A 134,377-nucleotide genomic window follows, 5' to 3' on the forward strand; every position below is an offset into this window, starting at 1 on the left:
GATTGGGTCCAAAGTTGAATCCGGATCCATGGGCTTCAGAGGTTATGCGAACCTCTTGCAATTTCATTCACAATTGTGTATGTATGAATGATCCCATTTTTTTCTTGGATAGGGTCAATCACTTTAATCACCATTACCATCATTTATTGATGATTTATTATGATGTGCTAAGTCTACATCTTATCGCATTTAATCATCAGGAACCACCCACTGTACTAAAGTGAAAACCCAGGTTTGAAGAGTGTTCAGGACTTGCTTAGGGTCATATGCTGGGTGAGACTGACGTCAACCAGACTTCCGATCCTGAGCTCTAAACCACTGTGAAGAATTACTGCAGCTTCTCAAAGAGATCTATGACCCCCGAAGGTGAAGGGAAAACATTCTAGGACCCCAGAGCTTTATTTCTTTGTGGTACTGTGGGGAACGTGGGACAGAGGGCGGAGGTGGAGGAGAGAGCCAACCAGCCGGAGCAGGACCGTGCCCACGCCCCCGCAAGGCTGCTATTTAGAGCAGTCCCAGAGCCCCCAGAAAGGAGGATAAGGGGGCAGGCAGGGGAGGGCGGTTGTAAAAGGAGCCCGAGGAGGGGGAGGGGGCTATCTCCTCCCCCGCCCCCGCTGCCTCCAGCTCACTCTGTCGCCTGATGTCTAAATAAGGCTTACAGGCACATTCTAGGCAGCTAAAAATAAACTCCTGCTCCCCCTCCTGCCCTTGGGCTCTGGCGACCTCCCCAGCCCCGTCAGGGTTCCCCTGGGCAGGACCAGCTCTCCGGAGCACGCCCTCAGCTACAGAAGCGTGCTTCGCTGGGGACCCCAGGGCTCTGATGGGCGTTCTTCCTACTGCAGGAGACACCTGCGCTGGATGTCAGGATTCCTGAGTCCTACTCTCGGCTCCGCCCGTACAAACCTGAACAAGCCCCTCTTTTCTCTGAACTCAGTCTCCACACAGATAAAATGCGGGCATTGGAATAATGATGTAAAGCTCTGGCAGTTTTGAATGAAGTCAGGATCCCACTCTCTGGGGTCAAACCAGTTGGTCCACGGAGGTTCTTTAGGGTACATCCGTCTTGCAGACTTATTTTTAGCTCACGCGGCCTTCTGTAGCGATCTGAGTTAGCTACCCACACTGAACGATTTGAAGAATTCACATAAAATTCTGTATTTCCAGCTTCTCTTGAAAAATCAGATCTGTCCACCCCGGGCCCGCGGAGTGCCTGCTCAGAGAAGCTCGAATTGGGCAACTTCCTCCCCCTGCCGGTGGGATGAATGTACTACAGGGAGGTGCCGACAGCCTCACCTAGCCCCGCAGGCAAGAGGATGAGAGGAGCCCAGAGCGATTGCGGTGAGTACTTAGAACGCAGGCTCATTCCGTTTGACATCCCAGGGGCCTGAGACACTGGCATTGCTCTGTCCAGTACATGCTTGTTGAATAAATGATCCAGACAGTTAATGGAATGCTTTGGAACCTGTAAAGGACGCTTGCAGAGGTTGTGACGATGGTGCTGGCTAGCGGACATCTGGTGCCGCTGCATTGCTTAACCCCTACCCCAGAGTCCGGGCCCCAGGTCCTAAAGATGTGGGAAGCAAAGGCAGAATGTAGATAAAATTAAATGTCCTTATAACCTGCCGCCCATGGACAAACACTTGAGGCAGGAAGGGTATAACCTTCCTCCAGGAAGCTCCCAACTGTCTTAATGTTAATTCCTTGCTAGAGGGAGAAACAACCTTGGTTTGACTATAACAAGGTCTCAGGTTTCCTGAGGCTTCTTTCAGCATATGAAAATCCTTTTGGAACTTCCCTTATATTTACATCCCCCAACCCTGAAGTATATAATTAATTGCTCCACACAATCCTGGGGCAGCAGCAGCTTTTTCTGTCTCCAGATCCTGTCCCTGTACTTTGATAAAACCACCTTTTGCACCAAAGATGTCTCAAAAATTCTTTCTTGATCTTTGGCTCTGGACCCTACCAACCTCACCCCTATTCTAAAACTACATCCCCAAGAAGGGGCAAAATTCTTAGACTCCCCCCCTCAATCCCCAACCCTGTTGGGAGTTACCAGATAATTAAGGTTCTTTTAAAGGCATTGCCTGGACCTCCTGAGAAGTCAGTGGGATTGTTCTTGGTTGGGAAATTACTGACAGAAACGGCCAGGATCTGTTAAGCTCAATCCTTCAGAGTTACTTTGGAGACACGCGGGGAGCAGAGAAAGAAGCAGGAGGGAGGAAGGGTAGGAAGTGTAGAACAGAGATTTTCAAAGAACAGGCTTCTGATCAGCCTGCTTGTATTCCCCTCACTCACTGGAGCTGGATGATGCCTCTGGACCGACTCTCAGACATCACAAAATCCATCTCACCTCAGCATGCAGTAGCGCGATGGGCAGAGATGATAACCTAGGAATGCCAAGACAAAGCCTTCCTGCTCTATCTCAGTAAATCAGGAGGAGTCACCTGATGCTTTCCTCTGAAGGAAATAGTGATTCTATATCTTATCTCTGTCAATCAATGGTGGAGAAAAGTCAATCAGTCTGGACCCTTGCTACTCTCATTGTGGTCCTCCAACAAGTGGCATTGACTTCAAGAAGACTTTGTTAGAAATGCACATTCTTGGACTGCACTGCAGACCTGAGGAATCATAGTCTGCTTTTTAACGAGATCCCAGATGTTCTGCATGCATTTCACAGTTAGATAAAAGCGGCTTTAGACCAGTGGTTCTCAATGTTGGCTTCACCTTGGAATCCCTTGCGGGACTTTTCTTTTTCTTTTCTTTTCTTTTTTTTTTTTTTAGATTTTATCTATTTATTTGAGAGAGAGAATGAGAGAGGAGAGCCTGAGAGGGGAGAAGGTCAGAGGGAGAAGCAGACGCCCTGCCAAGCAGGGAGCCTGATGGGGGACTAGATCCTGGGACTCCAGGATCATGACCTGAGCCTAAGGCAGTTGCTTAAACAACTGAGCCACCCAGGCGCCCTCCTTGGGGGACTTTTAAAAATGCCAATGTCTGGGTGCCTGGGTGGCTCAGTCTGCTAGGCACCCAACTCGATTTCAGCTCAGGTCATGATCTTAGGGTCGTGAGACTGAGCCCCACATCGGGCTTCACCCTCAGTGGAGAGTCTGCTTGAGATGTTCTCTCTCCTTCTGCCCCTCCTCCTCTAAAATAAATAAATAAATAAATAAATAAATAAATAAATAAATATTTTTAATAAGGGCTGATATCTGGGTCCCACTTTTGCATGCAGCCTGGGCATGGGCTCTCAGGTGATTTGTTTAAAGCTCCTCAGGTGATTTCCATGTGTGCCAGTATTGGTACCACAGCTCTACGCAAAGGCTTGAAGGTGATAAAAATCTTTGGGAATCGGAGCCATGCAAATTTGTACAGGGGCCTCCCACCCTGGGCCCTCAGATTCAGGCTGGTGGAAGGGCAGCTAGGCCTGGCTGGTGCTCAGAGACACCTTCCGCAGGGCAGCCCTGCCAGCCAGATGGAGCCAACCCCTCCCCCAGGGCATTGTCAGGCCACCCAAGGCTCAGGTTTCCAGCAAGTGGGGTGGGAAGAATGTGGTGCTCCTCTGAGCTTTGGCAATCCCACTCAGGGGTATTGCCCTGACCCGGGAGACTAGAAGGCATTGCCTAAAGACAGAAATATCATTTACCATTTAGAGAAAAATTTTTGGCTTCAATGCAAAACTGTTTATTGACTAGAGCGTCCCCTTACAATACGCGCTTGTGATTTTACGGGGCGGGCTCTGAGCCTTTCATTGCATGAGTTGTAGATAACTCATGACCCTGGAAAATCATCTTTGTTTGTGGACATGTAAATGCATGTCCTGTGGAGGTTAAATTGACTTCCCTCCTCTACCACGAAGGAGGCAGCTTTACCTCCAGTTGCACATTTATCTCAATATTCCTGATCTACAAATGTGTTTGTGTTTTAGACTTTCCTTTGCACTGGTTGTAACATCTGTATTCCTTACTGAGGAAGTTAAATAAAAACTCTCATGTGTGCTCATTTTCTATCTGTATGAGAGCTATGATTTTATCTTCTTTTTGACCATAATCCTTTACTAACGAGCCTAGCCATGATTTGAAACCGATGTCCAGGGGTGCCTGGGTGGCTCAGTGGGTTAAGCCTCTGCCTTCAGCTCAGGTCATGGTCTCAGGGTCCTGGGATCGAGCCCCACATCAGGCTGTCTGCTCAGTGGGGAGCCTGCTTCCCCCCTCTCTCCATCTACCTCTCTGCCTACTTGTGATCTCTCTGTGTCAAATAAATAAATAAAATCTTTAAAAAAAGAAAAACAAAAACGGATGTCCAGACTACACGTGGGTTGAAAACACACAGAGACCAGGCTTTAATAGAAATGAGAGATCCAAGTATGCCCACGGGGGCTGTGAAGACCTCTGAGCTCAGATGCCATGGAGAGGGGCAAGGACAGCTCAGCTTCAGCGGACTGTTGCCTGTGGGAAGGCAGGCTGGTGTGTCTAGATTCTCTGATTGTTTCAGAAAAAGTGGGAAATCCACAATTTAATGAGGAATCCCTTGTTTTTATTATATACTGGCAACTAGGCAAATTTCTAAGAAATACCGTGCAAACAAATCACGAGTTTGAGGCTGGAGTTACCGGTCTGGTGACTTCTGATCTGACTCAGTGCCCACTTCATGGGAATTTAAAGTGATAAGCACTCATCATCACACTCGGGGCACTCACGCTACCAGCCTGTGTGCACCTGCTGGGTCCCCGGCAACACTGACTCACCACACAGGGGCACAGCTGGTAGGTCATCCTGGGCCCTGTTATTGGAGGGCTCAGACCCAGTTACTCTTCTAGGAAGCTCATGACCATGAACGTTAGAGTGATAACAACTTCTAGTTTTCCAGCCCATCACTTCTAGGATGTGATTTCTTCCAGGACAATTGGCTTGTTTTAATAATTGCTACTTTTATGTACGTGGGCACCTCTTGTGGGCCGGGTGATTCACATCAGCGGATGTCACTCTTGGCTACATATTTGAATTGTCTTGGAATTAAAAAATGCACTGAGGCCAGAGATTTAGAGATATAATTGATCTGGAGTGTAGGCCTGGGGATGGGGATTTTTAAAAGCTGTCTTGATGATGGTATGTAGCCCTGGCTGGGAACCACCACCTGATGGTCTTGACCATGTTTACTCTTCCCATTGACTCTTACCCAAATGTTTTTCACTTCTCACAAGGATCACCAAAAGTCTGTCTCCTCAGAGCATTCCCACCAGACTCAACCTTGCCACACTTTGTATTTTTCGTCTTCCAGTATAATTACTCTTAGATAGTATCTTGTTTATGTCCTTCCCTACAGCCTGCCTTTCTGGAATGAACTTTGTTGGGGATAGGGCTTTGATTATAAGGGTGGGGGCAGGAGCTTTATATAGTTCAAATCTTTTTATAGTTTCAATCTGTAAGTATTTGTTGAATGAGTGAATAGTTTAGCACCGACAAGTAGTTGTTTATTATTATTAATTATTCTTTTAATCTTTGTTTTACAAATGAGGAAAGCGAGGCCAGAGAGGATAAGACCCCTTCCTACGCTCTTGCTGGAAACGGCCAGGGTCTGCCTGACATGGAACAAGTGCTCTGAACAAGACACCGTCCTTGTGGTTTCACCTTCTATCTTGGTTTTAGATTTGGTTTTCAGTCACTGTGTCTGTGGACTTCAGCAGCTCCTCCAAAGCCCTTCAGATGGGAGATCAAATACTCTCATCCACAAGGAATGTGCCAGCTCACAGAGAGATCCTCCAAGATGGCTGAAAGCATTAGCCTTTGATGCCCATGATCAATAAGGGCTTGTGTGAAAGAGTGTGTCTGATGCTGAGAGACTGGAGTATTCAGGAGTGGGGAGGAAGTGGGTCATGGGGTTGAAGGGCCTTGACAGGTACAAAGATGGAGAAGGAATGATGCTGGAATGGAACCAGTGCAGCCCCCTTCCTAGTTCTTAATGAGGCTCTAGGGCAGACCATCGTAAGCTTCCAGTTCCCCCATCTATCACCAACACAAGTGCCAAGGAGTATAGGCACATGGGCACCTCTCATACCAAGTGAGTTTTAATTTATCTTGTGGTGTGGGACATTGGGCAAATCCTCTACCTGAAGGGGCCTGAAAATGCACCTACATAAAATGAAAAGGCTGTTCTAGATGAGAGCATGAAGAGCTTATCAGAATGGGAGGAAGGTGTGTAATTTAAAAAGCATATTAATTTTAGCCATTCTGACAGGTGTGAGGTGGTATCTTATTGTAGTTCTGATTTGCATTTCCCTGATGTTGAGCATCTTTTCATGTGTCTGTTGGGCCATCTATATGTCTTCTTTGGAAAAATGTCTATTCGTGTCTTCTTCCCATTTTTAATTGGATTATTTGTATTGGGGGTGTTGAGTTGGGTAAGTTCTTTAGGTATTTTGGATACTAACCCTTTATTGGATATCTTTTTTGCAAATATCTTCTCCCATTCTGTAGGTAGCCTTTTAGTTTTGTTGACAGTTTCAACAAAAGCTGTCCTTCACTGACCAGAAGCTTTTTATTTGGATGTAGTCTCAATGATTTATTTTTGCTTGTGTTTCCTTTGCCTCAGTAGACTTATCTAGGAAGAAGTTGCTATGGCTGGTGTCAAAGAGGTAGGTGCCTGTGTCTCCTCTAAGATTTTGGTGGTTTCCTGTCTCACATTTAGGCTTTTCATCCATTTATAATTTATCTTTGAGTATGGTGTAAGAACATGGTCCAGTTTCATTCCTCTGCATGTTGCCAACACCATCTGTTGAAGAGACTGTCTTTTCCCATTGGATATTCTTTTCTGTTTTGCTGAAGATGAATTGACCATATAGTTGTGGGTTTATTTCTGGGTTTTTTATTCTGTTCCATTGATCTGTGTGTCTGTTTTTGTGCCAGTATCATACTGTTTTGATTACCACAGCTTCAAAATATATGTTGAAGTCTGGAATTGTGATGCCTCCATGTTTGCTTTTCTTTTTCAAGATTGCGTTAGCTCTTTGGGGTGTTTGTGGTTCCATTCAAATGTTAAGATTGTTTTGTTCTGGCTCTGTGAAAAATGCTAAACAACAACAACAAAAAAGATGTTGGTGAGGATGTGGCAAAAGGAATTCCTACACTGTTGGGAATGCAGACTGCCACAGCCTCTCTGGAAAACAGCCGGTAAAGGGCTACTATCTGAAATCCATAAAGAACCTAACAAACTCAACATCCAAGGAACAAATAATCCAATCAAGAAATGAGCAGAAGACATGAAAAGACATTTCTGCCAAGAAGACATACAAATGGCCAACAGACACATGAAAAAGTGCTCCACATCACTCAGCATCAGGGAAATCCAAATCCAAACCATGATGAGACAGCACCTCACACCAGTCAGAATGGCTAAAATGAACAAGTCAGGAAACAACGGATGCTGGCAAGAATGTGGAGAAAGGGGAACCTTCCTACACTGTTGGTGGGAATGCAAGCTGGTTTAGCCAATCTGGAAAACAGTTTGGAGGTTCCTCAAAAAGTTGATAATAGAGCTACCCTACAACCCAGCAATTGCTCTACTGGGTATTTACCCCAAGGATACAAATATAGTGATCTGAAGGTGCACATGCATCCCAATGTTTATAGCAGCAATGTCCACAATAGCCAAACTATGGAAAGAGCTCAGATTTCCATTGACAAATGAATGGATAAAAAAGATGTGGTGTATATATATACACTGGAATATACTCAGCCATCAAAAAATGATATCTTGTTATTTGCAAAGACGTGCATGGAACTGGAAGGTATTGTGTTTAGCGAAGGAAGTCAATCAGAGATAGATAATATCATATGATCTCACTGATAAGTGGAGTTAGAGAAACGAGACAGAGGATCATAGAGGAAGAGAGGAAAAAATGAAGCAAGAATAAACTAGAGAGGGAAAAAAACCATAAGAGACTCTTAACCATAAGAAACCTAAGAAACCATATGAGGGTTGCTGGAGGGGAGGAGAGTGTAGGATGGGGTAGCTGGGTGATAGACATTAAGAAGGGGATGGGATGTAACGGGCACCGGGTTTTATATAAGACTGATGAATCATAGGCTTATACCTCTGAAACCAATAATTCATTATATTGATCAATTGAATTTAAGTTAAAAGTGTTTAAAAAATAAAAAATGCAATGCTTTTACATTTTAATAAGATTTTTAAAAAGTCATTTAGTTAACATGTAGTAGTTTAGTGATTCATCGGTTTCGTATAACACCCAGTGCTCATTACATCAAGTGATAAAAATACCCTGATATCTTAATGCGAACAGTGGGGAAATTGGTAGAATTCTGTTAGTTTTGCAAGTTTTCTATAAATCTAAAATTAATTCCAAAATTTAAAAAATGATATATAAAGAGACGATTGGGTAAGTTTTAAATTGTATTCATGCATTCATTTATTCACCCAAGATTGATTGCTCATTATGTGTCAGGTCCTAAGTCACGTTAGGGACCAAAAGTCATAGCGCCACTCCTTGTAGAGTTTACAATTTAGTGGTGATTTGGCAGGAATAATATCCCTATTGCTTTTTTAAAAAGCAAACTCAACTACAAAGCATTATAACTTAACAAAATCTTGGCTGTGGGCTATATAAGCAGAATATTTGCTCTATCATTTTTTAGCTTTGTGACCTTGGCAAAGCTAACCTCACCGTGTGTGTTTTCCTCAGTGGTAACATGGGGCAAAAAAAAAAAAAAAAAAAAAAAAAAAATTCCCTCATCGGTGTTTAACAGTACTTAGCATGCATTAAAGCACTTACTATCGGTTATTACAATTATGATTATAATCATTAAAAAGACACAGTGATTCGTAACACGATACAGGAGAGCGTTAACAGGGACAGGGAGGGTGACATTCAGTCAAGGAATGTATCCGGGTTTGAAAACAAAAACGCTTTTCAGGCAGGGATGGTCACTGTCAGCGTGGGTTTAGGAGGAGCAGCTTCTCCCCGCCCCCCGTGCTCTGGCCCCGCCCTAGGCCCCGCCCCCTTTATCAGCCGGCTCCGCGGTCGCCAGTCAGAAGGAGGGGCTTGACGCCCACGCCCAGAGGGAGGGGTTGAAGGCGGAGACTCAGTCCGGCTGGAGTCCAGAGAGGTCAGTGCAGCACCAGGCCTTGAAATCTCCCATTCCCCATCGGGCGGAGCAAACCTGGAAGTGGCCTCGCTGTTTTGCATAGCAGTGACCAGCTTTGCATAATCAGGGAAGGCCAGCATTTAAAGGAGACGCTACTGCCACAGACCTAGTAGACCGGCGCAGACCCACTGTTTGCGATGATGCTGAAGATGCAGGCTCCTCTTCTGATGGCCTTGGGCCTGCTTCTCGCCGGCCCTGCGGCCCATGCACACGTCTCCGCCCGCGCCCCGGTGAGCCCCCGTTTCCTCTGGTGGCTGCTTCCAGCTTGCCGGCCCAGTTGGGGTGGGATTATGGGGGTGACTTCTCCGGTTTCTAGAATTCCTTGTCTTTTGTAGAGACTCCTAAAGTCACTAACTGTGGGACTGTGAGTGGGTCCTTTTCTCTCTCCGAGTTTCGGTTAGCTCATCTGGACAGTGAAGGTGGACTGCTCCAGACATTTGGGAAGGGTTAATCTCCCTCACGTCTCTACTCTCTTGTCCTCTTCTTCCTGAACGTTTGAATGAAATTTGGCAGAACTGCAAGGCTAAGGAACTGCTTCCAGGCCCAGAGCTCAGCCTTGTTTACCTGCCTCCTCCCTTCCACCACCCATAAAAAGACCTGGCACCCATCCCTTCTTCTCTGTACTGCTCTGTGTCTCAGCTTGTCCTGATGGGTGGGTGGGTTTGAGAGGCTTGTTCTTCCCGTGCTCCAGATCCAACCCTGTGACCCACTGCTTCTAGTTGCAGGCCACAAAGAGTCTCCAGCTTCCTCCTTCACTTTTCACTCACCCCATGCTCCAGACCCTTGGAAAAGGGAAGTTCTGTCATTCTGGGATCTGGAGCAGCCTAGTTCCATTGCCTCTTTGCTGTGGGCAAGACACAGATGGGCATGATGATACCAACCAACCTGCCTTTCTCAGATGGGTGTGAGTGAAAGGAAATGCTTTTGTGGATAGAAAGGCTCTAAAATCTTAGGCAAATAAAGTGATACAAGCCAGTAGGCTTGGCCTCATCCTGCCCCAGGGGCAAGGGGTCCCATTTTATTTTTCCTGTTGAATGAAGGCATAAGGACCTGTTGGCCTTATGTGCCCAGAGGATTCCCAGTTTGACCCCAGATGTAGGCTGAGACTGTTTCTCTTGGTTCCAGGGCTGACCGCTATAAAGGCAGAGTCTGGCTAGAGCTCCAACTTGCCCTACATCCCCATTCCCTTATATGTCTTGGCCATGGTTGCCATCCCAGACCAGAGGGCTTTAGATAGATCAGCTGTTTTGGGAAGGCCCTGAGATATCATAGTATTCACCCACCTCACTCAGGCCCCTATAGGATACGGGCCAGCACACCATTCATTGTGCGGCAAGAGGCACTTTGTTTTCTCTGGGCTCATGGTGATTCAGAGCCCTATGCCTGAGACCATGGGCCAGATAAAGGTAGTGGGGTGATCGTGAACATTTAAGTATTTGGAAACCTGAGTTTTATTTCCTTTTCTGGCATTAACCAGTGTCGTGTCACTGGACTGTGGCCAGCATTAGACGGGAGCGAGAATGTCTAATCCCGTGCTAGGCATACAGTAGGTGCTTAATAGATTCGGTGATACTGTATAATGACTGTCATTTATTGTGCACATACTCTGTGCAACGTGTTGAGCTGTGTGCTTTTATTCCTAATAAACTTTTGTGGGGCAATGCTTTTTTTTTTTTTTAAGGTTTTATTTATTTATCCATCAGAGAGAGAACAAGAGAGAGAGCACAAGCAGGGGGAGTGACAGGCAGAGGGAGAAGCCGGCTCCCGGTTGAGCAAGAAGCCCGATGCTGGGCTCGATCCCAGGACCCTGAGATCATGACCTGAGCTGAAGGCAGATGCTTGACTGACCACGCCACCCAGGCATCTCTGGGGGAATGATTTTAGATTTATAGAAAAGTGCAGAGAGAGTGTGGATTCTCATAAACTCCTCATCCCATTTCCCCTAATGTTAACATCTTCTATTACCATTGTGCATTTGTCTGAACTGACAAACTAACATCGGTTCATCACCATGAACTAGACTCCAGACTTTATTTGGATTTTACCAGTTTTTCCATGAATGTCCTCTTTCTGTTCCAGGATCCAGTCCAGGGCTCCACAGTATATTTCTCATCACATCTCCCCAGGCTACTGTGGTCTGTGACAGCTTCTCAGTCTTGTGTTTTCATGGCTTAACAGTCTTGAGGAGTGATGACCTGTATTTTCTGTACAGACTTCTCTTTTTCCCAGTAGCTCTGTGAGAAGATATAATTGTGCCCATTTAATAGATGTGGAAACCAAACCTCAAGAGGGTAACTTACCCATGGTCTTAGCTGAGGGGTGATTGGCACCGAGGTCTGTGATGTCTACCTGTATTTTTGCCTCCAGACCTGTGCCTTTCTCCTCTGCCCTATGTTCCCTCATCCCACGTATTGGCCTCTCCCGGGAATGGTAAATACAGTGGTCTCCCCCTTACCTGTGGTTTTGCTCTCTGTGGCCTGGATGTGCAGTCTGGGAGCAGATGATCCTCTCTGACATCATCGGAAGTTTAATAGTAGCCTAATATTATATCACAATGTCTGTGTCATTCCCCTCCTCTCATCTCATCAGACAGGCACTTTCTCGTCTCACATCATCAACAGGAAAAAGCACTGAGTGTAGTATAGTAAGATATTTTGAGAAAGAGAGAGACCACATTCACATAACTTTTGTTATGGTTATGATGGTTCTGTTTCATATTAGTTATGGTTGTTAATCTCTTACGGTACCCATTTTATAAATTAAACTTGATCATAAGGATGTATAAAAAAATGCATAGAAAAAAACATAGACTATATTGGGTTATATGGGGTTCAATGCCGTCTGTGTTTTCAGGCATCCACTGGGGATCTTGGGACGTATCCTGCACAGATAAGAGGAACTCCTGTGCCAGGTCTGGCTCGTAGTGAGCATTGCTAATCCTTCCTGCCTCTGTTTCCAGATGAGGCTGGACCCAGCTGCAGAAATCACTCCCACAGAAACCTCTGGGAAACTGCGTTGTTATGCCTCCCCCAGGACCTGAAGGACAGGGAGCTTGGGGGAAGGGAGGGAATTTTTCCTCTTTAGCAGGACACTCTGGATACCTGCCCCAGCCTGGAAGGAGTCCTTGCTGTGAAGCAGGTTGCCTTAGAATCTGTGAAAGCAGCCCAAGAAAATGGCTAGTCCTCCTTACCAACCCTTCAGCCCAACTCTTAAGTCCAGGCATTCTTTCATTTGACAGCGGCCCCCGAACTGGTCTCCCCGTTCCAATCCATTGGATTGGACAATCCACTTGTCCCTCTCCAATCCATTCTCAACCATAAACCAAAGCGTGGCACTCTCTTGCACAGGGGTTCCATTGCAATATAGTAAGTCCAGGGTCCCAGTTATGACGTACGAGGTCATACATTAAATGACCTTGCCATCCCTCTAGCCTCATCCATGTCATTCTTCTGCTACACCTAGCCCTATAGCCTTCCTGTAGTGCCCAGACCAGCTAAAATTCCTACCACAGGGCCTTTGCCCATGTTGTCTCTGTCTGGAGAGAACATTCTTCCTCTCTGTACTTACATGGCTGACTCCTCATCCTGCAGGAGTCCGACTTAAGTTATCATTTCCTCACCGCCTTAATTAAGTATTTAAGTAAGCCCTTTGTTACTCTCACCATGACCTCTGTGCGTTTCTTTTCTGGCTCTCAGAAATCATGGTGGGTAGTATTTATTGGTATTAGACTCTAAGCTCCTTGAGGCAGGGCAAGAACATTTCTTTCTTTCTTTCTTTCTTTTTTTTTTTTAAAGATTTATTTATTTATTTATTTATTTGACAGAGAGAGAGAGAGAGGGAGGGAGGGAGAAATAGCGAGAGAGGGAACACAAGCAGGGGGAATGGGAGAAGGAGAGGCAGGCTCCCCACTGAGCAAGGAGCCTGATGCGGGGCTCAATCCCAGAACCCTGGGATGAAGACCCAGGCGGAAGGCAGATGCTTAATGACTGAGCCACCCAGGCGCCCCAGGGCAAGAACATTTCTAATTGTTTACCACTATTAATACAGACTTAGCTCAGGGCCCATGATCATTGCTCCTTAAGTATTTGTGGGATGAATACTGAAGGAAATCTTTATGGGTACCTGCCCTGTGTGAGGGGCTGTGGGGCATGCAGGCCTGAATCAGACCCTGTCCTGTTTTTCTTACTCCCGTGACATTTCATTCCAAGGGACAGAAACCCATTCCAAGAAGCTCAAATAAAGGGAAGTTTACACCAGGTATCCAAGGAATCTCACGGAAGTAATGACAGGAAGTGGAGGCTGGGCCACATCCTGGCTTTCATTCTGTGAGCCAGCCCAGCTTTGGGCCTGGCACTGTGTTAAGATCATGAAGCTCTCATGCTTGTGCTCATCCTCACAATTGCCCTAAGAGGAAAGTATATAAAGCCTTCACTTCAAAGATGTGGAAATTGAGGTGCCAAAGGGGAAACGGCCTCACGGAATCATGTGATATGGTGGCTGAGCCACGCTTGTTGACTAAGGCTCTGATGTACCCTATATCACCCTCCAGAGTCATGCCTTCCACTGCTACCCCATACTGCCTGGTTAGACAGGGGTGAGGGTGGGGAGGGGACACCTCCGTTCTCTCCCCCAGAGACGAGCAGAGCCCTTAGTTCTTGCCTCTTCCCAAACTTTGGCTTGGTCATGAGTCACAGGTCTAGGTATTCTAGCCTCATGCCAAAGGTTATCACCCAATAACAGCGCAAAGTCCTATAAGTGATTTTTGTCTCAACCTCCATGTCCCAGAGGCAGTGAGAATCTGTTAGCCTAGCTTGGGTTAGGTGTTTCCTTTCAGCTCAGTTGGCTGTGTTGACGATGGGGTGAGCTCAGGGGTGTGGGGCTGACTGGGTTTCCTTCTAAGATGGGATGTGCATGGTGGGAGTGCCTGACGTGTCTCTTAAATGGCCTTCGGGGGGGTGGGAAAGGGGTGAGTGGGTGGGCAGAGTCTGCCTGATATTGAAAGTGTTAAAGATCATGGACAAGTAAGCAGGGTTCTGTGGGAGTGGGGAGTCAGCAGTTTTGTGTAGCCAGACAAGATGGTGGAATTCTAAGACCTCTGTGGGATATGGAGGAAGAGGAGGAAGTGGCTGAGCAGAGGCCAGGAAGGTGATTCAGATGGGGCAGGGCATGGGCAATGGGATGGGGAGCAGGAAGCACTAGTTAGGACTGGGGAAGCTTGTTCACTAGGGTTCATCAACAAGCACCCCACTGGGGGTCTCTCTGCATATGTCCTTTTACCTTCCTGGGCTGATCGCATACTCCTTGAGGGTGGAGTTTCCCATTGTGTAAAGTTCCCTATTATTCCTGGCCCTGGATTGGGCATGGGTTATGACATGAATAAGGTCCTGGGCATGAGGCTGCAAAGGTGAATCCTCCGGGAGCTTCTCTCTAAGGAGGTACCAGGACTGGCTGGAGGGGGTGGGGGTTCGGGAATGGGAGATCAGAGAAGGTACCTACCAAGGGTAGATGTGGTTAGTCACCTGTTTTGAAGCTCAAGGTCTGGTATATTGTGCTTTATAGTTTATGGCACACTTTTGGGAGATTATGTTTTTGGAATCTTTTAGTATAGTACTACCCAGGAAATGGGGACCACAAGTGTTATCCTGGGCTTCTAGGTACAGACTTGCAGGTAAAGCTCAGGGTGGGGAGGTACCTCGCCCAGTGTCACACCCTCAGTAGCCTGTTCTGTTGACGCTTCTGACCTGCGAAGTTTCCTTTTGAAATGCTTCTTTTCTTTCTGCCTGATTTTTCCTTAGCCACCCCAGGTAATTAGCTTTTTCTGGGAGAACTGCCATGAAAAGAAGGACCTTGTGCTGCTCAAAGGCATGACTCTGGAACCTGACCCCATTGAGTATCCTGGGAATGTGACTATCAGCGCGGAGCTCCATGTCCCTGTCCCCCTCAGCAGTCCTCAGAAGGTAAGCATGGGCATGGTTGGGGAGGTGCTGGAGGGAAGGTGCGGGGGGCCATATGGCAGGGACCCTGAAGGATGTATGTTCAGGGACCTGTGGGTAATTGTGCAATCCCGATTTCTCAGAGCAACAAAGGATGCATAGATGCGTAGACTGTCTAACAGCCCCAGTCGGGCAATGTTGTTGTGGTGCTGCTGTTAATTATAAAACAGACATATCACTTCATAAGTGACATCGAGTCACTTTGGAAATCACAAATTGCCAAAAGGTGGGGAGAAATATATCACCTGAAATCTCTCTACCCAGTGATAGGGGTAAACACTTTTAACATTTGGTAGGCGAGGCTTTGGAACTGTCCCCCAATCAATCACATATAATACACATATTCTTTAAAGACTTTATTGATTTCCAGAGAGGGAGTGAGATTGTAGATCTGTCCTGGTATACTTAACAAATCTATTATCAGACATATAGTTTGTTTCTGTGGTAGTTTTTTGTCTGTTTGGTTTTTTTTTTTGGCTGTTAGAAATACCTTTGCTGAAATTATCCTTGTAATGTATCTCTTTGTCCTTCTCTGATTACCTAGACACAGACTTTTTAGGTCTTTCTGGTGCCTCCAGATTTTTGAATCCATGTATGCTCTCCAACAGATTTGCCTTTTTCCACACATCTGTTGATTCTGAGCATTTTCTAATAACATTTTCCACTATTTTATGTCATCCCTGGGGAGGTTTGATGTCTTTTTATTAATTTTGTTGCCCCTTTGTGTTTCCTTTGAGATTGACCAGTTTGATCATGTCTGTTTTCTCTGTTGGGGGTGGCTATTTCCATACTTTTTCAGAATAATAAAGGCTTTTCATTATCTATTTAACACCATACATTGTTATCCTTCTCACTACTTTGAATTGCTGCCTTTATAGCATATTCTTATATGCCCTTCTGCTTGTCCTGTTGCAACTCTACTCTGGCCCCAGTTTTATTCTGATTCTTTGAAAGGTTTTTGATTTGGAATCTATCCCTGTAACTACCCTTCAACCTGCCCGAATCACAGCCTCTACCTCGTAGGCTGCTTGTGGACAACTGCTGGATTAATAATGTGTAGAGTACTTTGCATAGGGCCTGGTCCACAAGACCTGCTCAGAAAATGTTAACTCTTGTTAATTGTTCAATTAGTGTCTTTTCCTGCCACCCCGGGACCCAGACAGAAGCCCCAGCTGTGTGTGGACCGCTCTAGGGCCCTGCCTTCCTTGGGACCTCCTTCTAAGTCTTTTCCAGGCGAGATCATTGCATTTTTTTTTTTTTTTTTAGCTGAACTTCAGCTGATAATCTAGCAGGGTCACACAAATGCCATTTCCATGCTCCTGCTGGGTCTGGGATGCAGCACTCTGGCAGATGCTCTCATGCCATCATTAGGCAAAATGCTGGCATTTCTGTGACACTGTGCATCTGACTTGGAAGGAAAAAACTCACAATCTCCTTCTGCCCCCAGCCTGCTTTTCTTGGCTTCTTCAAAGACCATTAAGATGGACACCACCACCCTCTTTCCTATCCCTTAATTACCTGTCAAATATTTGGGCCATTGCACTTTTTAAAAACCGTGCTCAGGTTCCCTTCACCCTACATTTCTCCTCTGTTATTTTTGGTTTCGTTCTTTTACTTTTCAGGTAATGTGCATATTAGCTATTAAATGAAAGCCACTGAACACATGTGTAGGAAAAAAGATGATTAGCCTCGTTTTACAGATAAGGGACACTGAGGCTCATAGAAGGGTGCAACTTGCCCCAGGTCACGTGGTTATCAGCACATTCAAGGCTGGGTGTCCTTATGTTGTATTGTTCCCTGTTCCTCAACTCTTTCAGGCAGGGAGGTGGACTTAGCGCCTGATATGTTTGGAGAATGCTCCAGAACTTTCTCTTGCTCAGCAGAGACCCCCTTTTGAAAGAGTGTCAGGACTTCAGCCCCGTATGAGCTTGGGAGGCATCAATGGCTTCCACCTCTTGTTACTGAGGCCTAGAGAGGAGAGTGAGTGTTCCAGACCCACGGCCCATTAGCTGGAGAACCAACACGTCCTCTCTTCCTCTGACCTTGCTGAGGTGGAATTTTTTTTTAATGCGGAGTCTCATGTCGGACCTGGAGGGACTTAACCCCAGTGGCAATGTTGAGAAGCTGGGTGTCCCAAATTCCATGAGCCAGGAGCTGGGGCCACCCAGGAGCTCCCTTTTCCTCTCTTGACTTGCTTCATAGGATCCGGAATAATTTATAACTCCCTTCTGTGGGCCCTCTCTCAAGTTCCAGCCTCTGGGACCCTGGTTTTCCCATCCTCAAGAATCATAAATTGCTGTTTTATTTGGCATATAACCTTATGTGGGGCTTTTAGACATGGCTTTCAGGCCTGATGGTTTGGCTTTTTTCCCCTCTAAAATCATGTACCTATAGTGCCCCTGCCTGAGGCCTGTGGCCTTTATAACTGCCCCCTTCCCAGGGCATCACATGACTCCCCTTCACTTCCTATCAGTGTGTTTTTATCTAGAGCTTCTGTGTGCCTATCCAGGTGGGAGAGGCCAAGAGAAATCATTTTAATGTGTAAGAAATTTTTACTCTTAGGATGTCACAATGGGTCAGTGTCTTCGAGATCGTGAGATCCAATTATTCGATCGTTAGGATGGAGGAGTGGAGACCTGATGGGGAAGGGACTTGCTTATGGGTCCTGGCAGGTGCAGTGTTCCTGTCTTGATTACCTGTCAGTGCCTCTGTCTGTCTGGTTGTCGGGACAGGTTCCATGACAGAAGTTTATTTAGATCGAGCTACCTAACTGCAACAGAAGTCTTGGGCTAGAGAGATTTATGGTACCTTTTTATCCAGCCTTGAGTGCTTTCCTGAGCCATGAGAGCAAGTCGGTTGAGAACAAGGGCTGGGAAATGAGCCATGGTTTGTGGTCCCCAAATGATAGGCATGACTGCTGCCTCAGAAGTGGCTGTTGCCCCCCATTCCATGCACCGCCACTGAGGACCGCTGATGCTGTGCTTGTCCTGGGTGGGGGAGGCATGGCTCCTGGCAGATACAGCCCCACATGGGAGGACACCAGGCAGGACTTGGCCCCCACTGGTGCCCTCATCTGGGCTTTTCTGCTTAGGGCATAACTGACTCAACCATTTTCCTTGGGATATTGGTGAAACAAGGGGAGGGGAGACAGTATTGGCTGAGGGAGAAGGGAGGACAGATATCCTGCAGGAGTTAATGTTTGGCTCTCAGACATTGTGCCAAGTGTTTTATGGGCACTGTCTCACTCGATGGGATCTTGTAAGAGAGGCAGACATATCCTGCTTTTGAGGTAAGGGAATGGAAACTGAGAGAAGTGGCTCCAGGCAAGGGCAAAATACTGGAAAGTGGCAGGAATTGCTTTCTAACCCAGGCCCTGTGGTTCTTCCTTGGCAGAGGGGCTGGAACAGGCTTGGCAGGAGAGCAGAGAGGAGGGTTGGGAGGGGTGGCGTGTGAGTGGGGCGTGGGGGATATTGTGTACATCAGCAGAGCGGGAGGATGTCAGTGAAGGAGACGATCTGAGTTTGTCCTCTTAGCATCCAGAGTATCCTGACATCTCCCTTCCTCCTGGGCCTGGATTATGACATCTAGGGCAGTTGGGAGACTGAGTCCACAGCCTGCAGAGCCAGCCCGAGCCCTCCAGGATTTGTCTCAAACAGAAAAGTCCTAAATCAAGTGAGCCTGGAGGCTGGGAAATATGAAATTGCTAGGATGTCAGAACTGAAAAGTGTCTTAAAATTGTGGTTTCCTGCCATAACACCCACAAGGGGTCAGATGCTCAAGTGAGCTAACGTACTCCTGCCCTTTCCTTACTATTTTCCCTTGATATGTTTTGGGGAGTTGAGGGCACGGACATGGTCAAGAGAGACAACTCACTCAGTGAATGCCTGGCACGCATCCGGCACAGCTGGAACTGTCCGCCTTGAAATCCTGGCCCCTTCTAGGTCAGCGACAACCTCTAGAACAGGAATAGCATCCTGACGGGATGGAGGTGTGAAGCACATCGTAGATCTTCTCGTCCAGCTTCTCTCTGGCTGTAGGGCTCCTCTGGTAGCTTCTCGAGCTGAGTCCAGGGAGCCCACCACTTCCTGGGGAGTCGTTCTGTCTGTTGTAACCTAGCTATGATGGTTAAGAAGGTCTTCCTTTATATCAATCCCATAGTGATCTCCCTATAAATTCCTTTTGTTTTCTTGGGATGCCCGGGTGGCTCAGTTGGTTAAGTGTCTGCCTTCGGCTTCAGTCATGAAGGACTCTGGGATCGAGCCCCACATCAGGCTCCCTGCTCCATAGGGAGACTGCTTCTCTCTCTCTCTGTGATCTCTTCTTGCTCTAACTCTCAAGTAAATAAATTTTTAAAAATGTTTAAAAAAAAATAAATACTGTGTTTGGTAGCTATACAGAGAAAATTTGATCCAAGGATAGAAAATAGGTTTCTGCTCCAATTGGCTGGCAGTAGCTGAGGTCCTACACAGACAAGGGCTCTGAAGCCAAGATTGGGCAGAGAAGAGAAGTCTAGGAAATGGTGCTAGTTAGCTAGTTAGCGGTTAGATGGCAAATGCCTTGCAAATCCAGTGCCACCGATGGTAGTGACTACCTAAAGAATTCTAAGACTGAGGTTCATTGAAGGGTGAAAAAATCACCCTGATTAATACCTGCTACGGGCACTGGAAGAGGTGCCATTGGGATATGTGCCACAATATTGTCACTGCTATATCAGAATATCTCCAAGATCCCATCCGATTAAAAATTCTGTGATTAAAATAAAATGCTGACCTTTTGGAGATGTAGAGAGGCTGGGATGTTTGCCTTGGAATTCATACTGTTTCAAACTCTTTCTCACCAGGTGGAATTAATCATAGAGAAGAAAGTGGCCAATTTCTGGATCAAAGTTCCATGTATGAGCCATGTTCGTTGCATCTTTGAAGATATCTGCCAATTATTAGACTTTATCATCCCCCCTGGACAGCCCTGCCCAGAGCCCCTACATACTTATGGGCTTCCCTGCCACTGTCCCCTCAAAGCAGTAAGTACTTAGGGAAGGAGAGTATTATTTCTGTGGCTGGAGTAAAAATGTGGGGTTTGGAGAGATGGGTTCTCACATTCTCCTCCTGCAGATCTGGATGTTTGTGGGTGAAAATTGGTGTGATCTATCCTGAATTGCTTATGTTTGGGGGCCTTGGTTTATCCACTTGTGAACTGGGTGACTTGAGCTGCAGTGTGGCCTCCAGTGCCCATGAGCTGTAACCTTCCATGCTGTGTAGAGCTCCAGCCATCTCTAATCTCACGTGGCACTCAGGAGAGTGGGAGGAGGGGCAGTTCATGGCTGCAGTCTTAGAGGAGAGCTCCAGGAGAGTCCCGTCAGTAGGCTCCCGCTGACCTGTGATCCATTGGTTTTCCCGCAGGGCACCTACTCAATGCCCAAGACTCAGTTCACCCTGCCCAACACGGACCTGCCCGGCTTGATCACCTCCGGGGCCTACCGCATCTGGATCTTCCTCAGCAGCCGTGGGAAACGTCTGGGCTGTTTCAGGATCTTTGCTGCTCTGAAGGGCGAGTAAAGTGGCACCAGCCGCAGCAGAATGAAAGGGTATGAGGAAGTTGTCCCTCTTCTTCTACCTTGCACTTGCCAAGGTCAAATTCTGACTCTCTATCCCCTTTCAAGCCCCTTTCTACAATGATGCCACTTCCCTCACTGAAAGTCCTTCTGTGCCAACTGCGTTCTAGGCTTGGGCAGGCAGCTTTGACTTGGGGAGGAGCTTGGCAGCTCTTGATAGCCCATGACTTGCCAGGCCGGCCGTTTCATCTTCCTTCTCACCCCTATGATTTTCTAAGAGCTTAACTCATTTTCTAAATAATTAAGCAATAAGGACTATTATATTTTGTGACCCCAAGTTCAGACTGACCCAGTCTTGGTTTCCTGAAGTATCTTCATGATTTTCTTAAAAAAAATTTTTTTTGGTCACTGACTTGAAAGCAGAATGAGAGTATGAACGGTCTTTGTTTTACTCGAGCCTGCTTATAAGGAAGGGACTGAAGTAGTTCAGCTTCGCCTCTTCCTCCATTAACTGCTATGATTAATTCATTATTCTTTTCTAGATTAGGAACAGCGGGGCATAGCGTGTCCTGGGGAGGTAGGGCACGTGGTGGAGGGCTTCACTGGGAGAGGTATTTAAGAATGCTGTATGTATTTAAGAGAGTTTACAAACTCAGCTATCTGCTGGGCCAAGCATGAGACCTAAATGAGTGAGGACAACCACGAGGAACATATTGCTTCCAGGCACGTCTTTTAACCTCCTTTGTGTAGCAGCTCATATCCACTGTTATGAGGCAGCTGGTGTCCAGTCTCGAGCTTGGGACTATTATCAGGGCTGATGGGGCCTGAGTTGAGTTAGAGAGGGTGCACTCAGCCCTTAGGGGCAGCATGAGAGTATCGTGGGCCCAGTACTACCAAATAGTCTCCATTTTTTTTTCCCCCCTTGGAGAAGCCAGAAATGCAGACTTTTATATGAAATCTTAGAGTTTTTACATATTGGCAACTAGTTATTTTTTAAAAACACTGTGCAGGCCAAGAGGGCCAAACAGACTTGCCAGTGGGGAAGTCTGGCCCAGTGTGGCCAGTTTGCGACCTCTGATGTAAGAATACACATTGTCCTTTCGATCTAGAGACAACTCCTTCAGTGCTGTTTTTCCCTCCCTAGGGTCAAATCCATAGTCTCTGACACATGGAGCAGGCTCTTCCAGGGCTTGGGGATGGGGAGGCAGCCTCTCAGGATGGGAGCTGCAAGAATCACAAGGCCGCATGCCCCAGCCTAGGAGTGCTGTCAGGGTGAATGGGGAAAACCCTGAAGATTTGGAACACACCAGCAGCTGCTCTGTGGAGCAAGGATCCCATGAAGAGGGGTGGATCGCATGAGGGGATCCCATGAAGAGGCCATTGTCCCATCCTCCACGCAGCCTACTGACCTATGGATCGACCCCAGCTTCTGGGCTCATTTGAAGCCTGGAATGGCAATAAAGCTTTTTAACTTGCTGAGAACTCCTCCTTTGTCTTGGCTGCATATTTGTCATCTTGGGATTTTAGGAGCTTGTCAGTGGTGGGCTGTTCCTGGTGGAAGGGTTTGTTGTGATGGCACAGAAGAGCTGAGGTGGTTCCAGGGACCTCTCTTCTGTTTTTGTCTTGTGAGTTGCTTGTTATCCCTGTTTTATTCAGCCTCATCACCGTTCAATGTCCTTGGTTGACTTTTTGACTTTCCTATTGCTCTGTGACCATGCCAGCCTTTCACCTTTTGATTTTTTGTCCTCATTCTCACAGTTGTTTTCAGTTCATATTTGAGAATGGAATCTCATTATCTTGGTATATCTTCCCATGTCATGACAGGCTCTTGGGTCCAATGTTCCCCTGGGTCTCAGTGGGGAAGGGGTGAGAAATGTCAAATTAGAGGCAAAATAGACTTTTTAAGGAATGATACTGAGCCAACTGGAAAGCCATTTGGAAAAAGTTGAAAATATATTTGTACGTCACACCATATGCAGAATAAACTCCAAATGGATCCAGGGTCTAAATGTCAGAAAATGAAACCATACAAATACTAAAAGAAAATATAGGTGAAAAATCCAGAGGTGGTAAAATATTGAAACAATTGACCACCTTAAAAAAATATTCATTTCTTAAGAAATACCATAAAGTCAAAAGACTGGAGGAAAATATTTACAGCACATATAATAAACAAACCATTAATATTTCTACTGTATAAAGAATGAAACATTGAAGGGACTAAAAACCTGATAGAAAAATTGAGAAAAGACATGAGTAGACAACTCTCTTTTCTTTCTCCCACACATCCTCACACTAATGTAAAAATGGCCCTTAAACCTGAAAAATGTACAAACTTACCCAAGATTAGAGAAATATCAATTGAAACACTAGAGAGGATGTCACGTCTCAGACTGGTAAACAATAGAAGCACAACCACATGACTAGGCAAGGCTGTAGGGAGACAGGCATCCCTACACAGCTAGTGGGAATGCAAAATGATACAATTCTTGACAGGAATTTGTCACTACCTAACCAAACTTCAAAAACACTTACTTTTTGACCCAACATTTTACCACTGGGGATATCGTCTAAAGATAAACCTCCAACAATAAAAAATATGCCCACATGTGATTATTCACTGCAGCATTGTGATTGCAAAGACTGGGAATGTAAGTGTCTATCAGAAAGTGACTGAATGAACCACAGTATATGTGCACACTGAGTACTTTAGCTATAAAAAAGAATGAGGAAGAGGCTCAGAGAACCATCCCTTCCAAATCAATAAAAATAAGTCAACATCCTGGCATCTAACAGTAAAACTTATAAATCTCAGAGACAAAGAGAAAATCCTGAAAACAGCTTGGGACAAGAGGTCTATAACCTACAATGGTAGAAACATTAGATTGGCAGTAGACCTATCCACAGAGACCTGACAGACCAGAAAGCACTGGCATGATATATTCAGAAAAATATACAACCAGAATACTGAAAATAGAAGGAGGATAAAAAAACTTCCAGGGCAAACAGAAACTAAAAGAATTTGCAATCACCAAACCAGCCCTACAAAAAATATTGGAAGGAGTCTTCTAAGCCAAGAGAGAGCCCAAAGATAGCATAGACCAGAAAGGAACAGAGACAATATTAGCAATCACCTTACAGGCAATACAATGGCACTAAATTCTTATCTTTCAATAGTTAGCCTGAATGTAAATGGGGCTAAATGCCCCCATCAAAAGACACAGGGTATTATATTGGATAAAAAAGCAAGACGCACCGATAAGCTATATGCGTGAGACTCATTTTAGACCCAAAGACACCTCCAGATTTAAAGTGGGGGGTGGTGGTGGAAACCATTTACCATGCTAATGGACATCAAAAGAAGGCAGGGGTGGCAATCCCCATATCAGACAAATTAGATTTTAAACCAAAGACAGTAATAAGAGATGAGGAAGGACACTATATCATACTTAAACTGACTATCCAACAAGAAGTTCTAACAACTGTAAATATTTATGCCCATAAAATGGGAGCACCCAAATATATAAGCCAATTAATAACAAAATTAAAGAAACACATCAAAAATAACACAATAACAGTAGGGGACTTTAACACTCCCCTCACTGAAATGGACAGATAATCTAAGCAAAATCCAACAAGGAAATAAGGGTTTTGAATGACGCACTGGCCCAGTTGGACGTCACAGATATATTCAGAATATTCAGTCCCCAAGCAACAGAATACACATTCTTGTCTGTGGACATGGAACAGTCTCCAGAATAGATCACATCCTGGGTCACAAATCAGATCTCAACTGGTACCAAAAGATTAGGATCACTCCCTGCATATTTTTGGACCATGATGTTTTGAAACTGGAAATCAATCACAAGAGGAAATTTGGAAAGAAGTCAAATACATGGAGGCTAAAGAGCATCCTACTAAACAATGAATGAGTCAACCAGGAATTTAGGAAGAATTTTAAAAATCTATGGAAACAAATGAAATGAATACACAACTGTTCAAAACCTTTGGGATGCAGCAAAGGCAGTCCTAAGAGGGAAGTATATACCAATAAAACAAACCTTTCTCAAGAAACAGGAAAAGTCTCACATACACAACCTAACCTTTATACCTAAAGCAGCTGGAGAAAGAACAGCAAATAAAGACTAAACTCAGCAGGAGTTTAATAAAGATTAATTAGGAGTAATCATAAATTACTCCTAATCATTAACTAGGAGTAATCATAAAGATTAGAGCAGAAATCAATGAAATACAAACCAAAAGAACAGTAGAACAGATCAACAAAACTAGGAGCTGGTTCTTTGAGAGAATTAATAAGACTGATAAACCCCTGGCCAGAGTTATAAAAAAGAAAAGAGAAAAGACCCAAATAAATAAAATCATGAATGAAAGATGAGAGATCACAACCTACCCTGAAAAAATACAAAAGATTATAAGAACATATTATGAGCAACTATATGTCAACAAATTAGTCAATCTGGAAGAAATGGAATTGATTCCTAGAGATGTATAAACTACCAAAGCTGAAGCAGGAAGAAAGAGAAAACCTAAACAGACCCCTAACCAGTCAGGAAACTGAGGCAGTCATCAAAAAATCTCCCAACAAACAAGAGCCCAGGGCCGATGGCTTCCCAGGGAAATGCAACCAAATATTGAAAGAAGAATTAATACCTATTCTTCTGAAGCTGTTTCAAAAAATAGAAACGGAAGGAAAACTTCCAAACTCTATGAGGCCAACATTACCTTGATCCCAAAACCAAAGACCCCATCGAAAAGGAGAATTACAGACCAATTTCCCTGATGAACATGGATGCAAATAGTCTCACAAAGATACTAGCCAATAGGATCCAACAGTACAGTATAAGGATTACTTACCACGACCAAGTGGGATTTATTCCTGGGTTGCCATGTTGGGTCAGCACATGTTGCTGACCCAAATCAGTTGCAAATCAATCAATGTGATACACTACATTAATGAAAGAAAGGTCAGAAATCATATGATCCTTAAAAAAAGGTCGGAGGAGAACCATATGATCCTCTCAATAGATGCAGAAAAAGCATTTGACAAAGTACAGCATCCTTTCTTGATTAAAACTTGTCACAGTGTAGGATGGAGGGCACATAATATCATTAAAGCCATCTATGAAAAACCCACAGTGAATATCATTCTCAATGGAGAAAAACTGAGAGCTTTTCCCCTAAGATCAGGAACACGGCAGGGATGTCCACTGTTATCACTCAAGTCAACATATTACTAGAAGTCCTAGCCTCAGCAGTCAGACAACAAAAAGAAATAAAAGGCATTTGAATCAGCAAACTCTCACTCTTTGCAGATGATATGACACCTTGAGTGACAAACGCAAAGGACTCCACTCCAAAACTGCTAAAACTCATATAGGAATTCAGTAAAGTGTCAGGATATAAAATCAATGCACAGAAATCAGTTGTATTTCTGTACACCAACAATGAGACAGAAGAAGGAGAAATTAAGGAGTTGATGTACAATTGCACCCAAAACCATAAGATACATAGAGATAAGCCTAACCAAAGAGGCAAAGGATCTGTACTCAGAAAATTATAGAATACTCATGAAAGAAACTGAGGAAGACACAAAGAAATGGAAAAAAGTTCCACACTCATGGATGGGAAGAACAAATATTGTGAAAATGTCTATGCTACCTAGAGCAATCTACACATTCAATGCAGTCCCTATCAAAATACCATCAACTTTTTTCACAGAAATGATACAAGTAATCTTAAAATTTGTATGGAACCAGAAAAGACCCCTGAATAGCTACAGGTTGTTCAAAAGAAAACCAAAGTTGGTGGCATCACGTTTCTGGACTTCAAGATCTATTACAAAGCTGTCATCATCAAGACAGTACGGTAACAGCCCCAAACCAGGCACATAGATCAATGGAACAGAATAGAGAGCCCAGAAATGGACCCTCAATTCTATGGTCAAATAATCTTCAACAAAGCAGAAAAGAATATCCAATTGGGGGGGGGGGAGAAACCAGTCTCTTTAACAAATGGTGTTGGGGGTGCCTGGGTGGCTCGGTTGGTTAAGCAACTGCCTTTAGCTCAGGTCATGGTCCTGGAGTCCCAGGATCGAGTCCTGCATTGGACTCCCAGCTCCATGGGGAGTTTGCTTCTCCCTCTGACCTTCTCCCTTCTCATGCTCTCTCTCACTCTCTCTCTCTCTCAAATAAATAAATAAAATCTCTAAAACAAATAAACAAACAAACAAATGGTGTTGGGAAAATTGGACAGCCACATGCAGTAGAATGAAACTGGACCATTTTCTTTCACTATATATAAAAATAGACTCAAAAGTGATAAAAGACCTAAATGTGAGACAGGAATCCTTCAGACTCCTAGAGGAGAACAGAGGCAGCAACCTCTCTGACCTCAGCCACAGCAACTTCTTCCTGGACACCTTGCCAAAGGCACGGGAAGCAACAAGGTCAAAATGAACTATTGGGACTTCAAGATAAAAAGCTTTTTCACAACAAAGGAAACAGTCAACAAAACCAGAAGAAAACCAACAGAATGGGAAAAGATATTTGCAAATGACATATCGGTAAAGGGCTACTATCTGAAATCTATAAAGAACCTAACAAACTCAACACCCAAGGAACAAATAATCCAATCAAGAAATGGGCAGAAGACATGAACAGACATTACTGCCGAGAAGACATCCAGATGGCCAAAAGACACATGAAAAAGTGCTCCACATCACTCAGCATCAGGGAAATCCAAATCCAAACCATGATGAGATAGCACCTCACACCAGTCAGAATAGCTAAAATGAACAAATCAGGAAATGACAGATGTTGGTGAGGAGGTGGAGAAAGGGGAACCCTCCTATACTGTTGGTAGGAATGTAAACTGGTCTATCTACTCTGGAAACAGTATGGAGGTTCCTCAAAAAGTTGAAAATAGAGCTACCCTGTGACTCAGCAATTGCATTACTGGGTATTTTCTCCAAAGATAGAAATGTAGTAATTCAAAGGGGCATGTCCACCCCAATGTTTATAGCAGCAATGTCCACAATAGCCAAACTATTGAAAGAACCCAGATGTCCATCGACAGATGAATGGATGAAGAGGGTGTGGTGTGTAGGTACATATATGTATGTATATGTGTGTGTGTGTGCATGTGCATGTGTGTATATTATGGAATATTAGGCAGCCATCAAAAATGAAATATTGCCATTTGCAACTACATGGATGGAACTAGAGGGTATTTTCCTAAGTGAAACAAGTCAATCAGAGAAAGACAATTATCATATGATCTCACTGATGTGAGGAATTTGATAAACAAGAGGGTCATAGGTAAAGGGAGGGAAAAATGAAAGAAGATGAAGCCAGAGAGGGAGACAAACCATAAGAGACTCTCAATCTCAGGAGATAGAGGGTTGGGGGTGGAAACAGGTGGGAGGGTTAGGATGTCTGGGTGATGGACACCGGGGAGGGTATGTGTTGTGGTGAGCACTGTGTATTGTGTGAGACTGATGAATCATGGACCTGTACCCCTGAAACAATTAATACATTATATATTAATTTAAAAAGAATGAGGAAGATCTTTGAACTGATATATTATTATTTTCAGGTTATAGTGTTAGGTGCAAAGGCAAAGAGAGAAGTATAACGTGCTACTTTTCACCTAAGAAATAAGGGGTGGGTATAAATAAATACACATGCATTTGCTCATTTGTAAAGAGGAGCCAGGACTGATGAGAGTAGTTATTTACAGAGGGTAGGTAAGAGTATTGGGGCAAGAGGGCGAAATGATAACAAGGCATAGAGGACAAAAGGGGTGGGATACTTCTGTGTAACTGTGACTCTTAGACGCATAATAATGTTCCTCATACCCAGAACAGGATTAAAATCATCACGGAGATGAGGGGAATTCAATATGGAATACAAACAATAACAACCATATCATATTTCACATGAAGAATGCAACCATATTGACGAAGGTGAGTAAGAAAGATAAGTAACTGAAGTTACAGTGTTTTGATGGGATACTATAAAGCTAAAGACCAATGGATCTGCACACAAATATTGGAGTCGAATTAATTTGTTTTTCACAGGAATAGGGGTTAGAAATTTTGAAAATAAGCGTATGTTAGGATTGAAAAACAAAACATGGTGTGGATAATGAGAGCATGGGGGCATACTTAAAGGACATGGAAACCAATTTGAAGGAGCTCTCAATGGCCAAATCTAGGACATTTTGAGCAATAAAATAAATAATGACAGTAATGTATTCTAATCCATTAAATACAGAAAAATCCACGAGTCCATACATGTTAGAATCCCAGTGAAATATAGAAGGAATATTGGGAAGAGGAAAAAAAAATCACCATTAGGCAAATAACATTGTAATAACAAGGAACACCTATGAACGCTAAAATTATTGGGTCAAAGTATGATCAAAAGCAGGATTTTATGGGGCACGTGGGTGCGTCAGGTTAAACCATGGACCCTTGATTTCAGCTCAGGTCATGATCTCAGTGTCATTGAGATCTAGCCCCCCACTGGGCTTCACACTCAGTGGGGAGACTGCTTGAGATTGTGTCCCTCACCATCTCTCTCCACTCTCCCCATCCCTGCTTGTGTGCTCACCCTCTCTCTCTAAAACAAAACAAAATGGGATTTTCATGGTTTCAAGGTTCTTACAAGATACCAACTGCAAAAGGGAGAATCGTCACTTTATGGTGAGAAAACTGTCAGGCGCCTCCTTAACCAAATGTCAATCACTAAGTTAACATCACTAATAATAAGACATTGACCTTGGGTACCTCCCAATATGAGGCACTGATAAAACACAATGAGACTTGTGTGGTATTGTAAGAAATGGGTTAACCTCAGTGAGGAGAAAAGAGACAAACCCAAATTGAGAGACACTAACAAATAAATGCCCCGTATTCTTCAAAAGTGTGGGGCCATGAACAATAAGGAAAGACTGAAGAACGGTCACAGATCAGAGAGAATAAACTGTGGGCTCTTGAATTCAATGCTGGATTAGAAAAAGGCCCCAAAACAGGATTTCACCAATGTCAATTACTTGGTTTTGATCATTGCATTAGGGTTCTGTAAGACGTTAACATTAGTGAAAGCTAGGCGGAAGGTGTATTGGGAACTCTGTATTATTTTTGCCACCTTTAAGTTTTTTCAAAAATAGAAAGTTGTAAAAATATATAGCTGAAGATTCCATTTTGAGGTACAAAGAGGGTATGAGCTAGCTCTCATGCCACTTCAGCCCAGCAAGGGAGACAAATGTATGCAAGTAAATACCACAACTGTGGTGTGTTACGAGATAGAAGTTCCTGGGGACTACAGACTCTGGGTTGGTGCATGAAATCAGAGAGGGTGTTCTTGAGGACGTGGCAGCTGACATCTGAGAAATGAGGAGGAATGGATCAGGGAATGAGAGGAATAGTGTATGGGGAAGTTCTGCAGCAAGGGGGTGCATGGTGTGTTTAGGGAACCGGACAAGGGCTGTTAGGACTGGAAAGAAAAGGTGCTGCTGGTGCAGGAAGAAGCCCGGGGAGGTGGGGAGGGGCCAGCTCACCCAGGGCCTTGCAAGTGGGTCCCAGTTTTTGCCAAAGCAGCCCAGACAACAGAGAGTCTATCCTCCATTGTTGCGACTAGACTGATCAGTTTGGGTCCTATCGGTGATCTTCAGAGTGCTGATTGCAATCAGAGTGTATACATTGTACCCGTGACACAGTGCCCGAGTTTTCTTGTGTGGTAGCTTACCTGCGTGACCTATAAGCCCAGCTTCTTAAGTTAAAGTCCTCCTGAAGATCTTCCCTTTCAGAAGTCATATCACTTCAATTTCACTTTCACGTGGTATAGGCATACCAGGCAGAAGTTCTGCCCCCTCACCCATTTTTTTTTTTTTAATCTTTGAACTCAGGGACTTGCTTGAGGCTCTCCTGTGGAGGTTTGAGTCAGCCTGGACACTGTTTGCCAAGAGCAAATCTTGTGCGTCCTTAGGAGTTTGCCTTTCAGTTTCATTGCCGGGGCACTGTGACTTATAAATAGTTGCACTTGGGTCACTTGGAACCAACTCTGGATGCCTCTATTTCACGTGGGTGACTTCTGCTGCCCACCACGCCACCCACCCAGGCAGAGCCTGTGTTGCTTTAGCAATATCGACTTGAGTTCTGTAGCAATCCCAGTTCTCTAAGTGCTCCTTCTTTCAGGGGGCTTGCTGAAGATCTGAAGTTCAGCTCTGTCATTTTAAGGCTGATCACATTTGTCCAGCAGAGAACTACAGTGGGAAACATTTCTGAAGGTCCTGGTCGGGGGTGGGGGCAAGAATGAAGTGGGGAGAATTCAGCCTGCATTGTTGCAGTTGGAATGGCCAGTTTCAGTGATCTAAAGATCTGAATGTAGGTTGCAATCAGATAGCATGTGTTGCGCCAGTCACATGATGCGGGACGTTCATAGTCTGGTGACTTACCTCCCTAATCTGTTTTGCATTGTTTTACTTTGCATGCAAACTCTAGTGCCAAGGTTGGCTATCCACTATCTGTAGACTATTCAGTGCTATGAGACGCAGAGATTCTTACATTCCTTTTCCCAGAGGTTCTTTTGCAACCCAGGGTCTATTAGCGTCATGGACTTTGTGATTGTGCCTGAAATTGCACGTAGATCTTAGCATGTGCACATATATGTGAATTTTATGAAGGAGGATCTATGACTTCCATTAGAATCTCAACAGGGTCTATAACCATCTCCTACCTCAAGGTCATAAACCACACTGTCAACCTGCATTTTTATTGCCCTGTATTCTAAAGGAAGTCTTCCCTATATTCCCCAAAGCCTTTCTCCATACTTGTTGCCTGAGTCTCAAAAGAGCAAAGATTTTTTTATTGGCTTATAGCTTTCTTATCTAGTGATAGGATGCTTCTCTCTACCCGCCCCCTCTTTCATAGCTACTTCTCATCTCTTCTAAGAGGTTGCTGTTTGACATCTGACTATTCGTAATGGATGATGACTGAAGATGGGAACTCTCCTAACTCCGCTGGGATTCCTGGTGTTCCATAGCATCAATCACGTTATAGAAGGGAAGGTTGAAAGTGATATTACTGAGCCCCTGGGTGGCTCAGTTGGTTAAGTGATTGCCTTTGGCTAGGGTCATGATTTCGTAATCTCAGGGTCTTGGGATCAAGTCTTGCATCGGGCTCCTCCTGCTCTATGGGATGCCTGCTTCTCCCTTACCTTCTGTTCCTTCCCCTGCCTGTGTTCTCTCTCTCTCTGTCTCTGCCAAATCAATAAATAAAATCTTAAAAAAAAAAGAAAAGTGACATTGCCTCTAAGTATTCATTATACTGTACATTTGTGCTTACATAATTTAAAAAGTTTTTTTGACATTGTGTTTCCACTATAGTGAAACAAATCATCATTAAAATTTCCCTTGACAGGGCGCCTGGGTGGCTCAGTGGGTTAAGCCGCTGCCTTTGGCTCAGGTTACGATCTCAGGGTCCTGGAATCGAGTCTCGCATCGGGCTCTCTGCGCGGCGGGGAGCCTGTTTCCTCCTCTCTCTCTCTCTCTCTGCCTGCCTCTCTGCCTACTTGTGATCTCTCTCTGTCAAATAAATAAAATCTTAAAAAAAAAAAAAAAGAAACTGCCCAACTGTTTAAAAAAAAAAATTTCCCTTTACATAAAGTTTCTTTAGTTGTAAAATCAATACATTACTGTTAAAAATACAATAACACAAGCAAGCAAAAAAAAAAAAAAAAAGCATAAAATTTCACTCCTAACTCAACCAACTTGGTGAAAGTTCTTATAACATTTTATGCTCTGCATACCCTTTAAAATTGCTTGACTATATGCAAATGACCTCTTTTTAAAAAAGAACCAACATGGAATCATGCTTCGCATTTTATTTTTAACAGTTGTATTGAGGTATAGCTAATATTAAACTGCATATATTTAAAGCGTTTAACTGGTAAGTTTTGAGATACATACCCGGGGAAGCCGTCCTCACAATCGAAATTATGAATACATTATCTATAACGTCCGAAAGTTTCTTCATGCCCCTTTGTAATACTTCCCACTCACTCCATCCACCCCCTTCACCTTTCAGAAACCAGATTTGTTTTCTGTCCCGCCAAAACAGGTTGTATTTTCTACTATATAAAGCTATCGTGAATATTTATGTACCAGTCTTTTTACAGATATATGCTTCCTTTTCTTTTATGGGAGTTCCAATTCCTCCACATCTTTGCCAACACTAGTAGGGTCCATCTTTTAAATTTTAGATATATCATGGTATCTCATTATGACTTTTATTTGAATTTCCCTAATTACTAATGATGTTGAACATATTCTCCTATGCTTATTTACCATTCACATATCTTCTTTGGTAATGGGTCTGTTCAAAGCTTTGTCTATTTAAAAAAAAAGCAAAGTTGTTTCCTTGTCACTGAGCTTTAAGAGTCCTTCATGTACTCTGGGTATGAGTGTTTCCTTAGACATAACTTTGCAAAGTTTTTCTCAGACTGTGACTTTTCCTTCCATCCTTTCAACAGTGTCTTTGAAGAGCAAAAGTTTTAATTTTGACAAAGTCCACTTTAGTGATTTGTTCTTTAACGGACTGTGCTTTGGGAGTTGTATCTAAAAAATTTTCACTTAACTCAAGGTCACAAAATTTATCCCCTATGATTTCTTCTAAAAATCTTATAGTTTCAGGTTTTATATTTAGGCCAAATGTCCATAGGTCTACTTTGAGTTGATTAATATATATAATGTAAAATATGGATCTTTTTTTTAAGCATATTGATATCCAATTTTTGTAGCTCCATTCCTTTTTTTTTTTTTTTTTTAAGATTTTTATTTATTTATTTATTTGAGAGAGAGGGAGAGATCACAAGAAGGCAGAAAGGCAGGCAGAGAGAGAGAGAGAGAGGGAGGGGAGCAGGCTCCCTGCTTAGCAGCAAGCCTGATGTAGGACTCCATCCCAGGACCCTGGGATTATGACCTGAGCCGAAGGCAGAGGCTTAACCCACTGAGCCACCTAGGCGCCCCTGTAGCTCCATTTCTTGAAAAGGCAATCCTTTCCCACTACTCTGCACCTTTGTAAAAAATCAGTTGCCCACATATGGGTAGAATTTATTCTGGACTCTATTTTGATCTATTCATGTACTCGTCTGTCTTGGCACCAACACCAGTTTTGGTTACCATAGCTTTGTTATGATTCTTGAAATCAGACAGTGTTAGCTCTTGATCTTTGTTCTTTTTCAAAAATATTTTGGCTATTCTAGGTCCTTTACATTTTCGTATGAATTTTAGAATCAGCTGGTCAACTTAAAAAAAAATAAAAATCCTGCCAAATTTGCTGAGAATTGATATCTTAACCACAGAGTCTTCTCGGTCATTAACAAGGTATGTCTCTTCACTTATTTAGGCATTAATTTCTTTTAGTAATATATTATTGTCTTTATAAAGATTATATTTTATAGTCTTTAACAGGTGCCTCATATCTTTCATCAGATTTATCCCCCATTATTGCATATTTTGATGCAATTTTAAGTGCGTGCTATTTCTGATTGTTCTCAGCTAGTACAGAGAAACACAATTGGATTTTGTAAACTGACCTTCTGTCCTGAAGCTTTGTAAACCAATTAGTAGTAGCTTTTTTGTAGATTCCATTGGGTTTTCTACATTGGTATCATGCCATCTTCATTTTTAGTATATGTGCTCCTGAAGCGAGTATAGCATGCCATCTTCATAAAGATGGTTCCTTCTTCCTTGCTGATCTGGATGCCATTTATTTCTTTCTCTTGCCTAATTTCATTGTCTAGGTATCTGACACAATATCAAATAGAAGCTGTGAGAGTAGACATCTCTGATTTGCTTCTGATCTTTTTATTTTACTTTTTTTCAGTGTTTAAAGATTCACTGTTTATGCATCACACCCAATGCTCCATGAAATACATGCCCTCCTTAATACCCACCACCAGGCTCACCCAACTCCCCAATATGCCTCCCCTCAAAAACCCTCAGTTTTTTTCTCAGCGTCCACAGTCTCTCATGATTCGTCTTCCCCTCCGATTTCCCCCAACTCACATCTCCCCTCCAACTCCCAAAGTCCTCCATGTTATTCCTTATGCTCCACACGTAAGTGAAACCATATGATGATTGACTCTCTCTGTTTGACTTATTTCACTCAGCATAATCTCCTCCAGTCCTGCCCAAGTTGATACAAAAGTTGAGTATTCATCCTTTTTTTTTTTTTTTTTTTTTAAGATTTTATTTATTTGACAGAGAGAGATCACAAGTAGGCAGAGAGGCAGGCAGAGAGAGAGAGAGAGGAGGAAGCAGGCTCCCCGCCGAGCAGAGAGCCCGATGCGGGACTCGATCCCAGGACCCTGAGATCATGACCTGAGCCAAAGGCAGCGGCCTAACCCACCGAGCCACCCAGGCGCCCCGAGTATTCATCCTTTCTGATGGAGGCATCATACTCCATTGGACCACATCTTCGTTATCCACTAGTGTGTTGAAGGGCTTCTGATCTTTCTTTCAGGGAAAGCATTCCTTTTTTTTTTTCCATCAAGTACGACATTAGCTGTAGGTTTTAATAGATGCTTTTTACTGGTTGTGAAAATTCCCTTCTATTCCTAGTTGTTGGGAGTTTTATATTAGGAATGGATGTTAGATTTGCCAAATGCTTTTCTGTGTCTATTGAGATGATTATTTCCTTTTTTTAGTTTGTTAGTGATAGTGAATTACACTGATTTCAAATATTAAACCAATCCTGTATTGCTAGGATAAATCCCATTTTGCCATGACACATTACCCTTTTAATATATTGTTGGATTTGGTTTACTAAAATTTTCCTTACAATTTTTACATGTATGTCCATGAAATATTTTGATCCGTAGCTTTATTTTCTCATAATGTCTTTGTCTAGTTTTGGTTTACATAATGTTTTTAATAAACAAGCCTTTTCCCACTGATCAATTACAAACATATTTGCCTATCAATAGATGCATCTTTTCAATGTGTGGCAGCATCACACCATTTTATTTTGGATGAGTCATAACCTAATGTTGGATGTTTGCTTCCAACTTTTTAATATTATAAAAAACACAAGCTCTCCTTTTGCATAAATTTTTGCAAACCCAAAATATTCTTAGGATAAATTCTCAGGACTAGTGGGTCAGAGGGCCACATATTTAAAAACTTATGTATTATAAAATTGTCCCTCAGAAAAGCCATAACAATGTATACTCCCATCTGCAGAGTACAAGACTGTCTGTTTTTCAAAAACCCTTCCCAATACTAGGTCTAATTTTTGTTAAGTAGGTCAGTAGTCCTTGCACATGATGAAATCCTTCTCTCGCACAAATTGCACAGCCTCTTCAGCCTAAATAGTTCTAAGTGGCCTTGGGATATGAGAGAAAAAAGAAAGAGAGAGAGAGAAAGAGGTAATGTCTTCTAGGTAGGGAAGTCACCACTACAACAGATTGCTAAGAATTATGTTTGTATTCCTTACCTTATTTCTGGTAGGCCCATATCTCCAGGGCAATAATATGGCTTGCTAGATGGCAAACACTTTGATTTTCACACAGGTGGTTTGAAAGATAAATTATTTTTTTCACTTTCAGAATGTTGTATCTAGATGAACCCTTAACAACCAATTCATCCAGTCTATCATTTCATAGATGGGAAAACTGAGACAGAGAGAGGGAGGAACTTGCCCAAGATCCCTTGGGAAATTAGTGGCAGAGCCAAATGGTTGGATAAAATTACTGATAAGTTCTGTTTTTGTTCTGTCTGTGACTCTTCCACTTAGAAGAATATTCAAATAGAAAACCTTACTTCCCCAGCATATACTTCTCTAAACCTTATGCTTTAAGGGAAGCAAATTTAGGAAAAAATTGTTTTTTTTTCTCTCTAGAAAAAAAAATTGCTTTTGCATTTACATTCATGCTTGGTCTGTTTCCAGGGATATCATGGGCGAATGGCATCCCTCTTCCCAGTACATGAGGCTGATGGTACAAATGGTTGAATGTGGTTTTGGTTCATAGGGACAAAAGACCTCCAAAGAAATCCAAAACCAAAAAAGGCATAGTCTTAGAGGTAGGAGTACTGACTTGTTTCATGTACATTTCTCATGGAAAGATAAAGAAGCCGCTAATTAATATAGAGATGTTGGGGTTTGATGAATGTATATAACATCCACAATGAAAGTCAAGTTGGGGATGGGAGGAAAAGGAGAGCCATTAGAATAAAAATAGATGATTATGCATAGACACCTGTGGAATTGGTTATGGACTGGCTGATGGGTTGGATCAACTCATAGAGGGCTTGGTATGTTCCAAATACACACCCCAAAAGGCCCAGGATGCCGATCATGACATCCTTTGCAATGGTGGCACAGCTCATGTCTTCAGCATAAAAGGTGATGAGCTCCAGGAGAGGTGGGATGATGAGGGCCAGGGCACTGCTGCTCACAGAGCCCACAAAAGAGATGACCAGGTCCAGGCGGGGGATGAGAATGGCCGAGACACCTGCAGAGAGAGAAGAAACTTAGAATCCCTGATTGTTCCTGCAAGAGGGAAGTTCAGAAACCAAACACTTCTTTGGAGCCTTATAATCCCATGGATGCCAGACCATTTTGGAAATGTAGGCAAGGGATCCCTTGCAGATGAGAGCAGTAGGTCAGACACTGTGGTTTTGGATTCCCCCTGCTGTTTTAAAGACCAATATAGATGCTTTTCCTTTTCTTTTATGTTTTACCTAAAACATAAAAGAGGAAGGGCTCCTCTACCATGCATCTATTATCTCCTTCTCATTCAAGAGATGGGGGAATCTAGAGCTCCAAGGACATGGAATGTGGTCAAGGTCACAAATGCTTTGAGATGAGACTCCATTGAAATGTGTCTAAGCCCCTTCCACTTGTCTATGCTGCATCCCTTGCATATGAAAGAACTTGTACATCATAGATGCTCTTACTCAGACACTGAATCTACTGTGAATTTGTACTACTCTACAAAGCACAGCCACTATCTAGAAGCAAGAATGACTTAAAAATGGGAGATGGCTTGGTTGTCAGAATCTGAATGACTTGTTTTCCTACTCCTAGAATGATTCTGGTAACTAAAAAGAACATAATACATGAAGATAGCAATAAGTTGCTCCCTCCCCATCTCATCTAAAACACCATGGTCTTAAATCTCCATCTTTCCTGCAGATGATGAACAGACATCATGGATTTTCTAGGGGATTCCAATTTCAATAATGTATGAGTGAATAACTATACCACATATATGATTTCACTTTGCACAACTGTATGATTTTCCTATGAACAAATTAGGGAAAAACTGTCCACAAAAACACTCAAACTAGCCTGCTGGATTTAAAGAAAACCTCACCTGTTTCTGAAATTGCTGCAACACATCTACTCAGAGAATGAGAGAGACACATCAACTCTTGCAGTTGAGAATTCGTCACCCCTCTGATGGGATGGTCAGGTCCACAGCTTTCCCTTCTCAGATATTTAATGAATTGCTTACTGGAGGAGGCACAGAGAAAATCTATCTCTTCTCCAGGACACCTCACACTGACAGGGCAGAGAAAATATTTTAATGGAAAGCTATAATATAAGGCAGTCTGGATGAGTTCTCTAGAAAGATCCTATCTGGTGATACCAACCTACTGCTCACAGACCTTCTATGGCTCCCCACGTCGATCTCCTTAGCACAAGGTCTCTGACAACTTGGGCCTTGTCAGGTGCTCTGGCTTCATGTCTTATCACTCCCCGCTACTTTTAGTTCTTCTAAGAGGCTGTATGTAAGTACTTGCCTCAGTTCTGTGCACAGCCTCCTTCCTAATGTGGTTCATTCTTCACTTCTCCATCTATCTTCTACTTATCTCTTAGGTCTTTTAAAAAAAAAAACAAAACTTTATTTATTTGAGAGAGAGAAAGAAAGCCAGAGGGAACACAAGCAGGCAGAGGGGCAGGAGGAGAGAGAGAAACAGACTCACTGCTGACCAGAGAGCCCAATGTGGGGCTCCATCCCAGAACTCTGGGGTCATGACCTGAACTAAAGGCAGATGCTCAACCAACTGAGCAACCCAGGTGTCCCTATCTTTTAGGTCTTAACTGAAATATCACTCCTCTGGAGAGAACTCCCTGATCTGGCCTTGGCTAAAGTACAGGACCTTCTAATGTGCTCTCAGAGTATCCTCTTATCTTAACAATTGTATGGTACCTCATTACGTGCCATCTTAACATTCATCACAATGTGTTGTAATTATTTCCTTGCATATATTTCTTACCCAACATGTCTTCTTTATTATTCATTATTGTATCCCCAGTGCCTAGCACAATGCCAGGCATATAGTAGGTGCTCAACATATGACTGCTGAATGAATGAAAGATCATGGAATTGACTGCTGAATAAAGGAGGAGGAAGTGGTCATCTGGCATGTAACAGAAACGGGGCCTGTCATTAGACAGTCAGCTCTGTGTAGCACTGTCTTCCCTGATCTCAAGTGGCCTGAACCTGTGTACAGGTTTTCTCTTCAAGCTAGACCCTTCCTATTAGAAATGATCTCAAAACAATAGAGCTGCAGGTCCCTAGTGTCCTGTTACAGACCAGAAACTCTGTAGTACCTTAAACCAGCAGGTGTGTTGTTTCTGCTTCCAGAAATCCATTTATGTGGTGCATAGCATCTGGTAGCATATTCTTCTGCTGGAAGGCTCCAACAATTACACAGTTTCTCCTGACCTTGAACTAAAACTTCATTTCTTCAACTTTAATCTCCGACTCCTGGATTCTTTAGGGCTAAATTTTCTCTCTCTTGCATATATATCATAGGTGTTTGAGGACAGATAGAAAAGTTTCCCAAGCCTTCACTTCCCCAGGCAAAACGTCCCTAGTTCTTTCCCTCTTTCCTCATGGGGCACCTTTTCTGATGTTCTTTCCCTGGACAAACTTCAGAGGAAAAATTCTCCAGCCCTGTTCACATCTACAACAGTGCCTAATGTAGAACGAATGAGTGAATCAATGAATGAAGGAAGCATTAAGGAAGGAATATGGGAGGAGGAGAGGAGAAAAGGTTGCACCCCAAAAAATGATGGCCAAGACTTTGACAAATCATCCCTTGTTTTCTCCTACAGTTGAAGGCTACTTTATGATAGGGACTTGATCTTAATTTATAATAGAGGGCAATATGGCGCACGATGGAAAACAGACTTAAGTGCTATATAACCAATGCTCAGTTCCCAGCTCTGTCACTTAGCAGCTCTATGATTTGAGTGTGTTACCTAAACTCTCTGGGCCACTATTCCTCCAGTTGGTAATATTATGATGCTAGGCTGTCATGAGTTTAAGGCAATGTCAGTGTGGCACCTGGCATCTGGGAGGCACATAAGAGTATGATTGAATGAATGGTACTTCTTTCTCCCACAAACCTGCCAAAGGATACATTCCATGTGTAAGCCCATTTTTCAGATGGAAAGTTGAGGTTCAGGAAGGTGAAGTTATCTTGACCAAGGTCCAAAGAAAGTAAGTGGCAGAGCCAGAGATATTGGGGTAGATGCCAGTGTGACTAGCAGCCATAGCTTTGGAGAAAGAATGCCCTTTTATCCTACTCACAGGTCAGACAGACCAAGGCTGTGCGGACAGACAGGTCTATTAACAGTGTCCAGCTCTCTGAGACCTGGGAGATGACGAAGGGGATGATGATTTCGGCTGGGACATGGAACTGGAGGGCGTAGGTGAAGAAGATGCCGATGGAGTACATCAGCTTGACCGACTGGTACAGCCTGCAGACAGACGGATAGGACGTAAAATTTGATTTGGCTCCTGGGCAGGGTCACTCAGGACTCACTCATTGCTCTGGTGTACTGGTACACCTATCACTGAGTACCTATCACTGAGTTACAGAACTGGCTCAGGCTTGACCTGCCATCAGAGCCACCCAGGAAGCTCATTAAAAGTGACATTCCTGGATATTCTGACTCATTAGACCTGTACAGTCTCAGGCACCTGTGCCTTTTATTCTTTTACTTTCTTGAAAAGCTCTATTTATATAGAGTAAAATTCCTAGTTCAAAAGTCATAGAGTGAGAAGCTTCCCTCCCACCCTTGATTCCCATTCTTTCCACAAGCAACTCCTCTAAGAATTTTCCTGTAGCCGTTTCAAAAATAATCAGTGTATAAAAAACCTTATACTGAATATAGGTACACCTACACACATACCATAGCATCCTCTACACACAGCTGAGCTCCATTTCTGTTCATTAAATATTTCTTGGAGATTGTTTATCAGTACACATAGATTTGGCTCTTCTTTGTAATAGATGCTTAATATTCCAATTGCATAGATACACTATAATTTTTTTGACCAGTCCCAGTTAAAGGATATTTAGATTATTCCCAGTCTTTTGCTAGTAAACAATGCTGCAAAACATATCCTGCTACATAGTTATCTATGCACATTAGCATACACCCTGAGAGGTAAAAATGCTGGCTGAAAGTACATGTGATTTGAACTTAGGATAGCTACTGACATATTTCCCCTTCGTTATCCTAGCTTTTTGGAAAGCTTGCTTCCCGGCATCTTTGTCAAAACACAATGTGTGAATGTGTGTTGGTCTATGTCATTCTGTTTTTTTTCAGGCATTTCTGTAATTATGAGGGAAACAAAATATTTTTTTCAAATATATAAAATGCCATTTAAAAGATTTGACTGTGAACTGTGGATTCACGCCCATTTTTTCCTTGGGTTGTTGGCCTTTTTCTTATTTGGAAGGGGTACTTGTCTACGGCTCCTCTGGGGAATCTGGTCGCCAGCCAGGTTCAGAGCCGATGTGAAGTTCTCATGGTAGCTGATGCCCACGTTTTCCAGCTGAGACCCTGCCACAAGGAATGTGCCCTGCCCAAGGTAGCCAAAGGCAGCCTGAATGGCCCAGAGTGGGAGGAGCATATTACAATGATATCTTACTTGCATAAAGTAAGCTAAGACTTCAAGGAAATTCCACATTATTACCCCACCCAGTCATTACCACAACACAATGAGGTGTGCGGGGCTGGTGGTATTTTTCACATTTTATAGCTGTGGCCTTGTGGGAGTTGAAGACCCTACCACTCTACTCGACTCTGAACATAACAAGGACAGGAGCTAATACTTGACGAATACTTACTGTGTACCGGGCATTTTTCTTTTCCTTTGGCAGCTTCGTGGTGAAGGGCATGATTCACTGCCCTCTCCGTAATGTTTTGATTTGACATTTGAGGGAGTGGCTGTCTCCTCATTCTGTGTCCTTGAGTGGGGATGGTACAAGAGCCAAGCCCCAGCCTCTCCATAATGGACATGTAGCATGAGCATAGAATTAAGCATTTGTGTGTATTCAGCCAGTGAAATTTTGGAGTTGTTTGTTACTAGAGAATAACCGAGCCAATACACATAGGCATTAGGGTTATCACCATTTTACTGATGAAGGAAATGAGGTCTGTAAAATTAGGTAGCTTGTCCAAGGTCACATAAGGACCAGGATGCAAATCCCTTTACTTAGTTTTAGAACCTGTGCCCTTCAACACTTGGTTCTACTGACTGCTGAGTTGCAAAGCACTCACTCTATACTGTCAGAATAATGATAATAGCTAACACTTGATGAATGCTGTGTGCCAGCCCCAAAAACGTTACCTGGATGAACAAGTGGGTGAGTAAATGAATGAATAGTCAAATGTAAGAACTCCAAACTAAATTCCAGCTGGGGCATAACAATGGCAGTCCAGGTCCATTTCTGGAACTGGGGGCCTGAGTAGTGGTCCATCTGCGAGACCCTCGATCATTATTCTGGAGTTACACTTTTTGTTGTTGCTGTTTGTATTTCCCAAACACTCCCAGATCATTCTGTTTTAGGGTCTTTGAACCATAGAATCAGACAGGTTCAGTGTCAAGTTTCAGCTTCTCACAAACGAGGTGAGCTGGGAGAGTTCTATACAGACTTTCCAAATAGCAACTTCCTCGTCTAGTAACTGGACTTGATGAAAATCATGCTAACTCATAGGGCTGTTATGAGAGCTTAACCAGATAATGCACAATACCTATATTATCAAACCCACATGTTATCCTCTCACCAATATTGGCAGTTAATGTATGGTGCTAGTGACAACCCAAAGGAATGTCACATTCTGTTGCTAAGACTCAGATCCCATGACTCTATTACCCTCGTCAGCACAGGCAGGCAGGGACATACCAGCAATTGGGCAAGTTGAGGGTGATGCTGGCTTGGGTGTTGGACCCAAACTTCATGTAGCCCAGTGTCCCCAGGCAGATGTAGAGGATGATGATAAGGGACATCCCCAAGTACAGAACAAAAGAAAACTGTTGTGGATGCTTCATCTGATTTTTGAGAGGCAGAACCTAAAGGTTAAAGAAGATTGAGAAAGAAGAGGTAGTCAGAAGCGTGGCCCCTCGTGAAGGAGCAGGCTTCATCTGCGGGTACAGACATCCTTCTCTGGGTGGCCCAGGGTCAGGAATGGCTACACTCTTTTTTTTATTTTCTTCCATTCTCTATTGCCAGGAGTGCCCTACTCTGGCTGGACTAATGAGTACATTTGCACTCAGTCTTCAAGGCTTAGTGTGGTGCATGGAGGAGTTGGTGACCACGATGGGTTCCTGATTTTCCCTTCCACCAGGAAAAGATCATATCCTGCACTTCTTGTTACTATTTTAAGACATCTGGAACAACTGGCTTCCCCGGAGAGCACCGTGGACCCTTTATGCAAACCCCACATCCATCTTACCATACCGACGCCTTCAAAGGTGAAGATGGCTGTACCAAAGAACAGTAAGAAGGTCTTCCAGCTTGCCATCAAGGGGAGGCTGCTGGGATCCGGAATCTCCTGAGAAGAAGGAGAAGAAGAGCATTTGTTTTGCCATGGTATTAGAGTCATCCTTGAACTTTGCCTGGTAGAAAATTGGGCCACACCTGCCCTCACGAGTGTCATGAACACCTGTGAGGTCGCTAGAGCTGAGTCACACCTCTTCTCTTTAAAAAGCTCTTGGGGGCACCTGGGTGGCTCAGTCAGTTAAGCATTCAAACTTTAAAAAAAAAGATTTTATTTATTTATTTGACAGAGAAAGCTTGAGCATGGGAAGTAGCAGAAGGAGAGGGAGAAGCAGGCTTCCCACCAAGCAGGGAGCCATCATGGTGCAGGGCTCCATCCCAGGACCCTGGGACCATGACCTGAACTGAAGGCAGGTACTCAGCTAGCTTAGCCACCCAGGTGCCTAAGCATCCAACTCTTGATTTCAGCTCAGGTCATGATCTCAGGGTCCTAAAATTGAGCCCCATGTTGGGGGGTCCACACTCAGTGGGGAGTCTGTTTGAGATTCTCTCCCTCACCCTCTGTCCCTCCCTGCACTCATGGTTTCTTTCCCTCTCTGTGTGTCTCAAACAAACAAATAAATATTTTTTAAAAAGCTCTTTGTTTTTATTGTGGTAAATTATACATAGCATAAAATTTAATATTTTAAACATTTAAGTGTATAATTCAGTGGCACCGAGTCCATTCTCACTGATGTACACCACCACCCATCTCCAGAAATTTTTCATCCTCCCAAATTGAAACTTTGTATGCATGAAATAATAACTGTTTATTACCCAGTTCCTGGTCATCTCTATTCTACATTGTTTCTATGAATTTAAGAATGCTAGGTACCTCATAAAGTGGAATCATATAATCCCTGTCCTTTTGTGGCTGGCTTATCTCACTGAGCATAATGCCTTTAAGGTTCATTCATGTTGCAGTGCAGATCAGAATTTCATTCCTTCTTCAGGAGTGCTTTTCATGTATTTACCACATCTTTACATGTAGGCAAAGTGGGACCCAGGGAGAAGGGAGTTGCCCAAGGCTATTCTGCAAGATACTGGCGTAGCTTGGATGAGAATTCAGTTCTACTGTCTTCCCACTCTCCAGTGCCTCTTTCTCATCACTTCTACTATAGCAGCAACATGCATGCAGAGAGAATGATTATTTTAATAGACTCCTGTGGCAGAATAATGGCTCTTTCCCAAAGATGTCCTTGTCCTAGTCCCTGGAATCTTTGAATGTGTTATATTACTTAGCAAGGGAGAATTAAATTTTCAGACTGAATTCAGGTTTCTAATTAGCTGACCTTAAAAGAAGGAGATTATCTTGGGTCATCTGGGTGGGCCCAGTGTAATAACAGCGGTCTTTAAAAGTGGAAAAGGGGATCAGAAAAGAGAACTAGAGAGATGGTGGTGTGGGACACACTTAGCTTTGCATTGCTGACTTTGGAGATGGAAGGCAGCCATAAGCCACGACATGTGGGTAGCCTCTAGAAGCTGGAGCAGGCAAGAAAACAGATTCTCCCCATAAGCTTCCAAAAAGAAACCCAGCCCTGCTGACACCTTGATTTTATCCCAGTGAGATTTCCAGAACTGTAAGATAAATTTGTGTTGTTTTAAAAGGCCAGATTTTTGATAATTTGTTACAGGAGCAGTAGGAAACTAATATGGCCCCCAAAGATTTTCAGAGTCAAAGAAATGAAGCTATAATAGTAGAATTTCAGGGCCTATGATAATAGCAAAGCATGGGCTTGGGAAGCAAACTGATAGAAATTAGTGAAAAAATTACTTTCTGTGTATCAGTTTCCTTGTCTCTAAGCTGAGTACTCACAAAATATAAAACATGTAAAATAGTACCACCGAAAAGATTCAATGAGTTAATATATGTTAAGAACTTGACATCAAGTAAATAAAATTTCTTTATCATGCATGTATCCCTTGTCAACCTACTACTGTTACAACTTTTGTTGGTTCTTAGTTGAGGTTTATCTCCCCAAATGAATGTGACCTCCACGAGAGCAGATATGCCATCAGTTTCACCCACTGCCTTGCACCATGCCTGGATCACAGAAGGTATTCGATAACTAATTGTCAAATGACTCACTGTTATCCAGCGTGATGACGACAATGATGATGTCAACTATCTCTTACAGCTTGTGGGGCCGAAGTGTTCACAGATGTCACTTTAGCTCAGAGCAGGTCACCTTCCTCACCTTCACCCTCCCATAATGATACTAACCTTCCCCAGGTGTCTCAGAACCCCTTCTGCCGTCGATTTTAGGCACAGACCTGTATGATATACTCAAAGATCAGAGCCATGCTCCCCAGGGTGGTGATGTTGGCCAGCATCGAGAAGATGGACAGCAACCTGAGGTTCTGGATAAACACCAGCAGGACCAGGAAGGGCAGGATTGTCAGCATGTAGAAGCGAATGTTCAGGATGGGCGTCGGCACCAGGGTCTTCCTGGGTTGGCAGTTGCTGGAGGTCATGTGGACTTCTTCTACGATCTGATGTATTCATAAGGAGGGGCCGTGTAGTTAGAAGTGTCAGATTAAATACAAAAGGCCCATTTAAGTTTCTATTTCAGATAATTAACAAGTAACTTTTTAGTCAGTATGTTCTGAATATTCCATAAGACATATTCACAGTAAAAAAACAAAACCAAACCTGCTGTTTATTGAAATACCAATTTAACTGGGTGTTGCACGTATATATGTGTGTGTATATATACACACACACACTTGTATATACATATGCATATATGTATATGTGTGTGTGTGTGTGTGTGTGTGTTGTGTGTATACACACACACACATATATATTTTTTCCCAAAATCTGGTAACCCCAACTGTGGTGCCCATGATGCCCATGACTGTGACAATAAGAAACCCTTAGAATCGTAAAATCTCCTTTTGTCATCTAACCGAACCTCTTCTTTCCTGTCAAGTGGTTTCCTTTCATATACTCAGAGAATGGAAGTTGATTACAGAAGAAAATCTTCTCTAACTTTAGCTAGTCCTAAAAACTAGAAAGCTCTGAACAAAATCCATCTGCTTGAATATTTCATCTACAATACTTGCCACAGTTCTGGCTGTTTGAATGCACAAAACCAATTATGCTTCCTCAATCCATGAAGCCAAGAAAGAACGCATTCATAATGCCTCTTGGTAAAGCAATGAGGACCAGGACCGCAGCTTATTTGTCTCATATTTAATCAGTCATTTTCTATGTGACAACCCTGAGATACCTACAGTGAATTCCAGCAACACTTTTCAGGCTAAAAATTCTCAATGATTTCTTATTGGACCTTATAGCAAGCCTCTTTTCCATCCTGGCTACTCAGATGTTGCTTTGACTTCTCAATAATCCTCTTAACAAGTGACAGGACCGAAAGGGCCCCCATGTAGACTGATGAGGAATGACAAATGAAACCATTTCCCCCCTCTATCTGAACACTATACTTTTGCTAATGCAGCCGTAGCAGTGGGTTGTCTGCTTTTCTCCCACTCTGCCCAGAAGATCCTTTTCACCTGTTGCAAGTTGTCTGCCATAAACATAAAATAGACGCTGCAGAATCCCAGTTGGGTGGTGATTAATAAGAAGCTGACAGTGTACCTGAAGAGGAAAAGAAGAGACAGATAGAGGGAGAAAACAAATTACTTTTTAAAATGTATTTGTTTTTTTTTTTTGAAGTGATTGTTTCTGTTGTTATTATTTTTAATACTCTGCTACATTTTTTTTACGTTAAAAATTTTCAAGCTGGGCTCCTGGGTGGCTCAGTGGGTTAAAGCATCTGCTTTCGGCTCAGGTCATGATCCCAGGGTCCTGGGGATAGAATCCCATATTGGGATCTCCGCTCCTCAGTGAGCCGGCTTCCTCCTCTCTCTCTGCCTACTTGTGATCTCTGTCTGTCAAATAAATAAATAAAATCTTGAAAAAAAAATTTTTTTCAAGCCCACAGAAACAATTGAAAGACTGGTATAACTAACATCAATATGTCCTTGAACTAAATATACCAATTGTTAACTTTTGGCCCTAACTGCATTATGTAAGTATGGATTTGTATATGAATGTACATATTCATCCCCCCACACAGGCATTCTTTTTTGGAACTACTGCAGATATCATAATAGTTCAACTGTTAACTCCCTCAGCATATTCCTCTGGAGACTATGATTCAGAAAATCAACCTCAACGTCCTCAAATATATAGTCCATATTTTAAATAACCCAATTGTCTCCAAAATATCTCTTAAGCTATTATTTATTTTTTGGATTCAGGATCTAATTGAGGTTTCTATATTGCTTGTGGCTATATCTCTAGTCTTTATCCATGTAGACCAGCCCTGTGAACATCCACATTCTTTGATTTTCCATGACATTGGCTTTTGGGGGACGAATTCAGGACAATTGTCTTGTAGAATGTCCCACACTATAGACTTGGAAGATTGCTTCCTCATGATTAGACTCAGGTAAGTATATTTGGCAAGCATACCGCATGTGATATTTGGTACTTTTCCCATCATATTGGGAGGCCCATGCTGTCCTGTGGCTCCTCTGTGATGATGACTGTCAGATGAGTCCATTGCAAATGCACATTTAATCTCGTTAAAATCTGCAAGTAAAGCTTTGAGATGGATGAATATCTTGTTCCTCTCCAACCAAGGGTTTTGACATTCATTGGTGATCCTTGTCTGAATCAATTATTTCATCGGTGACAGAGTGATGGTTTTCTCATTCTATCTGGCATTTTTTTCTGAATTTATCAGTTGGTATTTAAGAAAGATATATTCTTCCTCTTTTGGGGTATCACACAAAAAAACTCACAATTTTTAAGATTTAGTATATTATAGTCCATTCTTGTCATTATTCTTTTGTATTCTTCAATTGTCCCAAAATTGAAGATGCATTTATTGTTTAAAGGAACAAAAATATGATCAGTTTAGATGAAACTGGATGTGTTCAGGGTAGTATAGCCTTAGAGCAGTGGTTTTCAAAGTTGGGGTACAGTACCACTTGCATCAGAATTACCTGAGGTTTATGCAAAAAAAAAAAAAACAAAAAAACCCAAAAAACCAGATTCCTGACTCTTGTATCAGCCTTTGAAATCAGAAGCTCAGTATCATGTGAGACCAGAATAGAGATGTTTTCTCTCTTTATGATGGAAAGTTTTAAACATATACAAAAGGAATGACAATAATCCATTACTCCTCACCTGCCAATCCCAGCTTCAACAGTTATTAACTTTTTGCCAGTCCTCTTCTATCTCTCCCTTTACCCCTATGACACACATGCTTGTTTGTTGGAGTATTTGTAGCAGATTAGAGAATTTAAGGCAATTCATCTGTAAATAATTCCATACATAACTTTAATGGATAAGGACTTACTATATATAGATCTCTAAAATGCCATTATCATCCCTCCAAAATTAGTAATAATTTCTTCATATCATTTAATAACAGTCCATATTCAGATTTCTCTAATTGTCTTAAAAATATCTATTTTACTGCTGGTTTCTAAACAAGTCTATACATTGCATTTTGTTATTACTACTACATCTCTTAAGTTTTTAGAACTGTTGCATTCCCCTTGCTCTGCTTTTTTTTTTTTCCCTCTTTGCAATTTTTAACCATTTAGGGGGGTTGAATATACTAGATAATTTATCTTGTAGTATGTCCCACTTCCTAGATTTGGTTGATGACTTCTTCATAATGTCAGTTAATGCATTTCTCCATACCCCATGTTTCCTTTAAACTGGTATTAGATCTAGCAGCTTGACTAGATTGAGGTTCTTTATTCATTTCTGTGGCAAGAATATTTCCAGGGTGATACTCTGTACTCCCTACTGTATTCCATTATAAGACACATTGTGTCTGGTTATCCCATGTCTAGACATGAGATGCTATGATTAATACCTGGAGTTGGGTGGTGTCAGTGTTTTCCTCCTATATAAAGTCTCCCAATAACTTTTCATCTTATGGCCTAAGCACCCATTGATGATTATTGCCTACCTCATGCTCCCACATATCCTTTAGCACACTAAGAATTACAAATCATTGTTTAAAATATGTTCCTAACTCTTTCTCAGTTACTGGGCCTCTCGAGAAATGGTACAATGTAATGGGAGGGAACTAGAAGTTCAGGCTTCTAGTTCTTGCTCTGCCACTAAATTCCTGTGTGATGTTGGGTAGCTTTATTGCCCTATCAGGGCTCTATATTTCGCCATTGAATAGGCATGGATATGGTGGTATCTAAGGACCCTTCCTACCCAAAAGTTCTGATTAGGGGTTATCTGAAACATAAACCTTGGGGAGAGAGGATGAGTGTTTGTGAGTCATTCATTCATTATTGCCCCATGACCTCACCTGTCTGATAATCAGAATGTCTCCTGATCAAGAGAGCAATGACCTACTGAGAGTCGCAAGAGAGGAGCTGCAGAAGGGATCTTGGCAGCCACAATACTGCTCACTACCTCCTGAAGGACTCTGCTGGGAAAGGCTGGAATTTTAAGTTTGGGTCGAATTTCAGTGTAACCATTATCTGTATCTGTTCATGGACCTGGTATTTTTTTCCTTATGAGCCTTGGTTGTCTCATATTTCCAGGACATTAAAGACCCTCCCTGCCTATCTATAAAGTGAAGGAGATAATCAGAGATGCTAAGACACAGAAAGTCATCTTGTGTAACAGGCACTTTTTATCAACAAGGGAGCAGCCTGAATGTTCACTATTAGGGGAAGACTTAAATGCAACTATGGCACATGTCTCCACTGAGGAACATTTTGAGCCTTAAAAAATAATCACGTAAGCCCAAGACCATCCTAAGCTGCCACAGGACACCATGAAGCTGCTGCCAGTCTTGGAGCCTGGAGACATGCCCAGGAAAGCAACATGGTAGACCTTGACTATACCTCGCACCACCCCCGTGCCCCAAGACAGCTCCTGTGCTGGAGTTGGCCACAGCTGCTCATATTTACCCACAGTTGGTGATACCAAGAGAGGAAGATCTTCATTGTTGGGGGAGCAGATCCAAGCAAGAGCTTCTCTGCTGTGCACAGTACAGGTCCGGGAACATACCAGTGGGATTTAGCCACCCTGGAGGGCCTCTTGCCCCATTACAAGCCTGCCAGCTCCATTTCCTCTTGTGTACCTCATAGCATCTGGGTGTTTGGAGGTCAGGAAACTGAAATTGCCTACAAGTTCCGAATCGTGGAACTAGGACTTTGAGACCATGCCAGAGTTAAGCAGTCCCCCACCGACCCCAAGAACATTCCACACATCATGCAGCCATTGAAAACCAGTTGTATGTCTTTGCAGGTGGAAAGAGAGGTGCCCAGCCCATCTGGGTGTGAAGCTGCATGTGTTTGACACAGACACTCTAACCTGGTCACAGACAGACACTTGGAAAACCTCCACCCTCATGTGATGGTGGCAGCAAGAGACAAAGCTCTTCATCCATGAGGCTTGGTAGGGGACAAATTCTATGATAATGTCCATTGCACTGATTAAAGTGACATGAAGTGGCAGAGGTTGAGTCCCACTGGGGCACCTCCCATAGGCTGTGCTGTGCAATCAACTGAGATTGTGGGGAAACACCTGTATCTTTGTAGGGATGGCTCTCCCATGCAGCAACACTGGACACAATGTACCAGTATTATATAGAAAAGCAGCATTGGATGGACTTTGCTTAAATATGAAAATTTTCGGGGCACCTGGGTGGCTCAGTGGGTTAAGCCTCTGCCTTCGGCTCAGGTCATGATCTTGGGATCCTGGGATCTGGCCCCACATCGGGCTCTCTGCTGGGCAGGGAGCCCGCTTCCCCCACTCTCTGCCTGCCTCTCTACCTACTTGTGAATGCTCTCCCTGTCAAATAAATAAATAAAATCTTTTTTAAAAATCTGAAAATTTTCTACCACCTGGACGTTCAGATCATTCTATGTGTGTCATTCCATGGCCAGTGATGTGTACTTCTGAGAAAGAAGATTCAAATTTGTCACTCTGAACTGTGATACTGAGAAAGGGACTTCCACTGACAAAGGAGTGACCCAAGATGCTGACTCACATGAAGAAATTCAGACTGACACATTCCTGTTTTGCATTTGGTGGGATGAATACAGAAGGGGAAATCTATAGTGATTATATTGTGATTATAGTTGACTAATAAATCCAATATTTCTATTAAATGACAAAAAAAATAACCAGGTAGATCTTTATGTCCCAGCATGGAAAGAAATTAGAGATATATTATTAGATGAAAAAGCAAATTTCAAAAACAAAATTCTACTTAGTATACAAGAAAATGCTAAATGACACTTGTATTTCCACTCACACACGTATATTCATGTACCTGTAGAGATAAAGTCTAGAAGAATATTTACTAACTAGGTATCAGTTGTTACTTATAGGAAGAAGAGGGGTTGGGAATGGAGCAATGTCTTGTTGGATGGCTTGTAACAACAATGTATTCATTTAACCCTCTAACTAGGAATAAGGGAAGACCAGGTGAGGATTATTATTGTTCTTACTACTCCCACCACTACTGCTACAACATTTATGAGTACTACCTTCCCCACACGGAGTGGGTCCTCAGCCAGGCGTTTGGGCAGGTTTCCAGGCTGTACATCATGGCCTCTCCATAGTTCACGAAAGTCTTCTGCAATCTAGGGAAAGGGCAAGCAATGTACAACTTAAAGCATTTTTGTTAAGAGTATACTTTACTCCCAAAGTGAGTAATTATTATATATTTGTGTGTTAGCATGGAATATTCTGGAAATTTTCTAGCAATGGTATTAACAAGATACTTTATAAAATACATTTACAACTTTCAGGAGACTGCTCTTTTTTTTTTTTTCTTTTTTGTAGTTGTCTTCTTAAACAATAATATTTAAGTGAAAGAAGATTTTTAAGGAAACAGTAGCTTTGTCTTGACTTAAGTCTACAAACCAGGGAAGAGGGGTCATGAAAGGTGTGCAAACTTTTCAAGAGGAAGTAGGAAGTAGAAAAGGGGGTTTGGGTATGACCGAGCCAGTGATAGTCTTTTCCGGACTGTATTCCCTCCCTCCCACTGCTGAGGGTGTTGGAACATTTGAGATACTTGCCTCAGACTAGGTCCCATGCAAACATGGGTGCAGGCTTCTGCCAAGCACCCCTGTGGATGTGACACCTAAGTTGCTGTCTGTCTTGTCCCTCTGCCCTAGATGGCCCTTCCTAAGGGCAGGGAAAACCCCACTGAAGAACCGTCTGTGAGCAGGGGGAGCTGCAGCAGGGGGCCAAGGGATGGATCCCAACTGCTAACTGAGGGACGTAGCTGGGAATGGGAGGGAGACCCAGACTTGGGTCTTGGGTTGAAATCCCAACACATCCCCCTTCAGATGGCTGAGAGGCCTTGAACAAGTCTCTTTAGACTTCTGGACCACACCATCTGGGTTTGGGGGAGAAGTTGGTGACTGATGAATGTGGAGATGCTGCTGGAAATATGGCATAGTCCTTCCATTTTTATTATTGTTCATTACGCTGGGCACTCCCATAGAAATGAGGTCATCACATTGCATAGGAATGGTATATTTATTAGTCTGAGGGTTACAAATTCAAAAACTGCGAGGCATGAGGTATCAATGATAGGGGGAAAGGGGCTGGTGTACCACAGAAGAGGGAAGAGTAGAGACTGTAGCAAGCCCCTGGTACACATCCTATTCTAAGAGGGATTGACTGGGACTCGGTTCCCCCTGAACAATGAGGAATGAGACCCCAGAGCTGTCAGCTTATCTAACCGGCAAGGAGAAGGTGAAGTTTGTTTTTTTCCTAATGTGAAATCTCTGGGTTTTTAAACATAGACTAAAGCAAAACAAAACAAAAATTGTGAAGCTCTTAGACCATCAGTCTGTAAACTCTGTATTAGAAAAAAAAGAAAAAGAAAAAACAACTCATAAAAAAAAATCAGGGGGTACCTGGGTGGCTCAGGCAGTTAAGAATTGCCTTCAGCTCAGGTCATGATCTCGGGTTCCTGGGATGGAGCCCCGCATCAGGCTCCCTGCTCAGCGGGGAGTCTGCTTCTCCCTCTGCAGTCTCCCCACCCAAGTTTATGGTCTCATTGTCTCTCTCAAATAAATAAAATCTTCTTAAAAACCAGGAAAAGGCTTATCATAGCTTAGGCATCAGAAACCTACAAGGTGATATTATTGTCCCAGCAAGAGATGTGCAGAATTGTTGGAGTGGGTCCCACAGGCCTTTGAATACCAGCTCTGCCACTTCCTAGCTGTGTGACCCTGAGTAAGACGTTCAGTTCACCTAGTTCTCAGTTTCCTCTTGTGTAAGATGGGGACAATAATAGTGCCTGCTGTAAAAGTTTACTGTAAGGAGTAAATAAAAGAAGGCTTCTAAAGCTCTGACCATGTACCTCGCACATGTAATTGCGCCGTCAATTTAATTGTTGAATGAATAAATGCTCTTACAGTGTTTTTGTGAGCTGGAAAGTGCCCTACAAGTTAGGTGTGACTGATGAGTACTCTGGACACACCTGTTTGGGTTTGATAATTTGGCTTTAGGAGGAGTTTCTGTTACTCTCTCTACTTTGACCTATGGGGAGTTTCTGCATATCAGCAAGGACCCCTCTGGATTTGTGTGGCTCGGGAGAAGATAAGGGTTGTACACAGAAAGCCAGCAGGCAGTTGGCTGTAAGGAATTACTAATCACACATGAATGCTGGTTTGTAAATATGCAACTCTCAGCCTTGTTCACCTTCGTTGCATTTGTCTTCTCTTTCAGGAATTTCTTTTGTGTCAGGAGTTTCAAATATGGAAACACTGAGTATTTGAATGTATGCTTTATCAATGACCAGAGCCATTGTGAATTATTCATTTCAACTACGGTTTCTGCTTTGACTGAATTGTCCCAGAACGGGTTTCCCTGGCCCAAACTGCCCTTCCGAGGTATGTGTCTTGGAGTTGGGGGGAGGGTGGGTGTGGAGAGTAAGGGAGAAAGAAGGACATCCCAAGTATCAGGCATACGCATGGTAGTTTCTAGAGCATGCCTGCATCTTCTATCACCTTTGATCTTTCCAGCTACAGATATTTAGAGTCAGATGGTGCGGGAACTTGACAAAGTCATCCAGCAGGTTAGCAGAATGGGGCCGGGACAGAGGAGTTTCCCGTTGTGATCGCATCCCCGTCTCCAGCACTTCTATAGAATCTAGAGCAGTAGGTGCATGGCTGGGGAAGAGGCTCATTAAGTGGGTCAGTGGCCAAAGGAAACTCAACACAGACGGGGCCTGGCACTGGGGGGAGAGAGAAGCAGGATTCTCACCTCTGACCAAGGTGATGGGCACAGTTCAACAGGATGACCATGCAGTGCACGGTGAGGATCCCGATGGCCAGCAGGCTGATAGGACCCACCTAGGTGGGGAAAGAGGGGTGGGGACAGTGAGCCATACATTGATCATTCCCATAACTGGTCCTCTCCTAGTCTGGGTGCTAGGGTGTCCCTCTCATGATAAAGCTGCCTCTGGGATGGAGGTCCTTGCCTGAATGTCCTTGTGCCCGTAGGCAGTCTAGTCCGAATGCCCTTTTTAGCATCACTGCAAAGTAGCTGCCCAGTCTCTGCTAGGGCACTTCTCATGACTAGCTACCACCTCCACAGACAACCCCTGCCTTTCCTCATTTGCCTTGGGTTCTGTCTTCTAGATCCCTCGTTCCTTCTTCGCACCCTAGCCCTCACCTCCTACAAGATACTGGAGGACTGAGGTTTCTCTTAGGACTTGGCTTTCTTCTTCTAGTGTAGAGTTACCAATGGGGACATTAGCAATATTTTGGACCAGATGATACTATGTTGTGGAGGCCCTCTTGTGCATTGCAGGATGTTCGGCTTATTCCTTGGTCTCTATTCAAGCATTAGCGGCACTCCCTCTCCCCATGAGTTGTGACAGCTGAGAATGTCTCTAGACACTGTAAATGTCTTAGGATGTGTGTGTGCAAAATTGTCCCCAGTTGAGTATCATTGCTCTAGTATGTCTAATTTGTCATTAACCCTATTACTTTTTAAAGACTATATATTTAAGGTGTACAACATGACAATTTGACATACATAAACATAGTGAAATATTTACTGCAGTCAAGCTAATAAAACTATCTTATTCTCACATAGTTTCCATTTTTGTGTGATGAGATTAAAAAACCAGAACTCATTATTAATCCTAATCTCTCAGATATGATCAGAGGGTCATAGAGGAAAGAGAGACTCCCTGACTTCCTCTGTGCTAGTCACTCGTCATGCCTTTAGAGATGTGACCTGATGGAACATTATCACAAAGTAACAAATGAGAGATCGAGAGCACCACTAGATTTCACTAGAACACAGCCTCCAAATAAGAGATACTTCCTTTGATCCTGTTTACGTCTCCATTTGCAGAGCCTAAGGACGCACATAGTAGGTGCTCAGTATGTACTTCTCAAATGAACCATGATCAGAAGTTCTGGTGGGAAATGGAGGGCAGAGAAAATATCGAATGGTCCTTAGGAAGCAAAAGTCAGAGGGTAAGAGAGCTATCTTCAAATACCACACAGGCAAAGAGAGTTTGGCTGGAGGCCATGTGGTAATAATACTCTTCAGAGGTTCTAGAACCCCGAGGATTCCCAAGGGGGAGAGTCTCATCTGTGGGTTGGAACTGCCTCAGACTGCAAGTCACGTCAGAAGCAGCCGGAGTTTTAATATGCCTTCATTTTGACATGTGGGCCCCTTACCAAGCCTGAAGAGGAGGAGAAATAAGCATCATCTAAATGGAAATCACATATTTTGCATCAATTCAGTTCAACAGGCATGAATTGGATGTCCTGTCTCTACAGCAGGTATTGTGAGGAGGTGTAAGAATGCATTAGAGAGTTCCTGCCCTCAGGGCTTACAGGTAAGCAAGGAAGGTAGGTATCCTAAAATATTATCTCATCTTTGTAAGAATTCTGGGTGTGGTAGATATAAGTTCTAGAAAAACACAAGGGGAATGTGGCATTAATTTTAGTAGGAAACAGTAAAGTTTCACAGAGGAGACAGATTTCAAAAGACAGAAATGAGGGAGAAAAAACAGTAGAAGGCAAGAGATAGAGGTGGGATGACATGGGGTGTCAGGGGACAGGTGAGGCCTTCGCTATCCTCCTCTTCTAGGCCACTTTCTCACAGTCAGCCTTAGGGTTTGAACCAAGAGGCAGTGCTCACATGCCTGCAGGGACCAGGCTGCTAAGGTAAATGAATGAAATGGGCTGGTTACAGTTCCAGGGAGTGGGAGGGCTGTGATGAAGCAGATTGAGTGCCAGTATATGAGTGTGGGGGGTCTTTAAGAATAGTGGTGGGTGTGGGAGTTGGAGGAAGGGGGCCATCCAGTTATGAGATAAACTGGTGCAACATGTTGACCATAGTTAACACTGCTGTATGGTATGCCTAAAAGTTGCAAAGTATATATGTATATAAAATTTATATACACACATACATATATATGTTAACCAAACCTACTGTGGTAATCATTTTGCAATACATGTATACCAAGACATTATGTGGTACACCTTAAGCATATATGGTACTATATGCTATTTATATCTCAATAAAACTGGGCGAGGGATAGTAATAGCCTCTAGGAGCTCCCCTCTGGGAGCACTCCATTTGGTTCCAGGCTGACTCTGGTGGATTGATGCCAAGAGGCACATTTCCTATTGCAGAGGGCACCCCCAAATTGGCCACTGATAGCACAGAGGCCTTAGGGGTCCACTGCCCCTTCTCCCCAAATGGGTAAAGCTAGTTTCTATTACACAGGTTCTTCTTACCAATAAGCCGGCATTTTTCATGGCCAAGGGAAGCCCCAGGAGCCCTGTGCCAATGTTGCATTTCAATAAATGGATCAACGTTTGCATGATCCTGTAGGGGAACAGTAGGGAGACAAGAGGTTATGTTAGTATATGGGAAAGGTGACCCAAAGCTCAGGTTCCTTTCAGCATCTCCAGAACCCTCTATTGGGAAGAGGGACAAAAACCAGATGAAGTGGCCCCTGTAACAGCTGATCCAGGGCTGGTGCTAGTTTAGGTGACCCGACAAATATTTAACACACAATAGGCTCTAATGAAATAATTCACAATTGCATTCATCCAATGATTTTTTTCACAACTTATTCACTCACATAATATTTATTGAGACCTATTAGCTGCTTTACATTTAGATGATCAATGAAAAAACCTAATAGTAATTTTCTCAATTTCTAGAGAAATTTTGATGCCGGGTCATGTATTAATTTCACTCACTAGAAAGAACATAACTTCTCACAACATATGGAATATTTACTGGTTCTAGTTCACTCCATCCAGTTATTCAACCAACATTCCCTGAAATATTCCATGCTCTGCATTGGATACAATTTAATAATAATTGTTATCACGCATACAGAATGCTTACTACGTGCCTGACAGGGGGCTGGGTACTAGGGTTCTAAACACCCTCCACGTCTGCGCTAGCAGTTCCTGCCCAGGTACCACATGTCCATTGGGAAGGGGGAAGGGGGGACAAGATCCCGAGAAGAGAATCAAGAAGGAACTGAAATGAAAAGTTCATTCAAGAGCAATGAACTCAGAGGTAAGGAGCACTGAGTTCTGAGTTCTAGTTCTGCCATTAACCTCTGAAATTTGGTCACTACTTTGGAAAGACCCTTAGCTGCTTACATTTTCTGCTTCTTCTTCTGCCAAAAAAGAGAAAGAAATAATAAAAATAAATAAACAAACAAACAAAAAGATTTCATGACAAAGGAAAAAAGAGAGAGAGAGAGAGAGAGAGAGAGAGAGATAGGATAATTCTTGCCCTTACTTCCAGGGAGTGGTAAAAATCCAAAGAGGTAATGATAATAGGAATCCTGGAACCATGAAGCACATCTGAGAAGTGAGGCATCATCACCACCGCCATCACCATCATCACCATCCTCTCTTCATCTTCAGCATCATCATGAGGTCTGACCTTATGGTGCTCACCTGCTAAAAGGACTCACTTGAAGGGGAAGCAGAGCTGGGATAAAGGCAAGCAAGGTCTGGTTTAAGCAGGTAGAGGTGTCCCCTCCTCCTGGAATAAAAGGGACCTTGAGGAGGCCATTGGAGGGAACTCCTTGTGCAGTCTTAGAACTTTCTAGAGGCAGACTGCCTCGGTCACAGAGTGAGTCCCTTAGAGACGGTGTTTAGATCTCCAGGTCTTTGTCCCAACAGTTAGGGAGTTAGGGCTGGGTCCAATTTTATAATTCAGTACCAACCTGGGAAAAGGGTTGGGGCTGAGAGAACAGGGTAGGCCCTTGGGGCCCCCCTGACTTTCTGCATCTTCATTAATTTGGTCTATTCACCTGAGGGTGGGGGTGGGCACCTGTTGTTGCTTCACTGCCAAGAGGACATTTATGACTTGCATTTCTTGATAACTGCAATCATTGGAAAATATGTAAAAAAAAAACCAAAACACTACTTTTTATGTTTTGTCAGCTTCTTAGTAGTAACTTCTTTAAGGCATGTGTTCTTCTCCCCGCTTCGTGCCTTCTGTCCTTCCGTTTCTTACTTCTTGCCTACAAGCAGCATCTTGTCCAAGTGGAATCAGATCTCTTGAAAAAGGTGAAATTAGCTTTGGAGAAACTGGATGCCCTAGCTAACAGCATTATAGATCAGAGCCTTGGAGAGTAAAATCCATGTTGGGGTTTTAAAAAAAAACACTTTATTTTTCTTTGAGAAATGATACATTACTATTGTAAAACGAAATACCAAAATTCCACTAACTGGACGTAAGCACTGTTAGCATTTTGACTAGCACTTCTCTGGGTGTTTGTTTGTTTTTAAAGGCACACACTTTTATACATGCAGAACCATTATAATACTGTATCCTAAATTAATTTTCTTTATGAATGGTATGTCCTACACATTTTCCACAGATTTCCTTCATCACTTGTAAAGGCCATATTGCATTCTACTGTATGTGTGTACCATACTTTATTTAAATGTGTTACTGTTTCTAAGTCTTCAATATTATAGACAGTACTTCAATAAAATTATGCATACCTGTTGTTATCTCATTAGGAAAAATTCCTAGAAGTGGTGTTTATTGATCAAAGGATGTATTTATTTATATTTGTACTTAAAAAATACCTAAGTAACATGGATATAAATTCAAAAGGCAGAACAAAAACAAGAACCAGAAAACCTTATTAGTAAGTATACATCATTCTGCCTCTCGGTCTCTGCATTCTCTCACTCCAAAGCAGCCACTGCTTCCTACTCTGTGTGTGTGTATGTAGGTGTGTACTTTCAAAGGATGCATATGTCAAGTTGGTATTTGTATGTTTTATATAAGCAGGTGTTAAGGGATGCCTGGGTGGCTCAGTCAGTTAAACCGCTGCCTTTGGCTCAGGTCATGATCCCAGGGTCCTGGAATCGAGTCCCCCATTGGGCTCCTTGCTTGGCAGGGAGCCTGCTTCTCTATCCACCTCTGCCTACCACTCTGCCTGCTTGTGAACTCTCATGCTCTTTCTCTCTCTCTGACAAATAAATAAAATCTTAAAAAAAAATAAATAGGGGTTAAGATTTGATGTACATTACAGCATTGCCATTTGGAAATATACCCGTTTAATTCTTCCTAGAAGAACATGAGTGAGGGCATTTCCTGACATCCTTATCCACCTTGGGTATTGTCATATACAATCTTGTTATGCCCAGGGTTATTATCAGATCTGATTACTGGATAATAGTCTAACTGGCAGTAAAGTTCTAAGAAAAAGTTCCATGTGTCTGTGTTTGTAGCAGTAGAAGTAGGGACATGGGGCTAGGAGATTACCTTTTGTTTCCTGGGTGGGTTTGCAGGAAGGGAGGGAGGGAAGGAGAATAATAGGAATGAATAAAGCAGATGCAGAAAGAGAGGAAAGCAGTCTGAAACTGCGGAAGAACACGCAGCCAGCCTGTGATGAAAACTGTTCCTAGAATCAAGCTCATGTTGGGTTGCCTACTCTATTTGGGGTCTCTGTAATAGTACAGAGAGCCACACAGATGAACCTTCTTGGATTTGGATTTCTTATTTCCTTCATGCATCTCCTGTTCAGTGAGACTAAGGGTGTTAGGAAGAGAGAAGTAGGCAGAGGTGGCCCAGCACTGTGAAGGCAGCAGCACTTGGCCTCAGGTCTGGAAGGGCAGTGCGGCCACTTACGATAATCCATTGGCTTCCTCAGCAGGATAGACATTCTGCGAAGCAACACCGCTCCTACTCTCTAAGAGTGACTTGGACCCGTCATCCAAGTTGCTGGGCGCACTGTTGAAGTCCTTTCCAAGCAGTGACGTCTTCAACATGGCGGTTGGGGGGTGGCAGAACAGGTTGAAGGCCTGTAATAGCCTTGAACCAGCTTCCCATGGATTTTTCTCCAGAGAAACCAAGGCTGCAGCCCCAAGATGCTGGTTCCTGTTTCCCGAGGGTGTCTGACCCTGACTGAAGCCCAAATGTGCGAATCAGTTAAGCGCTGGTGGCAGGGGAAGTTGATGTTGACTATGCCTCACTTGGCTTTTGGGGGACTTTGGAGTCTCATCTCATCGTGACCCTCAGGACCCCTCACCATTTGGTCGGCCACACGCCAGGACTCACTTGGGCTTCCAGTCCCTCCCAGGACAGCCCTAAGTGCTATAGGGCAAAGAGAAGAGTGTGACTGGGAGGAGGAAGTCACCATTGGACTGCAGGTCCTGGTGCCTGGATGGGGGGCCAGGTTCAGCGCTTGTCTACCTCTGCGAGGAGGAAGCCAGAGCTACCTCACAATGAGGTCTGCCTGGCCAATAAAGTGCTACAGAATCCCAGGATGCAGGTGTGGCCCAACCGAGACTGATCCAGCCACCACCTTCCCTGGGTGGGAATGAAGAGTGTCTTTTAAGGCCCAGTTCAAGTGCTGCCTGCTCAGAATTCCTGTACAGGAAGGGCATATGTTCTGGAACATATACCTACTTGGAAGGGAGTACTTTTAAAAAAATAATTTAAACTTTTAAAAACTTTAAAAAATAATTCATTCAACAAATATCTATTGAGCACCTAAGATATACTAGGCACTGTTCTCCCTCCTGGGAATACATTAGGGTAGAAATTTATTACAATCTCTACGCTCATGGAACTGCAGTCTACTGAGGAGACAGCAAACAAATATGTCATGTTATATTAGTTGGTAGTCAGTACTATAGAGAAAAATAAAGGAATAAAGGGGAATGCGGAGTGCTGACTGGGATAGAGAGGGTTGCAATCCTAGATGGGGTGGTCAGAGAGATCCTCACTGAGAAAGTGACATCTGAGTAAAGGGCTGAATGGGATGAGGGACATGTCTCATTTATGTCTTGGGTAAGAAACTTAAAGCAGAGGGAAGAGTAAGTGCAAAGGTCCTGAGGCAGAAGAGGGTCTGGGCATTTGGGGAATGGTAATAAGGCCCACGTGGCTGGCTCAGCACACACAAAGAAGAGGGGAGATGAGTAGAGTGGATATATGTCTGGTTTGCCCAGCATTCTTCTGGTATGTGTTTATTGCCCTGGCATAATTACCAATATGCCTCTCTTCATTATCAAAAGTGTCCTGGTTTGGATGATAAATTATGTGGTTACACTAGAGATGCAGTTAATGTACGTAGAGGTAATAGAAGAGGGATGGAAGGGGATAAGTAGGATCTTGTACGCCACTATAATGCCTTTAATTTTTACAATGAGATGAGGTATCTTGGAGAGGTTGAGAAGAGAAGTGACATGACTTGCATTTTAACAGGATCTCTTAGGGCCATTAGGCTGGGAGCAGATTGAAGGTGGGCAAGGGCCAATGTTGGGAGATAAATAGGAAAGGACTGCGATGAGCCAGGTGCTTACCAGCAGTGGGAGATATCTGGGTACCTTTAAGAGGACGTGCTGATGGACAGACCTGAGGTGAGGTATAGAAGAGAGGGAAGGATCAAGATGACGTTAAAAATTTTCACATGAAAGGAAGGATAGCATTGGCGCATACAAGCCTCATCTTAAAGATGCCTTTGCTGAGCAAGCCGGGGTACACTGTACTTGGCCTGCCTGTTCATTTGGGATGGTCCAGATGTGCTCCTTGGGAAGATTATGGGAGCCACACACTGCCCATGTCAAAACTCAGTACTGCTGCAAAATCTGCTCCAAGAGCCTCTTTCTCCCTCTGAATGTCCATTGAGATCTCTCCTTCCTCTGATACCCCAAAGGTTATTTTTCTCCATTTGGAAAGAGTTTCCTCTCCCACAATGCATTTAGCCACTGCTTTCATACTTTCTAGTGAATGTGTACTCCATATTAGGTCCTGCAGGCTTAGCAACGAACACTTTCAAGGAGTCTGCCCCTGAGTGGAAAGTAGGAAGATGACACTACACACGTCAGCTAGACAGTAGAGAGGACAATGAACCTCCCCACCATCCAGGGAGGACAGCTGTGAACATCTGGATGTGCTTCATTATTTGCACACCAACTTACTTTATCACCAACTTACTGTGTGATAAAAATAATTGTGTTACACATAACATAAAATTGATCCCCTTAACTAATTGTAAGTGCACAGTTCAGTAATGTTAAATAATCTCCAATGTCGTGCAACCAATCCCCAGCACCCTTTTCTTCTTGCAAAACTGTCCCCATTAAACTGCTGCCTGCTCCCCTCTCCAGCGCACCCCCACCAGTCTATGTTTCTAGGAATCAGACTACCCTAGGTACCTTATAAAGCCGGAATAATGCATTATTTGTCTTTTTGTGACTGGCTTATTTCACTGGACACATTTTCCTTCTTTTTCACTTTGGCCATCATCACTTGAGGTCCCTCTTGGGCCTCGTTGGTGCACAACTATGAGAGTCCTGAGCCCAACTATGTTTGTTACCAGCAACTTTCTTCCTATCTCTCAGCCTGTCTCCTTATCTGAAAATAAGGACAATGACAGTGGCAATCTCCTAGGGTTTTTATAAGGATTAAGTAAGATAATCCCCTGCAAAACACAGTTAACTGCTCACTGAGGGAAGGAAGAAAGGATTTTATATGATTCTTGATTCAAGAACAAGCTCCGAAAGTTAAATAATCAGTTGGGATGGGGAGGGGGTAGAGGGTGTGTGTGTGTGTGTAAACCAGTGCCAGACAAAAAGTTAATATCCTCACCACTCAAACACAATTCTAGCAATTGGCATTCTTTAGTGTTGCTGATATTACTAATAAGGCTCTCCAGCCCACATTTATGTTTTATTTCCAATTTTATTTTTATTATTTTTTTATTTTTTTAATTTACTTTTTCTTTCCAAAATTGAATGCTAGCCATATTAGTCTAAATGATAAGATTGACCTGAGCATCTTACACAGTAGGGGCTTGTCCCTGGACAGTGACTGTGACCATTTTTTAATAACCGAGGACACTCTTAAACTGAGCAAGACTGGTTGGGGCGATGATGGAATAAGGTGGGAGAGGCAAGCACAGAGAGAGGAAGAATGCTTTGCCATGGCTCTGAGCCCATCGGTGGAAGTGGTTTGGGTCTGCCGATGAAACACTGAAGTGCAGGGAGGGAAAGATCAGCCAGCTCTTTGGCCATGTGGGCTGTGGACCAGAGCATAGGCTATGAATGCCTTGCCTCCCAGCAGGTACCCTGCAGTCTATGGGACGTTGGTGCAGTCTGCTGGCCCCTCTCTTACCTGACTGAGCAGGGCTGGTGTGCATGAAGCACCTTCTTGAAGTCTAGCAGGTAGAAAACTCCTACAAAAGGAGTAGACCAGGATTTAGGAACTGGGGCAGACACTCTCCCTCAACATCTTCCTTAGCCTGTACAGGAAGGACCACGGCTGAAAATAAGCAGGAAAGGGCTTTTTCAAATATTCTCTTAAAATGGAGGTAGAAACAAACATGGGGCAAAATTATAGGAAGCCTGATGAGAAACTCTTTCTCTTGGGATGATAGATCTGCCTGTAATCTCCACCCAGTTATTTGGGGGCGCTTTCCTAATTTGAGAGATTTTACGGAGGAAGGAGAAAACGCTACCTGGAAGGTTGAGATGGTGTTTCAGGTTGACCAGCTCCTGCTACCAGCCAAGCTCAGAGATGAGAAAAGGCCCAGGACTGTCAAGGAAGCAGGTCGGAGGGAAGGAGGGCAAGAGTCAGTGTCAGGAAACTCAAGTTCTACTGGAAATCCAGGTCAATGGCGCCACCTGTGGAAAGTCATACTTAGGACTCTGGAGGAGTCAGTGTCCCTCTGCCCTCATGAGGATCAATGTTACCGGACTTAGTTGATTACCTGTAGTTCTTCCCCAGTGGATAGTGAACTAGGTTTTTGAGGGCAGGGATGCTTTTCTCATTGGTACAACGTCTTTCAAGTGAGTATCAGTTAGCTTTTGCTGCATAAAAACTCCCACACTTTATGGCTTAAAACCACATTTATTATTTCTCACAATTCTGTGGATCATCTGGACAAGCCTTATGATCTGGATCAGCCTGGTTGGGGCTGGGGGTAGTCTAGGAGGCTTCCCTCGTGTGTCTTGACATTGGCAGACAGGTTGATCTGAAGGATGGGTTCAACTGGGATGTTTCGCTTCTGCTCCATATGGCCTCTCATCCCTCAGTAGACTAGCTCAGTCTTCTTTACCTGATGGTCGTGGCTCCACAGCTCAGCGAGAAATGTGAGTCCGGATGCACAAGCAACCGACGTCCCATTGGCCCCAATAAGTCATGAGGGCAAGACCAGATTTGAGGGGTAGAGACAAAGATTTCACCTCTTGATAAGAGGAGCTGCAAAATCACATTGTCAGGAGGAATTTATGGCCATTTTTACAATCTACTCTAAGAACCTTGAACTGTGCTTGGCACACAGTAGGTAGAATGCTTGTTGCAAGAATTAAGCGGTGAATAATGTCAGATACTGCAATGGTATTGTCTGCTCCCCGCCCACCCCCCACCCCACTGGCACATTTACTCCTCCTATCTACTGTTGATATCTTCAAACTGGGCCAAAACTTTACCCAGTGCTTTAGAAAGTTTATTGCCCTTGACTTAAATATGATGGCTCCTTTCTGAGAGTTAAACAGTTCACATTGGACCTTTTTTCCCTATATATTTTGTCATAGGAGTTGTGTATAACTTGTTGGATTATAGGTTACTTCTCCTAGTCTATGTTCTTTGAATAGATCTGGAAAGGAGAAACCTTTTGTCTACCAGATCAGGGTCAGCCTCAGCCAGGGCATCTCTTTCTGCCAGTTGCTGTCACTTGGTTTCCCCCTGGTGGCCTCTTCTTGCACAGCGCCACTCAAGGTACAAAATCCACCTTGTGAATTGCCAAGTTGGATGAATCAGGAGCCTTCCATGGGAGACTCTTAACTTAAAGGGAAAGCTAGAGATGAAAAGAAAAGTAATAAAAACAAATTTGTATATTACCATCTAGACCCTGTAACTGGCGAGTCTTTGCTTGCTTCACCATGACTTGGCCCAGAAAAAAAATAATGAGGCAAAACAAAGATAAAGCATACAAAAGATATCCATGTCAGTAAAAGTCAGGTGCTGGTGGGTAAGGAGCAGTGAGTGCCATTCTCACTGAATAAAAATGGTGGAGTTGGAAAAGGGGAGGGGTTGTCCTGAAAGGATCAGCTCGTTCAGGGCCTGGTAGGTCCCCACCACAAAGCCCATGAGGCCCAGGATGCTGATCAGGGCGTCCTTGGCGATGGTGAGGGGGCTCATGCCCTCCGAGTAGTAGGTGTTGATCTCCAGGAGAGGCGGAATGATGAGGGCCAGCGCACTGCTGCTCACGGACCCCACCAGGGAGATGACCAGGTCCAGGCGGGGAATGAGGATGGCCAAGGTGCCTGTAGGAGATGATACGGGATACATGGATCTTTGGGACTTAGTCAAGCTTTCCAACCTTTTTTTTTTTTTTTTTTTTTTTTTTTAAGAATCCTTTTCTTAGGACATAAACCAGTTGTTTCTCATATTTAGTTGCATAAGGAAAATACTGGAAGTCCTATAATACTGCAACCTCATTCACAGGGGCTATGCATTAAAATTTTGGTGTATCTCCTATAATTTTTCCAAAATATGCGTTCATATTGTTGAGAAGAGAAATCTTCCCTCTGCCTACTTAGGTTTAAGGATGGGGCGGGGGGGGGGGGACAGCAGGGGCTGGGAATTTACTGACAGCAGACAAAATTAATAGAACAAAAGACAGAATTTGATTGGGGCTAGGGAGCCTTCAGAGGAGTTAGCTCCCAGAACAGCCCAAGACAGGGGATCACACGCCCATTTCATAAGTGGAAAGGAAGGGGCAGAAAGAGAATACGTAAGGACAAGTGGAAGTTAATTGATGGTTCAGATAGTTTATTTAGGGAATTACTCAGTCTGTGGTGATGGTTAGTCTCCTTTCTGGCCGAATTATTCAGGCTGTACCTTGTCAGAAGGTCCTGCTTAATGCAGCAAAGGAAGTTCAGATAAAGATTTACTTTTCCCCTCCCTGTAGATGCTGTTTGTTCAAATGTTTTTAGCTTAAAATAATTTTAATGCCACTGAGATGCTCTTCAAATATCCACATTATTCAACAATGAGTAAAGGTCACCTGGGGGGTTCAAGTCAGTTGGTATCCAGCTCTTGGGTTTTGGCTAATGCTGCGGTCTCGGGATTGTGGGATCCAGCCTCACATCAGCCTCCCTGTTCAACAGGAATCTGCTTGTGCCTCTCCCTCTGATCCACCCCCACTCTCTCTCGCTCTCTCTCAAATAAATTAAATCTTATTTATTTATTTATTTATTTAAATATTTTATTTATTTGAAAACAGAGATCACAAGAAGGCACAGAAGCAGGCAGAGAGAGTGGGGAAGCAGACTCCCCACTGAGCAGAGAGCCCGATGCAATGCGGGGCTCGATCCCAGGACCGTGGGATCATGACCTGAGCTGAAGGCAGAGGCTTTAACCCAGTGAGCCACCCAGGCGCCCCAATCATTGTCTTTTTAAAAGAGATTTTATTTATGGGGCACCTGGGTGGCTCAGTGGGTTAAAGCCTCTGCCTTCAGCTCAGGTCATGATCCCAGGGTTCTGGATCGAGCCCCACGTCGGGCTCTCTGCTCCGCAGGGAGTCTGCTTCCTCCTCTCTCTCTCTGCCTGCCTCTCTGCCTACTTGTGATCTGTCTGTCAAATAAATAAATAAAATCTAAAAAAAAAAAAAAAGACAATGATTAAGCTCTTACTTAATAACATTAAATAACAATGTTGGAAACTGTCTCCTCTGCTTGGGACACATTAACATACAGAGGACACAAAAATTTTTTTTAAAAAGCTTTGGTAGAGCTAACGTTTTAATAATTAACACTATATGCACTTCTTGCAAATGACTAGAACATGAAATTATAGGAGAAATGGGTCTTCAGCTGTAATAAGTTTGCGGGATCTCATTAAAAGAATGTCTTCTCCAGGTTTTACATATATGTCAGAAAATAACAACAAACACCAGAAGCTAAAGATTTTGAAATTATCTATTTTTTAGTGAGATGTTTTATAGGCCTGGGTTCCACATCTTTTTATTTGACTTGTTGGAAGACTTTCACCAAGAAAGCTCAGAAACCTCTCCCAGGCTTCCCGAGGAGGAGGAGGAGGAGGAGGAGTGTAGTGTATCAGAATCAAAACAGGTCTGAAAGGCAGGATTCTGGCTTCTCTTGTTTGGCCTTGGGTTAGGTCCCTACTTCCTCCTCAATTTGTTCCCTCCCCTGCAAAATGGCGATAAATGCTACCTATCCTTTTAGATGTTATGGTTCACACTGCAATTGGTGTTCAAATTTTAAACTCATTTATATGCCCCAGAATAATTGAGTTGATACAAAGCACCGAGTTAATATTAAGTACTGTAACATAATATAACTCAGAAAAGTTATCTGTATTATTACTTCAATTTATTTCCTCAGTTGTCTAGATTGGGGCAATGCATGCAGAAGGCTTCAGGAATTACTATCTTCATATTTAGGACAAATGCCTCGATCTCTCCAGAGTCACTAAGGCTCTGAATGGCAGTATCCCTGCTTACTGGGGTAAACTGGGAACAAATCATTTCAAAGAAAGAAAACTGGCGTCCACGGAACTGCATTGGTTGGTCTAGTGAAGCAAGAAGCAAGAAATTCCCTGAAGAGGATTCTTAGAATTGCAATTAAAAGGAGCTTTAGGGACAGCTGGGGAAAGCCACGCTCCATACAGGAATCTCTATCATCTCCATCACCCCTGCTGAAACACTCATCGACGTGGGGCGGGTGCCCTGGATCACGGGGCCTGGGGCATAAGGAGGACTGCGAGGGGGTGAGCAGGGCCAGCTGAAGCCCAGGGGGCAAGTCCTGCTCGCTGCTGCCAGTGGAGAATGTGATCCTCGGCTTGCCGAACCGTTTTAATTGTTCCCCCAACAAAACGTTAGAAATCTGGATTTGTATGTGAGATCTTGGACATTTTAAATGTCGGCACAAGTTTATACAACACTCAGAGGTTTAAAACCCACTTCTGCTGTTAGATTAGACTCACTGGCCACTGACCTGTCAGGTGAAGGGTGCTGACTCCAGACTTAGCTGATGTGGATTCAAATCCAATTCTGGCACTTCCTGGCCAATTACTTATGGCTCTCTGCTTCAGTTTTCTCATTTGTAAAGTAAAGTTTATCATAGTTTATCTACCTCATTAGAGTTCCTGCAGGGCCGAACAAAATACTATGAAATTTGGCCTAAAAAATGTGTACCTACAGTGGCTGGTATGCGGTATGTATTTAATAAATATCAGGTCTTATCGTTAAGATTATTGTTCAGACTCCTGTGTCACTGGACACCTGTGAATCCGACTAATTAGGTACAGAGGAGAATCAGGTTGTCCCCGAGGCTTACATGAGTTACTACTCGTGAAGCTTTAGTGCAGTCCTTGAGATACAATTAGTGCTCAATCATCACTGGTTATCAGGACTACGCTTCTCCACCTGGCAGATTCCTGACAGCCTCAGGAAAAAGAGCAACATTTTGCCTGGCTTTCTACTCACCTGTCAGACAGACCATGGCGACGCGGATAGAAAAGTCCAGGGGCAGTGCCCAGCGCTTTGCCACTTGGGAGGTGGCAAAGGGGATGATGATTTCTGCAGGGACGTAGAACTGCAAGGCATAGGTACACAGGATCCCAATGATATACAGCAGCTTCACCGACTGGTACAGCCTGCGGGACAAACCAGAGCAACGCCCTCTGAGGCCACCACATTCAGGTACCCGGCCTCCTTGGAATATTTTTTTTTTTTTTAAAGATTTTATTTATTTATTTGACAGAGAGAGATCGCAAGTAGACAGAGAGGCAGGCAGAGAGAGAGAGAGAAGCAGACTCCCTGCTGAGCAGAGAGCCCGATGCGGGACTCGATCCCAGGACCCTGAGATCATGACCTGAGCCGAAGGCAGCGGCTTAATCCACTGAGCCACCCAGGCGCCCCCCTCCTTGGAATATTAACCTCTGACTGTGGGATCGTCCCTTGGGCTCCAGGTTCCTTGTCTGAAAACGGTGGGCAGGGGACTTCCCAGAGCCAAGTCATGGCAGAGCATGCGGGGAAAACAGAGTGAAATGTGACAGATTTGAATGCGACAGAGGGTCATCTCTAAAGAGAGAATCTTGAGCATGGCTACGTGTAACATCTTCATAAACCACTTATCACTTGATGGTCAGTTTTAGATTTGAGAAACTAGAGGCTCAGGCCTGCTGCCTTGCCCAAGGAGACACAAGTGGTAAGTAGTGAAGACCAAAAAGCTGGGTCTAAAGCACGTCCATTTCTTGTGATCTAATGTCAGTCCTTAGCAATTCTCTGGATTCCTCCAAAGCCCTTGGCACAGACCAGGCCCTCAGCTCATGCTTCTAGTAGGTTGAGAGAGCTCAGTCCTGAGGGGAAGAAGCAGGTCTACAATCAGGGATGCATGGGGGATGGGAGGTAAAAGGAGAGACATTCCTCGCAGGCCTTGGGCTAGGAGCAGAGACAGGGTGTGATGGCGCGAAGGGGGGCGGAGTTTTACAGAAGCCTTTTTTGACCTCTGGAGAAAGGACTTTTTCCTTTATTCCACTAAGGTCTCACATGCTCAGTAAACCCGTGTGTATGTGGGGAACATTTCCTTAGGAAGATTAACTGCCACATTCCTGAGTTTCTTGCTCTCTGATTTTCTTGCTTCCTGAGTCCTGCTCCCTGAAACACCACTTTACTCCATTTCCAACTGTCCCATCTTTTGAGGTGTACTGCACGCCAGCTTAATCCTCATGGCACCTCTGCTTTATAGATGAAGACACAGAGGGTCAGAGAGGTTCGCTAAATCATCCATGACCACAACTGAGGCGGTGGTGCAGCGAGGACGTGGGCCCATGAGTGACAGGGTTGTCCTTGTCTGGCTGGAGTTGTCTTGTTGCACAAAAAGATCCTCATTCTGATGGATTTCTTTCCTCAAAAGTCCCCAAAGCCCCTTTGTTACTCTGGAGGCCTCCTGGATCTGTTCTATTTGTGTATATACACCATCGCTCCCCCACTGTCCATGGATCATGAGCTGGGGAAGGTAGTGAAAATCAAGATCATAGTCTACTCAGCCAGCACCCACCATGCCCGTGAGTGCCTAGATCGGTATCTGCACCTAACTGGCAGGCAGTAAATGCTTCATGAATGATAATTTATCAGCTTGGGGAAGGAGCCCTATTTAGGTAAATTAAACCTCCAAGTGACCCCTAAAAAGACAGACATCCTGTAATTAATGACACGCCTCAGTGTGGGAGACAGTGTTGCATGATGCAATACGGGGCCATGTGTCTATTTAGATATGGTACTGCTGAAGTCTGGGTCCGCTAACCATTGCATGAATTGGGTGCATTTGGACATAGTGCATTTTTCCGGTGGTTTTCCCAAGCTGGTTCTCGTCTTACTACTTGTTTTACTACTTTTTCATCTTATCTACTCTAACTTGGAGGATGTGCACCCTTGGCTTTAGCAAAGCAAGGCTTATTGCCAAGACCTTAGGAAATGTAATCGGAGATGAGTGTTGCCACCCACCAACTCCTCTCTCTGCCTCTTGTTCTCCCTGAGGGCCCCTTCCTTCTCTCCTTAGGCAACCAAAAACTGTCACTTCTCTCTCCTAAATCAAGTCCTTCTTCATACTAAACCATCAAGGCCTCACTCAACATGGCAGGCTATGGAAGGAAGAGCTCCCTGGACAAAGAAACCAGAGCCAGGGTTCTATTGACAGTTCTGTTTCTCACTGTGGAGGCCCTCTAAACCTCAGTTTGCCATCTGTGAAGGGGAGTAGGGGGCAGTCACCCACACATTCCTACCCGGCCCTCAGTCCCCACCACCTGGAGGCCTGTGAAGTTACCAGCAGTTGGGTAGGTTAAGGGTTACGCTGGCCTTGATGTCATCTCCAAACCGCAGGTAGCCCAGAGAGCCAATGCCGATGTACAGGGAAGTGACGATGGACATTCCCAGAGACAGGATGGCTGGGAAGCGGCGGGCATCCTTCATCTTGTTTTCCAGGGGCAGAACCTACAGAAGGATCATAGGGGAAAGAGAGAGAAGGATACAGAGGAACATGAACAAAAGAAAGGCATGCCACTTCTGGGTTATCACAAAAGAACTGGAAGCAGGGACTTGATTAGCTATCTGTACAACTATCTTCATAGCAGCATCGTTTACCATAGCCAAAAGGCAGAAGCAACCCAAGTGTCCACTGATAGATAAATGGAGAAGCAAAGATGGTATATACATACAGTAGATACGGTGCGGCCTTAAAAGAGGAGGGAGTTGGGGTAAGTTGGAAGGGGAGGTGAATCATGAGAGACTATGGACTCTGAAAAACAATCTGAGGGGTTTGAAGTGGCGGGGGTGTGGGAGGTTGGGGTACCAGGTGGTGGGTATTATAGAGGGCACGGATTGCATGGAGCATTGGGTGTGGTGAAAAAATAATGAATACTGTTTTTCTGAAAATAAATAAATTGAAAAAAAAAAAAAAGAGAAGGCACTTCTGACTCATGCCATAACATGGATAAACCTTGAGACCATGACGCTGAGTGAAATAAGCCAGTCACAAAATGACACATACTGCCCGATCCCATTTCCGGAGGTGTCTGAAGTTGTCATATTCAGAGAGCCAAGAAGTAGCATGGTGGTTTCCAGGGCCTCATGGAAGGGCAAATGAACAGTCACTGTTCAGTGGGTACAGAGTTCCAGTCATGCAAGGCCAAAAGATGGATGGCATTGATGGCTGCACAATGTCGTGAATGTACTTAACGTGACTGAACTGCATGCTTAAAAATGGTTAAGATGGTAAATTTTATGTTTGGTATATTTTACCACAATAAATGAGAAAAAAAAGGAAGTAAGGAAGGAAGGGTTGCTGTCACAAGATGAGCTCTGCACCTTCAGAGCTGGGAGGGGCCTTCTTCAGGTTGTGCAGACCAAGGAGCTCAGCCCCTGAGGCAGCCAGATCTGGCCAGCAGAAGCATTTTGTTTGGCCAGCATAGCCTTTTAGACAATTGAAGGTGAATGTCTTTGGGCACACCATTCTTGCCCTTTTAACCAGGCCCATCTCTCCTCCTCACATGGACATAGTATCTGGTTTCTTCACTCACATTGCCTTCTAAAGGCATCTGAGTTTGAGACTTGCAATTCTAGTGCATTCGCTGCTCTCTGTTCAGATGGGAAGGCTGCGACTCCGGTTACACAGCGGACTGTGGCAGAGCTGGGACTGGAGGTTCCTGGTTCCCTAGCAGGACACTTCCCTACACACCCTGTTCTTGGGATCCTCCTTCTCCAGATGCATTCCTGGCTCTGAGAGATCCAAGCTGAGACAGACTGCCTGGAGCCTGCTGGACATCCCAAGGTCACTTCTGTTTTTGGAACCAACCTTCTGGCCTCTCATCCCATAAATTCCTCCTTTGGTTTCTATCGGCTGATGGCCCTCCTCCACCTTGTCCTCCTTGATCAGGCCATGGACTCAAGCACACCTTGCATGCAGCATTAGGCTGATCTGTGCCTCGGTTTCTTTATCTGAAAACTAACCTACTGGAATTTTTGGGATTTATATGAGCACCACAATGGCATACACTAATGGCTTAGTAAATGTCAACCGTTCTTATTTTTTAATACTGGGAAGACTACATCTCTATGAAGACGGTACTTGTATAATTCTTATTTTACAGGTGAGGAAAACAAGACTGCCCCAAGATTAAGTAACTTGCTCTAAGTTACTCAGCTTGAAAGTTGCAGAGTGAGGCTGCAGACTAGGGCTGCCTTCGGAAGTTCAAGTACTTGCTTCTCCCCAATCTCTAGCATTGTATTTATTACTCAGTAGGACCTGGGCATCTACTCCCCTGTACTGTTAACTCCTTTTTTGTCCTATAGGCAACTCAACCCCATACAAATGGAAAACACTTGAGGGGAATGCCAGGTCAAAGTCATCACTGTGCCTTTCCACTTCCTCCCAGATTGAGGGAAGGCTCCTAGTAGCAGCCAGTGCTCAGGAAAACGTCTGGGGAAATCACACGGAGAGTGAATGATCCAACCTGAGCTTTCCCACCCTGCCATAAATTTTCACTGCATAAATTCTCCAGGCTAAAAATTACCTTTTTTACTCAGTAGCTGGCTTTGTCCTTCTCTCCTCCCACAATCAATCAGATTGATAAATGGCCATTTACATAAAGTGCTAAGGTCCCTGGACTGGGAGTAAGGAACCCCTGGATTTAGCCACAGCTGCAGCTGTTCCCAATTTGAATCTGGCTCAAGTCCTTTTCCCCTTTAGGCCTCAGTCCCTTCTGAAAAATTTGGAGACTAGGCTAGAAGATTTTTAGACCTAATGTGAACTCTGATACTAATCATCATTAGCACATAGTAGGTGTTCAATACTTACTGAACAATTACTACCATCATTTCGTGGGGAATTCGAGTTCAGAGAATAACCCATGGCCAAAGTAAGATTCCAGGATATTCTGCTTCCAAAGGCATTTGCTCAACTACTGCACTCTGCTTTTTGCGATAAGTCTCCAGAATTCTAAATATAAAGTGCTTCCACTTCCATTAGGATGATGTAGGCAGGGGTGCCTGGGTGGCTCAGTGGGTTAAGCCGCTGCCTTCGGCTCGGGTCATGATCTCAGGGTCCTGGGATCGAGCCCCGCATCGGGCTCTCTGCTCAGCGGGGAGCCTGCTTCCTCCTCTCTCTCTCTGCCTGCCTCTCTGTCTACTTGTGATCTCTCTCTGTCAAAATAAATAAATAAAATCTTTAAAAAAAAAAAAAAGAGGATGGTGTAGGCACCTTCCACCATAGCTCTTTTTCTGATTAAAACTAAAAGTCCTGGGCAGAATACATAAAACAACTATCCATGGACTCTGAAAAGGATATGACAGCACATGGTTTGATCAAAACCAGTAAAAATGACCATTATGGTACTGGGCTTCTTGGTATTTTTTCTTCCTGTATCTCCCAATTTAGACTCAAGAGGACCTCAAATCCTAGAATCCTATGTAGTGGATGGAAACAGAAAAAAGTTCAAGAGAAACCCTCTTTCTGGCCAGAAGACATAGAACAGAGGCCCCTGGGGGACAGACACTATGGAGGGGGCCCCTACTTTTTTGTTTCCTTTTTTGCTCTCAAGATCACACTCCCAAGGCAAGTCCCAGTCACAAAGTAGCATCCTGGTGTATCAGTGACTCTGGTGGTCACACAGGCACTTAAATATCTGACACAAATTTTTCTCTTTGAGCAAAAGAACTAGTAGGAAAGGGGGCTTTGGGAGTCCAGAGAATGTGGGGAATAAATCAGATCTGCTATATGATTTATAAGCTCCAATGCAAAAAGACTTTTCATTTGCAGGGCTTTTTGTTCAAAAATCAAGAATTTCAAGATGATGAAAGCAGAGCAATAAAAACCATTGTAGGATCCTTCCAAAGACAGGTCCCTAAGTGATTGCATAGGTTGCATGTCTATGAAATAGTCCCTGGGAGGAATTGCTGCTCATTCATTCACTCATTTACTCATTTAAGTTTTTCCCTCTGTCTTTCAGTGCTTAATCCCAGTCAGACTCAGTCACAGGATGTGCATAGCACTACAGGGAGGCTATAACTTTGGCTTTCTAGCCAGAGAACCAGAAAAAGAAGCGCCTGGAAGCTGGTGACTATGCAAGAAAACATGGGTAGGAGGATGCTGGAGAAAGTGATCCCTTAAATCTGTAAGTGAAGTCCTGGGCTCTGCCCGAAGTTGTGAATGTGTGGGAGTGATGTGAAGTATCAAAACATTGTTCAAAGAAATGAAAGAAGACCCAAATAAATGGATTCAAAGACAATACTGTTAAGGTTTTTACAAAGATATAAAGGCAGTTCAATGGAAAACAGACAGTCTTTTCTACAGATGATGCTGGAACAACTGGGTATTCTGTTAAAAAAAAAATAACGTCAACATACAAGCAACTTTATCAAAAATTAACTCAGAATGGATCATAGATCTAAATGTACAATGAAAACCATAAAATACTTAGAAGAAAATATAGGAGAAAATCTTTGTGAACTTGGTTTAGGCAAAATGTTTTTAGATAAAACCCTGAAAGCAGGATCCATAAAATGAAAATTTTGATGTACTGGACTTCATCAGATTTAAAATTTTGCTCTATGAAAGGCACTGTTAAGAGAATGAAAAGAGAAGTTACAGACTGCAGAAAATATTTGCAATTATATCCAATAAAGGACTTGGATTTGTAATATATAAAGAATTCTTAAAACTCAAAAGCTCCATTTTTTAAAAAGTTTGCAAAAGATTGGAACAGATACTGGCCTGAAGAGGATATATAGAGGACAAGCCCACAAAATGAAACTCAAGATCATTGGTCATTAATAAAATGCAAATTAAATAGCAATCAAACATGACTATGAACCCATTAGAATGGCAAAAGAAAAAAAAATGCTGACAGGACTATAAGAACTAGCAAGGACGCAGAGCAGCTGGAATGCTCAACCATGTCGGTGGGAAAGCCAAATGGTACAGCCGTTATGAAAACCTGTGTGGTAGTTTGTTATAAAGTTAAACCATATTCATTAATATGTGACTAGCAAACCTACTGCTAGAGAAAAGTTATCTTCACATAAAATCCTGTGCATAAATGCTTGCTTATAGCAGCATTACGCATAGTTGTCAAAAACTAGAAACAACCTAACTGTTCTTCAGCAGGTGAACTCATAAACAAATCATGGTGATGTCTATACAGCGGCAGCTCAGCAATAGAAAGCAGGGAGTTACTGACGCATGCAACAACCCAGGTGATCTTACGTGCAGTCTCAAAGGTTAAGTACTGCGTGATGTCAGGTATAGGACTTTCTGGAAAAGAGAGAACAACAGAGACAGAAAACAGAAAGTGGTTGCCAGGGGTTAGTGGGAGGTGAGGAGCTGACTACAATGGGATGGCATGAGGAAGTTTCCAGTGGTGAGGGAGCTGTTCTGTGTCCTGATTGTGGCACATCTGTGACTCTATGCATTTCCCAAACTTACAGAAATGTACACACTCCCCCCACCAAAGTGAATTGTAGCAATGCAAATTAAAAGTAAACAAAATTACATACACAGCACTACCCTTCAAGTGTGGAAACGTAAACTATATAATAATCCATTGTAAATATACAGTACTTCCCAGCTTTAAAACTGCTTTTGTTTGTTTCATTGGATCCTGTAAATTATCTACCTCTATTTGTCTTGAGTTTAAAAGATTAGGAAACACATGTTGGTTGGAAGATAAATGTTTAATAGATGTATTGGGACAAGAGGTTACTTTCTCCTGTGTGCACACAGAAACCCAGAAACTGAGAGTTCCCAGCTTTTGTTCAGAGGGCCACCCAAAGGATTATCCCAATTCAAAGCTTACCACACCAATGCTTTCAAATGAAAAAATAGCTGTTCCAAAAAAGAGAGGGTAGGTCTTCCAACTTGCTACCAGCGGCAACTGGCTGGGGTCTGGAATTTCCTACAGGAGAGAGAAGTGTAGTAAGACCTTAACTCTCAAAGCATGTTTTGGTTCATTTAAAAGGGGGAGTACTCTGAGAGTAGACCTAAATTTAAAAAAAAAAAAAAAAAAAAAGGAATGTCAAGGAATTGGAAAACTTCAAAAGGAAGTAGGCATCAAAGTTGATTTTAACACGTACACCACCAGATAGAGGACAGAAGCATTGAGGTATTGTCGAAGTACTGAAGGGTCAATACCTCATGGGGGGAGTACGGTTACCAGAATCCTCCAAAAGAAAATTTAATGCACCACAGGCTGGTACCAGCCTGCAGTGTCCATGGACACTAGGAATGTACCAGTGGTTACAGCTGACAGAAACTGCTGTGACTATAGTTAGTGATATTCTCAGGAGTCCACAGTAATTAGTCAGAAGTGAAAGTCCCCTTTTCTTCAATGAGTAATAAATTAAAGGGAAAGAAAATGTGTGGAATAAATATGTCACGCACCCTTTGACCTGAATGGGACAATTATTACAGAGCCATTTCTCTAACTGGGCAACTTCAAGAATGGTCCAAAAATGAATTGAAGGTAGCTATCTTGTTAGGAAATCCAATTTTGTAGAATTTATTGATGTTGCCTTAAGGAAGATAGGACCTATTTGTAGTTATCCTAAAATATGACTAATTTGGTTTTTTTTTTTTTTAAATTCCATGGACGAGATAACTTTTTCTTGAGACTTCTGAAAGATAAGTCTTTCAGATTTATCCAGATATCTGGATGACATGAGAGATAGGCTAAGAGCCTTCTGGGCTTAAATTTCTATGTAGTCTTTTCTAGTAAATGGAGGGAAAATCAATATCTACAACTCAACCTTGAAGGCTTTGTAATTTGCATTGTGATGGATTTGCTTGTGGTCTTCTGAGACCATGCCTCTGTGACTAAGTATTATTTTTTTTCTCTTGAGTTCCTGTGGGTAATTTTGGTACCTGTAATGGTAGCCTAGAGGATGTAAGACCATAGGTGATTCGCTAAATTCCAGCTTTAGTAGGAGATCATGCTTTTCATTTGCCTTTTGCTGCTATCCAACCATTATAGGAATGGTCTGTGGTTCACCAATCAAGATGTATCCCTTGAAAAGCAAAATTTTTTTCAAAGACCAGAGTTCAACAAGGATTAGAATAGCAACATAAAAGAGGACCTATCCAGAAGAATGAGATTGCACAGAGACATCTTCGTGGAAAGAATGGTACAATGGTATGAGACTCAAGAGTAAGGTTCATGCCTATCCTCAGGGTTGGCCTTAGGTAGGTATCAGTCTATTATATCAATAATAAAGCTCTGCCCACTGGAGGAGTCAGGTCCACTAACCTGGACAATATACTGGGTGATAATGATCAAGCTGACCAGCATGCTGATGTTGGCCAACATGGAGAAGATGGTCAAGACCCTGAGATTCCGGATGAGGACCAGCAGCACCAGGAAGGGCAGGAAGGAGAGCATGTAGAGTCGAGAGTCCATGGTGGGAGTCAGAATCACTGTCTCATTGTAATGGCAGCTATTGGTGGTCCCATTAACGGCTTCCACTATCTGAGGAAGGAACGGGAAGAGGAAAGAGGGAAGAGTCAATACATCTACTGGCCACATGATTAGCTTAGTGCCTGGCCCATAACCAAACTCCTTCACACAAAACAAGTCTCACATGCCAGGGCCTCACAATGAGTTAGAGTTTCCTTTGCTTAAAACAAAAATAACCCATCACTTACTGTTTCTTAATCAGAGTAATACTGGCATTTGAGTGAGAGAATTACTCCTTGTGAGGACTGGACCATTATCTGCAGGACATTTAGCATCCACCCAGTAAAAGCTATTTCCATCCCCCAATCATTGTGACAAACAAGAAACACCCCCTCTGCACACAGTACAAACACCACCCTGAAGTCCGGGGATATAGGGGGAGGAGAGGGTTGGTACTACCCTAGTTTAGAATCAGCCTGACTTAATGGGTACCGTCTTACTGTGCAAGCAATATTGCAGAGCATTGCAGAACAATTAGGGACTAGAATTAGGCAAGAAGGAGATGTAAAAACAATGGTGATCTCAGTACACATTGGTAGCCAAAGTGATGTCTAGGAATATATTCATCTATGCATTTTCTACACCATATCACAAATTACATGTATTATACTCATCTTTTTTTTTTTTTTTTTTTTTTTTTTTTTACAAGACCACAATCACAGCATATGCTCTTATTTTGAAATCTCCTTTTCACTTAAGAACACACAAACATGGTTACTTAAATGAACCATTAAGTCTTGTTTTTTTCCAATTCCTCACTTTCTGGTTCCTTTCAATAGGAAAAGTACTAGAAACATTAGCAGGCATTCATGGCCCCCATCATGGGCCCCATTCCCAAAGTCCACACCTTCCTACAACCAATTTTATGGCCTCTCCTGAGCAGGGCTGTACATTCCTGCCTCCAGGTATTCACTCCCCCCTCCCTCACTGCTGCCCCTACTCCTCAAACCTGTCCTTCAACACCCTGCTTGGTGGAACCTCTGTAAAGGAGCCTTCCCTTGTTGCAATGGTCTTTCCTGCCCCCGCATATTTTTGCCCCTTAAGTTCACCGTGAAGCGGCCCTGTCTTCAGAGGATTGTTGGTGGTGTCCTGACCCAGCACCAAAATATATTGAGAGCTAGCTTGTTTGGTTTAGAATGCATCCTATGTAGCCTGCAAACTCTTGGAGAGAATGCTTGCCTTGTCTCTAGACAGATGATAACGTTCGGCTGATAGCAAACTGATTTCCAAGTGGCAGTCTGGCGACATGTTTTAAGAGCCTTCAAACAACCAAACTATTTGATCCAGTAATTTTACTTTAAGGAATATATACCAAAGAAATAAAGGGGTGTACAAAACCTTCCACAGATTATAGCAGAAAAACAAAGGGAAACAAATAAAATATCCAACAAGAGAAGACTACATCCTGGCCAGTCTGTGTGATGAAATATTATGAAATTGGTAAAAATTACATTAAAAAAACATAAGGACAAAAAAATGTGAGCACATTACAAAATGCTAACTAGTTAATACTAACTTAAAACAATAACCACGAGTGGTTGAATTAATAATTTTCTTTCTTTTTTCTTCCTTCTTCCCCTTCTTCTTACTTTTTTATTTTATTTTATTTTTTTAAGTAGACTCAATGCCCAGCATGGAGTCCAACAGAGAGCTTGAACTCACGACCCTGAGAGGAAGGCATGAGCTGAGATGAAGAGTCAGATGTTTATGCAACTGAGCCACCCAGTCGCCCCAATTTTCTTTCACTTTGAAAAGTAATATAGCAGTGTTCAAGAACTTGAGCTCTGATGTTGAAAGGCCTGGATTTTTAATCTCGGCTTTGTGGTCTTCTACACATTATAGAGTTTATAGTTTCAGTTTTCTCATCAACAAAATGGGAATAACCACAGTACCTACCGTGATAAGGCCCTAGAGAGAACTAAATGGGGGAAAGCAGACATAATACTTCCTGTTTCTGACATAGAATAGCAGCTAACTTTGAATGCATGCTATTTTTTTCCTTCTAATTTCTTTACATTTCTAAATTTCTGATATTGCAATAAACAAACAAAAAGAGCCCTAGAGAATAATTTCTTTTTTAATAATTTCTTTTTTAAACTCACTGATTGACTAAGGATAGCCTTTGTTACTACCCACCATATTTTGCTTAAATTGCTACAAGATAACTTCTGGGCTAGATCAAAACAACTTCCTGGAGACAACAACTGTTAAACCAGAGGTTAAGCAACTAAAGGTGGATAAAGATGGTCCAAAGATGAGGGATCATCCAAAAAGAGCCGGATCAGTCTCAGGAGAGTTAGGGATGATCAAGCTCCAAGGCAGGGCAACTGACAAAATTCTAGGTTTGTACCAGCTCAGTGTTAGAGACCGGCTTTGAGAACAGGCCCAAGATACTGGAAAGATTAAACACTTGCAGAACAGATCAGTGAACCGGGGAAATCTGGATTCCTTCATAACATCTAGTTTAACTTCCTTTGTTGTACTCCTGAGGACATTAGGAGCCCAAAAGAAGAAGCCACATTTGCTAACACCTCACAGAGGACCCCCTCCCCCACATCCTTTCCCCTTCCACCTTCTCTGGAACACTCTACCTGTTTTAAATTATCAGCCAGAAACACAATGTACACACAGCAGAAACCCAGCTGGGTGACTATAAGGAAGAAGCTCACCATATTCCTGGAAGAGAGGAGAAAGAAAACATGTTATAAAAGAAGAGTTGGTCTGTCGTTTCTAGTTCCGTCCCCAGGGGTTGGTGACCTGGTACCAGCACCCTCACTTCTGCTAGTGCAGTCAACAATGGGCTCTAAGAAGGGAGGTAACAATCATTCCTTATTATTTTTAAAAAAAAAAAGTGTGTCTCAACCACCCTCACACTCCCAGCTCAGCAAGTGGGGAAATTCTTCATAGTTGGGAGCCTCCCCCAGCACCTGGCTCTGGCATTCCTCATAATTGATGCTAATTGATGTATAGAAACAAGCACACCATTTTTATTAGCTATCATTAACATGGAAATTTTTTCTACCATGCGCCAGACGCCATATTAGGCTCTGAGGGAAACACAAATAACACATGGTCCCCTGACTGAGTGGTTCATAGATCAGTGACCAAAAAAGAATCGGCACTCAGGACCACGGTGAAAAGGACAGTTTGTCCTAATTATAGAGCAGATAGCCTTCATGGAAAAACCAATACCTGAGCAGGAGTCCCTTGGGAAGGGGAAGAAAGAGAGAAATTTTTTAAAAAGACTGAGGAGGAGAGGTGGAGAGGAAGGAGTGAGGAAAGCACTTCAGCAGAGGGAGAAGGTAGATTTCTCTGGTTGTGGGGAATCCACTGGAGGGGCTAGACTCAAGATAGGTAGACTGTGTAGCAGATTCTTATAATAACAGAGGTGTCCAGCAGCCTGGACAAAGACATGGTTATTAGGAGGAGAGAAAGCAATTTAAGAGGTACTAGGGAGCTAGAACTTACAGAACTTGGTGACCACTAACCTCTGGCAGAAAGGGAAATGTTCAGAGTTTCCTGACAGGCTTTGGCTAGGACAATGAAATGAACTGGAAAGAAGGAACAGGTTTCGGGGGAAGAGGAAGAAGTGACACATTCAGTATCTGAATTGTTGAGCCTAAGGCTCCTACAGTTTAGGAGATGACTACATATGAGGGTCCTGAACTATTGATTTGTCAGTAATGGATAAAGCCCTAAGAAGGCAGGTCAGTTTTGGGGAGTGCACAGAGGGAGGAGGTGAGAAGCCGGTGTCCCAAACCCTAGAGAACACCAGGAGCCTGTAATGAAAGCCAAGGGCTGGCCAGAAACGTAAGTGGGAAACTAGGGGTGAGGGAAGGGTTTAATAGCAGCCAAGGGAGGAGAAAACATCTGAAGAAGAGAATGTTTAATTGTACCCACACTGTTGAGAGGTTCTCTAAGTTGAAGAAGGGGCAACAAGGAGGTGGTTTAGAACGTAGGCAGGAAGAACTTCAACAGAAGTCTCAGGACAGAAAAGCCAGGTGACCCATGGAAGGGGTGTGAACCAGATGGATGGAAGTAAAGTCAGAATGTGAGATGTTCTTTCACGGAGCTAAGTGTGAGCTTCAGTCTTGATGGTGCCCATGCTGCTCATCATTGTAGACCCACTGTCACAACCCATCTGGACACACCGCAGGTACTCAACAGCTCTCTGTTGAATACGCAGCTGCTGAATAGGAGATTGGGTGGTGGCTACAGGACGGTGTGAGGTCCAGGAAACTTTATGAGTTTATTTCACTATTTTTTAAGATGGAGACACGTGAATGCATTTAAATGTTGATTGGAAGAGCCCATAGATCCAAAGAGAAGTTCAAGTTATAGGAGAGGAGGTAATTAGGGGACCCAGGTCCCTAAGGAGAGCAGGAAGAGCTGCTTTATATGTCCAACGATGGGTAGAAGGATTTGAGGGGTAAGTGACAGACAGAGCCTCTTCTTGGGTCACACACTGGAAAAATTCTGGTCATCATCCCAAAGCCTTCTGAGTCTGCTCAGAGGCTGAATGTATTGTCAGGATGTGAACAGGCTTTGGGCCAAGAGCGGTGCCAGGGCCACCATGCATTGCAGACTACATTTCGTGAGAGAGTGCAGAGCAGGGCTGGAATGTTTTAGAGTATCATAATTCAAGAGAGACTTTGACCTAGATGGTACTCAGAAAAGAGCATGTGGACAGAGTGGGCACAGGCCTGAAAACAAAGACAAAAGAGCAGATTTAGTCCCAAGTACCGAGAAAGGAGGGGGTTGATTGTTCTGTGTCAGTCCCGAAAGCAAAAGGTGGGAGTTGCTGGAGGAGGACATCAGCTTAGCAAAGGGTGCTTAACGTGTTTGTTTGTTTTTAACACTTTTCTTCTTACTATAAATTCTCTCCCTAAGGGATGTCTTCTGCGCCTTGGCTTCATGGCTGATGGCTTCAGTTCTGTATGTCCTACATGAAGACAGGTTAAAAATGTACATATCCCTGCCCGTTTGACATCTAAAACCCAACTTGTCTAAACTTAAAGTCATCAGAAATCCGAGTCAACCTTGACTTTCCTTTTTTCCACAGTCCTGGGATCCAAAGCATAACCCAAATTCACTTTTCTCTATCCCCACTGCTACCAGCTTGGTCACAGCTGTTATTGTTATCTCCTCGGACGTTGCCAATAGCCCCCTCATGGATCTGACCTGTTGCTCACTTACAATGTATTCTCCTAACAGAAGCCAGACAGATGTTTAAACAACGCAAATGTGATACTTGCCTGATTAAAACCTTCCAGTGGCTTCTTTGGGGTATTAAAGAAAAGAACAAAAACCTTTAAAAAGGGGGTCTACAATGTAGAGTTTGCTTGGAACCCTGGATCCTTCTTCAGCCTCATCTCATTGACTCTGCCCTCAAGCTCCCTTTGTTCTGTACCTTGAAACTGTCACACATTCCATCTAGCTTCAGACCTTCACTGAAAGAGCTCTGCTCTTTCATCTTCCGGGAAGGCAATCCAGGCTCCTGCCCACTTCAACTTAGGTATTTGCTTATTCTTAAGAATTCCTTCCTTCAGGGCTCATCTCAACTGTTCCCTCCTAGGAAACCCACATGAGCCCACACACATTGCCTTATCTGCTCAGTAACAACTAGTATTTCCTTCCTTCATCACACTCATCCTAGTGGTTATGAAGTGATTGTCTCCTAACCTGTGTGATGCTCGTCTTTCCTACTGGATAATGGGTTCTGTGGTAGCAAAGCCTGTTTGCCTTGCTCCCCACAGTATTTCCAGGGCCTGGTACATAGTCCAACAGGATAAACATAGTTTAATAAAGAAGTGAATAATACTAAAGCTGAAAAAAAAAAAAAGGAAAGTATACAAGGTGGGGTCCTAGATCAGGAAGATTTCCAGTGAACCCCTTCCATGTGGAAAGCCCAACATTCTGTGCCACGTGAGCCAGCTTTCCAGGGAAGAAGGCATCTCTGACAGCCATATTTCCTCCTCCTCTAGGTCACTCCACTTCAGGCAGAGCAAGAACAAGGTACCTTCCCCAGTGGGCATGGGTCCGGAGCCAGGCGCTGGGGCTGGCTTCCAGTCCGTGCATCACCGTGTCACCATAGTCCATGAAGGGCTTGTTAAGCCTGTAGGAGAAAGTGCATATAGAGTTAGCAAGAGGGTGTTTAACCTCAGATCCTGTATTAAAAGGTCTTCAGACACACAGGAAGGCAGGACCCAGCTGGAGGAGAAAGAACACTGGGGGCAGAGACCTAAGTTCTAGTTCAGACTTAGACACCTGGCAGTATTTCCTGGGTGGCTTGTTTTCCTTACCTGTCAAGCGGGTGGTTCCTCCAGAACCAGGGTAATAAAGCACACCTCATGTGGGTATAGCAGTTTTCCTATCCAGGGTCGCAATGGATTCTCATCACAATTCTGAGGCAGGGCTAGGCATGGATTGTTTATGCCCAATTTACAGAGGAGCCAAGCAGATAATCCCAGTGGCCTGACTGAGATCACCTAATGAGTCACGTGGCAGAGCCTCACCTTAGGTCCGTGTCCCAAATGCTTTTCTCTTTTTCTTAGCCTTGTTAGAAGAAAGAAGTAAACTCTTGTTTTATGTAGGATGTTTCTGGGACATCCCTGAGAACCCAGGACCAAAGCAATTGATATGAGGATGCTGTTTTCCTTACCTGTGGCAGAAGTGCTGGGCACACCTGACCAGGATGTGCATGCAGTGGCAGGCAGTGAAGCCCATGGCCAGCAAACTGAGCGGACCCATCTGAGGGAAGGGGGAGCCAAGGGAAAAGGGAGGAGAGAAGGGAGTGGATTTAGGAAAAACTTTGCAAAGACGGATTTGGTAGCGCGGATACCATTTGGCACTCAAGGAACTTTCTAGAAAACTGGTTTGGAAGTCCTTTTTGGCAGCAATAACGGTGCTTTCAAATATAATCTCAAGTAGTACTCCAATAAAGTACATAAAGCAATTACAATGGGACTCAGGATTCTGACCCTTAGTGACCTCAGAGGTGTCTATGTGTCCTAGTGCTACATAAAGCACAATCAGAAAACTCGTCATCGTCCAACTCCTGCATTCTCCAAGGGAGAAAACTGAGCCCCAAAGAAGGGACAAATGACTCACCAGGGCCACTCCAATTCGTGACAGAGCCAGAACTCAAACGCTGGCTGATGTCTAGACTCCGGGTCTGGACCAAGCTGCCTCCGAGAAAGACTGCTTCTTGCATCCCATTATAAAGTCTGAGAGCCTCTCCTCCCACTTACTTCCCCTTCCAACCCTGTCATGCTGGCCCTACCTGCAGCACCCCGTCTTACCAGGATGCCTGCATTCTTCACAGCCAGCGGTAGTCCCAGGATCCCTGTACCCATGTTGCCTTTCACCAGGTGAACCAAGGTCTGGAAGGCTCTAAAGGAGAGGAAAGAGACATGAGGGTGTAGGTGTGTGAAGGTGAGGAGGTCCAACAGGCATTCCCTCATGACATGCCAACACCTGAGTTCAGCTGGAGAGGTGGGCTCCTGGCCATCTCTCTGTCCCCATGGCCTTGATTGGCACCTTTGGGTCTCCTATAGGGTGACCAACCATCTCAGTTTGCCTGTCATGGATTTAGCAGTTAACACTCAACATATGCCATGATAATATTTACTATATATCAGGTACTATGCTAAGTACTTAACCCGTATTACCACATTTAATTCTCTTGTCAAGCCTAGGAAGTACATTATTGCCCTTATTTTGCTGCTGAGGAAACTGAGGCATAGAGATTTTTTTTAATGATATGTCCAGAGACACACGGGGGGAGTCAGGATTTGAACTCAGAAATGCCTCCGCATCCCTGTTCTTCACCCCGCTTCCACTGGACCACCTCCCGGAAATAGGCCCAGAGAGACACATAAAAGGAAAAATCCTATTTTGTAATGACAGAAATGGAAGCTCAGAAAGGGGATGGCCCAAGGTCATAAAACTAGTAGCTGACACAGGATTGAACTCAGAGAAAAGGGAAAAGGGCCAGCAGCAAAGAGACTTCATGGTGACTTCTGAATTAAAGAGGCCCCCAGATGGGGTCTGTTGAGATAAGGTCATTTGAGGATTGGGCTCCAGAGGAATTTTTTTGGCCTCAGGCCAAGACCTCAAACTGGGGAAAGGCATGTCTCCTTCCACCCCAATCAAAAAAAAATAAAATAAAAAAATAAAAACTCCGATCCCCTCTTTAAGACAGATGGGAAAGTGGTCTGAAGGGCATCTGTAAGGATAAGTTCCAGGGAGGTACGCTCTGTGTTGACGAATTACGGAACAACCTGTCACTATACCTCTTTGTACCTGGACCAGGTGGGACCAAGCTGAGTGTTGGGTTTACATCCACAACTTCAGAAACATTGGAAATTCCCTGGAAGAGGTTTTCAGAAAAGACACTATAAAGGGCACCAGAGGTATTCTGGAAGGAGCCTGGTCTCTAAGGTTGAATGAACGAGGGATTAAATTCCAAGGCCACTACTTACTTAACTAGCTGTGTCATCTTGGCCAACAGGTTTACTTTGCTGAGCCTCTGTAAACGTTGGGAGGAATGATATTTTGAAAGAATTGCCCCAACCACCCTTATCTTTGTGTTAATCCCTAGAACCTCTGGCTTTCTCAGCATCTGCCCAAGGATTTGTTACGGGTTAAAGAGAACAATTGAGGGAGAATGTGGGCGGAGAGTGCTGTGCTCTTCTCTCCCTCTGTGGGTGTCAGCATCGCTGACCCAGCGCTCATGCCCTACGGCCCTCCAATAATGGGCTTGTTTTGCAACAGGGAAAGGGTCAACAGGTCGCTTTAGAAATTTCTAACCAAAGGACTTAAGAAATCAGAATTTAACTTTGGGCCCCGCAGCTGACTTGGGAACTTAGGGTGGTGAGCTGGGCAGAGCGCTGGGCTGGGAGGCAGGGCACTGGTGGTCTAGCCCCAAGTCCTTTGGTGACCTTGGCCTTGCAAGGTATTCATAGCAGCCAGCTTTTAAGGGTGCTGTGTTTGGGGGCTTTATGTGCAAGTCACCTTTGCAGCCCTCCTGGGAGGAGTGAACTGTCATTTCACAGAGGAGAAACTGGGGCAGAGAGTTCTGTCTCTTGCTTGAGCTGGTTAGCAGCTAAGTGGGCATCTGAAACCACGTGAGCTGACCTGAGTTCCGCACTTGCCCGACTTGTTTCTCTTCTGCTCCAAACCATGAGGGCCCCTCTAGTTCTCTCATGCTTTACTGTCTTTGATCCTCAAGTAGCTGAAATTGCCACCAAACCACATAGTCAGTTTAGGACACAAGAGCTGGTGGGTTCCCCCAAGGCCTCTGATTGAGAAATATCCCTGCTCTGCTGTGGATGGCCCAAGGCCTAGAGAGTTCATTCTCAGTGTCAGGAATTCACAGCCCCCAGGATTAGCCCCTGGGGGCAAATGAACCCTATTGGTGCTCTAGACCTAACAATGGAAGGGGGTTTCACCTGCCCTTCTGGTAACTTCTCCTAGCTTGCTGCACACCCCTCCCAACAGACGTGATTCCCACAGGCGGTCTCTTTAAATTCGCACTGTCACCCCTTTACCCCTGTTTTGCATATGGAGGACTCTAGGCTGGGGGAAGGGAAGGTACAGAATCACTAGTTGAGCGCAGCTGCAGCTGTTCTTTCTACTGTACCAGTGCTGTCAACATTTTCTTCTTAAAGCAGCAGCACTCTCCAGCAGGCCAACCACCCACATTTCCTAAGGGGACTAGCCACTAGGCTTGGGCGGTGGAGGCGGTGATTGCTGAGCCCCATAGTGTCTCTCCCCCTCCGAAACTCCTTCTGCAGACCCTTCCTGGTCATGGTTTGCAAGCCTCCCCAACCCCCACACACACCACAGGGAGGTAGAAGAAAGTCTTCCACATCCTGTGCTTTCAATGTCCTCACCACTGAAACATGGGCCAAAGTAGAAGTCGGAATGACTGGAGGAAGGAGTCAGACAGGAGTCGATGCCTGGTTGTCAGTGAGGCCGCGGTTTTAAGGATAGAACTCAACTCCTTGGAGAAAGTTAGGGATTCTGTCAATGGTCAGGACTGACCGGGAGCAAAGCTGACTTAGGGCCAGCACTGGATTCTAGGGCCCATCCTACCAATGACCCAGTGCATGGCCGGCGGTAACTGGGACTTAGTGTCCCCACCCTATGGAGTGTGGGACCATGAGAGCCTAGGGCTTTCTGAGTCCCTGCTCCTGCCCCTGTAACCTCTCACCTTGACTCAGTCTCTGCCTGCACTTTTTTTGACCTTGGTTTTCCCATCTGCATAATGGGCTGGGCGTCAGACACAGCTGCACTAGGATTTTTGTCAATGCAAGCTTGCAGGCTCAGAGGCAGAAATGGGAGGTGGCAGAAAAAAGCACTCACGTTATACCCTTGGTCTTCTTTAAGCCTGGTGACTCGGAAGGATGTCCATCCCAGAAACTGGAGTCCTTGCTCTGTAGCTTCTTGGCGCTTTTGGGAGGGGACCTGAGGTCCAGTTTGAGGTCAACAGTGCCCTGGGGACCCCCGGCACTCTTTGTCACAGGCATGATTGCTTCCGAGAGAGGGCTCTGGGTGGGGAGGAGGTCTGCTCCGCAAGCAGGAAGGTGTCTGTCAGGTGCAAACCCCAGCTCAGCGGCTGTGCCTCAGGAGGTTCTGGCGGAGCTGGAATGAGGCTCCACCCACCTCCCCCGGAGTTTGCTCCTCCTGCCCCAAGAAGCCCCAGCAGCTAGAACAGAGAGGCAGGAACAGATTCGGGAGGGGAGTCATCCACCTCACCTAAGAGCAGTGACAATACCCCTCATTTTCCTAACTAACAGGTATGAAGCACTTCACTAAGAGACAGACATTCTCCTGAATGCTTTAGTTATATTTTCTCATTTATCCCTATAAATTAAATAATGAAGAAATCAGACTCTGAACTAAAGAGACCTGCCCAATGTCACACAGCCAGAAAGTGAAAGAGTAGGGACCAGGCTTTTTAATGAATACCCTCTTTCTGTCTCCAGGAGAATACCTCCACACCCCAGCTCCTTATTCATCCCAGGTTAAGGGCTCCACTTCCCACTGGCTGACGACCGACCGTTGAAAAGCATCCTTCCGGGAGATCCTCTTCCCTGGGAAAAGTTAGGAGGAAAAGAAGCAAGCACTCACTCACCTCTAGCTGCTTCTTAGCTTTTGTGAGGTTCCAGGGAGAAAGCAGTGGGGGTTCTTTGGGAAAAGGGCAGAGACTGTACAACCCCAAGCCACATTTCACTGGCTAGGACACAGACACCAGGAGAGCATATGATTTGCCTAAGGTCGCACATGACATTCGGGATAGGACTCTGCAGCTAAAGAAGGACTTGTGGGGGTTTCTCTAGTGTTTCATTTTCTGTCATTATCTCTGCTTCAGTCACAGAGGCACAGGCCAAGATTTCCTCCTTCCTTAAAATTACAGCATTTTATTCAAGCCAGACCACTCTCTGTACCATCATCTCATGTGCCAAGAGCTTTACTCCAGTGATCTCTCAGCTAACCGGTAGCATTCAAGACAGATTTGTCCGGCCCCTCCCTCACATGGGACCCCTTCCAAAGTCCTGGATGCAATTTCGAATTTGTAATTTTGTATTCCTTCCCTTAAAAAGGCCCACTCCACCCCTTACAAGCACCTCCCCATCCCCACCCAAGTGGTATAAGCGTCAGGTTCAAAAAAACCTAACTACTTCTCTGGGTAACATTGTCATTCTGTTTTTATGATGTGGAAACTGAGGCTTAGGGAGGTATAGACTAGCTTGACTGAAGTCACCGCTAATCCTTGGCAGAACCCCAAATCTACCCTAGCCAGATCTTTCTGTCTCAGAAGCCTGCAGCTGTGACCACCACACTGACTTCCTGGTTTGAATCCTGGCTCCACCCTTCAAGGCTCTTGTTCTCAATTAACTGAGACACTTGCTGCGGTTTGGAATGTCTTCTCTTCACTCGTCTGGCAGCATTACGTGGCAGCATTCCTGGTCTGTGAGGCGGCAGGCTTCATCCTCGGGTCTGCTCATTCGCAGCACTGAGGTTCTATAATTCGATTCTAATCTCAGCTTTCATCCCACCAACAGATCTTGGCTCCCGCTGAGGCAACAAGATGGATGAATGAGATTGTAAAGGAGCTTGAGATGTTTCGCGATATAGGCCAGGTCCTGTTTTTCTCCCCAGGTTGTGAGAAGCCTGAGTTAATCTTCAGACCTTTGAGAATGGAGCTGCTGGAATACAGGAATTTGCTGGGGGCCCTTCCCAGATGTCATCAGCTACAGGGAAACTTGCAGAGCACTGTCTACAGGAATCCGACTTGGCTTGGCGTATCACCCGTCAGCCGGCCAGAGGGCTTCTTCCAGGTGGGGGTTTCCAAAGCAAGCCCTTTAACACTGACCCAAGCGTCTGCAGCTCTTGGTTCCACTGCCACCCTTACATGAAGTTGCTGTGACCCCAGGAAAGGTATTGCTTCTCTCTCTTCCAACTTGCTAGGAGGGGCCCACTCTCCCTGGGTGCTAGGTTGTAGGGGACTTCTAAGGCACTGAGAACCCTGGGGGCCTGTGCTTTTCATCCCCCCTGGGCGCTGAGCTGCAGGCCCAGCCTCTCTTTGGTTGGAGCCCATGGTCCTGTGTGAGCACAGCCTACTCACTTGGTATTGCTCCGGTGGGTGGAACAAATGAGATTTAAATAATGATAATAATCTTTTATGACCCTGTAGAGTAAACTAAACAGACGGCCTTTTATCTTTCACTCTTTGATGGTCCCTTTGAAAGCTAGTGTGTATCAGAATCATCTGGGGAGGTAATAAGGCACAGAGAGACTCTGACTCATTGAAGTAGGGGGAATCTGGGCCGTTGCATTTTGACCAAGTTTCCCAGGTGGTTCTGACACCGGCCAGAGTTTGAGTTCCACTGTGCTATGGGGTAAAAGTCATTGCCCGTCTTTAACAGGTTAGAGGCTGGGAAGTGCTTTACCTGAAGGTGTAGGACTTGGCTAGAATGGACAGATCACACTCCTTTAGGCAGGACGTTGGCGACTTCAGAAACACTGAAACCACTACTGTGGTGGGAATTCATCGCCCAGCCGTGTTCCGTGAGTAGTTCTTCCCAGCCTGTGGCTGATGACTATGACTCTCGCCCTGACTGCATATCGACTCCCTATGTGCCGATAATCACAACTCACTGTAGTGAGTCTTCCATCACTGCCCCGAGACTATGTGCATCATACAAGGAAGGCCCTGTTATCACCCCCACTTTACAGATGAAGAAATGAGGCTCAAGGGGGTTACTTGACTTGCCAGAGGCACTAGAGGCTGAGCTCTGATGTGAATCCAGGCCTCTTGGAACGTGTGCCCTGACGATGCTTAATGTATACTAGAAACTCCAAAATAATCATAAACATCATTCTAATAAACCCTTCCATGTCATAATTTATGTGGTTGAAGACTTTGGGATTTCATGCAGCTATCAAATTTCCAAATGACTTTTAGGGACAGGCATAGATGGCCAAATTCTCATTCTTCTCTGTAAGTATCTTAAAAGGGTCATTTCTTGGGGCATCTGGGTGGCTCAGTCAGTTAAGCACCTGCCTTTGACTCGGGTCATGATCCGGAGTCTCAGGATTGAGTCCCACATCGGGCTCCTTGCTCACTGGGGAGCCTGCGCCTCCCTCTGCCCTTACCCCACTCTCTCTGTCTCTCTCCAAATAAATAAATAAAATCTTTAAAAAAGGGGGAAGGGGAATCATTTCTTAAAGAATATTTCAATCCCCAAAAGCTGGAAGCACACAATCTCAGGATAAAGGACAATGTTTTTAATGCTAGAAGCGCTCCTCCCCTTTCGGGCTGGTCACTGCTCCGGGCCTTGGTGTTCCTCACCTGTGAAATGCTGACAAGGGCATCTTGACCTCTCCAGGCAAGAGTGAGGAACAATAGAGAAAAGGGACAAGTACAGTGCCTCAATCACCAGTACAGCCCCAGAAAGGGGAGATAATTTTTTTTTTTTTTTTTTGAGAGAGAGCATACAACATGCTCATGGGCACATGCATGAGTTGTGGGAGGGGCAGAGAGACAGAAGAATCTTAAGCAGACTCCACACTGACCCCTGAGCACAGAATCCAATTCAGGACTCGAGCCCATGACCCTGAGATCATGACTGACCTGAAATCAAGACTCGCTGATAGAGCCACCCGGTTGCCCCAGGGGAACTATTTTTCTTATACGATCTTATCCCTGGGGGGACCTCGAAAGGTCATCTTGCTGAGCTGTACTATCTTGCCAATCAGGAAACTGAGGTCCAGAGAGGGAAGCGACACAGTGGATTAATAGTGGGCCAGGGCAGAGCCAAAACTATGACGCAGTCCAGGTCTCCTGATTTCCCAGCCCTGCTGCTTTCACCACTTCCCAGACACCTTGAAACGCCACACAGAGGAGAAGTTTCATTCATTCATTTAACGAGTATTTACCAAGTCCCTGCCATGTGCCAAGTGCTCCGGCCCTAATGGGAAGAAGGTAACGGACAAACAAAACCAGCGCGTGTGTCTTGGCTTGAGCTGCACCACAAAACACCACAGGCCAGGTGGCTTCAACGCAGACATTCACTTCCTCACAGTTCTAAATGCTGGAAGTCCCAGATCAACATCTGGTGATTCAATTAGGGCCACCTAGATAATCAGGATAATCTCATCTTGAGTATCTTAATTTAACCATATCTGCAAGGTGCCATATAAAGAAGCATCCACAGATTCTGGGATTTGGATGTGGATATCTTTGAGGCCATTATTCACCTGATTATCTTACCCAGCCAATCACTAAGCCGGGATCTGTCTGACTTCAGAACCCAACCATTGACCTTAAGCTGTAGTGTTTATATACAGGCATCTCTCTTCCCTGGATGTATCGAGCACATGCTTGTGCACACAATTACCGCTCACTTAGTGCTCATCAAATAAATGCAACAGTCTCCCTTGGGGCATTAGAGTTTTTCTCATTCAGGTAAGACTAAAGACTCAGATGGGGCTTCTGGGCCAACCCATTTTCCTTGTCGATCTACCCATACCGCTGATGGCTCTGGCTCAATGTGCCTTCTTCCTTAGTTCTTGATCTACCACTTAATGACTCTGTGGTTGTTTTGTCCCATTTTCCTTCCCCTTTCCCTCCTCTTGCTACCTCCCCTTGCATCTTTTGCCTGTTTCTCTCTTTCCTTCTCTCTCCGTCTGTCCTTCCTCCCTTTCTATTCTTAGATGTCACAGAATTGTAGAATCCAAAGCACAGACTAGTTTCTTCATTCTGTAGATCTTGAAACTGAGGCTCAGAGAGAGGAAATGATCATATACAAAGATACACTGTGTTTGGGACAGAGCCAGAAAAAGAACCTAAAATATGCTTCTCATTTTAGGAAATGTCTACCCAAACCTGTTATTGTCTTAAAAAAATTTATTATTAATAGACTTTATGTTTTAGAGTAATTTTAGGTTCTACTCAAAACTGAGTAGAAAGTAGAGTTCTCACTATACCCCCGTCCCCAGACACAGCTTCCAGACTTCCCCACTAGCAACACCCCCACCAGGGGTACATTTGTTACAATCAATGAGCTTACAGTGACTCATCCTTATCACCCCAAATCCATAGTTCACATTAGAGTTTAGTCTTGGTGTTGTATATTCTGTGGGTTTGGACAAATGTTTCATGGCATGTATCCACCATTACATTATCATAGAGGAGAGATTTTCCGTCCTAAAAACCCTTGCCTGTTCATCCCTCCTTCCCCCAACCCTTGGCAACTGCTGATCTTTTTACTATCTCCCTAGTTTTGCCTTTCCCAGAATGAATGTAATTGAAATCATTCAGTATATAGCCTTTTTAGACTGGCTTCTTTCCCCCAAGTCATAGTCATTTAAGGTTCCTCCTCATCTTTTCATGGCTTGACAGCCCATTTCCTTTTAGTGCTGAAAACACTGCACTGTCTGGACGTACTGCAGGCTGCTTATCCATTCACCTACTGAAGGGCATTTTGATTGCTTCAAGCTCTTGCAATTATGAATATACCTGTTATAAACATCTGCATGGAAGTTTTTGTGTGGACATGAGTTTTCAACTCATTTGGGTAAATCTGCTCATGATAAAACGATGTCCTCATTTTGTTAGGTCTGGTTTGCAGAACAGCTATTCTGGAGGAAATGATCTCTTACCTAGATAAATACCTGCACTTCAAACAAATCCCTGAGCTTCTCTGTGCTGAGTCACCTGAGCTAAAATAAGCTTGGGGAACACAGAGTCCAACCTTCTTATTTCATATACGGGGAAACAGGCCCAGGGAGATTGACTCTGCCCTGGATCTGGGACCCCACCTCTCAGCTGCGGTTGGGGTTGCTGGATTGAGCTCTACTTTGGTAGGAGGGATGGTCCTAGGGCTACTCCCCTTCTTAGTTGCTCTAGAAACAGTCCTGGCACTAGCTGCTATTAACCAGATTGGGACCCATGCACAGGCTTGAACCAGCTACTCTGCTGGCCCAGGATTAGGTTATCTTTCACCCCTGGAGTAGGGGACAGAGTCAGCCTTGGAACTGTGTACATAGGAAGGAGGGTGCCAGAGTGGCTTTCCAAAGGAAAATCAGGGAACAACTACCAAAAGAAGGGAGGATGGATGCTGGACAGCAGAAAGAGATGCTTGCACACAGGAGAAATAAAACTTGAACATTAGAAGCTGTGATGCAAGGCACAGCATTGTAAGACCTCTCTACTAATCAAAGACAGGGTCACTGAAATAACAGTGACATAGAGCTGGAAATTAACTTGCCATACTTATTGAAATTTTGAAAAGCACATTACCTTTACTCAGCAACTCAATTTCTAGGAATCTATCCTACAGAGATGCTTGCCCAGCTGTACACCACAGTGTTTACTATAACACCATATGTACCAACAAAGTATCAGAGACCCTGCATGTACATCAAGGGGATCCTGATCAAATAAACTATCTTGATTCTGTGAGTAAAATGTTGCTGCAGCTGCTAAAAAGATTCAAGTACTTCTGTACATACTCATGTGGAGGGATGTTCAGGGTATATTATTGTGAAAAATGAAATGCTAACCTAAGTATAATGTAATCCCTTTTCTCTAAAAATAAGAAGTCACATATACATACAACCCAAATACCCACTCACACAAAGAAAACACATGCACGCACACACACATACATACACTGCTATGGTCTGAGTGTTTGTGTCCCCCTAAAATTCATATGTTGAAATCCTAATGCCCAATGTGATGGTATTAGGATGTGAGGCCTTGGGGAGGGGATTAGGTCATGAGAGTGAGCCCTCTGAGTGAGATTTGTGCCCTTATAAAAGAGATGCCTGACAGCTCCCTTGTCCTTTCTGCTACATGACAATACAATGAGAAGTCTGCAGCCTGGTAGAAGGCCCTCAGCTGATCATGCTGCGGCCTTGGCCTTAGACTTCCAGTCTCTAAAAGTGTGAAAAACAAAGTTCTGTTGTTTGTAAGTCAGCTGGTCTGTGATATGTTTGCTACAGCAACGCGTATTGCATGGACGAAGACACACACATCTCACATCCATCTTTGTATGTGCTGGCAAAGCTCTGAAAAAATTGATAGTCTTTCCTCCGACATTGTAGCTGTGTGAGTGGGGATACAGTACTAGCAGCGGGGGTAGAACTTCATGTTTTCATTTCAGTGCTTTAATTTTTAAAGATGTAGATGTTGTTTTTGCAACAAAAATCAAAATTTAAAAAGGGTATGTTAAGAGTTCAGGGCAGCTCTGATAAAGTGTTGGAAGAAAAACAGAGGAGAGAAAAGTCTGTTGAATACTCATGTGCCCTCCGAGCAGGAACTAGGAGGAGAGGGGCTGTGTGTTGGTGCTCACCACTGCATTCCTTTTCTTTTTGAGTGTCGTATCCCACACGTAGTAGATGCCTCTGCTGCACTGTCTCTTTCCTACAATTCCGCTCTCAGGATTGGCTCTCCGTCAGCACTTCTGCAAGGAGAAATACACACACTGAAGTCTACCTTCAGGCCACTCTCCCATCCACTCAGACAAAGACAAAGAAGGAAGCGGGTCAACGAAATCCCTGCACAGTAAGCTTAACTTCTGGGTTTTAGGTTCCAGTTAACCCATCTTGTTAGCCGTAGTTCTCTGCTATAAATTCACTAAAAAATAAGTGCTACCAAACTGAGGACAATTTTCTTCCTCAAATTTAACTTCAGAAGTATCTTTCCCCCTCCACCTGCTTGTGATTCCTTGTTCAAAGGTGAAGATCATTAAGGAAGAAAAATAGAGAGATCTGGCAGTTAATATTTACCCAGGCAGGGTGCTCCTGTGGGAAGAGGGCTATGCACTTCCCCCAGGAAATAACCCATCCAGAATCCTGTTGATGTGAACAACAAACCTGGTGGGTGCGGGGGAGAAGGAAAGGAATTATAGTCCCCTTTTTACATATGAGCTATTTGAGCCTAGAGGGGTTTAATGACAGGACCACGTGCATTAGTGGACAACCACAAAATCCTCATTTCAGTCTTCCATTCATGAAGTCAGAGAAGGTCTGTTCCTAGGTCAGCCTTAACCTCCCTCCTGGCTTTACCCACAGGCCCATGTAGCTAAGGAGTTTATCATTGTGTGATAATAGGCAGTAGTTGGACAGCAGGAGAAATATTGTTGGCAAACAGTATCAGCATGACAAAACTCATCACTCTTCTTTGTACTAAAAGAGGCCATTCTAGCACCAGCCAGGTAGGGTGTGTATTCCAACATGGGAGAGATGGAGCTTCCATTGCTTATTTTGTAGAGTCAATAAAGTCTACTGACTTGTACTTTTTTACAAGATGAGTGGAATGCCAAGAATTGCTACTGATCTTGTTTGATTTCTCTCTTTTGTGACAACCTAAAGCAGGGATTAGTAAACCATGACTTTGTTTTGGCCAAATTTCTCCTGAGGTCTATCTTCCAATAAAGTTTTATTGGAACACACCATGTCTTTCCATTTACACATTGTCCATGGTTGCTTTCACTACAACAGCAGAGTTGCTCAGTTATGACAGATTGTATGGCCCACAAAGGTTAAAATATTTACTATCTGACCCTTCACAGAAAATGTTTGCCAACCTCTGACCTAAGTCAATCCACCATTTTTGAGCATGAACTCTATGTCTTCCTACTCTTCCACTTCCAAAAATCCACTGCTAGTTTACAGGATCAGAACTTGAATTTTGTGACCCATTTTACATGGTCCTGAGAAATTCCTCCATGCCCACCTAATTAATAGCCATTACTGACTGGAGCAGTGGTCCTCAAGCTTCAGTGGGCAGGCAACCACCTGGGAAGTTGGTTAACACACTGATTCCTGGATCTACCCATTAATGGTGATTGAGGAATCCACCTATTCATAATCACTGAAGAGTGATTTGAATGCAGTCATGTGAGAAACAGTATATGTGACATTACTCAGTCCTAGAGCTATAAAACACATGTCAAACTGATTTCCTTTCTCCAGAGCAATGACAACCATTTAAACTATGATGCTCTCAGCCTTAAACATTTCCTCACTTTCCTGAGTTAACTTGGACACAACATCCATGAATGTTCTAGATCTCTCCTGGCCATCCCACTCAACTTACATTTCTAATGTATTTTTTCTTGATGCAAAAAAGAGTTGCAAGAAAGACAAAAACTTAAAGGGAAATTTTAAAACTTTTTTTCTTTAAGATTCCTTTATTTACTCATTTGAGAGACATAGAGAGAGAGAGTGAGAGAGAGAGAGAGAGAGAGAGAGCAAGAGCACAGCATACAGGAGGGTCAGAGGGAGAGGGAGAAGCAGACTCCCCATAGGCAGGGAGTCTGGCTCAATTCCAGGACCCCAGGATCATGACCTGAGCCCAAAGCAGATGCTTAACTTACTGAGCTACCCAGGTGCCTCTAAAAGAAAAAAAAAATCTTTTAAGATTTATTTATTTATTTATTTGTCAGACAGAGATCACAAGTAGGCAGAGAGGCAGGCTGATAGAGAGAGAGAGAGAGAGAGAGAGAGAGAGAGGAGGAAACCAGCTTCCCTTTGAGCAGAGAGCCCAATGTGGGGCTCAATCCCAGGACCCTAGGATCATGACCTGAGCTGAAGGCGGAGGCTTTAACCCACTGAGCCACCCAGGCCCGAAAGAAAATTTTTAAGAGGCAATTTCTGGAGGAGGCATCTTTCTCTCCTAATGTTCCTATGAGAGACTAACCAAGGACTCCCATTTTCGAATAGCTTTATTGTTTTAATTTACATATAAAATTCATCCATTGCAAATGTACAATTAAATGATTTTGTAAATCTATAGTTGTACGACCATCACCACAAGGCAGTCTGGAACATTTCCATCACCAAAAAAGTCTCCTCCTGCCCATTTATAGCTAATCCCCAGTTCTACCCTCTGAGCCCTAACCAATTATTTATGTGCTCTTTGTCTCTGTAAATTTGCCTTTTCTAGATATTTCACATAAATGGATTCACACAGTATGTAGTCTTACATTTGACTTCTTTCACTTAGCTTAATATTTTCGAGGTTTATTTATGGTGTAACATGTATCAGTAGTCTGTTCCTTCTAATCGTTGAATGATACCCCATTCTATGGATATGCCACATTGTTTACCCATTTACCAGTTGAGGGCATTTGAACTGTATCCAGTTTGTGTCCATTATGAGTAATGCTGCTATGAACATTTGCATATACATCATTGTATGGACACATGTGTGTTTTCATTTTTCTTGGATTAATACTTTTTTTGAAATTTATTTATTTGACAAAGAGAGAAAGAACAAGCAGGGGGAGTGGGAGAAGGAGAAGCAGATTCCCTGCTGAGCAGGGGGCCTGACTTGGGGATTGATCCCAGGACCATGAGATCATGACCTGAGCCAAAGGCAGGTGTTTGACTGAGAAACCCAGGCACCCCTTGGTGTACTTAGCTGTAGAATTTCTAGGCTGTATGCTGAGTATAGGGTTTCACTTTATGAAAACCACCAAACTGTTTTTCAAAGCGATTGCAACTACCTTACATTCCCATCAGCAGTTCGCAAGAGTTCCAGTTTCTTCACATGCTTGTCAACACTTGGTATTGTCCATCTTTTAGATTATAGTCATTCTGCTGGATGGATAGTGAGACTCCATTTTAATTATAATATAGAATTATAGGTTGTTGTGCTATTATGGATCTTAGAGTTTCATTCTCTCATTTTGGATAAGGCAACCCTGTAAGAGGTGAAAGAACTTGCTCAAGGTCACTGAGAGACCCAGTCAGGCTTCTTTAGTTTTAAATGTCAGAAACCTAGCCTAATGCAACAAAAACAAAATGAAAATTGGCCCAGGAACCGGGAAGTACAAGGTGCACCTGCATTAGGCACCCATGGAAGGAGGAACTCCAGTGTTATCAACAGGCTTCTTCTTCATCTCTTAACTTCATTTTCTTCTGCTTGAGATGAGCTTCTGCTGAGCACCTGGGGTTAGCAATCCCAGCACAAAGATCCCCCTTTCCCAGAATCACTGATCAAAGCCCATGGATCACATGACCACCTTGGAACAAAAAATTATGGGCAAGAGGGTGACTTCACTGACTACCAACTTGGGTCAGTGTGCCCACTCCTGGAGGCTAGGTGGAGTCTGTCCTTCTACAATCACATGACTGGGAGTGCAGAGAAAGGGTGGATCCTTAAGGCAAAATTAGGGCACTGTTTCTAGAACGAGGGAAAGGATGCTGGGACAGTAGCCCTTCCACATGTCCACTCCCCCAGCTAGCTGAAAGTTGTCCTGAACCTAAAAACCCAGTTCTATACAAATCTCTGCTCAGTGCAGTTCTCCTGAATCAAGACATTGCTTGTGTTATTTGAGTGTAGTGCTAGTTCTCAGCTGCATCTTCATCTGGCTCAAGTGACCAGTGATTGCAAACCCATTATCATTCCTGTCTCTACTTGATCGGCTCAGGGAAAGCAGCCAGTTCAGGAGGCTACAGAAGGCTGAAGGCAAGGCCACAGCTGGCCCCAACAACTGAGGGCGAGAGGCCAGCCTCTTGTTAAGAAGACTTTGAAGTGTGGAAAGAATGGGCCCTCAGAGATCTAGCCAACCCTCCCATTTTATAGATGGGGAAATTGAGTCCCAGAGAAAAATCACTTAATTCATGCAGCTGAGGTAGTGTCAGGGTGTAAAGGTTATGAGCATGGGCTTCAGTACCTCCTAGACCAGTGTTTAAATTCTGGCTCTGCCACTTACTAATTGTATGACTTAGAGCATAACCTAATCTCCTGGAGGCCAAGGGTTTACCTTAAGCCCATTGACCTTATGGGGTTCTGAGGATGACTTAATGAGATAAGGTATGTGATGCATTTTGTACATTGCCTGGCCCTCAGCAAGTCTGGCTCAATGGTGCCTGCTCCTGGGGTTGCTATAACCAGGTCTCCTGGATCACAGTTCAGTGTCTTGTCAGCAGTTAGGACAAGAGATAAGTTAGCCTGGCTTAAAGAAATGTAGCTTGCTTCCTTCCTTCCTTCCTTCCTGCCTGCCTCTCTGGCCCCAGAGGAGGCAACGGTAAAATAATAAGAAATCAAAATAATAAGAAGCACTGACATTGATAGAGCAATTATCTTGTCAAAGTATGTTTGTTCACATACCCTCACTTGTTTTCCACAACATTTTGAGGTAGGTGATGCCGGACTCTTTAATCACATTTGTAAAACTGGGGCACCTGAGGGTGTATGCACAGATCAGGTGGGAGTCAATGACAGAGCTCAGGATTAAAACTCAGATCTTCCGGGACACCTGGGTGGCTCAGTTGGTTGGGCGGCTGCCTTCGGCTCGGGTCATGGTCCCAGGGTCCTGGGATCGAGTCCCGCATCGGGCTCCTTGCTCGGCAGGGAGCCTGCTTCTCCCTCTGCCTCTGCCTGCCACTCTGTCTGCCTGTGCTCACTCGCTCTCTCTCCCTCTGTCTCTGGCAAATAAATAAAATCTTTAAAAAAAAAAAAAAAAAAAAAAACTCAGATCTTCCAACCCCATTTCTGCTGAGCACCATGGAGGTCTTATAAAAATAGATATTAGCAATGAAGGGGGACCTTTGCTCAGAAAAGGCTAAGATGTCAGTTTAAGGAGTGAAGGGAAAAGTGCCAAGTTGAAAGCTAGTGACTCTTCCAAGGTGCCAGTGGAGCTGGGAAAAGTGAAAGTGTCTTCCGGCTGGATCAGCTTGTCTGGGGCTTGGCAGGTCCCCCACCACAAAGCACACAAAGCCCAGAACACTGATTAGGGCGTCCTTGGGATGATGAGGTGCTCACCCTCTCTGAGTAGTAGGTGGTGATCTCTAGGAGGGGTAGAATGAGGAGGACGGGGGCACTGCTGTTCATGGACCTGACTGCATCCAGCTTGGGGATCAGGATGACTATGGCATCTGCAGATGAAGAAGACGCCTGATTTCCAGTTGCCCTAGAGGGAATGCACTTACAGAAACAGAATCTTAGCATGGCAGGACATTCGAAAACATTTCACTGGACCACGGAGGGGATCTCTTCATGCTACTAATAACACTTCATGGGGACAGGTTATTTTCGTGGGCCAACTTCAGTGTGGCTATATTGAGGCTGCGGTTTGATAAAGTCTGAAATACAAATCAACAAACTTATGGTCTTTTGTAAAAATGCCGAGTTATGCAGAAAATATTTCTCACCCTGTTTTCTAGCTTTATTTCCTCTTCCCCATCCTCACTCCCTGGAGTATACCTGGGACTGAGACACACTCAGGAACGAGGAAAGAAACAAGTCTCTTCAACCATCACATGGAAGGAAGAGCTGGTGTTTGTGGATTTTGGTGTATTAATGTAGTAATTTTGGTTAATTATGATGTATTAATTATTATGATGTATTAATGTTGATGTATTAAAAACAAAATGTCCTCTGAGTCAAAATGACTACATAATATTTGTGCTTTTTGTTTTACTGAAATATAATTGACATATAGCACTGTATAAGTTTAGGGTAAAGAGCACAATGATTTGACTTACATATGTCATAAAATGATTACCACAATAAGTAAACACTCAGCATCTCATATAGATACAAAAGAAAAAAGAAAAAGTAAAATAACGTTTTCCTTTGTAATGAGAACTCTTAGGATTTATTCTCTTAACAGTTTTCACGTGTACCACACAGCAGCGTTCTCTACGGTCACCATGCTGAATATCACCCCCCCCCCACCGTCCTCACCTACGTAAACTGGAAATCTGTACCTTTTGACAACCTTCATTCAATTCCCCACCCCCTGCTTCTGGTAATCACAAATCTTATCTCTTTTTTGATAAGTTTGTTTTTTGTTGTTGCTGTCGTTGTTTGGATTCCACATATAGGTGGGATTGCAGAGTATTTTCTTTTTCTGTCTGACTTATTTCACTTAGCATATTGCCCTCAGGGTCCATCCGCATTTTCATAAATGGCAGCACTTCCTCCATTTTTATGGCTGAATATATTCTATTCTATGTATGTACCGCACATACCAAATATACAAATATATATACATATACCTACACACACACACACATCCTACATATACACATATGTGTTATTTTTATTGCAAAAGGAAGCAGGGATCACCTCCGGTTGAGAATCCCTGATGTAAGTAAAGAGGGAAAATAGATAAATTCAGTTCAGGGAGGGGCTCTGCATGGAACAATGACAATCATTCCTTATATTTGTATAGAACTTTTCAGTTTCTATGTAATCTGGTTTACTAAAAAATATCCTCAATGTAGAAAAATTGGAAAATATACATAGAAAGTATATGCACAATTCTACCACCTAGAGATCAACTGTTATTCCTCCCTCAGGACACACACATACAAAGCACATACACTCACCAACCCCCCCCCACCACACACACACATTCATTTTTTACAAATGGCACCGCATAATAGTCATTGTCTTACTATATGTTTTTCTCAGTTAATATGTCATTAGCATTTTTAAATATTACATTATGGCATTTTAAAGCCTAAAAAGGAAACAGAACAGAAATGGATTCCACTTTAGAGATGAGATCATTGAGGCTTAGTGAGGTTAAAATAACCCCTCATTATAATAATAATCTGTCTTATTATTGGCTCCAACTATCAACAAAGATTTGGAAAAGCAATTTTAAGAAATAGAGGTGTTCAAGAAGATTAGGGCATAGTCTTATTTTTTATTCCTTCCTTTTGAGAAGTAGCTAAGACTCCATATCCAATAACATTATACAATGCTTTACAGAAGACAAGTGTTTACTGATCTTCCTTAGATTTTCTTCTGATCAGTGGCTATGTCATTCCTGGTATATGTAGGGGTGAAGGTCAGGGAGAGGGGAGATCCTACTTTTGGTGTGACTGTGACACCCTATCAAGGATTGGCTTCCCTCTAGTGGTGCATTAACATCATCATCCCGCCTGAGGGAGGACAGCATCTTCCCTTTGAACTCAGCTGCTTTGTGAGCTGGTAAACTCCCTTCCCTGGAGGTATTCAACTTCTAAAGTTCAACTCTAAAATCCTTTGATTTTTTTTGAACCCTAGCTTCCAAGATTCCAAGATGATAAGGTTCTAGAATTCTGAGATTCTGTGACTCTAGCGGAGACTCTCTAGGTTGTTATCCTGGTTTTCCTCTACAGAAGGCCGCTCTTAACAAACTGATTCAGCTCCAAGACTGCTGTCCACCATCCTAGAAGGTCAAAAGAACTGAGAACATGATGATTTCTGAGTACTTCATGGAGTTTCTGAAGTTGATTTGGACAAAATGTGTGAATAAACGGAGAATTCAGTGGAGAGATGGAAACTATGAAAATAGTAAAAAAAATACTATGAAGAATTTTTGATAGAATATGAAGAATTCTTTTGATAGGATTAGCAGTAGACTCAAGAGAGTCAAGGAAAAGAGTCTGTGAACTTGAGGATAGGTCAATGAAAATTACTCAAATTGAAATATAAAAAGAAATAAAAAGTGAAAAAAAACCCTGGAATATCAAAGAGTTAAAAGACAATATAAAATAGCCTAATATATCAATAATTGGAATCCCAGAGTGAGAAGAAAGAATGTGGCAAGAGAAATATTTGAAGAAATAATGGCCAAGAATTTTCATAAAATAATTACAGACATAAAACTACAGATCAAAGAGCGCCTGGGTGGCTCAGTGGGTTAAGCCTCTGCCTTCGGCTCAGGTCATGATCTCAGGGTCCTAGGATCGAGCCCCGAATCAGGCTCTCTGCTTAGCGGGAAGCCTGCTTCCCCAACCCCCTCTCTGCCTGCCTCTCTGCCTACTTGTGATCTCTGTCTGTCAAATAAATAAAATATTAAAAAAAACAAACTACAGATCAAGAAATTCAGAGAAAATCACCAAAACAGAATAGGATAAACACCAACATCCCCTACCCCCCTACAAACTCTCACTTACCTAGATACATTTTATTCAAACTAATAAAAACCCAAAATAAAGAGAAAACCTGAAAGCAGCCAGGGGAAAAAGACACGTATCTACCAAGGAAGAACTAAGAAATGCAGCATCCTAATCCACAAACTGAAAGACAACAAATGACATCTTGAAAGGGCTAACACATCAACACTCTGAACTCAGAGAAAATATTTTTCAAAAATGAAGGAGAAATACTTTTTTTAGACAAGCAAAAATTGAGATAGTTCATTACCAGTAGATCTGTGCTATAAGAAGTGTTAAATTCTTCGGGAAGAAGGATTATAATGACAGGCAGGGATCTACAAAAAGGAATAAAGATTTCCGGAAATGGTTAAAGGAAAGGTAAATACAAAAGATATTTTTTTCTTTATTTTTAAAGAGACTGGATCATCTAAAGCAGGGATCAGCCTGAAATACTCACCATCAGGCCTTTTAAGAAAAAGTCTGGCTATCCTTGGTTTAAAGCAAAAATAGTAGCAACATATTTTGGGTTTATAGCATATGACAAAAACAGCAAAAATATGGGAGGAAGGGCTTGGCCGTACACTGCTGAAAGGTTCTCCCACTACACATGAAGTGGTATTATAGTATTTGAAAATACCCTGTGATTAATTAAAGATGTGTATTATAAAACCTAGGGCTACTCCTAAAAAAAGTTGAAAGAGGTAAACCTAATAAGATGGGATCTGAAGAAAATAATAAATAAAATATAAAATATAAAAAAATATAAAATAAAATAAAAATATAAAATAAAAGCAAGCAGAAGGAAGGAAAAGCCAACAGAGAACAGATGGAACAGAGAACAATTAGCAAGATGGCAGGATGGAACTAATCCAACCATATAAGTATAAATGCTTTACACACCAGTTGTAAGAGATTGACTATATGAGCAAGATCCAACGAACTGCTGTCTATAAGAAACGCACTTAAATTGTAAAGACATAAATCTGTTAGAATTAAGGGGGGGATAATGTATTCCATATAAACACTACTTTAAAGAAACCTGGAGTGGCTGTATTAATATTAGACAAGTTAGATTCTGGACAAAGAATATTGTCAGAGATAAAGAGAGACATTATCTAGTGATGAAAGGGTCAGGTCTTCAAGACAAATCTCAATGATATAAATGAGCACATATCTAACAATGGAGCTTCCAAATGTATGAAGCCAAAACTGTTGGGTTTAAAAACGTAGACAAACCCACAAATGTATTTGGAGACATTATATATTATTTATTTATTTATTTAATATATTTATATTATATTATATTATATTATATTATATTAATTTATTTATTTATTAAAATCTCCAAATTACTCTCCTGGTAATTAACAGGATAAGAAGGTGGAAAACCAATAAGGATATATAAGACCTGAACAACGCCATCAGTCAAGCTGACCTACTTAATATTTATAGAATGTTCCATTTAACACTGGCCAAATATACGTTCTTTTCAAGCGCACGTGGAGCATAGACCCAGATAAACTATATTCTCAGCCGTAAAAGAAACCCACATATTGGAATCATACAGAAAGAATGTTCTCTGACAAAAGTGGAATTAAATTAGAAATCAGTGACTGAAAGGTAGCTGATAAACAACCGAATATTTGGAAATTGAACTACACACTTCTAAATAACCCATGCATCAAAGAGAGAGTTGTAAGGATAATCAGAACCCTATTTTTGACATGCCATCCCTCTGTCACTGCATGGGGGTCTTGGAGGCACTGCCAATCTGAATGCCCCAACCTCCTCCATCCAATGAATGGGCCTGTGTGATGGAACTCTATCTCCACAGAGTTTGCATCTTAAGCAGAGAGCACGAGGGTAGAAAAGAGTTGAAGGACATTTATCCCAGAGGCATTCTCTTAATTCCTCTTTAGTCTCAGGCTCTCCCTTGTTTCTGTCTTCTTTAAGGTTTGCTTCTGCTTTTGCTTCTGCTTTGACTCTGTGAGCTACCTCTAAATCCTCTTTTTTTTTTTTTTTTAAGCTTAAGTTGTTCAGACTTGTGTTCTGTTTCTTACCACCAAAGCTCCCCTTAGGTTTGGCTTAATTCCACAAACATGTATTCTGCCTAAAATGTTGTACTGCGCTGGGGAGGCTCTGGGAGACTGACTTCTGGAAATTCCCGGAGCCCTGCGAGGCTCCCTACCTTTCACTCCCATGTCAGACAGACCACAGCAGTGAGCATTCCTGGGTCAACCCAGAAGACCCCGTGCTTCAGGGAAGGGCACGATGATCTCTACAGGGACACAAAACTGCAGGGGTGTGAGGCAGATTCTGCTGAACTTGACAGACTGGTACAAACTTTGGAATGCAAGAGGGATCCGAAAAGACCTACTTGTAGATATCAGAGCCTCTGGAGAACCTGCTGCAGGACTTCAGGGAAACCAGTTTTGCCAGAGTGAGGGGCAGAAATGCGGAACTATCAAAACTTCCCTGAATAATCCCTTAAACACCCTAAAATACAGCAATGTAGTTAGAGGCCATACAGTACAAAATGTTATGCAAATGTTAGGCACTCAGGTCCTACTCAAGAAAGAGTAGCAAGAGCCTCAGTCAATGAGGGGCACAAGGAGACCAAGACCTACAGAGAAAGTGCTGCGTCCACACTTCCCATCTCACCTCCTCCAGGGCCACCTATCCAATGAGCAGGGATGATGGGTGAAACGGCCAGCCCTTTAAAAATAGCACACACTCCCTCTTTCATAATCAACTTTGCATGAGGTCAGAGTTATGATGTGGATGTTCCGAAAACTAGGTATAACAGCGGGAGGTCTAAATCCTAACTCCTCCTCTATCATTAACTATCTAGGTCACTATGAGGTCACTGGCCTCATCTGTAACATGGGGATATACTCTGTACTTGCTAAAAGGTAGGGAGGGGCTGGATCTGATGGGCTCTGATTATGAAATGTTAAATACATAGGACTCCTTTTTATCAAGAATAGGAAAAAACCCACTACTTTTTAGGGGACATAAGACAAAGAAGAGATGAGTGATTATGTTAACCGTAATGCTCAAAAAGATCTTGATGGTATCTCATCGCCCACAAGAAAGACTGTCAAACCTGAGCCTGGGATTAAAAGCCCATCATATTTCAAGTGCAAGTTCCCACTGCCTCATCTCAAACAGTCCCACCTCGGCCCCTAGCCCTCATGCTCAACACTGCAACCATAGCAGACAATGAGAGCCATCCCCTTTTGAGAGGGGCACATACCCTCAGCATCAGTGCTCTGTTCCCTCCACCAAGACTGCCTTTTCCTCCGTTCCTAATCTGTCACATTCCTGCTCATCGATCAAGTGTCAGAGGCCCCCAGGAAACCTCTCTATTCCCTGGTCAGGATTAACTGTCCTTGGGAGTTCTTATAACACTTGTTCTTCGTCCCGGTTGCAGAGCTACTGACACAATCTGAATTGGTTGTGTGTGTGTCAGCCTTTCCATGAGGCTAGGGAATGTGGCCAGATGTTGTCAGGACTCCTTGACCTGATACTGTTATCTCCCTTAGTAAATGGGGCTCTGTTAAGGACACCTGGAAGCACTTAGGAAATACCTGTATTCTTTCTTCTCCATTGACGATGAGTGTGAAGTACTCATTCAAAACAAAATCCAAGTTATCATATGTTTCTAAATTTTTATTATTTATACATGGCCGTGCTGGTCAAGAATCCAGATCTCTTATTTACCCAGTCCACCTCTCTCCACGGTGCAGTTTCCTGGTATCTCTTCTCCACAGTGAAGACCTGATCCACATTCATGCTCTTGCTGGCCTAGCTCCACCCGGCACAACATCCTCTCGGCTCTGCAGCCTGAACTCACTCACCAGCAGTTGGAGGGGTTGAGGGTGATGTTCGCTTGGGTGGTGTCCCCAAAGCTGAGGTAGCCCAAGAGTCCTAGGCCTATGTCCAGAGTGGTGATCTTGAACGTCCCTCCAGATGGGATAAGTGGAGACTGAGCATGGTTCTGCATCTTGTTTTCCAAAGGCAAAGCCTGTGAAACGAGGGGTCATAGTTACACAGTGTCCCCCATTTATGTAGAGACCCCATTTACCCACTGTTATCCTAAATTCCTTCATCTCGGCCATCGCAAAGCTTGAGAAGAAACAAACTCAAAGTCATGACGCCACTCGAAGGAACGACTAAATAACAGTATCCATTACAGAAAATACCTTAAAGGTTTTCTAGTCCAGCCATCCATACATGAGGGTCCTCTTCCATGCTCAGGAAAGGCTCTGCCTCTGAGAAGCTTTGTGGCCTATGGAGGAGGATGATGATGATTGTCATTACAGAAAAATCTCATAATGTACCAGCCGGTGTCTTTGCAGGTCTTGTGCTTCTGCACACAGCCCACCAGGGGGAGCACCATCCCTAATTTCACGTCTGGAAGGTGACCTTCCAACAAGAACAGGTTTATGGCCTGCAGGATAATTTTGGATTCCTTTTGCCTGGAATGTAGAGGGGAGACTACCTTACACACCATAATATGCAACTCCTGACCGAAAGATGGAAAAGGAATATAGATCGTACTGAAGAAATATTTCCCTATTTGTGGTGTTAAGTGTCTAGAATAATTTGTACACAGTCATGCTTTATTCCAGCTCCAGCTCTCTGTGATCTGTGATTCTGTGTGTCTGAGTGGTAACATGGGGGCATCGGCTCTGGACAAGAGTTCAGGAAGTCTTACTCGTGTGTGTGTGTGTGTGTGTGTGTGTGTGTAGGGAGGGACGGAGGGAGGGAGGGAACAGTGGAGGAGTCCGTGGCAGGAAGACTCGGTGACACTCTCATCAAAGGAGAACCAACAGGGAAACTGAAAAGAAAAGAGGAAGATCAGACGCAGTGTCAGGAGAAGAAATGCATTGATCTGTGGGCTGCAAGGTGAGGGCTTGAGCCTTGGCTTTGGAATTCTAGAGCCTTATGTGCTTAGACAAGCCTCATCGCTTCTAGTCCCTGGTTTCATCATCTGCGTATGGGTGTGAGCACCACTTCAAGCTGGGATAAAATTCTGGTCTCTATTTGGAAGTATTTCAGGCTTGTGGAAAAGTTGCAAGAATATAGCCTTATACCCTACCCATATATTCTTCACTAGATTCCCCAAAGATGAACACATTTGCTATTTACTTCTCTCTGTATGTGGGTGTTGGATATATAACCTTGCACATATGTATGTCTGTATATACAGATGCACATATGCATCCCTATATAATTTTTTCTGAGGTATGTGAGAAAACTGGTTTGTATTAAATACTATGTTCCTCCTGTGATTTCATTCACAGCATTCTCAGGATAAAAAATATATTTGAGGGGCACCTGGGTGGCTCAGTGGGTTAAGCCTCTGCCTTCAGCTCAAGTCATGATCTCAGGGTCCTGGGATCGAGCTCTACATCGGGGTCTCTGCTGAGCAGGGGGCCTGCTTCCCCCTCTCTCTCTGCTTGCCTCTCTGCCTACTTGTGATCACTCTCTCTCTGTCAAATAAATAAATAAAACCTTTAAAAAATATATTTGAAAACCGTTGCTAAATTCCCCTGTAGTGCTCACCTTTTTAGTAGTTTTTCTCAGGCTTCATTAAAATATCTCTAGTATCCAAAAGTGTGGATGAAGAACACAGCCAAGTAAATAGTAAATTTTTAATATGAAGACCATGTGTTTAAGTAGGTTGACTTGTTAGCTGGGATTGTCATAGAGAGGTTTTCAGTTCTCCTATTTCACAGACGGGTTAAACAAGGCTCATTGAAAAGAGAAGATTTCCCCAACATCCCACAGCTTTCTGTCAGATATTTCTCTCTAGCACGTTAGTATTCTCTCACCCACACTTGAAGGACTGCTGAAATAAAGTAATAATGATAGTGACTTACTTTATGCCAACAACATGCTCTTTTATGTACATTATCTCATTGAGCCCTTACGACATCCTTGCTTTGTAGGTATTATAAACCCATTTTACAAATGAGGAAACTGAGGTTCGCAGAGGCATTAAATAGCTTGTCTAGATTCATACAGCTTGACAAGATGAAGCCAGTCTCAAACCCATGTCTGTCGGCTCCACTGGGGTCAGGGAGAGAATGAGGGAGTTGAAAGGCCACTGATGCCAACCCTCTGGTCTGATGCCTTAATTATACAGATGGCGAGCCTGAGGCTCTGAGAGGTGATCCTATGAAGAAGTTATCTCTCTAACACAGATATGAGTTGCTAATATTTCTTAGGTCTTTATGAGGAGCCAGGCACATGCTAAATTCTCTAAATATACTGTTTAATTCTCACCATGACCCTACAGATTTAGGATTATTATCTTCATTTTATAGATAAGGAAATCCAGGGTTGCCTGGGTGGCTCAGTGGGTTAAAGCCTCTGCCTTCGGCTCATGTCATGATCTCAGGGTCCTGGGATTGAGCCCCACATCGGACTCTCTGCTCAGCAGGGAGCTTGCTTCCCCCGCCTTTGCCTGCTGCTATACCTACTTGGGATCTCTCTCTCTCTCTCTGTTAAATAAATAAATAAAATCCTTAAAAAAATAAGGAAATCCAGGCCTGGGACCTCTCTAGCTTTGGTTTCTCCTTCCCTAAAGTAAGGAAGTTGAGCAAAAACATCATGTCTGGGGGCACCTGGGTGGCTCAGTGGGTTAAGCCTCTGCCTTCAGCTCGGGTCATGATCTCAGGGTCCTGGGATCGAGTCTCACATCGGGCTCTCTGCTCCGCAGGGATCCTGCTTCCTCCTCTCTCTCTCTGCTTGCCTCTCTGCCCGCTTGTGATCTCTCTCTGTCAAATAAATAAAATCTTTAAAAAAAAAACAAACAACCAAACATCATGTCTGAAACTTCAGTCATTTACCATACAATTACCATACATGTGTCCCACCTATATAATTTTTCTCAATATGTCAATGTTTTAAAACAAAACTGGTTTTAAAAAGGAGTATTGTAATGCAATTCTAAATTCTTATAAGTAGAAGAAAATGCATTAATATAAGTATGTAATTAAGAAAGTGAACAAGGATCACCTAATCCTCTCCCCGCTAAACTCATTACACACACCACCAGACATATGGAAACATGTTTTGAACAACCAATGAATTAAATGTTCTCTATGTCCAGTCCTATCTCTGACTGTAAGAAAACAGAATCCTGGAGTCTGGTGAGGCCTGACAGCTTAAGAACAATGCTCTCTGAGAGACACCAGCCATGAAAAGGAACACCTTAAAAATCCTCTTGTAGACAAGATGATCTCTAGTTTGTTTACAGCAAACCTTCTCTAGGAGCCTCTAAAGGTACTTTATTCTTTCTGGGAACAGAGATACCTTCCAGCCAGGGTGACCTGAAAAGGTGAGTAAGGGCTTCCACTGTAGCTCAGGCTTGGGGCAGGTTGGGGGTAGGGGTGTGTGTGGACCACATGAGATAGAGACCGTCTAGAATTCACATGCAGTATCCTTTCCTTAACTTGGTTTTGGCTTCTGAAAAAAAGAAACTGGCAGCTCTCTGAGCTCAGTCCTGATTGGGATTCGACAGGCTTGAGTCTACTATAGGGCTTGGACACCGTAACATGCATGTATATAAGATGCTTTGGAACTTGGTGATTCAGAGAGTGGTCAGAGGACTGGCAACCTTGGCCTCACCTCCCCACGGGGAAACTTGTTAGGAGTACGGATTCTCAGGCCCCACGCAGATCTCCTGAATCAGAACCTGCACTCTAACAAGGTCCCCAGGGGTTTCATATCCACACTGGAGTTTGTACAGCTCTGCTCTGAGAGGCTGCTGATGCTTCTGGTCCCAACTGGGCATAACAATGCTTCAGAAGAGTCATCCTAATGTTTAGCCCATCATCAAAATCAGCTGGGTAACTAAAACAAAACAAAACAACAAAACCCTCAAAGATTCCTGGACTCTAATTCCAAAGATTCAGATCCACTACAACTGAAGGACGACCTGGAATCTGTAATTAAACAAGATCGAAAGGTGATTCTGCTGCTTAGCCAGATTTGGGGGAGGTACCAAGCTTATGTTTAGTGGTACTTACTAAGTTCCAGACAAATTAATGGGGCTGTTATAGAAAGTTGCTTTATTTACAGTAACATCTCCCATATCCTCTCTGTGGACATTTGTTCTGCTTTTTAAACTGTGTGGCATTCTAACATTTGATTGCATCTGCAATATAAAACACCATAAGAAATGCCTCAATAATCTTGACAAAGCATTGTAAGCATTTATAGCCAAACATCATACTTTATTGCTTACATACAGACATTTTACTGAATTTTACTTATGTTTCAAAAATTCGTTGTGTATTTGCCATTGATGTGTCATGTGACATAATTTTTCCCATTCACAATAATAGGAACTTGATTATTGGTGTGTTTGCACAGATCATGAAATTTTAGGAGTGGATTACTGATACTGGAAGTCTCCTCCCCCACAGCAAGTAAGTATTTTGTTTTTGGGGACCAACTGTAATAAGGACTCTTAATCAACTCAACTAAAAGTAACTTGGGGTCAGGAGAAGGAGAGTGTAGAGAAAGATCCTACAGGAAACTTGCATGGAAGAGCCAGGCCCCAAGAATGATCCCAAGGCAGTTAGGCTTTGGGAGGTAGACCTGCCAGTCCCTGCCCCCATTCTCTCCAGTCTTTCCCTCCAATCTTTAGCCCTCAGAAGGGCCAAGCCACTGGAAGTTACCTTTGCAGAACATCTCCCTTCTCTCTCAACTCTTAGTGATAGCTCAGCCTTCAGACACAATGGTGGGCAAACTAGATCACGCCTCTCAACTAGATGAGAGCACATAGCCCATTTCCTCAATGGGATTTCTCACAGGCTGTGATTTTTACACTGGCTTAGAATGGCTAAATGTTGATCTTCCCCACTAGATGTAGGTATCCAGTTTGTTTAGGGCTATACTGTCAGCAGAGTGACCGTACGTGGCTGACAGTCAATACCTATTTGTTGAATGAATGAATGAATTGAAAGAGAGCATTTAATGAAATTTTGAACAGAGACAGAGATGGCCCAGATACTTCACTTTTTTAAAATAAAGGTTTGGTTTGTGATGATAGAAAATATTTGTGGTTAAAAATTTAGAAAACAGGTGCCTGGGTGGTTCAGTGGGTTAAAGCCTCTGCCTTCGGCCCAGGTCATGATCTCAGGGTCTTGGGATCGAGTGCCACCATGGGCTCTCTGCTCAGTGGGGAGCCTGCTTCCTCCTCTTTCTCCGCCTGCTTCTCTGCCTACTTGTGATCTCTGTCTGTAAAATGAATAAATAAAATCTTAAAAAAAATTAGAAAACAAAAAAAGCAAAATTATTTCTAGAGATTCTCTGTCTTGTTGATAATAGCAATAACATAAAGTAAAATGGACATAATGTCAATTAAGCAAAAAAAAAAAGTAAATGGCAGATCAATAACATAGTTTGAAAAAAATGATTACTACATAGGATATTTGAATATTCATAAAAAACTTAATAATGATTCATAAAACTTTTAATGGTGTGTTTTTGCAGAAGAGATTTATAAGGATCTTTAATTTGGTAATGTTTATATTATGGTTTGATTTTGTTTAAGAAAGAGCTCTCAACTAGAGAGCTAGTTGTGTTCTGAAGAGATCAGATCAACCATTATGATTTAAAAGTGAAGATAAGTGATGCCTGGGTAGCTCAGTTGGTTAAGCATTTGCCCTCAGCTTGGGTCATGAGCCTGGGGTCCTGGAATCAGGTTCCATATTACAGGGCTCCTTGCTCAGTGGGGATCTTGCTTCTACCTCTGCCTGTCACTACCCCTGCTTGTGAGCTCTCTGTCTCTCTCTCTCTGACAAATAAATGAATAAAATCTTTTAGAAAGTTAAAAAATAAAAATAGATATAAAAGATACACCTGTGGGTTCATCTCCAAGAGGTAACTCCTGTTACTATTTTGGAGTAGATACTATATATAGTTAAACATTTGTATAACTACAGAGGCAGACATAGATATTTACAAAAATGAGACCCAAATGTACACAGTACCATTATGGCAGGCTATATCACATGAGTTTGTTTTAAAACTAGGGCCTGAAGAACTATATGTTGAAAATATACACCTAACAAATATTTATGAGCAGATACTTTATTTTAATAGTTCCAGAGGAAATATTCTAATCTCAGTGAGCTCATAAGCTAGTTGTAAAAAAGGGAGTGGACACATAACTTTATTTAAGGGAAGCTGTGTGTGTGTGTATACATACATATATACATGTATATGGTTGAATTGAGAAGGGAAAAATAAGATAGCAATTCTGTTGTGTGGATCAGGGAATGATGCCCAGACGAGGATGGGTGTGATTTAGATGCCTGGAGATGTGTGGAGGAGGAAGGACATTGTATGTTGGAAGAAAAGCATAAGTAGGGGAGGAACAAGATGGTGGAGGAGTTGGAGACTTAAATATTATCGGGTCCCAGGAATTCAGCTAGATAGTTATCAAACCATTCTGAACTCCTACAAACTCAACAGGAGATTGAAGAGAAGAAGAGCAGCAATACTAGTAACAGAAAATTGACCACTTTCTGGAAGTCAGGACATGTGGAGAAGTGAATCCGAGCTGATATACAGGAAGAGACACTGTCGGGGAGGGGCCAGCTCCTGGCAAGTGAGAGACAGTGGGGCACAAAATTGGAACTTTTAGAAGTCTTCTCCACTGAGGGGCATCACTCCAGAGGCTAAGAGGGGAGTGGAGCCCTCATGGGGACAGTGTGGTCTCAGGACCTGTGGGGTCATAGAAAGACCAGGGGTGTCTGAGTGTGGCAGAGCTCCCAGGTATTAGAGAGGGAAAGCCAGCTGTAGAGACGAAGACGAACAGTGAGCTCTGAGCTGGGGGTTGCCATAAACTGTGACCCAAGGCACAGTCGGACCACTACTCTTCAGGCAGAGACCCCACAAGGGGTAAATCTGGGGATACTCATCTTCTTCCTCTGGGAGGAGTGGCATGGGAGTATGCTGCAGGAATCTGCTGGGTTTGGAGACTCCAAAAAAGGCCATATGCCAGAGATAGAAATGCTTGGTCACAGGCTGGGTGAGCACAGAGTGCAGCTGGAGACCAGGAAGACAGGAGGGATTGACTGCTTTTCTCAGAGGGTGCACTGAGGAGTGGGGCACCAAGCTCTTGGTTCCTTTAGGGCCAGAGATTGGGAGGCCTCTATTTTCATTCCCATCCTCCAAAGCTGTATGGAAAGCATTCAGGGAACAAAAGGTACCAAGAGTGAACCCAAGCAGATTACTTAGCGTGGCCCCTGGCAAGGGTGGTGCAATTCCGCCTCTGGCAAAGACATTTGAGAATCAGTACAACAGGCCCTTCCCCCAGAAGATTAGCAAGAACATCCAGCCAAGAGCAAATTCACCCATCAATGAGAACTGTGGAACTCCAGAGCTAGTGGAATATAGCACATAGATTTCATAGTTTTTTCCATGATTCTTTAGTCTTTTAAAGTTAATTTATTTTATTTTATTTTTTTATTCTATTTTAAAAAATTTTTCCTCTTTCCTATTTTAATGTTTTTAAACCATTTTATCAATACCTTTATTTTTTAATTTATTTTTTATTTATTTTCAGCATAACAGTATTCATTATTTTTGCACCACACCCAGTGCTCCATGCAATCCGTGCCCTCCATAATACCCACCACCTGGTACCACAACCTCCCAGCCCCCCGCCACTTCAAACCCCTCAGATTGTTTTTCAGAGTCCATAGTCTCTCAATACCTTTTTTTTTTAAAAACCCTTTTTTAAATTTTTATTTTTATAGTCATAATCTACCCCTTCATTGTATTTGACCTTACTTTATGTATACATATAGATTTTTCTTTCTTTAAAAATTTTGGGATACAGTTTATTTTTTGGGGGGGGATACAGTTTATTCTAATAGATCAAAATACACCCTAAATCTCATGCATGGCTTTGTTATAGTCTCCAGCCTGATCACATTATTTTCTCCTTTTTTTCTTTTTTCAATCAACTTCTTATATTATCAATTCCTTTTTGGGAATCTTTTAAAATTTTCACCTTTACAGTCATATTCCATCCCTTCATCATTTTTACCCTTATTTGTGTGTGTGTGTGTGTGTGTGTGTGTGTGTGTGTATTATTGTTTATTTAAAATTTTGGGAGGTAGTTTCTTCTAATAGATCAAAATATACCCCAAATCAAGTGTGTGGCTCTGTTCTATTCATCAGTCTAATATATATATATATATATATTTTTTTTCTTTTTTTTTCCTCTTTTTTTCTCCTCCCAGTTTCTGGTCTCTTCTGATTTGGTTAGTGTATCCTTTAAGTATTTTATTCTCTCATTCATCTATTCTTATCTGGATAAAATGACATGGTGGAAAAACTCACCACAAAAAAAAAAAAAAAAAAAAGAAGAAAAGAAAAGAACAAGAGACAGTACCAATGGTTAGGGACTTAATCAATGCAGACACTAGTAATATGTCAGAATTAGAGTTCAGAATTACAATTACCAAGGTGATAGCTGGGCTTGAAAAAACAAACAAACAAACAAACATGGAATATACTAGAGAATTGCTTTCTGGAGAAATAAAATCTCTTCCTGGAGAAATAAAAGAACTAAAAATCTAACCAAGTTGAAATTTAAAAAGCAATTAATGAGATGCAACAAAAAAATGGAGGTTCTTACTGCTAGGATAAATGAAGCAGAAGAGAGAATTAGTGATATAGAAGACCAAATGATGGAGAACAAAGAAGCTGAGAAAAAGAGAGATAAACAACTACTGGGCCATGAGGGGAGAATTTGAGAGATAAGTTATACCATAAGATGAAACAATATTAGAATAATTGGGATACCAGAAGGAGAAGAAAGAGAGAGGGGGGCAGAAGGTATAGTAGAGCAAATTATAGCAGAGAATTTCCCTAATTTGGCAAAGGGAACAAGCATCAAAATCTAAGAGGCACAGAGAACCACCCTCAAAATCTCTAAAAATAGGTCCACATCCCATCATCTACTAGTAAAACTTAGAAGACCCAGTGAGAAAGAGAAAATCCTGAAAGCTCAAGACAAGAGGTCTGTAACATACAATAGTAAAATATTAGATTGGCAGCAGACCTATCCACAGAGATCTCGCAGGCCAGAAAAGACTGGAATGATACATTCAGAACATTAAATGAGAAAAATATGCAGCCAAGAATACTATATCCAGCTAGGCTGTCACTGAAAATAGAAGGAGAGATAAAAATCTTCAGGACAAACAGAAACTAAAAGAATTTGCAAACACCAAACCTAACAGGAAATACTGAAAAGTATCCTCTAAGCAAAGAGAGAGCCTAAAACTAACAGATCAGAAAGGAACAGAGACAATATATAGTAACAGTCACTTTACAGGCAACACAATAGCACTAAATTCATGCCTTTCAGTTGTTACCCTGAATAAATGGGCTAGATGCCTCAATCAAAAGATACAGAGTATCAGAATGGATTAAAAAAACAAGACCCATTGATATGCTGTCTGCAAGCAATTCATTTTAGATCCAAAGACACCTCCAGATTTAAAGTGAGGAGGTGGAAAAAATCATTTGCCATGCTAATGGACACCAAAAGAAAGCTGGGGTGGCAATCCTTATATCAGATAAATTAGATTTTAAACCAAAGACTATAATAAAAGATGAGGAAGGACACTATATCATACTTAAAGGGTCTGTCCAACAAGAAGATCTAACAATTTTAAATATGCCCCTAACATAGGAACAGCCAATTATATAAACCAATTAATAACAAAATCAAAGAAACACATAGACAATAATACAAAAATAGTAGGGGACTTTGACACCACCCTTGCTGAAATGAACAGATCATCTAAGTAAAAGATCAACAAGGAAATAAATGCTTTAAATGACACACTGGACGAGATGGACATCACAGATATATTCAGAACACTGCATCCCAAAGCAAGAGAATACACATTCTCTTCTCTAGTGCACATGGAACATTCTCAGAATAGATCACATCTTGGATCACAAATCAGGTCTCAACCAGTACCAAAAGATTGGGATCATTCTCTACATATTTTCAGACCACAGTGCTTTGAAGCTAGAACTCAATCACAAGAGGAAAGTTGGAAAGAACTCAAATACATGGAGGCTAAAGAGCATCCTACCAAAGAATGAATGGGTTAACCAGGAAATTAAAGAAGAATTTTAAAAATGCATGGAAACAAAGGAAAATGAAAACACAGCTGTTTAAAATCTTTGGAACACAGCAAAGGCAGTCCAGAGTGGAAAGTATATAGTGATACAAGCCTTTCTAAAGAAACAAGAAAGGTCTCAAGTACACAACCTAACCCTACACCTAAAGGAGATGGAGAAAAAACAGAAAATAAGACCTAAACCCAACGGGAGAAGAGAAATAATAAAGATCAGAGCAGGAATCAATGAATAGAAACAAACAAACAAACAAAAAACCCCAGTAGAACAGGTTGATGAATCTAGAAGCTCATTCTTTGAAAGAATTAAAAAGATTGGTAAACCTCTGGCTGGAATTATCAAAAAGAAAACAGAAAGGAGCTAAGTTAATAAAATCATGAATGAAAGAGGAGCAATCACAACCAACACCAAAGCAGTACAAACAATTATAAGAACATGAGCAATTATACACCAGCAAATTTAACAATCTGGAAGAAATGGATGCATTCCTAGAGACCTATAAACTACAAAGACTGGACCAGGAAGAAATAGAAAACCTGAACAGACCCATAACCAGTAAGTAGATTGAAGCAATCATTAAAAATCTCCCAAAAAACAAGAGCCCAGGGCCAGATGAGTTCTCAGAAGAATTCTACCAAACATTTAAATAAGAATTAATACCTATTCTCCTGAAACAGTTCCAAAAAATAGAAATGGAAGGGAAACTTCCAAACTTATTTTATGAGGCCAGCATTACCTTGATCTCAAAACCAGACAAAGACCCCATCAAAAAGATGAATTACAGGCCAATTACAGTTCATCCCTGATGAACATGGATGCACAAATTCTCACCAAAATACCAGCAAATAGGATCCAACAGTACATTAAAAGTATTATTCACTACGACCAAATGGAATTTATTCCTAGGCTGCAAGGTTAGTTCAACATCCATAAATGAATCAATGCATGGATACAATGTGATACAATGCATTAATAAAAGAATGCATTATAATGCATTAATAAAAGAAAGAACAAAAACCATATGATCCTCTCAATAGATGCTGAAAAAGCATTTGACAAAGTACAGCATCCTTTCTTGATCAAAACTCTTTACAGTGTAGGCATAGATGGTACATACCTCAATATCATCAAAGCCATCTATGAAAAACCCACAGTGAATATCATTCTCAATGGGGAAAAACTGAGCGCTTTTCTGCTAATATCAGAAACATGGCAGGGTTGTCCACTATCACCACTGCTATTCAACGTAGTACTAGAAGTCCTAGCGTGAGCAATCAGACAACAGAAAGAAATAAAACGCATGTGAATTGGCCAAAAAGTCAAACTCTCATTCTTTGCAGATGATATGATACTTTATGTGGAAAACCCAAAAGACTCCACTCCAAAACTGTTAGAACTCACACAGGAATTCAGTAAGGTGTTAGGAAATAAAATCAATGCACAGAAGTCAGTTGCATTTCTATACAACAGCAAGACAGAAGAAAGGAAAGTAAGCAATTGATCACATTTATAATTGCACCCAAAACCATAAGATACCTAGAAATAAATGTAACCAAAGAGGCAAAAGATTTGTACTCAGAAAACTATAAAGTACTCATGAAAGAAATTGAGGAAGACACAAAGGAATGGAAAAACGTTCCATACTCATGGATTGAAGAACAAATATTGTGAAAATGTCTATGCTACTTAAAGCAATCTACACATTTCATGCAACCTCTATCAAAATACCATCACATTTTTTTCACAGAAATGGAACAAATAATCTTAAAATTTATATGGAACCAGAAAAGAACCAGAGGAATGTTGGAAAAGAAAACCAAAGTTGGCAGCATCACAATTCCAGACTTCAAGCTCTGTTACAAAGCTGTGATCATCAAGATAGTATGGTACTGGCACAAAAACAGAAACATAGATCCAATGGAACAGAATAGAGAGCCCAGAAATGGACCCTCAACTGTATGGTCAACTAATTTTTGACAAAGCAGGAAAGAATGTCCAATGGAAAAAAGACAGCCTCTTCAATAAATGGTGTTAGGAAAATTGGATATCCACATGCAGAAGAATAAAACTGGACCATTTCCTTACACCATACACAAAAATAGACTCAAAATGGATGAAATACCTCCATGTGAGATAGGAATCCATCCAAATCCTTGAGGAGAACACAGGCAGCAACCTCTTAACCTCAGCCGCAGCAACTTCTTCCTAAAAACATGGCCAAAGCCAAAGGAAACAAGGGCAAAAATGAACTATTGGGATTTCATCAAGATAAAAATCTTTGGCACAGCAAAGGAAACAGTTAACAAAACCAAAAGACAACTGACAGAATGGGAGAAGATATTTGCAAATGACATATCAGATAAAGGGCTACTATCCAAAATCTGTAAAGAACTTATCAAACTCAACACCCAAAGAACAAATAATCCAATCATGAAATGGGCAGAAGACATGAACAGATATTTCTGCCAAGAAGACATACAAATGGCCAACAGACACATGAAAAAGTGCTCAACATCACTCACCATCAGGGAAACACAAATGAAAATCACAGTGAGATATCACTTCATACCAGTCAGAATGGCTAAAATTAACAAGTCAGGAAATCACAGATATTGGTGAGGATGCGGAGAAAGGGGAGCCCTCCCACACTGTTGGTGGGAATGCAAGCTGGTGCAGCCACTCTGGAAAGCCCTATGGAATTCCTTAGAAAGTTGAAAATAGAACTACCCAGCAATCACCCTACCGGTTATTTACCGTAAAGATACAAATGCAGAGATCTGAAGGGGCACGTGCACCTGAATGTTTATAGCAGCAATGTCCTCAATATCCAAACTCTGGAAAAAACATAGATGTCCGTCAACAGATGAATGTATAAAGAAGATGTGATATGTATACATACACACACACAATGGAATACTATGCTGTCATCACCACCACCCCCCCAAATCCTGCCATTTGCAATGACATGGATGAATCTAGAGGGAATTATGCTAAGCAAAATAAGTCAATCAGAGAAAGACAATTATCATATGATCTCTCTGATATGAGGAATTTGAGAGGCAAGGCAAGGGGTTGTGGGGGGTAAGGAGGGAAAAAATGAAGGTTGGACCGGGGAAGGTGACAAATAGTAAGAGACTCTTCATCTCAGGAAACAAACTGAGGGTTGCTGGAAGGGAGGGATAAGGTGGCTGGGTTATGGATACTGGGGAGGGTATGTGCCATGGTGAATGCTGTGAATTATGTAAGCCTGATGATTCACAGACCTGTACCCATGAAGCAAATAAAACATTATATGTTAATTTTTTAAAAAAAGAATAGTATAAGTAAAGACTCAGAGGTGGGAAAAGACAGGATATATTTGGGGCGATATATCTTCCCTGCTGTGCTGGGGCATACAGCACATATAGAAGAGAAGTGGAAGATCAGGCAGGAGGGTAGGGGAGTGCCAGGTGACTTCGAGTCTTGTGAGCCAGATTAAGGTGTGTAGAATAATTTCCTCTCCAGGAGAAAGACCTTGAATAGTTTTCAAAGTGTGCTTGGTTTTCTCTGTCGCTGCTCTGAGGTAGGGAACTGGAAGTCCTAAAGCAAAGGCTGAGCTGTTTAAGCTCACCAACTCAGTTGATTTGGAGAAAGCTGCTCAAAGCTTAAGCTGGGCTATCTCTTGCCATCTGCGTTTCTGCTCCAGGGCTCTGACTGCTTACGGTTATCTGTTGAAAACATAAGAAACGCATAGAAGCCCGGGCGATCCACAACCAGGAAGAAGAACACGATGTACCCGGGTGTTGGGAGGAGATTATTTGTTATAAAAAGAAGGAAGGCAGAGAGAATATGGGGACACCTAATGTGCTGTGTTATCGGCCCCTGCCTCACCTCTCCTACGTGGGCACCCTTGCTATCCTACAGCCACAGTGAGGAAGTCTTGCGGCAGCCTCAAAGCTCCTCCAGCTCCAGAAGAGACAGGAATGACCCTGGCTGGCTCATTACACATGTGTCCAGGTATGTTTTCAGCCAGAACCTTTGCGTCCACATCGTTACGGAGTCAAGAGGACTTGCCTTGGCCTCCCTATTCCAATGCCTGCTATCTAATTTCATGCGCTTGGAAAAGGAAGATTCTGTCCCCGTGCAAATTTCAGCTGACTTGACTTGGACACTGAATGCTTACTCAGTATGGACCATCCCTTCCCTCATGGAATGAATGTGCTTCCACTCTTATCCCGCCAATCTGCATTCCACACGGCAGCTCAAGTGGTCTTTTTTAAAAGCTACTGGTTCTACCATGCCCTTCCTCTGTTTAAAAAAGGGGCTTTTCTCTGCTCTTGAAACAACTTCCTAACACATGATTGGCTCCTGCTGCCTTTCCATTCTTTCCTTCCACACCTCTTCTTCCTCCGAATGCTTCGCCAGCTTCTGGACTCTGAGCTCTTCCCGCTTCATGGCCATTTGAGATACCATTCCCTAAGGACACTCTTCCTATACCTCTTCAAATGGTAGCTTTTACCTGTGCTTTAGATCTTGGCTTAAACCTCACCTCTTTAGACAGGGTTTCGCCCACCCCCCAAAAGCCCTTATCCTAATTCATAATTATACTTTTCTGCTAGATCATAAAACTCCATCAAGGTAGGGATCATGCCTGTGTTATTCACCCCTGTCTCCTTAGCACCTAGCATGGTGCCTGGGTCAAGAGTAGGTACTCAGCTGATACTTGTTCAGTGAGTAAGTGAATAAATTAATGAGTGAATGGGACACTGATTTCTCAGTGAATGGACTTACCTTCTCAAAAGTAGAAAGAGTCCATCTGACTTTGAGTTACAGCATGCTGGCTGGCATCCCCTGATGTTCAGGGTCATTAACCATCTCAGACTGGCCCAAGGCCTCCTCAGCCTGACCCCTTTCTGCTTACATGCACCTTCTAGTTTCTGAGCCCTGGCTACTTGCAGCCACTGGAGCTGGGGAGTCTCCACCACCCATGTCCTACACTCTGGTCCCAGCTTGCCCTGCACCTTTCTCTTTCTGTTTATCCAGGTCCACAATTAACAGAACAAATAGCTTTGAATAAAGATGTTTAAAGAGTACCCCAAATCACAATGATATCAAAATGGGATATCAAAATGTATTTCTTACAGATGATTGCCGGTAAAAGTTTTACCCCAGCATAACATTCACTGAATTGAGAGTTATTTATTTCACACTGTGAAATCAGTATCCAATAGCTTCATCATTTAATCTTTTGAATTCCAATGACTATAGAATAGTGGGCAGTGGGGTGAGGGAGAGGAAGAAGAGCTGGCAGAAACAACATCGCTCTGCTATCAAAATGTCCCTTGACTGCCCAGATAGGTGACTCCAAACTCTTGTCACCAAGAGTCAGTTCATCCACACACAGAATAACTAGCAGTTAGTCTTTTTCCTGGAAGAACTAGGAGCTGACAGCATTTATATAATATGTTTGCCATGAGTTGTGGTTTTCATTCCATTATGATCCACTGTGTACCTCTGGCAAATTGTTCCCTGTCTTGAAGATTCAGTTTCTCCATTTGCACTTTCAGGAGGCTGGGTTCTAGAAGATCCTGATTCTGACCCTGAAAGACTCCATTTGGACCCATGTGCAAGCCTTGAGTCTTGGTATTGTTCCACTGCCGTTTCCTCTTAGGATTAAAGAAAATTCTCCAGTTAATCACAGGAAATGTCAATTTTTTATGTGTTAATTTGCTCCTAGAAGCTTTCTACAGTCAACATGGCACAGTCATTTCTTTAGGTCCATGTTTCTCAAACTTTCATGTGCATCAGAACTACCTGGAGGTACTGTTAAACTATAGATTGCTGAGCCCCATCCCCAGAGCTTCTGATTCAGTAGGTCTGGAACGGGGCCAAAAAATGTGCATTTCTAACAAGTTCCCAGGTGACACTGATGCAGCAGCTGGATCGGGGCCCAACTTTGAGAACTGCTTCAGGACATCCAAAGTCTTGATGTTAGCTAGCTATATGCTTCCAGATGGACAGATATCAACATTGGGCCATAAGTTCTCTGGGACTTCATTGGGACTCACCATCCTACCCCATTCCAGGCAAGGAAAGGACAAGGTCCCTCCCCCAGGAGCCATGGTCCCAGAGTCATGGACTAGGGCAGGTTGCCAGTGCTGCATCGTCCTATCCGCTTGGTTGATAAATGGCTCATTAAGTCTAAGGAAAAGGGCACAGGAAAATGGGTCTTTGTTGGGTTCAGAAGATTATTGTGGGAAGAAAACAAGGTAGGTCTTTCTTTAGCACAGTGCTGAATGGAAAGATGAATGATAGATTTATGGCAGAAATGATAGGTGCTAACACCCACTGGTACCCACTCTGCCTCCTTGTTTTCCTTGAAGGGTTCCAAAAATCATTTGCTACTCATAAACATTCAGTGAGTGGCCTGAGTGTTTGTAGCTACGCAAGGCATGAGGGTACAGGTTATTGAATAAGAGACACAGGGTGCCATCCTCCTGGAGCTGTTGGCCAAGTGGATTAATGAGTTGCATGTACTCACTGAACGCATGGGGACACTCAGTCCCAGAGGGGGCAGGGCACATGTCCAAAGTCACACAGCGAGCTGGGGCAGCATCAAGACTTGACCTCAGGTGTCCTGGCTCCCACCACAGTGATTTTCCTTTTATACCCTGCTGAGAGCTGAGAGCGCACAAAGTGCTGATCTCCATGCTAATGATGAAGAATATCAGGCATGATACCCCTTGGTACAATGATTTTTACCAGGAATACAGGGTTCATACTCCTATGGGCTTATCAGAATTTCAGGGAACTATGACAGGGAATATAACTTCCGTTCTCTTTAATTAAAAAATACAGCAGTGATGAATGCCTATTATAAAAAGGTTAAATGGTACAGAAGTATATAAAGAAAAAAGGAATATCCCTATTCATATCCTCCCCTGCCTCATCCCAATTTAATTCTTCTTTCCTCAAAAGTAGCTACTTCTAACAACGTGGTGGGCTCAAATCCAGACTTTTTCTATGTATTTGTAAACATAATAGACAATAATTTACAAACATTATATGTATAAATAGGTTTTTAAAAACAAAGCTTTAAAAAGCATACTTAATATTATTTTTTAACTTGTGTTGGGAAGTGAAAAAAGGACACTATTTTTGTGAAGAAACTGCAAAGAGGAAAACTAAGTAAGTTCTTGGCTGGTGGGGCATGATTGAGTGGGCTTGTTCTGGGATGCACATAAAGAAAGGTGGTAGGCAAAACATGCCAGTGGAAATAAAGCAAAGGAAGTCTGGAAGTCTTCTTCACGAGGAGGTTTGAAGGCTCTCACTTGTGACAGAAGTGGTAGGCACAGTTACCAGGACACCCATGCAGAGCAGAGCCAGGAGCCCTATCAGTAGCACATGGATAGGACCTAGCTGGAGATGGGAATGTGAGCAGAAGGAAGAGACCTGAGTAGGTATGTTAGGATAAAAACACAGGACAAAAATGGATTTCTTTTTGAGAGAGCGCACGCGAGAGAGTGAGCATGTGTGGGTGGGGAGGGGCAGAGGGAGAAGGAGTGAGACAATCTTAAGTGGGCTCCGCGCCCAGCATGGAGCCATATATTGGGTGGGGGGGGCTTGATCTCATGAGAGTGAGATCAAGACCTGAGTTGAAATCAAGAGTTGAATGCGTGACTAACAACGAGGTGCCCCCAAAATGGATTTATCAAAAGAATGAGAAGATAAGCCACAGATTGGGAGAAAATATTTTCAGAAGACATAATGGATAAAGGACTGTTACCTCCATTAAAACTCAACAACAAAAAAGAAAAACCCAATTTAAAAATGGACCAAAGACCTGAATGGACACCTCACCAAGAAAGATATACAGCAGACAAATAAGCATAGGAAAGATACTCCACATCCTATATCATCAGGGAATTCCAAATTTAAACAACATGGAGATACCACTACACACCTATTAGAATGGCCAAAATCCGGAACACTGACAACATCAAATGTTAGCAAGGATGTGGAACAACAGTAACTCTTACTCATTGCTGGTGGGGATGCAAAGCAGCACAGACAGTTTGGAATACAGTTTGGCAGCTTCTCACAAAACTAAACGTATTGTTAATATAGATACAGCTTTTGGTATTTACTCAAAAGAGTTGCAACTTAAGTCAACACAAAGATCTATACAAGGATACTTATAGCAGCTTTATTCATAATTGCCAAAACTTGGAAGCAACCATGGTGTCCTCCAGTAGGTGAAGAGATAAACTGTGGTATATCCAGATAATGGAAAAATTTTCAGCACTATTAAGAAATGAGCTATCAGGGCACCCAAGTGTTTCAGCTGATTGAGCATCTGACTAGGAGTTTTGGCTCAGTCATGATCTCAGGGTCCTGGGATTAAGCCCATGTCAGGCTTCCCACTTAGCAGGGAGTCTGCTTGGGATTCTCTTTCCCTGCCCCTCCCCCCACACTCTCTCTAAAAAATAAATAAGTAAATATTTAAAAGAAATGAGCTATCAAACCATAAAAGACATGGGAGAAACTTAAATGTGTATTACTAAGTGAAATAAGCCAACATGAGAAAGCTGTTATGATTCCAATTACATGACATTCTGGAAAGGCAAAACTTAGGGGACAATAAAAAAATCTTTGTTTGCTAGGGGTGAGGGAAGGAAGGGTTAGGTAGGGCACGGAGGATTTCTATCACAGTGATATTATTCTGTGTGGTAACAAAATGATGGATACCTGTCATGTATTTGTTCAAACCCATAGAACATAGAACACCAAGAGCGAATCCTAATGTAAACTATGGATTTGGGGTGACAATGATGGGTTCATGTGGATTCATCCATTGTAACATATGGTTACTCTGATATGTGGATGCTGATAGTGGCGAGAATGTGTTATGGCAGTGGGGTATATGGGAACTCTGTACTTTCTTCTCAATACTGCTATGGACTTAAAACTGCCCTAAAATATAAAACAAAATAAAACAAAACAAAAAACCTAAGTAAGAAATGGATACAGAGGGATTATGAACTCTGCAGTCTGATATTATTATTGATATGAGTATATAGTCAGTCTCATGTGCTTCTAGTAAAATAAAATTATGCTAACCATAGTAAAAAAAAAAGGGGGGGGGTGTGAGGCTAGGGTTTGTAACCCACTCCACCCTGTGTGGCTTGTGGGCCAATGGAACAGACCCTGTGTTGGGAACTCAGTGCCTGGTCTCCTTCCTGGCACTGCCTCTGGTTTCCTGAGTCAGGTGAGGTGCTGCTGGTGTGAGCAGGAGGTGGCCTAGCCCCTACTTTACTCTCCAGGCTGTGTCCCAGGCCCCACATGGCCCAAACAGAAGTGAGTCTGATGTGCAGTGACTCCTGGACCCATTGTTCATTCTTGTTCCCTTGGCACAGATGCCAACTCTGGATCTAATTGTACTTACGGTTCCAGGACAGGAGGCCTGATCTTAACTTGGGGTGTTCTGGGGACAAGTGATAAAGAACATTTCCTCTGCCTTTTTTGTGATCTCAAAAAAAAAAAAAAATGGGTCAAGTTGTGACAGAAAACCCACGGAAAGCCAGCACCAGAATCAGACCTGCCCTGCAACAGATCTGAGGGAGAAATCCCAGGTGTCAGTGCTACCCACATGATGGTTAATATCCAGTGCATCATGCACCTGTTCAATACGTCCAAAAGCAATAGGATTTATTTTCCGAAGAGCTTGCCCAAGGTCACACAGCTACTGTGGGGATAGCAGAGTTGGGAAGGGAGTGAGCACATTTTTCTGTGGTCTTACCACAGGTTGTCTGGCAATCTTAGAATTCAACTATCTCAACATTCTCTTCACTCACATAAAATGCTGGAATTGTTTCTACTTCAGCCAATGCTCAAACACTTCTGCAGACAGACCTCAGGCTGACCAGTGCTTTAAAGGACAGATGATCATTTATCTTCCTAAAAAAAACCTTTGGCACTAATACAAACGTCATATAATTCCTTCTAAGATTCAACCACACTCATTCCTCTAAAAATCCTCTCTCACCTGCAATTTAAGAAATTGATAAAGATCACATCTCCTCTGTCCAGTCATTCATTTTGCAAGTCTTTACTGGCTCCTCGTGCCCCGTAATGGGCTTGGGAGGATTCAGAGGTAATTGAGGCTTGGTCACAGTCCTCAGGCTGTGCACTGTCTGGGCAGCCAGTCAGACCCATGCTAGAATTAGCCAACCTTTTCAGCAAACAATTACCATGTGCCGGGCACTGTGTTAAGGACTTTGCATGGCTCAACCTTAACAACAATCATCTGAAGTAGAAACTTTTGTTGTTCCCATTTGATGGATCAGAAAATTGAGGCTGAGACAGGTTTAGTCCCAGGTTACATAGCTAGTAAGTGGCAGAGCTGAGATCTGGAGTCTTTCATCTGACTCCAGAACCAGTGTTCATTTCCACAACGTTTTACTGACACAGATCAAAGTCCAACCTGAGATTCTTTGATTCTGTTGGCGAAGGGTTGGTCTGTCTTCTTCAGTGACCTCACTGGCAATACTAATTCTCCAGAGTATCTTAGAGGCTACTTCTAACACAAGATTTGCCCGCTTTCACCATCTAGAAAGAATGCCTTTCTTTTCTGAACCCCTGGGGAACACAGACTTCACTCATGCCATTCTCTCTGGGATTTCCACTAGATCTTCCTCCGTGAACTCTGAGAGCCTTAGAGGCAGGGACATACTGGTGTCTTGTGTTCATTGTTGTAACCCCATGATGTCTGGGTCCTCAATAATTTTGAATGAAAGGATACCTAAAAAGTTATGCTTATAATTAGAAGCATTATCTTCAAGGTACATTATCTGTTGCCCCTAAACACAACTTTCCTACTTCTCTCTTTGCCTGTCAGAAATGGAGAACTCATGGGGGATTGTGCAATTGAAACTTGGGTTAGGTTCCCTGCTCAGTGGGGAGTCTGTTTGAGATTTCCTCTCTCCCCACTTGCATGCTCCCTCTCTCAAATAAATAAATAAATATCAAAAATTAAAAAAAGAAACAAGTGAAAAAAAAAAAGAAATGGAGAACTCAGATTTAGCTTTTTGAGCTATGGAAAAGAAGGAAAGAATTCCCACAAAATTCTAAAAGTACAAGATCCTAGACCCAGGAGCTTCTGTTAGGGGAGGAAAGGACACTTACAAGATCCCACTGACCTTTCCAGACAATAGGAGCCCTGGTGGGAGAGTTGCTGAGCCATGCCTGGGACCCCTAGGGGCATTTCTTCGGCTGCACCGTTCATGGACTGGCTGATGGTGGAAGTGCCCCCAGCCCCAGCAGGTGAACAACTCACTTGTCAGCTCCAAACGCTGTGTGGGTGTGGGGTTAGGAGTCTCCATGATTTTGACAGAAGCTTGAGCAAGACCAGCTCTGGCGTATAGGAGCTGAAAGGCCCAGCTCTTGGCTGTTTGAGCCTTAGCAGCCTCAGGAACAAAATACAGCTCTGCCCCCTGGCCTGGAGTGGTGCAGGCTCTCTGCTCCTTAGGAGAACGAAAGACCACAGACATGAACGGGCGGAGGAATAGGCTGCTCCTCAGCTCGTACACAGCTGCTCTAAGAACCTGTTCTTTTCCTTCTTCCTTCCTGCCACCAATACTGGTTGAGTACGCATGTGCCTGGCAATTTGCTGGATGCAGAGAACCCACTGGTTCCAGGCAGTGTGGTGCCTGCTTTCCATGACCTTAACTGAACATCATGAATATTTATCAGGGATTCTCCTAAATAAGTAGAAAATTTCAACTGTAGTCAGTGCTCTGAAGACTTACATGTAATAAAGCAGATACTCTTAGAAAGGGGTCAGCAAGGGTTTTCCTGAGAAAAAGGGAAGTCCCCTGTGTGGCAATGTTCTTTTCACCTCATTGGTCTAATTAAAATGTGGCTCTCCTGAGGTCACCACTTTCTCTGCAGGTCACTGTTTCTAAATAGTTTGCCCTCCCCCCTGCCTTAGACACCTACTGCCCTCATCATACCCTAGATTTTGTCATCACCAAAGATTGCACCACCTTCAAAATCTCTACTGCGAGCATCCTCTTCTCTGGGTGGCTTAGGAACTCCTATTGGTCCATCTTTCGTCCACTAGTTTGCAGACTCTACCAGATCTTCATCCTCAGGGCCTCTAGTCTACCAGTGCTGTTCTGCTTCCTATCTGCTGCTCGTCCACTCGTATCCTCACTCCCATTTTTACCCAGTGATTGGGAAGTCATTGCTGTCACTTTTGCTACACACTCATATCCGTCTTGTCCCTCTCCCTGTGTTGTGTCTAACTTTCAAAGCCACAACACATCTAACATTGTCTAGACGTGCCCTTGCCCCATGTGGAGACCACACCTGAGCATTTGAATGGGGTGAGAGAAAAATACACACATTTCCCAACTGGTCGCATCATAAATTTATGAACACACACCTCAGGTGGGTCCTAGCACCACTGGCAAAATCTATAACTTGTCTTATTTGTGTTGCCCTCCCATGCTTCAGGAGGACTATTTCCTAGTTCTTCTCCTGATTCAAACCTCTGTGACTCTCAGCTGTTCACACTGCTCATACTTCACTGAGGAAATAGAAACAATCAGAAGAGAACTGCCTTATCCTCTGGCCATTCAATCTATCCACTGACCTGTGTCTGAATCCATATATCAGGCTTTTCTCCCATGAAAATAAGAGAGCCATCCTCATCTATCTTAAGTCTCTTTACCTTGAACGCTGACCCCATCCCCTTTCCTTTCCTTACTCAAGAGTGTTGCTGTTGCCATGATCCTTCGCTCTCTTTTGGACCATTAAAATTCCCCTTCCTATTGCGTTGTTCCAATGAACATATAAACATAATAGAGTAATTTTCTCTCATCTCTCTGTTCTCTTTCATAACAAAACTATTTGAAAAAATTATCTCTATGCACTCTCTCCAATTTTTCATTTTCCATTCTTCTGAATACCCTGTGGCAGACTTTGATCCTTATTTCACTGAAGTTATTCTTGTCAAGGGTAACAATACCTCCTGTTCCAAAATCCAGTGGTTCAACCTTGGTTCTCTTTTTGTCTTAACAGGGGTAGAAATTTCAGTCCTCTTTATACTTGATTTAAGTAGAAGTAGAAATTTCAGTCCTCTTTACACTTATCCAACTGGTGGATAAACTCTAAGGTGCCACCTCTCTTGATATGGTATTTGTGCTCTTATATATCCCCTCTTGAGTGTGGGTCTGACCTGTGCTTGCTTCTGACCAATAGAATGTGGCAAAGGTGATGGGGTGTCACTTTCATGATTACATTACATCATATATGATTTTTATCTTACTAGCAGATTCTCTCTAGAGGGCTCATAGCCTAGCTGGCTTTGGGGAAGTGGCAACGTGAGAAGGCCAACATGGCTAGGTACTGAGGGCCAACAAGAAGCTGATGGCCAATGAGAGGTTGGGGCCTTCAGTCCTATAATAGCAAGTTAATTAAATGTGCCAACAACTTGAGTGAACTTGGAGGAAGACTCTTTGCCAGTTGTGTCTCCAGATGAGAACGCAGCCCAGCTAACACCTGCCTTCAGCCTTGTGATCCCTGTAAGCAGCTAAGTCATGCATGAACACTTGACCCACAGAAACCAGGAGACAATAAATTTATGTTACTTTAAGCCATTTTAAGCTTGTGGTAATTTGCTACACATCGATAGAAAACCAATGCAACCACTCGTCTTTTATATACAGTTGTTGCTGTATTTTTTTTTCCACAATGGCATCTTATATTGGATTTTTTAAAAGTTTCAGATACAGTTTGTTTGCATGTTAAACAGGTGCCATTCTGTGCCTTCAGGCAAATGATAACCACAGAACCTTGGGTCTAAGTGAGGAGTTATAGGAGAACCTAGAGGTTCTCACACTTGCTACCAAGTGTAACCTTGAACAAATATATTTGTCTCTCTGGGGCTGATTTCCCATGTGTTGAATGAATGGTTTGCAGCAGACCATCTCAAAGAAACTCTGAAACTCTGAGGTGTGATATATGATGATTCTGTGGCTGACCTAGGACCCGCTCAGTCATCATTGGAAGGAGGAAGACAGCTGAAGCAGGATAAAGGACTCACAGAGCTGGAAGATTTAGGAGATGAAATTCCTTCCCCTATCCAATGAGAAGCTGAAGCCCAGACTGAAAAGGAATTGCTAGTCAATGCCAGAGCTGGCCTCGGCCTTTTCCTTTGGGCTGCTATGTCGGGGCTTGTTCAGTGGCAACAGGAGGCCCTGCTCTCTTCTAAGGGCCTCCTAGGCCCTTTGTTAGCATTGTGAGGTAAACTCAAGGTCTGCCCGCCCTGCAGATGGGCTTGAGGGTTTGCTCCAGATCTCTTAAAGTGCCTGGGCCCAATCCTGGGAATATTCCTCATCCAACAGTGCTTTCTCCTGCCTTATTCCAGGAGGACTACCAGTTGGCCCTGTCTTGTGCCAAGGAAGCTATTGGCTGAATAAAAGGTTAGGGAAGTGTCTGTGGGTGAGGTGGAATCTGTAAGCAGGTAAGTGTTGGGGGGCTACAGCTTTGGAGAACCTGAGCCCAGTTAAGTTCTTGGAGGTTTATCCCAACACAATCTTTTTATTTATTTTTTATTTTTTAAAAAAGATTTTATTTATTTATTTGACAGACAGAGATCACTAGTAGGTAGAGAGGCAGGCAGGGTGGGGAGGGAAGCAGGCTCCCT

At 43.2% G+C, this 134,377-nt stretch overlaps 3 protein-coding genes, 1 long non-coding RNA gene and 1 pseudogene across 5 annotated transcripts; 2 read left to right on the forward strand and 3 right to left on the reverse strand.

Annotated features, from left to right (window-relative positions):
- Nucleotides 1-9,088: 9,088 nt before the first annotated feature.
- GM2A (ganglioside GM2 activator) lies at nt 9,089-22,187 on the forward strand. The gene is made up of 5 exons (XM_059174080.1): nt 9,089-9,391; nt 14,957-15,118; nt 19,995-20,174; nt 20,554-20,738; nt 21,850-22,187. Exons 1-4 carry the CDS (start codon nt 9,299-9,301, stop codon nt 20,707-20,709), a joined length of 591 nt encoding a protein of 196 aa, XP_059030063.1. The 5' UTR covers nt 9,089-9,298; the 3' UTR covers nt 20,710-20,738; nt 21,850-22,187.
- Nucleotides 22,188-36,697: 14,510 nt separating this feature from the next.
- SLC36A3 (solute carrier family 36 member 3) lies at nt 36,698-61,338 on the reverse strand. Of its 2 annotated transcripts, none has more exons than XM_059173455.1 (10): nt 60,748-61,338; nt 57,363-57,453; nt 54,862-54,950; nt 52,125-52,220; nt 47,094-47,178; nt 45,852-46,070; nt 43,495-43,593; nt 42,945-43,111; nt 40,337-40,506; nt 36,698-37,243 (listed from the first exon to the last, which is right to left on the reverse strand). In XM_059173455.1, exons 1-10 carry the CDS (start codon nt 60,885-60,887, stop codon nt 36,975-36,977), a joined length of 1,425 nt encoding a protein of 474 aa, XP_059029438.1. In that variant the 5' UTR covers nt 60,888-61,338; the 3' UTR covers nt 36,698-36,974. The 2 variants fall into 2 exon arrangements, with proteins under 2 accessions (XP_059029438.1, XP_059029439.1); XM_059173456.1 differs by having other exon boundaries at nt 36,699-37,243; nt 61,177-61,337.
- Nucleotides 50,402-51,721, forward strand: LOC131831341 (rab9 effector protein with kelch motifs-like; annotated as a pseudogene).
- Nucleotides 61,339-64,957: 3,619 nt separating the features above from the next.
- On the reverse strand, nt 64,958-89,717 carry SLC36A2 (solute carrier family 36 member 2). The gene is made up of 10 exons (XM_059174081.1): nt 89,461-89,717; nt 86,394-86,484; nt 85,754-85,842; nt 85,112-85,207; nt 81,684-81,768; nt 78,886-79,104; nt 77,440-77,538; nt 71,916-72,082; nt 69,575-69,744; nt 64,958-66,389 (listed from the first exon to the last, which is right to left on the reverse strand). Exons 1-10 carry the CDS (start codon nt 89,622-89,624, stop codon nt 66,118-66,120), a joined length of 1,452 nt encoding a protein of 483 aa, XP_059030064.1. The 5' UTR covers nt 89,625-89,717; the 3' UTR covers nt 64,958-66,117.
- Nucleotides 89,718-109,167: 19,450 nt separating this feature from the next.
- Nucleotides 109,168-124,705, reverse strand: LOC131831798 (uncharacterized). The gene is made up of 3 exons (XR_009353806.1): nt 124,459-124,705; nt 109,701-109,786; nt 109,168-109,522 (listed from the first exon to the last, which is right to left on the reverse strand). It is a non-coding gene; the product is annotated as an uncharacterized LOC131831798 (long non-coding RNA).
- Nucleotides 124,706-134,377: the final 9,672 nt, after the last annotated feature.

The sequence above is a fragment of the Mustela lutreola genome, chromosome 5, assembly GCF_030435805.1.
Source record: "Mustela lutreola isolate mMusLut2 chromosome 5, mMusLut2.pri, whole genome shotgun sequence".
Lineage (NCBI taxonomy): Eukaryota > Metazoa > Chordata > Mammalia > Carnivora > Mustelidae > Mustela > Mustela lutreola.

Bases quoted from the DNA above. Each gene is read 5' to 3' on its own strand.
- GM2A (XM_059174080.1), top strand. From the start codon at position 9,299: ATGATGCTGAAGATGCAGGCTCCTCTTCTGATGGCCTTGGGCCTGCTT. The intron at 9,392-14,956 runs GTGAGCCCCCGT...ATTTTTCCTTAG, and splicing joins ACGTCTCCGCCCGCGCCCCG to CCACCCCAGGTAATTAGCTT. The intron at 20,175-20,553 runs GTAAGTACTTAG...GTTTTCCCGCAG, and splicing joins GCCACTGTCCCCTCAAAGCA to GGCACCTACTCAATGCCCAA.
- SLC36A3 (XM_059173455.1), bottom strand. From the start codon at position 60,887: ATGTTGAAGACGTCACTGCTTGGAAAGGACTTCAACAGTGCGCCCAGC. The intron at 52,221-54,861 runs GTGAGAATCCTG...CCCTTTCCCTAG, and splicing joins GCCCATCACCTTGGTCAGAG to ATTGCAGAAGACTTTCGTGA. The intron at 43,594-45,851 runs GTCTGTGCCTAA...CCTTCTTCTCAG, and splicing joins TCTTTGAGTATATCATACAG to GAGATTCCGGATCCCAGCAG.
- SLC36A2 (XM_059174081.1), bottom strand. From the start codon at position 89,624: ATGCCTGTGACAAAGAGTGCCGGGGGTCCCCAGGGCACTGTTGACCTC. The intron at 72,083-77,439 runs GTAAGCTTTGAA...ATCCTTCTGTAG, and splicing joins CATTTGAAAGCATTGGTGTG to GTTCTGCCCCTGGAAAACAA. The intron at 69,745-71,915 runs GTAACTTCACAG...TTTGTCCCGCAG, and splicing joins CTTAACCTACCCAACTGCTG to GCTGTACCAGTCGGTGAAGC.